The sequence below is a fragment of the Amblyomma americanum genome, chromosome 1 (assembly GCF_052857255.1).
Source record: "Amblyomma americanum isolate KBUSLIRL-KWMA chromosome 1, ASM5285725v1, whole genome shotgun sequence".
In the NCBI taxonomy this organism is placed as follows: domain Eukaryota; kingdom Metazoa; phylum Arthropoda; class Arachnida; order Ixodida; family Ixodidae; genus Amblyomma; species Amblyomma americanum.
Window position 1 is genome coordinate 197,238,885 of NC_135497.1, and position 144,179 is coordinate 197,383,063.

General features: G+C 45.7%; 2 protein-coding genes across 5 annotated transcripts; one reads left to right on the forward strand and one right to left on the reverse strand.

Annotated features, from left to right (window-relative positions):
• Positions 1-3,030: 3,030 nt before the first annotated feature.
• fand (Pre-mRNA-splicing factor SYF1 fand) lies at positions 3,031-90,401 on the reverse strand. The gene is made up of 23 exons (XM_077648234.1): positions 90,222-90,401; positions 89,986-90,134; positions 89,740-89,863; positions 83,265-83,462; positions 78,287-78,421; positions 77,413-77,577; positions 74,415-74,474; positions 69,838-69,922; positions 62,134-62,206; positions 61,974-62,052; positions 61,729-61,848; positions 58,699-58,799; positions 50,094-50,169; positions 48,441-48,527; positions 45,206-45,319; positions 45,030-45,116; positions 43,192-43,267; positions 23,099-23,208; positions 22,001-22,204; positions 17,737-17,923; positions 13,532-13,640; positions 10,449-10,561; positions 3,031-3,193 (listed from the first exon to the last, which is right to left on the reverse strand). The coding sequence occupies exons 1-23, from the start codon at positions 90,246-90,248 to the stop codon at positions 3,135-3,137; spliced, it is 2,538 nt and encodes an 845-aa protein (XP_077504360.1). The 5' UTR covers positions 90,249-90,401; the 3' UTR covers positions 3,031-3,134.
• Positions 90,402-90,559: 158 nt separating this feature from the next.
• On the forward strand, positions 90,560-106,711 carry LOC144114478 (small ribosomal subunit protein uS11). 4 transcript variants are annotated; one of them, XM_077648236.1, is made up of 5 exons: positions 90,560-90,666; positions 90,952-91,104; positions 96,830-96,991; positions 98,807-98,883; positions 106,606-106,711. In XM_077648236.1, the coding sequence occupies exons 2-5, from the start codon at positions 90,956-90,958 to the stop codon at positions 106,671-106,673; spliced, it is 456 nt and encodes a 151-aa protein (XP_077504362.1). In that variant the 5' UTR covers positions 90,560-90,666; positions 90,952-90,955; the 3' UTR covers positions 106,674-106,711. The 4 variants fall into 4 exon arrangements, with proteins under 4 accessions (XP_077504362.1, XP_077504364.1, XP_077504361.1 ...); XM_077648235.1 differs by having other exon boundaries at positions 90,624-90,759; XM_077648237.1 differs by having other exon boundaries at positions 90,648-90,747.
• Positions 106,712-144,179: the final 37,468 nt, after the last annotated feature.

A 144,179-nucleotide genomic window follows, 5' to 3' on the forward strand; every position in this document is an offset into this window, starting at 1 on the left:
TATCGAAAGGATAAGAGTTTGAGTCGGGTTGGCTTGATTTTTTTTTTTTTTGTAGCACTGCATACGTTGCGTATCCGCTTTTGCTAGCACACAGCAAACAGATGCGTCTGCATGCGGCGTTCACCGTGCTGACATCTGCGACAAGAGTGCCCATGAACTAGTGTGCATATGGCGTAATTTAGGCGTGTTGCGGTGTAATAAGTGCTTAGCACCTATTGTAACTGTCGTGGTATACTGCATTGCTTTCTAAATATTCTTGGCGTACACTAGTTTCTGTGCAGACACAACGCGCTGTCTCATTTTAGCAGCGCATATAGGCATATAGATAACAATGAAATTTTATTAGTGCAGGGCACATGTACGCATACAGTGCGTGCCAGAAGTAGAGGCAGGAGTGATATTTTTGGGGCTCAACTCGTAGCTGTCTCGGTTTCGTCTCACGTATTATAGTCGGATACAGTCTGCAGTGAAGCTCCGCCCACATTCAGGGCCGCTGCACAGAATTCCTCCACGGAAAAAAAAGTATTCCGTTAAATTTTTTCTTGTTACCTAAACAAGAAGCAAATCACAAGAAAAAATTATAATTTCTAAAATTTTGATAGTTGGCTCGTTTAATAAAGTCAAACATTAAAATGCTGATTTAGTTTACTGTTGTGATTGGCTAGCGAAGTAATACAAGACGCCGCGGACCGTGGCACAGTGTTGACAACTGCTGTTTTTTTAAGTTGTATCCTACTATAGCTCAAACAACACACGTGCACACACACAACAATATATAAGCATCTAGCCTCTCGTCCTAAGTAGTGCCTTTGAGGGCTTGTCTTATATGTTTATTACTCAGTAACATCGCCAAAGCTGCCGACTACAAAAAATAACGATCGTTTTAAAACGACTGTTAGTGAGGGCGAGGGAGGATCGACGACGTGAGGGCGAGGGAGGGCCAGCAAATTTTTCGAAGCGAGGGTGAGGTAGGGCCGGATAACTTCAAAGTGAGGGACGAGCGAGGGCCATGGATTCAAGTGAGGGCGAGGGAAGAAAATTAAAAATGAGGGCATATGCCAACCTCTGGTAATGAGTAATATGCAGATGTGAATTTGGACCCAACTGGAACATCCTACTGAACCTTCCAAATATGGCTCACTATTTTTTTTTTTTGCAATGCTGAATGCATATTTCATGTGGAGTTGGAGCTCAAAGAACACAACTGTGAATTTTATAATTGGAAAGTCTAATTGGCAGCCATTTTTTCTTTTTACTACGACACCAACCGCCTGAAGCCTCTGTAACCTATTGGAGTGTCCAATTGAAATCTTAGAACTGATTCGATTTATCCATTTGGACAAGCGGCAGCCAATTGGAGCCTAGTGACTCCAACTGGCTCCAATTAACATCAGTTGGCAAAACCAGCATGACAAGCTGCTGCCAATTAGAACCCAGTAACTCCAATTGGTTCCATACCACTTGGCAAGACCAGTTGGACAAGCTCAGCAATTCAAGTTGGTTCCACTTAATACCAGTTGGAATTCCAACTGGAACCAGTGGACTTTTTGAGCTGGGTTCTCGCCATTCGGTCTCCTGAATGGGAGCTGTGTGTGCGGCAACTATCAGTATCAGTGTTATTGAAGTAGCTCTTGTTCAAAGAAATTCGCCGTCACAAGTAGTGAGGTAGTGGGTAGGTAGGAATTAACTGCAGAGGGCCAAGGTTGGGGAAATTAAAACAAAATTATGCGGCAAGCTGCAATCATGGGTGTTCTTGTCACTGGAACATAATCGGTGCCCTTCCATCCTTGATGAAAGAGCAAGAGCGGAGAGGGAAACGCCAGGAAAAGCTGCGGTCTATATTAGGGATAATGTTCCCCAAACGCCGCTTGACTTGAGCGCTCAAGTGGTGCACTCAGCACGAAGTAGCTGCGACACTCGCGCGCCCAAACAAAACGCCCGATAGTAGTGTCCATGTATGCTTGTCCCAGAAACAGAGTAATTAATCTTGGATGGGTTAAACATATCCGTCATTCATACCCTGGAACCCTGATACCAATAGGTGGAGATTTTAACGCTTCCAAAAGGGGTGATCAAGTTCACACTGCCTGCAACACACACACTCACCAGATCTGGCGTGGTGGAATTAAGGGCCCCGGTGCACTACAATGGCAGACAGAATTACAGAATTTGATGCATGGTTCGGTTGATGAAACCGTATCAGCGTCAAGAAATTGAGCTTAAATTATTTAGCGGTTATGGGCCAATATCGTGGTTAATCACAAAAAAGTTTATCGCACTCATGACGAACGGCAAGGTAGACAAGACAACACACACACATTTGAAGAAACACGCAAACAAAAATTTGGTTTCTGCGGCCGGTGGAAATAGAGGGACAGGGAGAGGATAGCAAAGTGTACATAGGGGAGGCACTATCTATATAAAGGTAGCACAGCATCTAATTCATCTCATTGAATTATCTGCGGAGCTGTGTTCCGCAGCTCCCAAAGCCGCGGCAACCAGGAAGGCAAAAAATGATATCCAGAGTTTGACTGCACATACATCCAGACCATTTTTAACTAAATTTCACCACTAGATACCGCGTATTCAGCCCGAAACATGTGCAGAACGTGTTCTAGACAAGCGTTTGTCCTCTACGTCTAATCGGCTTATCGACCACACCGCTCCGGCATGCAATGTTGAAGCTGCACGCTGTACGGCAAAATGGCGTTCGTCACTTACTGTGCAGGCTTCCCTATTGCCTTTTCCAATTGAATTCCTAAAAAGTGGAAGGGAAAATGGAACCTGGAGGTTACAGTAACCTGGTGTTCTTAAACGTGCACTGACATTGTCCAGCACACCGTGACTTTGCATTTAATAATAATAATTGGTTTTTGGAGAAAAAAAATGGCACTGACATCGCACAGCACACGGGCGCCTCCATTGGATGGAAGCCGTCGTGACCGGGATTCGACCTTGGCTCCGCAGCCGAACGCCAGTCACTGCAGCGCATAAAATGGGGCGTACTCTAATAAAAACACGCAACAGGAATGAGCGCGGGCAAAAGTATCTCTTTTATTCAGCGTGGATGGAAGTACTCTTAATTTCAATAGCGGCCCTCAGTGGACTTGCCGAATGGCCATGAGTTGCCATGCTTATTTTTTCAGGTCGCCGAATACTTCCTCTGGAACTGACCTTTGTTCCACTGCCACTTCTGAAAAAGAGTAAAAACAAAAGTGAGTATAAAAACGCAAACATCGACTTTTACTCATGCTGACACCATGCCGGCTGTGCACAGAGACCTTCATTACAGCGTTTGCCACAGCCAAGCACGCTCACTAGTGGGTGCACTCATGTACTGACTGCTGCATCGCTCAGAGAAAATCGAAAAAAAAACTTTCTTGGACAAACCGCTTGCTTGTTTAGGCTCAAATTTCGCGCAGAGGTGGAATTTGGCGGTCAGTTTTGTTTTAAAGTAGAATCCCGCTTTATCACGATGCTCGCCTGCGGCACAAAAACCAAAACTAGCCCTACCTGGGATCGTTGTGTGCCGCTTGCTCAGTGCCGCTAGGCCTAACGTGCTCCGCAAAGAAGCCTCGAAAAAAGCGCTCTGTAACTATAGCCACCGGTTATCACATAACGTTTAACATTTTCGCCGATTTCCATTAGCACGATTGCTTCCCACTGAAATGAACGCTGTAGAACTCATTTCCGTCATGCCTGTCAGCGAAGCAAGCAAAAACAAAAAAGCCGAAAGCCGCCGACCATCGCAGGCAGTCATACGCCACATCGCATCTTTATGTGCACATGACTGCACATTAATTCCGATTCTCCAGGGAATGTCAGCTGCGCTGTTGAAAGTGCACTGTCTTCGGCAGCCGTTTTTGGTGAAACCTAACGAGATACTGGCACTTGTGGACGCAGACCCCCCCCACCCCCAAAAAAAAATCAGCCGCTTAATCAGGAAAAATTTCGGTGAAGCGGAACCTTGCTCCAAAAACTGTTCATTACGGGGGAGAATAATTGTATTGCCTATATGGTATGATGGCGGGGAATCAGAAATACTTCGTTGTGGCGGAAATTTCGCCGTTGCGGCGTTCATTGTAGCAGGGTTTGACTATACTACTTCTGGGTGGGGCACTTGCCTGATTCAGTCTAAATTAATCTGAAATCTCTATCGTCTGCGGCAACGGAGGATCAGAACAGCAAGCTTTCACAATAGTGATGCCAGTAGCGCCATCTCGAGCCAACCGGAGAAATGAGCGCTCTACCATTGAGGTTGCGGAGAAACGCAAGCGTGGTTTGTCTAAAGTGCACATCTACTTTTTATCAATACTGGCCACAAAAAAAAATTTCCACTATCTCGTCGTTGAGAGTAGATATAAGCATGAAATGTACTATAGGAAAGGCCTACTGTAATCTAGGTACTGTAATCTAGGACGGCCCATAGATACCGACAGCTGCACAGTCTTGGGGAGCGTCCCTGATCAGCCACTTTTCCTTCCTTTAGCTTTGCTCAAGTGCGACAGCGCGGCCGGATTTATTTGCAGTGGTGGAACTGACAACTGGCTTCTTGTAGCAGTTTTTGTAGCAGACGAAATCGCAGTTTGTAGCAGCAATTTCAAGTTTTGTAGCAGGAAAAATGGCATTTTGTAGCAGATATTTGAGCTTTTGTAGGAGGAAAAAAACTGTTTCATAGCTAAATTTCATGTCTCGAAGCACTTAAATAAAGAAGGCTTGTTTTATTTCTAGAACAGTCAATTGCTCAGGTGTTTATGACGACCATAGCCATGCAAAAACAAGCTTCAAGCCCAAATTCAGTCTAAAGTCTGTTCTTTCCTTAAAAATCTGCAAAAATATGCAAACAGGAGATTTGCTAAAAATAAAGCCGTTTTTATTCAGATGGACGACATAACAAGATATTCAACAAAGCTATAAAAAATTATACCATTCTTAGAACTGCAAATTTAAGGTACTATTTCTTTTCTTTCCTTGATGACTCCAGCTCAGACAGCGCCGCTGAGAGCCTTTCTTGTCCATTCTTCAGAAGGGCTTGCAACATCTGCAAAATTTTTAGACTTGACGCCTTTTGCGAAAAGCAGCTCAGCATTGGTGATCATATTCCTGGCTGCAGCCTGATCTTTTCCAGTACCTTCTCTTCATTCTGACCTCTTTTCTGGGTGTCCTTGTCTGGTACATCAGCCTCCTTTTGCTTGTTTTGCACATGTCTCTTCTGCTGCATCTGCCTCAAACCACTGCAGCTTTCACTTCCACGATACTTTCAGCACTCTGATTAATCGTTGTGTCATAGGAGTGGCAGCTGGATTTCGGCCGAAACGCTGGGAATATGTCATTACAGACCTAAGCCCATTTACAATTTCTATTGAAAAGGACGATCGCCCTCTCAGCACTCGTCGATTTTCACTGAAGCCCCTCTCCAAATGAGCATTGCTGTGCGAGAGGCACAGAAGTGCTTTTACGAGTGCCGCCAACAAGGGATATTTTCGAGCCCCATCCTCTTGCTTGAGTTCGAAAAATTTTTGCCAGAAGTCATCAAGTCGTTCGGATTGTCTGGCTAATATCTTCTGAGACACAAAGACTAAACTCATCCATCAGGGCGGAGACCTCGTGAGCTGCGATGACCTCCGGCAGCGATGACCAGCATGGATGAAGATGGGCACTTTCTTCGTGCCATTTTCTTCGAATCAGCACAGGTTTTGAACAGTGTTGCCGGCAGAGGTCGGGTTCCGTGACAGTGAATTTCGGTTTTGCTCTTGGCAGAGTCATTCAGCGGCGTTTTGGCGCAGACGTGGCGCAAAAGTAGGCAAAAAATCGATTTCATAACAGCATGCAGCAGGATTTTTGATTTGGCGCAGCAATTCCACCACTGTATTTGTCGTGTTTTACATATAGCGACCAGCGCATTCCACATGCCGAAGAAGAGGGGATGGTGCCAGCACGTGCTACAGAAAACGCTGGGTCATTACGGCTGGACAGCACTGTCGCCTAGATTATAGTACAACAACTTTATTCATTGGAAAGCATGAGGATGGGAATCACGGGATATTCAGATTAAAGTTCATGGTGGCCTCTCTTCCAGACTGGACGTCAGGTGGCTGCGCAGCACAGCCTTGTAGCGACCTCTTCAGCCCTGCCCGTCACACAGAGCTGTACCATAGAGAAAAGGATTGTACGGTTGTACCTCCAGTTTCGAGCTAGGCAATGCAGTCTCCCACTGCTCTATGTTGGAGAGTTGCAAATGTTCTGGGGGTTTGTCCAGAGCATTCAAAAAGAATGTGACTAGGCATGGCTTTGGGTGCACCGCACTTAACGCAGTCCGGTCTGAATTCGTCCTAGCTTATTAGTAGCCACCAGGACTTTGCTTGTGTTTCTTGGGCTGCAGGGCAAAACTTGGGCTTCTTCACGGCGCAGGATAGCTCAGCCCACCACGGGACCACGGAGACGCTGTTGTTGATGCATGAGCTGCTTCAGCGGCAGTGCAGCACGTAGCACCAGGCGGACTGAAAGCTTCGCCGATGTTCGTTTAGGTTCGCCTCTGTTCTGGCACCAAAGTCACCCGTGGCGCGCCAACAACGGGAGTTAAAAGCATTTCATGCTTAACACTGTTTGTGCACAACTGCCCCCTTCCCTCCATGCATTTCTCCGCAGCCTCCCTGCACTGTAGAGCACTCGTTTGTCTGGAGGGTGCGTGGTGGCACAACCAGCACCACTCCTGCGAAAGCTTCTTGCTGTTTTGGTTTGCCGTCGCCGCAAACGATGGAGATTTCTGGTAATTTTGACCCAATCAGGGAAGTACCCCATCCAAACATAGTATAAAACAAAACTGACCGCTAAATGCCACCTCTGTGCTAAATCTGAGCCCAAAGAAGCAAGCAGTTACGTCGAGGAAATTTTAAAAAATTTTCTCTGCGTGATGCAAGTCAGTATGTACCGTGTTCTGCAACTTTATTGTACAGTTGAACCCCGCAATAACGAAAATAGCAAGTACGAATTTCTCGACCGAACGAAATATTTTCGTGGCCTCGGCCGCCGTTCATAAGATTCAATGCATTTCATTTCTCTCAACAACAAAACGCTTTCCGACTTCCGTCTCACAACAACGAAGGTTTCTGAAGTAGCAGTCCACAAGTTTTCTTCAGTCATAAGCCATAACAGGAAAATAAAGCGCTGGAACGCGTTTTAGTACACCACTTTTAACATTTTCGGCGCTTCCACGCTACCAAAACGCACATTTACAGACGCGGCCATGTTTGTTTACAAGTTGCTGATGATGATAACTGCGCACCTGTCGTTTGAAAAAAAAAAAGCCATTTTTGGCGGGCTCTGATTTAATGCGAATCGGTTCAAACGAGCACAGCCGTATCGTCATCGCGGATGTTTGTGTTGGTTGCGGCCCAGAAGGCCACGCATTCATTGCTTTCTTTTTGTCTGGCGTGTCGATGTGCTGAGAAGATGCCTCCTCCGTCCAAAAAGTGGAAGTTTTTGACGCTTCAGGAAAAGGTGGAACTCGTCGCTCAAGTTGCTAAAGAAAGGAAGAAAATGGATATTGCGCAAGAGTTTGGAATTCCGTGTAGTTCGCTGTCGACGATATTGAAGTGCAAAGGCAGCATCTTGGCTGCTCTGGAGAATGGAGCATGTGCGCAGCGCAAGACGGTGACAACGCCGACTTTTGAAGATGTCGACAAGGCTGTGTATGCCTGGTTCTTTGAACAGAGAGCAAACAAGGTGCCACTGTACGGAATCTTAGTACAGCAAAAAGCCCTCGGCTTTGCGTGCCAACTAGGGCACGACACTTTTAAGGCGAGTGCCGGTTGACTGAGCCATTTTAAGGCACGGCATAACATTGTTGCCAAAGTACTCTCGGGTGAATCGGCAAGCGTCGACACAGAATCAGCATCAACTTGGATGCGAAAAACGTACGGAGACATCGAAGCCGCATACAAGCCCTGCGACATTTACAACGCCGACGAAACTGGCTTGTTCTACCAGATGCTGCCATCAAAGACACTGGAACTGAAAGGGCAACGATGCCATGGCGGGAAGCACAGCAAGAAACGCATTACGCTTTTGCTGTGCTCCAACATGGACGGCTCTGATAAGCGTCCGCTCCTCGTCATCGGCCGAAGCAAAAAGCCTCGTTGCTTTAAGGGCAATCGCAGGCTGCCCGTGCATTACACAGCCAACCATAAGTCATGGATGACCCGCGCCATCTTTGGGAGTTGGCTGGACGCATTCGATGGCGGCATGCGAAAAGCAGGAAGGTTTGTGTGCCTGTTCTTAGATAACTGCCGTGCGCATCACGTTGATGACATGACTCTGACAAACGTACGCCTGATATTTTCCCCCCCCAACTGTACACCTCCGTGATTCAGCCCTTAGACCAAGGTGTGATACGTAGTGTGAAGTGTATGTACCGAGGGAGGCTCCTTCAGTGGCTGCTATTGAACATCGAGATGAAGCGCCCGTTAGAAGTGGATTTGTTTATGGCCCTGGAAATGGTGGCCGCGGCGTGGATAGCAACAAGAGCAACCATTATTCAGAACTCGTTCCAGCACGCGGGGTTCGCTACTGAGCAGCTCGCCACATCGCCAGGGTCGCAGCTGCCAGAAGAAGAGGCCGCACTGGTCAGCGCATGGCAGGAGCTGCGCGGTGTCGACGAGACTGTGCCAGAGGCATTGGACGACTTCCTCTTTGTGGATGAAGATGTAGTTGTCCATGAGGAATTGACAGATGACGCCATCGTCAAGAATGTGTGTGGCATGACCAAGGAGAGCGATGACGAAGGCGGCGACGATCAGCTCGAGAAAAAGGAGGCATGTACGCGGGATGTACTCGATGCTCTCGACACCATACGTTCGTTCATCGGCGCTCACGACGATGTTGCAATGGAAAGCCTGCTAAGTTGCGAGAGCAGGATTTTGACGCTGCTGCAAAGCAAGAAAAGGCAAACGACGATCACAGATTTTTTCAAATAAAATTTTGCTTCCGCTGGCTCAGGTTCGTACTTATTCATCTGTACAGTCCCGTTTTCGCGATAACGAAATTCTAGCGAAAACGAAAAATTATCTCGCCCCCGGCAATTTCGTTATTGCGGGGTTCAACTGCAGCAGCTTAGCGAAACTCTCCCGCCACAACCAGAGGCTCGTTTGCGGTGAAAGCGCGCACAAAGCTTGCATACTGCAGAAACTTTTGCTTCATCGCAAGTTTTACAACGTTACTAATCTTGTTCTGCCGCGCATAATGAAAGCCCATAATCGTTTGCACAGAGTTGCCGCCGAAGGGCGATGGTGGCGCCATCAAAGGTCAGCTTGCAACGCTCACCTCGGCACCTTTCGCATTGTGGCGCTTTCCCCTAGCAACGATTTCGTTGCAGATGATTCTGGTTTCACATCATGAGCGACTGAACTACATAAGCATCGTTGTCAAACTTGGCACGAGAAAAAGGTTACATCAATATGCAAGCTTCGCGCGGTTTCATCGCAAACGAGCCTCTGGTTGAGGTGGGGGAATTTTTCAAAGCTGCTACCATAAAATTACAGAACACTGTACACGTAACACCGCGAGTGGTTAGAGTAAGCGTGACTGAGTACAGGCAATGCCTCTGCTATTCCAATGCCATCTACATAGCTCACTTCGCAGTGGGGCCCCCTTAGACGCTTCCATTCGTTTACTCGTAGCACTGTGGCGCTATTCTTTTTTTATACACACATTCCGTAGGCCCTTCTTGCGCCCAAGCAGGAGTGGTTGCAATTTTTATCTCGTATAAAGAAACCCAGGCAACAGAGTCACTTTTCTTTGTATAACTCGTTCAAGTTTTGTGTACTTTTTCTGTTGTTAATCTATATGTGTCCCACCCCTTATGTAATACCCTCACACGAGGGTCTTTAAGGAAATAAAGTGAAGTGAAGTGAAGTCACTTTGAAAAAAAAGCTGCGCAATATTCTGAAATGCATGAAAACAATGTCACCCAACAAAAATATACAAGTTAAACAAGGAAAAGAAATAAATGTTCAAACCTGAATAAAAAGAAACAAAACTAAACAAAAATACATTTCATAAATTGGTTCCAAATTCTAAGTTATCTACACAGTTAAGAAAAGTGCCAACATTGAAACAATTTACTGTAATGGTAGCCAAATGATTCCAAAGCGCAATTGCGCATGCGAACAGAGAATATTTATATATGTACATTAATGTGACTTATTGGTTGCATTGAAGGGAATGTGAGGGTGTCAGTAGGGTGTCTCTCGAAGGCACCAGCAAGGTGTCTCTAAGAGAAGATTGTCTTTTTAATGCAGGTTCCTTTCCTACTCACTGCACACATCGGGTGTCGACTCTGGGCACTCTGACAAGCGACAAAGTGTGTCCGTCAATAGTGCAACAGCCAAGGTATTTTGTCTTTCTTCCAGGTGCAATGAATGATGCCTATATGTCAAGTATATACTCACCTTCAATTTGCTGGTCATCATCGGAGCCCTCTTCATCATCAATATTGATTTCATCTGGGTTAGTCGTGCGGCTCCGCTCTGCCAAGCTCTGCTCATCCTCTGTGGTTCCACCCCTTCAGAAACAATTGCACCATACATACATAAGTGCAAAATAAGAATCCATGCTTCATACTGTTTCCTTAATCTTACACAGCTGTACCTGAACATAATGAAATTAAGAGAAGTAAACGATTTTTTGTTACACGCAGTTCTCACTCGGATACTCTAAAGGACAGTAAAGAATGGCGAAAAAAAATCAGGAACAAATGTAGGAGAAACCACTTTGCAAACCCCGTCATTACTAGAAGTCATATACACAGAGAAACATTTCGCGATCGTGCTGATAACGCGACTGAGGCAGCAGCCGTTACCATCTTCACCACGGCTCGCATGACACCTCTATGCATGCGGTGGGGAGAGTGGCAGAGGCACCTGCCTCTTCTTGCATGGTCCCCCTCTTACTAATTCTTGCATGGCAGAATGTGTGCAAGTGTTTAGTTTATTCAAGTCTTTAGCCAATAGCTCTGATGGACCAAACACAGAGTGAAAAAAGTTGTACCTATCAGCAATCTCTGAACAGCTAGGATAACATTTCCAGAGTCAACAATGCAAATAGTGTTTTTGTCTGATGAAGCAAGGTGATGTCAAAATCGCTGCAGGGATTCCTTCATGAACCCAGCTAATGTCTGTGAATACTACTTTCCTTTCGCAGCCTCCAATTTCTTCCTTGACCTAACACACGTGAGCACCGTTTCAGATGCTGATTGATTGGCATGTTGCTGGTGTTCCCCCCCCCCCCCCCCCCCCCCCCTTTCCCCCTTGATTTCTCACCGCTTCGGCGCCACTGAGTTGTTTCTTTCACTTCCATCCACGTGGTTCCTTTCTTCCAGCACGCCGTAACCATGTGCTCGTCACATGCCATTCGCTGTTTGTGGGGTGACGCCTCCTCACATGTGATGCTGCCGCTTAAGTGTTCGTGACGTGGTGGCTGTGGAGCTCCACTGAGTAGCATTGTGATTGGTGCTTGAGGCCGTTACGATATTGGAGCAGTTCTGTTTCGATTCTTCGATGGCGATTTCGGAGCGAAATGCGTCAGAACTTTGCGCCCGTTGCTTACCAAGACCACATCCCCGATGGCGTGCCATCTTGGAGTTTGTTTGAAAATTGGGCCTCTTTCCCACATCCTCGAATTATTGACTACTATGAAATTTTTTTGGAACGTCCACATTCCACTGTTTTTTGAGGCCTCTACAACTTCCGAATGGCTGGCGCGTGCACTTCAAATGAGATTTTCTCAGCTGCATGTTTTTTGGAGACGTTACTAGCCTTACGGAAGTTTTTATTATGTTCTTATGGTGCAATTTCAATTAAACTTATACCGTTGAATTCACAAAGAACTACTGTGGAGCTATGTTTTTTTTTTTTTGGCTGTGTCGAGCATTAAAAAATTTTATCAATGATAATGTCACCTAACTATATTTCATAATTATAGTGCTTGGACATAACTGAACATTTTATATGGTGATGCCCGTCAAAAACAATATAATTTGCATAGCTCCACATGGCAGTTCTTTGGCTATGGCTCCATTTCAATCGAAACCAAAATATATTGAAAGAAATAGTCTTAATGACCCATAAGAATTTAGCTAATTAGGCTTGTTATTTTCGTATATTATGAAAACTAATTGAGATATACTGAAACTAAATATATATTTGAAAACAGGAAGAAGAAATACATATGCATACCCAATTTCATTATGATATATTTAAGAATAAAAATTTTCATTTCAAGACCCACGTCTCCCCTTTATGAGATTTTACTCTATAGTGGGTCTACCTACAGTAAAAAAAAACATTAGCCATGAAACAAAAACAGCAGTTAATGCATCCCAAAAAAAGCACTCAACTTTTTAATAATTAAAGTGCTTGATGAAAGATCTTCAGGACCCTTTGATATAAATGTCTCACAATTAAAAACATTACTTTTGCAGACAGTGTCCATTGTGGAGCATCGCTGATTAAGGCATCTATAATGCCCCCACCATGCATGCAGAAAAAACTGCTTTTGAAGTGGAAAAACTTCTGGCACCCTCAACTGCATACACAAGTTCTGCCAAAAGACTTTCCTTGGTATGAGTGAAATCAGGCTGTCCGTTCAGTGAGGTTTAGCTGGCTAAGACTGTTCATACATGCAGGCATTACCAACAAGAGAGCTCAGCTCATTTGAATGTCCCAAGTGACCGTATTTCATGTTCACTCCCTAAACATCACACCAAACATGGATGCAAGCGCTCATATGTCATTCATATCCCTAACCAGCAAGCTAAATGCCTTTGGTTCCAAATTGCAATTCATGTGAGAATCATTTCTGCTTTCCCCACGGTATTTTAGGTCTAGCTATAACAAGATGCCATCTGAGTGAGTATGCAGTGTACACAGTTTCTTCGAGCATGACCTGCTGTTGTCGATGCGAGACTAAGATATGTAGCTAACAATGTGTCAATGGGTTAAGGAGACCCATTCACCCCCACCACTAATACTTTCAGTTCGTCAGCACGGAGCATAAGGGTCTATCAACTGCCGCACTATAAATGTTATTTGGGACGAAACACTGACTTAAAGGAAAGCTTTGAGGCTGTTGAAACTACTGCACATGCTGCATGCTCACATGAACTGTGCAGAGTACACAAACATTCAGAAAACTCCAGAATTACTTTAGTTATTGCACGTTCATGTTCTGTACCTTTTGCCTTTGTCAGACAGCGGTAACAATATCAGCAGCTATACCTAACTCTCAGCCAAACAAACAAGCCAATGAATGCCGGGGGTTCTCTAAAACTGCTGTTACAAGCACAACCTTGGTCAGGGTCATATGCATTTGTCTTGCGCTGGAAGGGGTGCGAGTGCAGTTTTTGAAGTACCCTGTCTCATAAACTTAGAGCTAAGAACTAGAACAATTTTTGTGTTACTATCAATTTTTGTGTTACTATCAATGTAGTATTATGCTAAAATTGCTTAGAACATTTAAATAAGGGAGCCCTTACCTCACAAAAAGGATGTCCTTGCCAGGCATCCTGACAGCATCTTTTCTTGCCTCATCAGCCAACAGCTTGGCAGCTGCTTCCAATTGCTGCATTGAGTCCTTTGGAGCTTCTGCAAGAGTTTTATCACTGGATCATTACTTGGCCCTCTAACCTGACGCATACTGCTATTAAAAAACCACACATTAGAAACACCTCCCTGCCAGCACTTGAGAATGAAAGAAGGAAACCTTTGGTGCAAGTAAAAATTGTAATGACTGCTATCAAGAGGCACCCAAGGATATAGTACTTTGATTTCAGTATTCTTGTTTCACTTGGGCAAACATCAATGACATCAAAGCAAGAACTTGAGGGAAAAACACAGTGTCCAAAAGAGCAAATCATAATCCTTCATGCATGGGTTAACAATGTTGCATAACAATATGATGCTGGTTGTTAGTACCTCCTATCCTGCCTTCAATTTCAAAGGATGAGCATCACATGCACAGTGGATATGCTTTTTTTGTGGGGATACATTACCACAGGTCCACTTCCCATTCGCTGCTTGTACTGAAAAGTTGACATTGTTTACAGTATTTAAAATATAGTTTGTACAAAATAATATGAGACATTATAAGTGGCTTTTTATGGCCATCTATACTTATGAAAATTACAGTGGTAAAAGCCATAAGCACCTCTTTTCTGCTTTTGTCACATCGTGTTTCAGAAGAGAGAAGTGGTGTATCTCTATGGCGATGACCGTATTAAATGCAAGCCATCGATTGTTAGTAGTGTCTTGCATTTAAATAAGTAGGCACAGCAGCACCTTCCTAATATATTCTTCACGAAACTGCAAAAGCAGCCCGATGTGGAAAAATATATATATACAATAATACTGCTATAACATTGGTAATGGATAACTTTGAAATTAATGAATGAATTTCTTCAGAAAGAAAGGCCTGATGCCATTGAGGGGGTATCAAGTTTTGTAGGGTGGAGGCCTTTGTCAGGTAAATTAAAATGGACAAGGTTTCTCATGATAAACTACAAGACTCAACACCTTAAATAGCTCACAGATACCCATCATAAAATGGCCATAAATCTACGCAGAACATTTGTATGAGTGAACAGACCATGGTCACCGCAAGTATCCAAGTGGAGAAACTGAAGTAGGTTCAAAGGCTTAACCATAAGGAACAATAAATAGATATTCATTTTTTTACCACTAATATCTTCTAGGCACTCTCCCAGCATGTGTGAAAGAAATGAGGGGGTAAATGTGATGTGATGCCCTTTTTCTTGCGTTAAAGAGGTAATAAAATGGTCCGAATAATCTAACAGTCCGAAAAATCCGTGAACTTCAAAAAAACATCTTTTCTGCGAAAAACGGGCTTTCGAAAACGCAAAAATTGCCGCTCCCCATGTTCCACCTACAAGCGATAATATTGGACCATATGTGAGCCATAGTCACACTTTCGTCATCTCCGCGCCCTCTCATCTCTCATGTCACGATACCAGACAGTGCAACGCGGCCGCAAGTTATGCCCCGAACAAATGCACCAGGCGCGCGAAGCAAGAACAGTCAGTTTGCATGGGGCAACGGTGCTCGCTAAGACCGAGAGGTAACCCACGGGAAGCAAGCGCCGCCAACCCCCCACCTAGGGTCCCTTGATGTCCGCTCACCTCCCTCTACTGCTTTTGCTGCCCTGCACAGCGGATGGCGTTGTCCAAGCCAAGGCGGACGCTGCAGCTGTCTGGTTGTACCGTTTTCAATGCGACCACGTGCTCTTTGCAGGCCTTCTCGGTGGCAACGGAAAGTGTCCCATTATCTCGAATGGCAACGATGGAGAACAAATAGCCAAGCCTATCCAGCCAGTTCGTCCGATTCACTCCGTCAGCGCCCGCCGCTTGGTTTAAACAGCGATGCCCGCACGTCTATACTAGGTCGAAATAACAAACTTTCAGTTGAAAAACGATCTCCACAGTATTGTTGGCGTCTGTTTTAGTACAAAAAATCGAACTTTTAGATCCCACAAAGTCCAAAATATCGGTCGTGAAAATGTACATGTTCCTATGAGGTGCGTGACGGTTCCTCAGTGAAGTCCGAAATATTGCACAAGTCCGAATTGTTGGAGTACGAAAAATCAGTCGGCTACTGTATGTCATCTTTATTAAAAGCAGTGCTTGGATAAGCCAGGAAATTATGTGAAAGCATCAACTATCAAGAATTTTGCCAACCGCACCCAACCAAATGAATTCTGCCATCTATGGCTGACTCTTCACTTTCACATCCAATACAGTTTTAACGGAATGTACCATTGACTCGTCACTTTCACATCAGACACTGTTTTAATGGAATGTACCATCGAAACAGGAAAACAACATGGAAAGTGCCACTGAAATATGAGAATGCGAATTGTATTGTGCTTTGCATGCCACTGAGCTGGCCTGCAAAAAGCTGTGACGCACAGCAACGCCAGAAGTGTGAGCCAAGCACAAGCTCTCAGGATTGTTCATGCTTTCTCTGACTGGTGAGAATATCATGCCTTGAGAAGATAGCTTCATACAGGAAAGATAGTAAACTGGGCATCATGGTAAACAGTATGGTGGCATCATCTGCTGATAACTATACTGTAATAAAGTACTGTCTGATCTGCACGTTGAGCAGTTTTCTTTGTTTTCACTGATTTGCCAAGAGCTTGCATGGTTACTTCATACAAACAACATAGCACTACCTGCTTTTTATGGCAGTGTAAAGGAAGGAGAAAATCACGGACTTCATTTTCAATTTTGTCAGCAACACAGTCACTCTTTTGTACAGAAAAAATGCTGATAGTGCCCCAGAAGGGTTACCTAACAGTCTGGCACAGCTTGTTTCTGTTAATATTTCCCTTTAGTGTCCCTCTGATTCCTATTTTCTGCGCCCGAAGCGGTAGTATACCAGTCATGTAATGCCAACGCAAAACCAGACAAGTTCCTGTGCATGTTTTGCCGTTCACATGAGAGCAGCTGGGGCTGCTTCCAGCTCCTGTTGCCACAGCAAGCCTGTTCCTACTTACATAAAGGATGAAAGTGCCCTACACCTGTTTGACCACTGCATACCCTTGCGAGAGTACTTGAGAGCTTCTCTCAGGTGCTTCTGTTTGCTTACTTGAAATCATCTTTAATGTGAAATTTATTGCGTAAGCAGTACGAGTGCTATTAGGTGAAAACACTGGTGGATATGTTAGCGCGGCCTCCGAGTGAAGCCTTCGGCCCCTGCAGAGAGCCGAGCGTGAGAACTGCCCCCTGACATGAAGTGAGATAAAAAGTCTGCATTAGCGGAGACGGAGAGGTAGGTAAAGTGACGCCCCCAAGTGAGCGGCGAGTGCAGAGAGAGAGAAACCAAGGCCAAAAGCGAGCGTGTGTCATTGGCTGATCTAGGGCAGCACGCCATAAAAGCTGGCCAAAGTAAAGCAAAATTAATTGCCACAGCTTTCAAGCAACAGAATGCGGGAAAAAGGAAAAGCATTAAATGGAGAACTGTTAAATAGAAAACCATCACTCTAAATGTGCATTCTGCTTACACAGTTCATTGCATGAGCCCATCTGAGAGACTGTCAATTTTTCCTTAATGATCCTCTCATTAACCCGCCGCGGTTGCTCAGTGGTTAGGGCGTTCGGCTACTGATCCGGAGAACCCGGGTTCGAACCCGACCACGGCGGCAGCGTTTCAATGTAGGTGAAGTGTGCTGTGCGATGTCAGTGCAGGTTAAAGATCCCCAGGTGGTCGAAATCATTCCAGAGCCATCCACTACGGCACCTTTTTCTTCTTTTCTTCTCTCAGTCCCTCCTTTATCCTTTCCCTTATAATGTGGTTCAGGTGTCCGCAGAGATGTGAGACAGACACTGTGCCATTTCCTTTCCCCAAAAACCAATTTTCATTTTTTTTCCTCTCATAAGCAAGAATTTCGTAATCAAAACTGTTTTTGCTTTTCCAAAAGCATAATGAAGTATGAGTATTATGTGTCTAGCCTAGGACTGATTACTTTCCTTGCTGTGTCCTTAATTTTTCATGCCTTTTAGTAGGCTCCTGTGATGCAATGACCAGAAAAGCCCAATAATCAAGAACATTTCATAACGTGGCAATCAGGTAACACAAGGAAACCATAAAACTGCAATACATAAAGTGGTAACACTTCTAAAGTGGCTGAAAGCAAAGGATTGACTAAGAATTTGAAGCTACTTGCCGTCATTTCCAGCTGCAGCTGCAGCCTCCCTGGCAGTTGCACTCAACATCTGGGCAGTCATGAAGTTGACCTGGGTGTTGTACATGGCTTGGACGCTGCGTTTGATACGTAGCATCTCTCTCATGGTATCCTCATTCCCATGATGCACCTCAAACTCCTTCCATGTGTTCCAGAAGTCAGCTGTTGTCTGTGGAGCGACAGTAAATTGAAGGAATGCCAAGTAATACGGCTTATTTTATATAGAAGAGCAAAACAGTCGCTCATTGTTATAAATATGTATTATAAATTACTATTTACCAATAACCTTCACCGTTGAACAATAACAAAAACAACTATAGGCAGCTCTTTGCACTCCTTAAAAGGAAACTAAAATGATTTTTCGAAAATTCAATGAAATTCGAAAGCATGAAGCTTCTAGGTAAAACATGCCAAGTAGTTTTGCGTTAGCATTTAACATGGACATAATCACCGATTAAAATGGCGGAAATATTCAGGCTTCTGCTCATTGTTTTGCAGGAGTGCGGAAAAACTTGCGATGATGTCACCACAAGTAGCACCCGTCCTGGCCTCACCTTTCTTCGTCCTATTGAAACATGTTTTTCATTGAGCATAATGTCCGACTACCAACTGGCCCCTCGGTATACTCTGTTAAATTTCAGATGTCACTGTTGCTAAAATTTCAAATTTCCGCTGCCTTTGCCCACGTCCTCCCGTGTGTCGTCTGATGATTAAAAGAAGAAAGTTGGGCTAGTTGGTGCTGGGACACTAGCTGCGATATGTTAGTTAGCACGAATAAATCAGCAGACAGAGACAGAGAAACGGACAAGACACACTCTAGTCATCAACTGAAGTTTAATACACATTCAAGAAAAGATTCTCAGATTGCCAAGATACGTCTGCGCATGCGCAAGAAACTCAACTTTGTAAAGATTTCGTTTCATACTGGAATAGCAAGCAATCACGAAAATCACAGCAAGGTGACGTGCATTTTTTGCTATGTATGACAACTCTCTTCCAGTAAGGTCAATTGAAGGGGTGCTGACGCACTTGTCTCCTGCTTTACTTGTCGAAGCTTTCTGCATTGATAAAGCAGGAGACAAGTGCGTAAGCACCCCTTCTTGCTGTGATTTTTTGTGATTGCTTGCTATTACGGTATGAAAGGAAATCTTTACAAAGTTTAGTTTCTTGCACATGTGCAGATGTGTTTTGGTGATCTGAGAATCTTTTCTTGAATGTGTATTAAACTTCAGTTGATGTCTTCTAGCATGTGCCCCGTCTGTTCCTTTGTCCGCTGTTTTATTCGCGCTAAGTAACATGTCGCAGCCAGTGTCGTCTGATGCCACCAAACAACGCTTTGAGGGCTTTACCTTCGGTGACATCGGTTTATTCCTTCAAGCAACCGTTTCTTCACTGGAAACGCAGTGCTGCCATCACTGTGGCTCATGCCCAGCACTGGGTACTGTGGAGAGGCCTGAATGCCGATGGGGATTTATTCAGCAATTACATCACCATTTCAATGCTAGCACAATAAGACTGCATGTTTTTCTACCTGCAAGTTTTACATCTTTGACCCCTTCAAGCTCGTCGAATTCTGAAACCTCTTCAGTTGCCCTTCAACCACAAGAAGAAATATGCATAATTTAGTCCTCCACCAGATAGGTTTCAAGACAGTCGGTATAAATTCACGGAAATGTGCATGTTAATATTAATAAAAAATCATTAAATAGTTCCTACCCAAAGTACACTATTTGAAATAGAATAATGCCAGTAGTCAGTATTTGGATTTACCTTAAAAACCTCTTTTTACACTTTTAGATGGCGCATGTCAATACAGTCGAACCTGATTATATCAAACTCGGTTAGACCGAATTATCCTTTGCATCGAATAATTTATAGGAAAATGTAGCCTACATAGTACAAAAATTAGCGGTCACATCCGATGGATCGAAATTCGGGCAACATCAGGTGACTCAAGACACTAGCTTTTTAAGAGGAGCTGGTTTTCTTGATAAACTGTAAATTCTAACCCAACACCTCACTTGTTTTTGATACGCCTCAGCCACTTTCTCATTCCTGAGAAATAAGACTGAGGTGTCAATTTCATTGGTTGAGAGCCTCGAGATCCTTGCCCAGGCAAGAATGGCCAAAATACGTCTGCGCATGCGCAAGAAACCCAACTTTGTAAAGACTTCGCTTCACACTGAAATAGCAAGCAATCACAAAAATCCCAGCGTAGTGTGCATAGACCAATGATGACGCGGATTTTCCATAACACATTTCCGGATGTTAGCTTCCCCACAGGTCTGAACAAACTTCGCATAGCTCCGGCAGACTCTTCAACTCTGGTCTCTGATTTGCCAGAGAAGACTGCCAAATACTTTGTCGAGTGAGCTTGACGAAGCTGTTGCAGATCTTTAAGATTTGTGGAACCAGCTGTCTGAATTTCCTGGTGCTATTTGTGATAGGGCAGCCGTAGGCGACTTCGTCTCCACAGTCGACAATGTTGCATCTGTGGGAGAGCTTGCGGAAGAAGACATCATTGCAGACGTCGCGGATAACCAGGACGCCACTGATGCTAATTGTGATGGGGACTTGAGAGAACATGTGTTCACGTGCTTCGTGTGCTCAGCCTGGCTCGTCAATATTGTGCGTCGATAGAAAGCTGCGGTCTCAGCTGTTCGGAGTCCATCAATAGCACTGATATTTTTTTTTCTCCGAGGCAATAAAGATGAAAAAACATAATAAATTCACTATTTCGTGGCTATCACAGAAATAAATTTTTTCCCATCTCAGTGTGTTTGTATCGTATTTACATGATTGTAAGACGACCTATTTTTCAAAATTTGAAAATCTCAAGTTGGGGGGGGGGGGGGGGTCGACTTAATATCAAAACCAAAGCATTGCTCCATAAATAAAGGTGAGACAAACGAAATATCAGGAATGCTACAGCGTAGTTGCATTTTTGCTGCGTGGCTCTGTCGCATCGCTCTTGGTGCTGGCCTTGAGCAGCAGCTATGCCTCTGCGCAGAACCGGCATCCCGAACCCGCGCAAGGCGGGCGATGGTGGCTGTTGATAAGCAGCAAACGGGCACTAGCCCACTCCCCACATGTGGCCGCAGATTGCATCTGCTGATAAGCGGCGGCGGCCCGATAACGCATTCGCGTTCTACTCTTAATAGGCGTCGTTCAAGTTTATTTTTTTGTTTACTTTCAATCGCACACTCAATTGGCGCTCAAGGGAGCGTCAATAGTTGATGGAAGGGCTGCTTTTCCAATCACGGCGGCACCGCCACTCGGGAACCGCAGCTGCGCCGGGGAGTGTCAGTAGCCAACGGAAAAGCCGACGCCGCTCACGCGTAGTTTCTTTTTTGGCTCTGACACATTTGACTAATGCCGGCTGCGTTTCACAAGTTATTAATGTAGTGCTTCGTCATTCGTCATTTGTGCTCCGGGTCCGGTAAGCAACTGGTGCTTGTTCACAGCTACATTCAAGATGGCTGTCATTCTTTGCTCCGAAGAAACAAACTGCGCACTGAGCCGCAAGTTAGACGTTTTCAACGGGTGATACAGGTGTGGCAGCTGCAGCGAGGCAAAATTTTTAGCTGTTCCACGCGATGTCGTGATGTGGCTGTTTGTGAAGTGCACGATTTTGCTGCACGACGATGTTAGAACGACGAGCTGTGGGACCAAAGCAGCGATCACGACAGCAGCGCTAGTGAGGACGATAGCGCAAGTTTGGAGGAGTAGTCCAGTGACTGATACATTTTCGTTTCGAAATGTGCCCCCGGGCGCACCCGCGCGCAGCAGCCGATAGCGGTTGGTGATAAGCGGAGGCCGCAGGATAGTGCTATCGCATTCTTTTAATAATGGTCAAGCGTAAACGACCTCCGAGGTTTTTTTTTTTTTTCTCTGAACTGCGATGTGGGGGGTCGACTTGCGATCGTGTAAATACGGTATGTTGTTAAATTTACTGCTACTTTAATATAGAATTACAAGTTATGTCGAAATCTGGGCCGTTTTTTTGTGAGTTCGATATATGCAGATTCAACTGTACTGTATATATAGATTCTCAATAGTCTTGGCAATCCCTGTATTGTTATAGGCCACACTGCATGTGCCGACTTCGTCACATAAGTTCTTGTCTATTTTCACATCAGCTGCATTCTGTGCACTCCAACAATTTGTATATGGTGGACATCTTCTAATCCTTGAACAGACTGGTGTTTACTAAGAAGCAACCAAGCTTGTCTAAGATGACACTTACCCGGGGATCACACATCTGGCTGCAGTGTGCGTATATGGCTCTGGCACGGTCTATTTCACCCAACTTCCGCTCGAGGTCAGCAAAGCGTATGCACATGAGTCGGGCCTGGCTGTCGGGAAGAACCTCAATGGCTCGTTCATATATTTCACGGGTATGGGTCAGTCCATATATCTCAGCTGCTTTCAAAATGTATATATTGAACATCTGAAGAAAAAAGAAAGAAAATGCAGGTGTGCATGCTCAAAACTAGATTAAACTGCAGATGCAATCTTTGTAATCAGATCATTTGTTGGCAACAATATATAGGGCTGTAACAGGTGCTAAGCAACAAAATGACATTATGGATACTACACAACAAGAGACCTCTACAGACTAAGCAAATGTTACAGCATATAAAGTGATGCATGCAAAGACTTAAAAAGTAGAAGTGTGCAATTACCAAATTTTTGGCTGCGAAGCGAATACGAATAATAAAAATTGGCTGCAAATTGATTAGAATATCTTCAAATATCAGTACATGTGGTTCAGGCTAAAGACAAATGCTCTTTCACAAAACACAGCTAAGAAAAGCAACAGAGTTTTTATGCCCTGAGGCAATAAACATCGCTTCAAAAAAAAAAAAAAGCAACAGAGATATTGCCAATTTCCCTGCTCAGAGGGGGGTTAGTATCACAGTTCCGCAGATGGTGGCCTCTCAAATCAACTGCTCTGCTCGCCTCGACGAAAATTCTGCCGTAGCCAACTGCAGTTTTTCACTGATTCCAGGCAATCCAAGCTAGTTCTGTTGTTAAATTACTCGTAAAAAAACGGACTATCATAAGCTACCTTGTACAAGTCGGTGTAAGAGCCCAGGTAGGTCAGTAGTTTGAGCAGGAGAATTTTTTACAACCCCGCCTGATAAAATAGGCACACGCAGTATAGAAAATTCGTAATTTCTGATTGTTTAGGAGGTTCGACTAGTTCGCAAATAGTATTTGCTATTCAATTCATACTGCCCCTCACTCTTTGATGCTTCGAATAATTGCACACCCTTGCTGAAAACACATCTTTAACACGCAACTAAAACGGTTCCCACAGCATATTTACTGCAAGACTTACTTCAAACTGTTCTTCAGGGAGCACAGCTTTGCAGCCACGATCATAGATCCCCATAGCATGTCGAGCAAGGCCATGTTCCTCTTCCAGCTTGGCATACAAGAGATACAGGGCTGTAATTCACATGTTAGAGTCATATGAGATCTTTTTCAGCAAAAACTGAAACATAAACTAAAACATAAACTAAAACACAATACTGTATCCTGTGAACAACATGCACTTTGTATAGAAAAAAATCTTTTTTGTATCCATTATGTTAACAAAATAACATATTGACAGGGTATGTGCTATCAGCCAAAGGAAAAGTAAAGGTTACATTTACCTTGGCCAAAGCAGTTCCGGGCGTATTAAGATATAGATTAGAGGCACATCAGGAATGCGTCCAAACTCATGAATGTTAATAAAGTAGTACACAAACAGCTGCACTGTATAGTATGATACAACTTGAAAAAAAAAAAAAAAAGCAGTTGGTGACAATGAGCCAACAAAACTGGCTCTTCAATGTTTGACTATATCAAACAAGGAAGAGTCATCAAAAATCTTGAGCTTATAATTTTATCTTGTAATTAGCTTCTTGTTAAAGGAAACAAGAAAACCTTTAAAAACTGAGTACTTTTCTGCCACGGAGGAATTCTGTGTGGCAGTCGTGAATGAGGACGAACTTCATTGCAGCCTTGTCGTACCTGTCTCATCACCATCATCAGCCGGGCTGCACCCACTGCCAGACAAAGGCTTCTCCCACATCTCTCCAATTAACCCTGTCCTCTACCAGCTGCGGCTACCTTATACCCACAAACTTCTTAATCTCGTCCGCCCACCTATATTTCTGTAACCCCCTGCTATGCTTGCCTTCTCTTGGAATCCCGTTCGTTACCCTTAACTACCATTCTTTATCTTGCCTTTGCATCTTGCCCTGCCCAAGCCCATGCACTGCCCAAGCACAATTCTTCTTGATTTCGATTAATGTCAATAATCCGACTTTGTCTTGATTTCGATTAATGTCAATAATCCGACTTTGTTCCCTGACCCATTCTACACTCTTCCTATTTCTTAGTGTTACGCCTATCACTCTACTTTCCATAGTTCGCTACGTTGTCCTCGACTGATCCTGATTAATAGTGTGGATATGGTCTCTTGTCGAATAGCCTTTTCAGTAGCCTCCATGTTTCAGCCTCATAGGTGAGCCCCGGTAAGATACAGCTGTTTTATACTTTTCTCTTTAGGGATATTGGTAAACTGCCATTCATAATCTGAGAGTACCTGCCAAATGTGCTCCACCACATTCTTATTCTTCTAGTTATTTCACTCACATGGTCCGGATCTGTGGTCACTACCTGCCCTAAGTAGACATATTCCCTTTCTACTTTCAGTGCCTCGCTACCAATTGTAAACTGCTGTTCACCTTCCGAGACTGTTGAACATTACATTAGTTTTCTGCATATTAAACTTTCTGTGTTTTTCCTGTGTAAGTCATTGATCATGCTCTGCAATTTGTCCGCCGAGTGGCTTTGGCTTAGCAAGGACTGTCATCAGCGAATCGCAGATTACTGAAGTATTCTCCATTAACCCTTATTCCTAACTGTTCCCAATCCAGGTGTTTGAATATCTGCTGTAAACAGGAGATGAATAGCATTAGAGAGAGTGTGTTTCCCTGCCTGACACCCTTCCTTATTGAAATTTTATTGCTGACTTTATGGAGCTCTCTGGTGGCTGTGCAGCCATTATAGACATCTTCCAGTATTTTTACATATGGCTCATCTACACCCTGATTCCGTAATGCCTGCATGACTTCTCATAATCTATGATTATTTCTTGTAATCTATGAAAGCTATATATAGGGATCAGTTAAATTCAGTGCATTCCTCTATCAACTGATTGATAGTGCGAATATGGTCTGTTGTCGAGTAGCATAAGTCTGCCTGATCATTTGGTTGACTGCAGTCTAAGGTTTTCCCGATTCTATTAGCAATTACCTTAGCAAATACAATGCAGACAATGGACAGTAAGCTGATCAGTCTAATTTTTCAAGTCCTTGGCGTCTCCCTTCTTATGAATTAAGATAATGTTTGCATTCTTCCAAGCTTCTGGTACACTCGAGGTCATAAGGAATTGTGTATACAAGGTGGCTAGTTTTTCTAGCATAATCTCCCCTCCATCCTTCAAGAGATCTGCTGTTACCTGATCCTCACCAGCTGCTTTCCCACTTTTCATTTCTCCTAAGGCTTTCATTACTTCCTCTTTCGTTACTGGCAGTATGTGCATTGCTGTGCGCTACTGCTGCTCTCATTAACATCCTGATTACATTGGCTACCGTATAGATCTGTGTTGTGTTGTGTTGGGTTTTACGGCACATAGGCAACTAAGGCCATCATGCGCCAAGCTCGAGATATGGAGAAATTTCCTGGATAGTTTTATAGAAATGTAAAAGATCGTCAGTGGTTTAGAGTGCTTAAAAAGTTGGGACTACACCGTGATGACAAAGGAAAAAAAAATTTTAGAAATTGGTACTATTAAAAGTTTTAAAAGGCGTCGGCTAACCTCAGCGGCCACCTTTGCCCTGGCAAGGATCTCGAGGCTCCCAACTGATCAAATAAAGACCTTAGCCTTCTTCTCAGGAGTGAGAAAGTGGCTAACGTGTATTAAAATTCAACAGACCAGTGGGTAAAAAATTTAGGAGTTTCTCAAGAAATCCTGTTTCTCTAAGAAAACTAAAAATGCAAGACACATCAACAATTGCATTATCTCCTAAAAGCAGTGTAGGATGAAAAGGAATGTATTCGTTAAAATACTGAGTAAAGTACTTTTTCCTTATTTCTTCCAGTTTCGCACAAAAGGATAAAATGTGGTTAACCGTAACTTCTTCTCCGCATTCTTCGCAAACAGGTTTATCTTGTTTTGTCAGCAGGAAATTGTGTGAGAGATGCGTGTATCCTATACGAAAACAGCAGATAATCACTTCCTTAAAATGTTCCTGGTAGGTGCAGGACTTCCATTCACCTATAACTGGTTTTATATTGTGTAGTTTGTTATTTACTTCGTTGTTCCACGCTGACTGCCATTTCTGTCTTCTGTTACGATGAATTAAGTTAATGCAATCTCTGAACAGTATATTTACTTTTTTTATTTGCTTATCATGAGTTTCAGCAGCGCAGAAGTCTGCTCTTTCGTTGCCTTTTATGCCAATATGACTCGGTACCCAACAGTTTTATATTTTGTCCTTCGACTATGGCTGTTGCTTTGTTGTGTATATAATGTCATCCAGCAGAGGATTGATTGCATGTCTAGAATGAAGGGCTGTAAGTACACTTAACGAGTCTGTGTATATAGTAATACTGTTTGCGAGGTTATCGTTCACTATTTTTTGTATGGCTCCAGAGATGGCGTAACATTCGGCAGTGAAAATGGAGGCACACTGTGGAGGCCTATTTCATTCCAATTCCCTTGTACCACTGCGCTTCCAATTTAAGCATCTGTTTTTGAACCATCTGTATAAAAAGCTCTGAAAGTACTGTACTTTTCCTCAAGTGCAAGAAGTTCTTGTATGATATGCTGTTGTGGAGTTAGTTTCTGCCGGAAGTGTGTAAGAGTGAAATCGCAGATTGCAAGGAAATTGTACCATGGAGGTAGTGCGTCTCGTCTTTGTGCAATACCAGGTAATGTGTTTACCACGCCAAGATTCTGGCACATCTCTTCAAATCGCAAGAGCAGTGGCCTGGTAGCTTGCGGTTTGTTGTTAAAGAGTGTTCGAGATGGGCACTTTGTAGCTATAGGGTAACATAGATGTTTTTGCAGGGAACAGATTTTTAGAATGTACGAGCATGTAAGCATGGTTCTTCTGTCTGTAAGTGATGGTGCATTAGTTTATGCATATAGGCTGTTTATGGGTGATGTCCTGTACGCACCAATGAAAAGACGTAAACCTAAATTATGCACTAAATCCAGTCGTTTAAGATATAATGGTCCACCTGACTTATATACTATACATCCATAATCTAAGGTAGAGAGTATTACAGAGCGATAAATTTGTAGAAGACATGTTCTATCGGAACCCCAGTGTTTTTGGGAAAGTACTTTGAGTATATTCAAGGATCGGGTGGCTTTCTTTTTGAGAGCATTGATGTGAGGTAGGAATGTCAGTTTTTTGTCAAAATTAATGCCTAGCAATTTAATTTCATTTTTAATAGGTAGTTCGGTTTTGTTTAGATGTAAGGTGGGGTTTGATTGTAGGCCTCGGTTTAGTGAGAACAGAACACTCACTGTTTTCTGCGAGAAGAACTGCCCATGTCTGTAGTTTGTTTTGTAGATCGTCGACATAGACTGAGCACATAATAGAATTCGGGATTATTCTGTTAATAGAATTCATCTTTACAACAAATGTACTTAAAATACACCCCTGAGGAACCCCGTTCTCTTGAACGAAGTTCCTGGAAAGGGTTTATCCCAGGCGTACTTGAAATGAACGGTTCGACAGGAAGTCGCTTAGGCAGTTTAACATTCTGCTGCGGATGCCAAGTTTTGCAAGGTCGCGAAGAATCCCAAACCTCCACGTTGTGTCATATGCCTCATCTAGGTCAAAAAACATCGCTAGGCAGTCTTGTTCATGTATAAAGGCTTCACGGACAGTATTCTCAAGGCGAACTAGATGGTCAGTTGTTGAGTATGCTTTTCTATAACCACATTGATGGATGTGAAGCAGATTGTGAGCTTCAAGGTCAAAAGTTAATCTTACATTTAGGACATTTTCAAAAGATTTGGCAAGACAGCTTAGAAGGGCTATTGGCCTGTAGCTGCTAGGGGAGGTTGGCAGCTTTCCAGGTTTCAGAAATGGTACTATAATGGCTCTTTTCCATTCGTTGGGCATTTTTCCTTCTATGAATATTTTATTAAAGAAATTGAAGAGTGCTTGCTTCTATGGCAGGCTGGGAAAAATGGGCAAGCATTTTGTAGTGTATCTGGTCGTGTTCTGGAGCAGTTTTTTTGCCGGCATAGAGTACTTTATTGATTTCTTGTAGGGTAATTCGACTATTGTATTTTTCAATAAGACCTCCACTTGTTGGGAGCCTGTGTTTTTCGGCTGTGGGTTTGTATTTTAGAAATGACTGGCTATAGTGTGAGGAACTTGAAACCGCAGCAAAGTGCTCCCCAATATGTCTGCCTGTTTCTCTATATTTGTTTGTGTATCAGTGTCTCGTCAAAAAGGAACTGTGAAGGGTGAGTAGCTACCATTTAATTTTTGAACCCACTCCCACATTTTTTTCGATGAGATCTGGCTGTTTATAGATGAGATATAACTTTTCCACGATGCTCTCTCCGTACTACGATGGACGTACCAAGCTTTAGCTCTTGCTTTTTTAAAATTTACGAAGTTTTCCTGTGCCAGATACCTTCGAAATATACCCCATGCTTTGTTTTGCTTTCTTGCAGTCTTCTGTCTACCACATTTTGTGGTTTTGTCACACTACTCCAGAGGACATAGGTATAGCTATGTGTGTGGCAGCTATTATACAATTTGTGAATTTTTCATTTATCTCATCGATTCTAAGATTACCTAAAATAATTTTTTCTAAAGAGCCTTCTGCTGTAAAAAGTTGCCAGTCGGCTAAATGAAGCTTCCAACGTTGCGGTTTTGTTAGGATTATTTTCGGTGAAGATGTTAAGCTAATTAGTACCGAAAGATGATCCCTGCCATATGGGTTGTCGATGACACCCCATTTAAAATCACTAAAAACAGACGGTGAACTAAACGATAAGTCTAAACTAGCTCATTTTTCCTGTGTTTGGGAACCAATATGTGTGCTTTCCCGAATTTAGTAGACAGACATTATTGCACAGAATAAAATCTTCTAAAATACGATCTCTAGTGTAAGTTCCCTTACTTCCCCAGAAAGAGGAGTGCACATTAAAATCCCCGACTAACAAATATGGCTCTGGTAGTTGTTCTAAATGTGTTTCTAGGTCATGGAGTGTAACTATTAGTGGTAGCTCGAGTTAAATGGAACATGCTGTGATGATTATAATATGAACAACAGTGGCTGCAACAGCTTCATTCTTGGTTTTTAACTTGATTTCACAGGTTGGAAGACTAGACTGAACAATAACCACAACACCTCCAGGGAGCCTACTCACTTGCTCTCGGTTCCACCGAAAGACTGTACTTTTTAGGAATGCTTGCATGTTTTGAACCTAGGCACCTTTGCGGAGCTCACGCAAATACCCCGTTTGGACCGTCGGACTTACCCTCCTCCCCACCCCTCTCTTACGCACTCCCAACAGATCCTCTTCAGACGCCTCCAGACCCACTCTCTGTCATCCCCTCAGCTTTTATCCCACTATTGCGGCACATCCCCTGCATGCTCCCTATGTGGTGACCCCCACGCCACACTCTCCCATATCCTTTTCGACTGCCCTGCTGACCCTCCCCCGCGGGGACAGCACGCCATCTCAAGCTGGGAGGACTGGGAGGTCCTGCTTATGTCTGCAGACCCGACATCACGGCTTGCTGTGGTGACTCGGGCTGCTGACGTCATGTCCCGGCATGACCTACTTGATGCAGTGCGGGACCGCGCAGTGGCCCAGGGACCCAGCTGGGTCTAAAACTCACTTGCTGAATAAAGTTTTTCTGTCTGTCTGTTGAACCTAGGTTAGTTTCCTGAAGGCATAATGCCACAGGGGAAAGCGAGTTTAAAAGATCTGTCACATCACTGTAGTTTTTTAAAAGTCCTCGACAGTTCCAACTAATTAGGAACGCCATGTTGAACGAGTTTTGGTAGCGCAATTAAACCTATGTTCCTGGTTTTGAGGGTCCTGTTACTAGGGTCCTCTCTTTGCTTTTCCGCTCAAGACAGCTGTGCCGCCGCTGCAGCAGGGGTGAGTTCTGCGTTGTGTCCACTGCCTCACTAGAGGCTCTGGACAACCACGGGGAAACGCGGGGGGGGGGGGTGCTCCACCCCTACGCACCACATCCGCGGCGAAGTTTGTCTGCCGTAAATAGAAATGGATTTGAGAGTCCCAACTTTTTTCTGGGTTCTTTGAATGTTATGTTTTCTTTTGTTTTCAGGGTTATGATTTCTTTTTCATTTTTCCATCTTGGACAAGACCTGGAGTAAGCAGGGTGATCTCCTTCGCAGTTGGCACAGAGGGACGCCACTGCATTGCAGTTCTCAGTTGCGTGCTCTTTCGAGGCACATTTCGCGCAGGCTTTAGGACCACAACAGATGTTTGACCCATGGCCATATCTTGATAGTTAAAGCATCTGCGGGGGTTGGGTATGTATGGTCGGACTTGGATTTTTAGGTAACCCACGTCTATTGTTTCGGGTACTGTGCTTGCATAGAATGTGAGGATCATGTGCTTTGTAGGAATTTCTTTGTCATCTTTTCTGACTGTGATTCTTCGAACATTTACCACATTATGGTCCACAAGACCATCCAACATTTCTTTTTCAGTGATGTGGAGGAAGTCAGGGTCGGAAATTACACCACGGACGGTATTCAATGATCTATGTGCAGTGATACTGATAGGTACATCCCCAATAGACAATGTTCGAGAGCTTTCCTTGCTGAGATTCATAATCAAGTTCGAATAGCAGGTTTCCACTGCAAACTTTACTTGCTTTGTACTTTGAGCCTAGGGGATCTGTCAGACATTTTTGTACTTGAAAAGGGGACAAGGTTCGGGCTAACTTTTCTTCAACTTCGGAATGTATTACATGATAATTGGCACAACTTTTCTTTGTTCTTTGCATGAAATCTGCAGTGACATCGGTCCGCCTCCTTTGGTAGGGGCGATCAGCTTTTGAGGAATGGAAAGCCATAAAATGAATATGTTGTTCGGCAATGGTGCCAACTGCCCACCATGGAGCCCAACAAGGGGACGGGACAGGAACTTAAAAGAAAGCCCTGCCCACGCCAGTTCTACACTGTAGCTGTAACAAGATATGCCAAAACCCAAAGTAGTTCGCCACACATGGTTAACCCTAGCAGCCTAAGAAAAGTGAAAAAACCGAGAAGGAAGGAGGAGACAGGAAAGTTGTAAGAAAGAGATAGGAAAGTGAACGGTAGAGGGGAGGATAGGAAAAGGTGACTGCCGATTTTCCCCGGTCAGGTCAGGCCGGAGCGGAGGTGTAGTCTACGGGAAGCTGGGGCCAAAGTGGTGTGTAGCCTCCGCCGAGGGGCCTTAAAGGTCCAAACGCTCGGCATTGGCTCAACCACCAGGATCCCCTTTTCCCCGGACACGGCGATGCCACGCATGGCTAAGCGCGGGTGCTCGGGTCCGTGGTGACGTACTGTTCACCATCATCCCCCTGCGGGGATGTCCCTGCGGATGCTCGGGAACCCGTGGTGTCACCACTCACCAACATCTGCATGAAGCAGATGCCCCCTGCAGGGTGTATAGATCTGTGTAGAACTCCTCAGCTAGTTTAGCTATCTTGTCCATGTTGCTTACAACATTGCCCTCTTTTGTCTCTTAATGCATACATCAGATTTTTGCCTATGCCTAGTTTCCTCTTCACTGCTTTTAGGCTATCTCCGCTGTTTAGAGTATGCTCGATTATCTTGATATTAAACTTCCTTATGTCGGCTGCCTTGCGCTTATTGATTAACTCAGATAGCTTTGCCAGTTCTACTGTCTATGGAGTCATATGCTTTCATGCTTTGAAGATTCTTAACCAGATCTTTCATCTCCTGAGAGAGCTTGCCAGTATCCTGTTGAACCATCCTACCGCCTACTTCTACTACACACTCCGTAATGATAGCTGTGAGATTACAACTCACTGCTTGAACATTAAGGCTGTCGTCCTCAGTTAAAGCCGAATATCTGTACTGCAGCAAGCTTCTGAATTCGTCTTTTTTCCCTCTTACCGCTAACTCATTAATGGGCTTCCACCTCAATAGTTTCTTCTGTTCTATTTTCAAGCCTAGGCAAACTCAAGACCTTAACATGCTATGGTCACTACAACACCTTTCAGGAGACCTCCACATCCTGCATGATGCCAGGGTGAGCACACAGTATGAAATCTATTTCATTTTTAGTCTCACTATTGGGGCTCTTCCACATCCACTTCCTGTTCTCCCGTTTGCAGAAGAAGGCATTCATGATCCATAATTATTTCTATAAGCAAACTCTACAAATAACTCTCCCCTGCAATTCCTGGAGCCTATGTCATAGTTGCCCACTACCTGGTCTACAGTATGCTTCTTGCCTCCCTTGGCATTGAAATCTCCCATCAGTGCAGTGTACCGTATTTTTACTTTGCTCATTGCTGATACTACATCTTCATAGATATTTTCAATGATCTGGTCATCATGGCTAGATGTAGGTATGTAGGCCTGTACCGCCTTCAGCTTGTAACTCTTATTAAGCTTAATTACGGCATTTGCCACTCTCTCGATAATACTACAAAATTCCTCTATGTTGCCAGCTACATGCTTATTGATGAGGAATCCCACACCTAATTTTCATGTCTGTTAACGCACAGTACAACATGCCCACCCTTTAGCACTGTGTACACCTCATCTGTCCTCCTGACCTCACTAAGCACTATGACATCACATTTAATGCATGCTAGTTCCTCGAACAACAGTGCTACTAGCCTCATTGGATAAGGTTCTAGCATTAAATGTGCCAAGTTCAGTTTCCAATGGCGGCCTGACCCTAGCCAGAGATTCTTACTACCTTGGTTAGTTACTCTGCAGCCGCCGGGGACTGAGGGCCATAGGTTAATTCCAACTTAATTGGTGTGTCCCTACAGGAGGTTGTGGCCAAGTGCTACACCAGGGTGGCCAAATCCTGTTCTGGTGCGAGAGTGCATTGTCACCTCTGGTCACCGAGATCAGGCCACACAAGGCCTTGTACAATTTCATCAACACACGGATTTTCTTTTCTTTCCTTCTATTAAAAAATAAAGTGAAGTGTGAATTGTGCATCACCGGGATTCGAAACACAGTCCTCTTGCATGCAAGGTGAGTGCTATACCTCAAAGTCATTGCTGCTCCGACTATAGTATGTCAAAAAATTATTCTGCCAAGGATTACTCGGGAAACTCTCACAAAAAAAGAGAAAAAGTTGCAGCACTTTTTAGGTTCCTGAGGAGCCAAATGTGTAGAGGCAAAATGTGGAAAAATTAAGCATGCTGCACTTTCTGCATGTTTGTCGCTGCACCAGAACATCATATCGCTTGGTTCATGGTGTTCTTTGGAAGTAAGCAGAAATTGCCTTTTAATCAATCCTACACAGTTTGACTTATCGTATTTACTCGAATGTAATGCGAGTTTTTTTTACCGAAAGTAGAAAGGAAATGTCACCCCCCGCGTTACAATCGAATACTATAGTCGGGTACAACTTAAGAAGGCAGTGGCATTTGCCCCTCAAAGGCGGATGCACACGAGCCTCCGCCAATAGGCGCGCACTTCAGGTGACGTCATGAGCCGGACGGCCGGTGACCCCGCCGACGGAGAACATGCCTAACATGGCCGCCCTCGCTTCGAACTGTGCCGGGCCGCGTCAGCTGTGTGCGTCTCCCTTCGTCAGAGCGACATCGAATTGTTTGTGGGCGTCTGTCATGCCGGAAATATTATTGCAAGCTTACGATGCACAACTTGTGCCACGTGCGTTTGTTCTGAGCCGTGAGGCGAAAAAAAGGTTACAGTGAACGTCGGTGACTGCGCTGCGCTGCGCTTCGTCTGGAAACAGGATCCCGCAGCGGCACACCGCTGCAAACAAATATCGTGCATGTTTGTTCTATGGTGTTTTGTTTTGCTCCTAAGTGAAGTTACGACGAGGAGAATTTGCCAAAGTCTGGTACCTACTGTGAGCGGCGGGTGTGTTTGTGTACTGTGCCCCTGGGTTTCCCGTCGGACGTGGCGAAGTGATGGAGCAAAACCATTCTCAGGATAAATGAGAAAAGCGTGCGCGGATGAAACCAACCTACGAGTTCCTCAACCGAAAAGATTTGCGGAAGCAACCTCCAACGCAAAGATTTGTTGCTGCCAGCTCAGTGCGCAAACGATCGATCGTTGGCAGCAGTATGATAAGGTAGCCGAGCGTCTAGCAGGGCGTCGTTCGAGTGCAGTGTAGCACCGTCGATTGGTCACTTTCCACCAGTGCTAACAATCAGTGACTAACACGGGCTGCTTGAGCGAATGTCATTGGATTATTAACGGCCAGGCGTGTGGGAGCAGTCTTTGTTTCCTTAATGTCAGCCTTAGTACTATGTAATATAAAATTATGACCGATACACTGGTGCCTTTACAAGGGAGCTTGGCATGAATTCGCGTCTCTGTATGGCTTAGAATTCTTCGCTCACTGAACGCACCAGCTGTAGAATGCCTGCTGTGACACAATCGCACATCAGTTGTGCTGCCAGTGCTCGACTTGCTTTCCCACAACATAGCTTTGCGCTGCTTTTCGATTGTTATGATATGTTGCTACTAAAAAAATTCCAAGACAGAGAAGGCAACAGAGCCAATATGTACATCAAATAAAAGTACGACAAAGTAGGAACAGCTGCTTGTGAACTGACTCCTAATACCTCTACTTGTGTCGGTGTTAAATGTGTGTGCATGTTTTCTTGCGTGTTAGTTTATATTTGTTATTTTCCCCTTTTTTGCATTTTAGATCTTAGTTTTCGCGCTCGCGTTTGTGTGCATGTGTGTGAATATGTGAGTGCTTCTGTGCGTGTATGTGTTTATTATCCCTATTCCTGTCCTTTTATTTTTGTGTTGGTTCTTGTAAGCATGCTGCATCCACCTCTTCGTTTACAATTTCATTAACTCGGCTCATTCAAAGCACCAAGCCCTGTGAATAGGAGGGCTGGCCTTTTTGGTGTCATTAAATCCTTACACTCTTGTCTACCTTGCCTCCTGCGATTTTCAGTGCATACTGCTTACAGAGCCATAAACCGTGCTCTGACTACTGTTATTTCAACATGGGGCCCGTCAAACTCGACGATGGCTGCCTGAATAAGCATTTTGGGTCTCAATAAGCTAATGATGCTTTATATTTATTCTCTTATTCTCATTACTTGTATGAGCCAGATAACCAAAATAAACAATGCAACCACATGAATGTGCTTTGGCGTGCAAGCTGCTAACAGTGGCTGTCAGTTTCGTGTTGACAACTGGTATCGCAGCTTCATTGGCTATGAGATGACCGCGATTTTCAGTGCATACTGCTTACAGAGCCATAAAGCGTGCTCTGACTACTGTTATTTCAACATGGGGCCCGTCAAACTCGACGATGGCTGCCTGAATGAGCATTTTGGGCCTCAATAAGCTAATGATGCTTTATATTTATTCTCTTATTCTCATTACTTGTGTGAGCCAGATAACCAAAATAAACAATGCAACCACATGAATGTGCTTTGGCGTGCAAGCTGCTAACAGTGGCTGTCAGTTTCGTGTTGACTACTGGTATCGCAGCAGCACTGGCTATGACATGACCGCGATTTCCAGTGCAGACTGCTAGCAGAGCTATAAAGCGTGCCTTGAATACTGTTATTTCAACGTGGGGCCTGTCAAACTCTATGTTGGCTGCCTGAATGAGCATTTTGAGCCGGCCAAAGATAATCAGAGTTAACAGTTGTGTTTCAATTCAGATATACCAGCATTTAAACATGTTTCTATGCCACTTCTTAAATCGAGCACAATGTGTGCAGGACGTTGCTTATCAGAATTGAGCTTCTATTATAAGGAATACACCATAAATGGAACTGTTTATTTATTTCAGAGGTCACGGGATGGATGGTTGTCTGTTGCGAACCAACCGGAAAAATTTTGGTAGCCTTAATAAAGGCTGTTCTTTCGTTAAAAGAAGCCGTTATGCTTCGTCGAGTGGCTCAATGCCAGACAGCTAGCAGTCGGAGTCGCTTTCTTCAGTGTCATCTTCACCCAGCTGGATGATGATGGGTTGAATGTGCTCACTCCCAGACGTGTCAAGTCTGAACTTTGCCTCCAAGTCCATCACGTGCTGAATGCTCTTTGCCCAGTCTTCCTCCGCTACGTGCTTGATTTTCTCCCTCAAGATGGCGTCGACCATGGACAGCTTGAAGTCTCTGTTGTCCGCAGCGATGCCATTTTTGACCATGGCCCACACAAGCTGAATGGGATTAAATTCGCAGTGGTACGGCGGGAGCCTGAGTACAATGCAACCGGCGCTTACAGCTGCATTGTCTACGATGTAGCTCAGAAAGCGTCACTTTACAGATGCCACCAGCTCAAGCAGCTGCTTCTTTATCATCCTTTCAGCGTAGGTGATGTTCTTGCTTGTGAGCCACTCCTGTATCTTCTCTTTCTTCCAGGCCGTCGTTGGCAATTTCTCTTCTCGCCGGCTATGGTAAGGTGCATTATCTAAAACAATGATACTACCAGCTAGCAACTTCTGCAGAACGCCATTAAACCAGCCCTCAAAGCGATTGCCGTCCATTTCCTCGTGGTAGTCGCCTGTCTTTTGGCCTCGGAATGCATCCAAGTAGCCGTCGACGAAGCCATCCTCGCTGCCGATGTGCGTGACGATCAGGCGCTGACCTTTCCCAGAAGGTTGTTTTAGACCCGTCGTTAGGCCATTTGCTCGAGCGAACAGGCGTCCGCGCTTCTGCACCACAGTGTCTGTCCACACGATCCACCGAGTGTGTCCCGCCGTCACCCATGTCTCGTCCAGGTAGAAGATCTTTCGGCCTTCCGCTCGGTAGCGCTCCACGTCACGGAGGTAGCGATTCCGTCAATCGGTGATGATATCCCGGTCGATAAGCAGCGAGTTGCGGCTTCTTTTTTCGTGCTTGAAGCCGATCTCGGCAAGCAGGCGACGCACAGTACACCGCCTTAGTGATGGGAGTTCCATACGCTCCGAGAACTCGGTAGTGATCTTCTCGACCGTCGGTATCTCGTTGCGGCGAAAGAAATCGTGCACACATGACCTCAGCGCGCACAACGTGAAGCTGTCAAACTTCGCGCTGCGTCTTCTCTTCTCCGCATTGCGTGGGCGCTTTCGCGACGGCGTCGTCAGTTTGCCACCCGAAAAATGCGAAGCTTTAACTTCCTCCCTCACCCTGAACACAGTCCTTTCGCTGACACCGAGCATGTCAGCGACAAGCTTGCTCGTCTCCTCTACGCTGCGTTCAGGCTCCCTGTTACGCCAAAACGTGTAGCAGTGGAAGATCATGTTGTGTGAATCGCTGTTCAGGATGCGGCCGCTCTTGCTCTTGCCGAGGCTCCTTGGTGGTGTGATCATCGATGCGAAACAAGGCTCATTCGGCAACAAAGGCTCGCATTCCCATGTCACCTCGCTGGGCTCCATGGCGGAAAAGAGGTACGGAATGCCGTGCGCGAACGTGCGTGAACTCACGAGATTGTAGGTTCGCAACCGCAAAAAAAAAGAAACAAGTAGCAATTGAAAAATAAGGCTCAAACATTAAAAAAATAAAGCTGTGAAAACACACAAAAAGTACATATGAATTCTATGCTATTGAGCCAGACTGTTTTGTAATTACATGCCCGGTGCCGTCGATCTCGCTCCGTAGCAGACGACGCACAGCGTTGTAGAAGGCACCGAGTTATTTTTCTCTCGCGATCCGGCATGTCCTGAAGCATTTGCATCATGATAGTTTTATTAAACCACTCATCAAGATACACAAATCTTATTTATACCGAGAAATACGCGTTTTAGAAGCAGTCACAATTTTTTGAGCGGGACTATTTCTTTAGTCGCGGAGGCAATTGGCTGCTGCGCTTGGTCATCTGGGCGGGGCCTCTCCTGTCTTCTAAAGTTGTACCCAACTATAGGTTTAAAAACACTATGAAGAGCACCAAACACACACTATTAAAATCATTTCATGTGTCAAACGTGCGTGCTGATCGTACTGGTCATTCGAAATCACGCACTCCAACTCGCCGGTCAACCAGTACGCAAACCACAGGTCACAACTACCAGGACAAAGCGGCAACCTAATCGCAAACGCAAAAAAAAAAAGATGCCAGTGAGAACAAGCCAACAAGAGTCGGCGCGCCAGCTAGAGTCACTGGACGGACGGACGGACGGACGGACGGACGGACGGACGGACAGACGGATGGATGGGTGGGTGGATGGATGGATGGATACGGCTGAACCCTTTAAATCGGGCGGTGGCTCAAGCCACCTTACCATGACTTATGAAATTTTACTCTGCTCTTGATTTTAGCCACCAATCAGATAACCTTCACTCGGTTATTTCTACCCGCTTAAAATCTACTTTCCCTTCACTGTCCTTAAACCCCAATGCCTTGGATAAATCATCTCCGCTGCTTTCCACTGTAGGGTGAAGCCCTTTACAGAAAAGTATCAAGTGTTCAGCCGTTTCCTACTCCTCTCCGCACGCAACACACAACGTGTCTATCTCATGGTACCTGACTCTATATGTCTTAGTCCGCAAAACTCCCGTCCTGGCCTCAAACAACAAAGAGCTTCCCCTACAATTATCATAAACATTTTCTTTGGCAATTTCCTGCTTAAAAATCCTGTACGTTCCCAGTGCTGATTTCGTCAGCATCCATTTTCCACAGAGCTCTCTGTTTCTTTAACCTTTTTCTTAACAGATAATTGCTGAGTTTCCCCCTTACTGCTGTCCAGACATTTGCTTGTCAATTTTCTAGTTCGCTTTCTCCATTTCGTGTCAACATTCTTTATATAGTACAGGTATCTGAAAACTTTCCTAGCCCACCGCTTTTCCTCAATTTTTCTCAATCGTTCCTCAAATGCTATCTTACTGCTGGCTTCTCTGCTCTCGAACGACACCCATACTAATCACCTTGTACCCCGATTCGGTGTATTGCCATGTGCTCCCAAAGCTAGCCTCCCTACGCCACGCCGTTTAAGGGCACAGGGTAAGGTAAAATAAAAAAAAATCGTTTTTTTTTTCTTTTGGAATTTTAGAAGTTCAATTCTTTCTACACATGTTCCATGATCGCACTTTCCTCAGAAAGCCATATTTACGGCGGAAGAACGCTTTTTCCGAAACCAAGTAGTGAGCGGCCACGCCCCCTTTCAGGATTAACGTCAATTTTTTCAGCCAAAAAGTCCACCACCTGATTTCAAAACTTGTCTAAAATCAGCTTGGAGGCTATCAAGCCCATTTATAGGAAGCTATCGAAGGCTGAGCTCCTAGAGAAGTGCCTGCATGGGCGAACTCAAAATGCAAATGAGTCGTTCAACCATGTTGTTTGGGAACGCGCGCCAAAGAATGTGTTTGTTAGGCTTCGGACCCTACGGATGGCAACACTGGATGCTGTTCTTTCATTTAATGATGGTAGCATTGCACGGGCCAACGTTTTGAAGGCGTGTGGATTGAACCCAGGGAGCAACACCATCAAGTGGCTGAGGGAAGCTGACCATAAGCGCATGTACTTTGCGGACCGAGCAACACGACAGCTTACAAAAGAGGCCCGACAGTCAAAACGACAAGCCGAAAAGCGAAAAAATGACGGTGACAGTGACTACGAAGCAGGGGGCTATTAAACCAATTATTATGGAGGCGTTTCTGCGAATAAAAAATGGTTTTTCACATCTTTTTTCTCTTTACGCTCTATTATCTAAAAACAGTGTTTTTTCTTACAAAGGTACCATTATTTCCAATGCCTTTCAAGACAGACGGCTGATTTTTTTTTGCAATCATCTAAATATGTGTTGCCAACTACTGAACTAGAATTAAGCAATTTCACTGAGCAGTTATTCTGTTATGAATTTTGAAATGCGCAAAGAAAGGCCAGATTTGTGTACTACCGGAAAAAATTTTATAAGAAATCGAATTTTCAACACATTTCAAATATTCTAGTTCAGTAAAAAGAGCACAAAATTTGGCAAACAATGATATATGTATTATTAGGTTACTGTTATTAGTTAGTGAGAAACATGTACCTCAACATGGCCTAAAATGCATAGGAAGTATAGGGCTTACCCTGTGCCCTTAATTTCTGACCTTGCTTGAACATCTGGTCGCATGCACAGGACCGCATTATCGAAAGTCAGGCTAGAAACCATCACCCCTTTCCTGATCCCTCATACCACTTCATGCCTGTTGTAATTCCACAGTGCCTTATTTTTCATGACAGCTGCATTCCTACTAGCTTTATTCATTACATATTTTTCATGCTCTGTCAGATACTCAGCACCGTTATTTATCCACACCCCAAGATACTTGTACTCATCCACTACTTCTAGCGTGTAACTCATGTATTCTATGCTTGCCGACCTCACCATTAAATATCATGACTGCAGATTTTTCCTTACTTAAACTTGAAACCTAATCTATCTCCTCCTGTACCACATATGTCTATCAACTTCTGTAAATCTTCCTTGTTGTCAGCCATTAGCACTAAATCATCCGCGTATATTAGTCCCGGTAATGACTGTTTAATCAATTCTCCTTGCTTGAAAAAAGAAAGGTTGAAGCCTAGTCCACTCCTCTCTAGCTTGGTCTCCAACCCTTGCTGGTACAACATGAACAACAAAGGAGACAGAGGTCATCCTTGCCTAAGCCCCCGCTGTACCTCTACGGGCTCTAATACATTTTTTTCCCATTTTATAAGCACTGTGACCTTTGTATATATCTTTTAAAAGATTAATTACTCCATCTTCCACATCCATACAACTAAATCATGCCTGTCACACATGTCTTGCAGCATGCTTCCTGTCGAATCTGTGTACCCATCCAGGTCTTCTAGATGTGAGTTCATGTCACCTAATATAATTATCTCACCCTGTCCTCCTAGCTCATCAATGTCGCTTGCAATACATTCTAACATTTTCCTGTTTTCCTCTTTGGAATTAGCTCCTGTCCACAGGTATACAAAGCCAAGGAGTGTTTGCTCCCCTGCCACTTTTCCTTTTAGCCATAAATGTTCCTTGCATCCCAGTTTAACCCTTTGGAAATTATTACTTTTATGAATGAATGCTCTGGCATTCATTCATAAAATGGCATTCATTCATAAAATAAATAATCCATAAAATGACTGGCGCGATGAGAGGGTGCCACCTCTTGACAAATGCTCGCAACCTGTAGCGAGGTTGTGTGGCATCCGTCACCGCAAAATGAAACAGCCATCTCGCCATCTCGGAGGCACCGAGCGCTCGCAATCGTCGCCAAGATGCCAGCAAAGAAGTGAGAGATCCCACCGCCATCTGTCTGTTAATCCTTGCAACTGATGCAAAAACGCAGCCACGTGACTAACAGGCAGCAGGGCATGGAGCAGCGCACTTTGTTCGCTCTGTCTCGTGTTTGGTGCCAGTGCGTGTAGTTGTGCGTTCCGTGCTTCGAGTCTTAGGCCTATCCCCATCAAACGGTCGAGTTGTCTTCAAGCGGAATGGCGTGCTCACGCGCTCAGTATACAGCTGGCTTCAAGCGCAACGCTATTCTGCTTGCTGAGAAAGTGGGAAATTCAGCGGCTGCAAGACGTCTGGACGTCAACGAATCGACGATCAGGGGATGGAGGAAACATCTCGAGGAATTGTTTAACTGCAACAGCCTGTGAAAAGGCTTTCGGAGGCCCAAGAAAGGCCGCTTCCCGGAGTTGGAGCGTTGCCTTGCAGAGTTCATTAGCGAGCAATGTTCCCGACTACTTGGAGTAAGCATTGAAATGCTTCAGTGAAAAGCACAGGAGCTTGCGTGGGACACGGATTTGACCCAAAACCAGTGTAAGGCATCACAAGGCTTGGTGCACAAGTTTATGCGAAGGGCCGGGTTCTCCCTTCGACGCACAACTTCTATTTACCAGAAGCTGGCCAGGGACTTCGAATCAAGACCTCCAGAGTTCCAGCGCTACGTCAGCGATTTTCGTCGCTCTACCAACATGCCACCTGGACATATCGGCAATGCCGACCAGACCCCCGTGTATATGGACATGCCTATGTCCAGAACAGTGCACAAGTCTGGTGAGCATGAAGTTCGCCTTAGAAGCACAGGCAACGAAAAAAATCAGATTACCGTTATGCTGGCATGTTTGGCTGACGGCCGCAAGCTCCCTCCATTATGCATCATTTTTCGCCGGAAGACGATCCCGAAGGAAACTTTCCCGAAAGATGTTATCGTGCGCTGTCACGAAAAAGGTTGGATGGACTCGAATCTTGTCATAGATTGGATTCAAAGCGTGTGGGACCGAAGGCCAGGCGCATTGCTGCATCCGGAAGCAATATTGGTTCTGGACTCTTTCCGAGGTCACCTGACACCCGGCGTCAAACAAAAGCCACAGCGTGACCGAACGCATCTCGTTGTTATACCGGGTGGCATGACCTCCATTCTCCAGCCTCTGGACGTTTACATGAACAAGCCCTTCAAGGATCGCTTGCGACAATTATACTGGGAGTGGATTGAAAGCGGATCAACAACACCTGCAGGTAGGCTGAAATGCCCAAGCGCGTCTACCGTTGCCCACTGGGTTTCAGCAGCCTGGTACGGGCTGCCTCATGATTTGGGCTACCGCACATTTAAGAAATGCTCAATTTCAAATGCTCTAGACGGAAGCGAGGACAACCTGCTGTGGGAGGCAGCTAGTGACAAAGAAGAGTCAAGCTGTGATGATGACAGTGACGGCGACAACTGCCGTGAGGATGAGGGTGTATAGGAATGCCTGTTCGGCTTGTATTTCAATAAAGTTGTCTTTGACCCTCAGAGCTATGCGATGTCAATTCCTCGCGTCACATTCAGGTTCTTTCAGTTTTCCTGTCGCACGCCCGAAGTCTACCCTCGTGTTACAATCGTAGTTTTTTTTTTCCCCCCTTTTCACACCCGAAAATTCAACCCTCGCGTTACAATCGTGGTCGCGTTACATTCGAGTAAATACGGTACTGGAGCCCCACAATTTAAAACTAGGTGTGAAAGGCGTCCAAATTGAGAATAATGAACTTTTTAACTACAGGCATACTACCATGTGTTTGTGGGCCTGTTTGAACAACTGACAGAACATGTTTTAACTTTTAAGGATTTTAAGGATACGCAGTGTTGAAAGAAAGCAAGTGGTATAAAAACAAAATTCTTAGCAGAGTTAGTAGTCTGGAATGCCTGTACCAACTTGCACTCAACAACAAGGGTATGCAGAATATGAAGGCATACATCAACAGCAATATATACGTACACTTCGCAAACTTTGCTGGGCAACCTTCAAGGCACTGCTCAAAGAGGTCACGTGCTCGTTCCAATTTGGTGCCACCCTGTGCAAAGAAGGATAAGAACCACAATATCAAATCTCAGACTACTAAGCTTGAAGAAATGTGATTGAAATTTGAAGATAAGAAAACTCTTTAGCCTGCCATTGGCATATTCTGCCACAGTCAGCCCAATAAACACCTTTCATAGTATAACCCGCCATTGTGAGGCATGAACTTCAAACAGGCATGAGGCCTGCTGTTATGGTGTTGCAAGAGAAAGGTTTCTTCTGAAGCCAAAATTTGGCTTTTAGCTTCGTTAAGGTTGCAATTTAGCATCCCAAGCTAACAGACTTTGCAGGTTCCAAAAAATTCTAAAAGTGCAAGAAGAAAAAATTCCTTAGTATCATCACCCTCTTCATGTCCCAGAAGACAATGTGCATCATTCTATCCACTGAGAATGCTGCCTTGAACTTTTTCTGTCATGGGGAATTCACATGTAAAAAAAGCGGGGACTGCCATTTTGGCTTCAGGTCATGGTGGTGACACGCATCAAGCCTCACTTCAATTTTATGGACTCCAGCAAACTATCACATAGTGCTTTTGCTACTGCTATGTGAGCATGTTGGGGACTCACACAACACAGACTTTGCAATATTGCAATGCTGCCAATATTGTTTCCAATGCATTAAAACCAAAACCTTTCACAATGAACTGAAAGCTCCATAAAGACTTCTTGGTTGTAATCTACCAATTGGCGCCAACAATTCGTCGAGATATTGATCATTTTGTGATTGCTGTATATGGCTGCTCCGAATGCTACTTGGCTGCTACACTGCTTTAGCCAGTACGATGAACAACACACTGCCTCACTGTGCTTATATCCATTATTCGACCTCCGGAAACATTTTGCAAGTTTTAGTGAATATTAGAGGATGCATTACATTTTCCAGTTGCAACAATTCAGGTAACATCTTTGCTCCAGACGCACATCTATGTCTGGTGCCATACGGTTATATTCCTCTGCTGGCATCGGTCGTGTATCAATGAAACCTGCTGAATAGTGGCTGGATAGAAGCTGGACACATTAATTCTGAAACGATTCTCATGAAAACTTGTGTGCACTCATCCCATTTTTGCTGGAGTGTTCTACCACAGTGCAATCTTCAATAACTACTGTAATGCACTGCCTTGAGGTGGCAGGTGCACACATGCACTTGCCACTACACTAATCCAGTTGCAACCCCATATATAAAGATCATGAAACATGCTATGCTAAAGCAATCTATTTAGGGGAAAAAATGAAGGAAGTAGCACGCCATCACCTGCATCACAATGCCCATTAAAAAATTTACTGGTTTTGGGAACCTTATCAACAATGAAAACAATTAATAAGCTACGGTTGTACTCATTTCAAAGTTTGGCATGCAAGAATGTCTTTAGCTCTAATAACACTACAGATGCCATAAATAAAAATGAAACTGGACTGCAGAAAGTTTGTTTTATTTATGATTCACAGACTATAAGATCAGGAATGCAATGCCTTCATAACTTTTGATCCAAGGCAATGAACAATTTAGTGACTACAAGACTACGCTAAGGAGTAAAGCTATGCAAGAAAACATAAAAGAGATCAAAAGTGGCACAGGATTCTCTTCTAATTTTAGATAATTGTTAAGTAATCACACCATGTTTCAGTGATGACAGGCTTTCTACATTCTCTGAACTACTTTACGTTTAAACTATGCTGACTCTAGAAAGGATCAAGTGACTAAAGCTATATACAACAAAGCAAAATCATGAAGTGGTTTGGTTCTTTCATACTCACATAGCGTTTCAGGAACTTTGTCAGGTAGGTGTTCCAGATGTCAAAGACATTTGGCCACTTGAACAGTGCAATACCTTTCTCATATGCCTGCAAAATAAGCAACGTAATTGAAGCAGGCACTACCAAATGCAAGTGCGACTAACTATAGCTACTTTTCAGCAAGTACTTATTCCTACCTTGAATGCTTCCTCAAAATAGTTGTTTTCTTCAAGGAAGAGGCCATAATTGATGATGATCTGAGGTGTGGCAATCTTCAAGTCAATGATTCGATCATACACTGCCTTGGTAGACTTGGTGAAGAGAAAAAAATGCTATGATTAGTTAAACTGAAAGGGTAAACACATTTGTTGCTCCTGCATTTACTTTCAGTCAAGTGAACATAATGAATTACACAAGCTGATCCCAGTCATTTGCACAGAAAAAAAATTTATGTTAAAAATAAAATTATTTCCCGTTTTTTACATTTAAAAGTGCATTAGAGCCACAGTAGCAATCATGGCAAAATCACTTGCACATCAGACAGAGATATTGAAACAAAGAGGGGTCTCAATATCAATCACACAAGGATGTATTATTACTTCACGAGAATACTTGTATAGGCACCTTTTAGACACTTTATTTTAACACCTGTGATCAAAAAAGGTCACAACTGAATGATCGATTTGTCCACAATGTCAAAATGTTATTTAAAAAAACCACAAATATTGGTCATTATAAGCCATATGGTGCAACAGAAGCATAACATAAATAGTTTTGAAACAAACAAACAAAAAAATGGAGGACGATATAGTGTGGTTAGGTCAAATGCGAATTAGGTGCGCTGGCACTTCAGATTTCGGTTCGAGGTTCGGTTTACAAGGTCAAGCATGCTTAAGACAAAGATTGGCGCAATCGGGCTTAAGCTCCGCATTAACTCCTTCGCTACTGCGTAAAAGGCCATCAGTCATATATTACCAACGTTTTGAACCTGCCGCCAAAAATTGAATACCGCACTCCTGGACAAGCTGTGCCATCTAGTTTGCTTCTACAACACCACCTCACATAGCACAGACTTTGCAATATTGCAATGCTGTCAATATTGTTTCCAATGCATTCCAATGCATTTCCTTTTTCTAACAAGAGGAGGCGGCGTGAAAAAAGAAACTTTGACCAGACATAGTCTGCCAGTCACCGAACATGGTATCCATTTTGCCGCACGCTTCTCAAAGGAGAAAGGCTGCACTTTTGTCAGTTCTTACGCTGTCTTTTTTTTTTTTTTTTAAGCGGCATAGACAACCACTTGGAATGGCCGGATTTCAGTCGATTGCGAGACTTCATCTCAGAGGCCCGGGCATCAGCGTGTGCCTATATGCGTTTCATTTTACTGTTCATATTGTATATTATGTAGCGCGCTTGATTTGTAAATGACGAGAGTGGTTTTATTTGGTGCTTTAGGGTCTTCACAACATACTGACAAGATATTTTAACAAATGCGCCAGCAGATTTTTTTATTATGGTTTGGTTTATGGGGGTTTAACATCCCAAAACTACTCAGGTTATGAGGGACGCCATAGTGAAGGGCTCCGGAAATTTCGACCACCTGGAGTTCTTTAACGCGCACTGACATCGCATAGCACACAGGCCTCTAGAACTTCGCCTTCATCCTTCATCGAAATTCAACCACCGCGGCCGGGATCGAACCGGTGTCTTTCGGGTCAGCAGCCGAGCGCCAAAACCACTGAGCCAACGCAGCGGCTGCAAGCTCTGCTATATGTAAAAAAAAGAACAGAACTCAGAACAAGTGTAATGTGCAGCAGATCCCATATGTCCCTCTACTTCATGTCCTCACGCAACTGCATTCTCTAGTGGCACAGCAGTCATGTTCCCTAACTTGAAAGGCTATGAAAAATGCAGTGTATTACGTACACAGCTGAAAATCACAAGAATGGTAGTTAAGAACATGTGCAATATTTTGAACATTTTAATTTTTTTGTAATCAACTTCTGGCTCAGTGCATTGGCTTATTTCTGTTTTGCTTGTATTTTTTTCTTGTGTTACCAGCATATTTAACTAAAGAATCCACTAAAAGTTTTGCACACACAACTCTGGCGTTTTTTCGTTCGGAAGTATAGCCAATAAGCTACAGTTTGATGCATTACAATGTGCAGTGCATTTAGCACTTCTTGAAGAAATGATTTTATTTTAAAGTACTCAAAATCGGTCATTTTTTCGTAGTAAGGGAAGAGCTCAGGGTATGATGCGATAGCGTTAAAAGGTTAATGCCCATATATATAAAACTGGTCATTCTCTACTTTAGATTCATAGATCGCTGGGAGTCCTGATACCACTCCTGGCACAATGGCGGAGTGGTTAAGTGATGCGCCACTTCCCTGCGATGGCAGGTGCGGACACCGGTGCGGCTTGAGAGACCCAGGTTGCTTTTCCTGATCGACCTCAAGATCACAGAGAGAGGCTTTGGACAGACAAACAGGCGACAGGTGAAATCCGAGATCGGGGTGTTTTAGTGCTTGTGCGCTAAAATAAGGATTGTTCCGAAAAGCTAAATTTAATTATGGCTAATTATTCGGAACTGAGAGTCTTGTTCTCCCAAATGTACTTGTTACTGCTAGAGTTGCACATTGCAACTCTTCATGGCTTCTCGGTCACATGTCAGTGCAATGTTTCATATTATATTATTTCATTTACAGCGGAGTCCCAGCAATACAACCACGGTCGATACGAATTTCAGCACGATGCGAATTCATAACGTTCCTTGGCCAAAGCACACAGTGTACAGTGTGCAGGTCTGAGTGAGTTGAACACTCTCCTCTGCCCAAGCTGCTCATAGTAACATGGTGAGGCCAAAAAAGATCTGACAAAGGATTCTGGCAGCAGCAAAGCGGCAAGTTTTGACACAATAATGGCACAGCCAGTATAGTGGTTGAGATGGCATAGGATGTTACACATTTTACGCACAACTGCAATCGTGTTGCTTGCCTGCACATTACCAATGCCACCATTGCTGGTCATGTAGTACACATCTACCAACACTAAGTGGTGGCACACTCCTTCAATTGCAAGTCATTGGTACGCAATCATGAGCAACAAGCAGAGAAGGCACTCTTGCTGTGCACCAGCCTGAATGGATGTGTATATGCTTGTGGGTTTAGCTTCATAACGTTGACATTATCCATGAAAACACTTCAGCTGAGTATTACAATTTCCAGAATTTGCTTCAACCATAAACAAATTCGTGTAAATGCATTTTTTGTACTTTAACATTCGGATTTCATTTGTTCTGTGGTTATGTTAGTTTCAGGTGATACGAATATTTTCAATGGCCCCGTGAGATTCTATCAAAATCTTACGGCTTTACACACGCACAACAACTATTTAGAGATAAGCTTGAAAAATAAAAGAAAACAACCCTACCTTAAAGGTCCCAAAACTTTCCTCCAAGTCTGCATACAGAGACCAAACCTTCAGTGATTTGTACACACGAAACTGGACTGGTTCACTCTGCACAAACAAGGAACACCAAGATCACATTTAACATTTGAAAAATAGGGAACAAAGAGGAGGTCACAACACAAATCATTCTTAAAAAATGTCACAGGTTCAGGCATTTCAAACACGGGAGACTGTCTTTTGCCTTGCAAATCTGTTTTGCCTAAAGGAATGCACAAAATACCAGGCTGTGTAAAAGCATGCCGGAAACTAGGTATGAGACAAAAATTAATAAGTTCATATGAAAACATTTATTATGCCCTATCAAAAAAAGAACCTTCTAAGAAATCCCGCACAGCACCTGCAGGCAACCATTCAGTTGTGGGCTAAGGGGAGACGGAGGTATTAAAATGAAAGTTATTATAATGAAATTAGGCGTGCATATATACTTCTTCTTCCCGTTTTCAAAAATGTTATTAGATTCAGTATATCTAAATTAGTTCCCATGTTATAGAAAAATAACCCAAGCCTAATTAGGTAATTTCTTACAGGTAATTAAAGGGACAGTGAGGAGAACTGTACCAATTTTTTTTTTGTTAGCAAAATCTGACTGTTCGGCATTTCATGGCTGTGTTGCCGCTTGTCTGGGAGTGAAAGGTGCAATTATTTCAAAGAAATTTGGATTCGAAGTTGAAAATGTTTTTCCCGTCGCTCTGATTCAAACACGGCGCCCTGTTATGACGTCATAGGACAGAGTGACGTGAAACATGATGCAAAAGCAGACTCCATGATTTATGGTGGCTAGCGGTGCGGTCTACCAGCAGCCGAAGTGAAAGCTGCCGCCGCCGCATGTTGAAGGCACCTACCGTCGCTTCATTTCCGTTTGCAACAGCGTCTTGGTTTGCACCACCTTGGAGGAAAATTCCTCCAAGGTGGCGTCTCTTGTCCTATAAAGTCATCACGCTTGTACTTGTGAAATTGGCCTGTGGCGGCGATACCTGTATTTTGGTTATTGCTATTTTCTACCTTACAAGAGCTTTGCATTCACTAAGAGTGGCGTTTTTGTGATCAGGAGCTGGTATACTGTCGATACAAGCCAACTTCAATTTCTCCTCAGTGTACCTTTAATTAAGGCACTTTCCTTCAATGTTTCTTGGTTTCAACAGAAATGAAGCTGTAGCCAAAGGCCTACCACGCAGAGCTACGCTATTTATATTGTTATTTAGATATATCATTAAATAAAAATGTTCAATTATGTAAAAGCACTATAATTATAACAAAATGTAATTAGGTGACATTACAGTTCAGTAAATTTGACACATTCGACTCAGCCATCAAGGAATAGTAAAGTTCCATAAGTATGGAGCAACTATGTATAACTATGGAGTTATACTAAAGTATAACTTTAGTATAACAAGTAGAAAATGTACGATGACAACCAATGCGTACATGAAATGACAGGTCATGCAAACCTATATTGTGCAAGTGAAAAAAAGTACATCCTTCATTCAGTGTAACTGGTTTGCGTGCATCTTAGAATTTCTCATACTCCAAACGTTGTACATTCATGCAGGTTCTGGTGTGTGTGAACTTGCTAACAACATTTGCGAAGTCAAAGCAAGGAAGAATACAACAAACCTGATCGTGGTAGGCAACTTTTCTGGAAGGCATAGCAGTGGCCTTCTGCATCAGCTTTAGGGCCCCTTCATGGTTTCTGCGAGCCAAATAGTTGAGACCACAAATGCATCCACACAAACTTCGTAAATGGAAAATCTGCATTATTTTTCATCAATGCCCATTTTAACCTTCCCTTCAATGCGAAGCAAACAAAGTGACAACGCAGTTTATCTTTTAATACGATAAAATAGAAAGGATATACACCCTGAAAGTAAAATCTGCTATAACAAACTATTAAGGTTACTTTAGGAGCATTTTTCAAACTATGGTGGTAGTTACTACTCCAGATCCATCTTGGAAAAGTGTGAAAATGGCTGTTAAAACAAGAAGTCTTAGAATACTAAAAAAAAGATATCATTTATAGCTACAATGTAAGGCCACAAGTGAGACAGATATTAAGAGCTTCTGAAGAATTTGCAAGCCAATGATGGGCAGGATGCTAAAAAAAGGCTACATACAGTTCTTAAAACACACAAGGCAGGAAGGGAGGAAAAAGAAGAAAAGTTGGAGACATACATAAAATGCCATTAAAACCCATTTCTCTTTTCAAAACTGAGCACAATACAAGTACTTTAAATATAATGTTTGTATGTTGGGTTTAATGGCACATAGGCAGCTAAGGCTATCATGCACCAAGCACAAGGTACAGAAAAGTTTTCTGCGGGATTTTATAAAAAAGAAAGAAAAGTAATCAGTGGTGTAGAGGGCCTAAACGTTAGTTTTACTACCTAGTGGTGCCAAAGGAAAGATATCTTAAAAATGGCCACCAGTAAAAGCTTTAAAGAAAGCCAGGTAACCTCTGCAACCATTCTTGGCTGGGAAAGAATGTCGGGGCTCCCAACCAACCGACTACAAACCTCAGCCTCCTCAGCAATGAGAGTGACTTGAGGCGTGGTTCAAAAAGTCTGCTTGTTGTAATACACTGACCATATGTTGTAATACACTGACCAAAACCTGTGAAATGTCAACAAGTGCATGCTCACCTAACAGCAAAGTTGGATGGAATGGTATGTGTTCATAATAAAAAACTGTAAAATGCTTTTTCCTCAGTGTTTCGAGTTTTCTGCATGAAAATAAAACATGGTTTACGGTTAGCTCATCTTCGCATAATTCACACTGGGGCTTGTCTTGTTTTGTTAGTAGGAAATTATGTGTGAGGTGTGTGTGTCCTATATGAAGACGGCAGATAATCACTTCTTTGAAACGTTCCTGATGGGTGCAAGACTTCCGTTCACCTAAAACTGGCTTTACTAAGTGTAGTTTGTTATTTGCTTCATTGTTCCATACAGACTTCCATTTTTGTCTTACGTTACGATGAACTACGTTAATGCAATCTTTAAATGGTATATTTACTTTTTTGATTGCCTTGTCACAAGCTTGAGCAGCGCAGAAGTCTGCTCTTCCGTTGCCTTTTATGCCGGCATGACTTGGTACCCGGCAGAGTTTTGTTTTGTCCTTGAGCTATGGCTGTTGTTATGTTGTGTACAATGTCACCCAGCAGCGGAGTGATTGCATTTCTATACTGGAAGGCAGTAAGCATGCCTAGCGAGTCTGTGTACAAAATACTGTTTGCGAGTTTAAACATAATGTGCCATACAGTACAAGGCATTTCAAAAGCTCCCAGACCAGTGGATACTGGACCAGAATAGTGACTTAGCCATGTACAGTGGAGCACCTACAGCACTCCTTATTTTTTATATTGCTTAGAAAGTGAAATCACGGTCACGGTCTAAGCTCTACGTACACAAAGAAAACTGCAGGAGCCCCACAGTACAGTTAAGCATATGTTTCAGATGCAACTCAAGTGGTCTGGAAATCTTTGAAAAACCCTTCATATGGTTCTCTGTTTTAGTGCGAATTTAGTGCGAAAGCACTATTCCAATGGGCAAACCCCGAGCAAGATATTACGATGTTTGTAGGTTTGTGCCAAGTATCTTGCAATGTTTGTGGTTTTTGTGGCAAGTGAAATAAATAAACAAAAATAAATCAAACAAATATTGACACGACTGCGATTTGAACCTGTGGCTGCGCAAACAGATCAGCTTCGCTGGCCAGAACATGAGAGCACTAGGCTATCACCATAGCTGATCACGCCTCGTGTTAAACTGCAACACACTCTTGTGCTGCGCACTGCACATCGTCATCTTCATAAACTTCCATCTGCGGCGCGAAGACGCAGACAGAGAATTCTCTGTCTTAATTGTCATTGTTAGCGTTCATGCAATTCTGCTTTCGCACATTTATAGAATTTAGGCAAAAATTCTCCAATTTTTCTCTCCCTACTCCTTCCCTCATTTTTACCATGCAAGCATAGCAATTCTGCCCACTTTAACAGCAGGCCACAAAAATGGGACACTATTACAGCCATGTGGAGCAAAAGGCCCCAATGAGGCCTCTACCCTCAAACATATGCTACCTGTCTGTGGTTTACTCCAGAGCTGTCTTTACAGTTCATTTTTCAGGCAGGACAAGTATGTATCTTTGCATAAAGTAATGTGAACATGAATGCGTTAATGTTCCTGAATCCACTAAGCTTGTGTGATGCTTTGCTGTGAAACACATAGCATGAGAAAAATTCGAATACTATATAATTTCAGCCCCATCACAATACAGGCAATTACTATGCGTTTCAAGCATAAGTACAAAAACCAGGTGCAAAAAAATTCACATGAAGACTTATCTCTAGAAAAATTGCACTAACTCTGTGTTGTCTAAGTATGTGCCCACCAGTGAACAGGCACAAACAACCATACATTGAAACAACACTCTTAGCACATATAGTGCTCATAATATGTTGACTGTAGAGACAAACACCAGAATCGCGTTAATTTGAAGCCCGTCAGACCACGTAAATATTTGCACTAGCTGGATTTTTTTAATTATCAGAAATTAAATGCAAAAAATGCAAGCATGAAATGCAGTTCAACCATTTGCCGCACTCAATCGTCATTAACATTGCACTCAAAAAAGCTGCAGTTGATGTTCAATGATTAATTCCTCCTACAGCCGGAGCTCCTCTGTACTTGTTAGGGGTGTGCGAATATTGAAATTTTCGAATACGAATCGAATACGAATATGAAGAAAAAATGGCTTCGAATATCGAATATCTGGTCAGCACAAAAAATGAATTCAGAAAAGATAAACAAGCAAACATTGGTGCTCATTTTTTTTTTCAAAATAGTGTATGGCCTTTGCAAGTGAAATAAACAAAACTAGACTGCTTGAGCACCGTATAAAAAAAAAACATGATATGTGCAGAAATGTATACTACTTAATTGAACAGTATCCAACCTGTGATGTGGTCAGGCAAAATGAAATCCATAACATGACAAGACTGGAAACAAAAATAACATGATGACTAGTAAAACCTCATTAATTCGGAGTTCAAAGAACTGACAGAAATGCCCGGCTTATTCGAAGGTCGGTTTATAAAATGCCCCGCGGCCCTGACAAAAAAAAAACTACCGAAAATGTGGTAGTCATATGAGGCGGCTCTATCGTGCAAACACGTGTAATCCCGTGACGAGCACAGAGTTTCGGCGTGCTGAAAGACATCGCGAACATAAGCGAGATGGGAACGCACATTGATGTCAGAATGGCAAGACTGCTTCTAAAAAGAAAAAAAAAGACCAGCAACGCGTCAGTCAGCGTCTGAAAGAGGCACGGTACTGAGACTGGACTACTGGTGAATGCGCGGGCCGACACTTGCCACTGCCACGGGCGAGTGGCGAAACTCAGAAACCAAAACTATGCGGCCAGGTTATTGCTTTGACCTAGTGACAGGGGCCCTTCGAACGCTGTCACGCCTGCCGTTACGCCCACTTAAGAGGTGCATGGGTTACAGTGCACCATGCAATAGGCGGGATTTTTACAGGATCGCTTTCCCTGTTGTGACACCTCGACTCGCCCCTTCGGGAGACTCACGCGAAATTCCGCTAGTAGGCTTTCCCGCATAGCGTAGTTGACCAAAACAAGGTGGCGGTTGTCACGATCAGAGAGTTAAGGTGACAGAACGAATGCCATGGGTGTGGGCATTAATTAGATAACATAAAACGGAAGGATAAAAAATAAACGCGCTTTCGCGTTGCAATTGTTAGAAGCGGGTTGTCCCCCATCTTGTTTGCAGCACGTGTGGTATGTGGGAAAGCCCACTTGCACAATTGCGCACAAGGTCAAGCCTAGCGGCATCGGAATGCGACCGGTCCATGCGATAAACGATGGAGAAGGAAAAGAACAGGGCCTTTATATTGTTTTCCTGGAACTTTAAACTCTATATTCAGATAATCTGCCCAGATATTGTGCTTTTGCCATAATCAAATTTACGAAAGTCGGCGCGGTATACGATCGCTGCCAAGTATTCGGGAATTTTCGAATATTCGAAAATTCCAAATATCATTTCTCGAATACGAATATGAACCGAATATGAAACGTATTCGATTCGTATGCAAAATTTCGAATATTCGCACACCACTAGTACTTGTCGTGGTCGCTGCGTCAATGCTGGTAGCTCAAAATTCGGTCATCTCAGATTCCATGTCCACAGAACACAGTTGCACATCTATCTCTATGTAACTCAATTACCGGCAAAGTGTCTTGCTGTTCTCTAGCGCTTTTCTACTCAGACGTTCTCGGTGCGCCTGGGGGCAGCGGCCAAGGTCGGACACGCCAAGTTAGCGAGGCGGTGCAGCTTTAAGATGCATGCACAGGAGCGCAGCTATCGGTTGAAAAGGTGCGACAAGAAAAGTTCATGCGCATGGCCCATCCAGCAAATCCAAACATGGCACTTCATATTTGTATCATCAAGTTCAGCGCAGCGCGGGGTGTGCATGAAATAGAAACCGCAATCAGTTACCCGGGACACCACTCTCGATCTCATTTTCACCAAGAAGGCCACCTGAAGAAACATGGTGGCCGACTTGGGCAGCGAACATAAGATTCTGGTGATCGTCCTCCTGACCTCCGATAAGCCCACATTGGACAGGTAGGAGTGGGAAAAATTCCGGTCTGTCAGAAAGGCGAGGCAAGGGTCTGTGTCCATCTCCGATATCGAAGAATGGACGCGCGGACTCATGCCGACACCAGGAACGCCATGAAGACCATCGCGAGCGAATGGACAGTCACCTCGCTCACTTAATCGAAGCCAAGGCGTCCATCCTCGCCAGATGGAAAGGTCAGAGACTCAACAGGCAACTACGAAAAAAGGTTGCCAAACTCAACAGAAACATCGATGAGCACTGTCGAATCCTCTGCAAACAGTAGTGGGACAAGCTCTGCAACTCGATCGACGGACAGTTACACAATGAACAAACGTGGAAATTACTCAAGTATCTACTAGATAACACAAACACAATGTCGCACGAAAGGGACTACCTCACCAGTCTCCTATACACCGAGGTCAAGAAACTGGGTGAAGAAAGGGTAGCAGAAATACTGCGCAAGAGGTATCTCCTGCTCGTACGCAGGGAGGCCCAACGCTTTGCTAGATGAAGATTTCAGCACAGAGGAGATTCGTGTGGCCCTGCACAACCTTAACGGTCGGTAGGGCGGCCCCCGGACCAGACTGAGAAATATGGACAGTGACTCCGTGGGCAAACTCACATACTATATCAATGAACGATGGAGAGAGAGCTCTGTACCGAAGCAGTGGAAGACCGCGAAGACGGTACTAATCTTGAAATCCGGCAAGGCGCCTAGCTTGGAGAATCTGAGGCCAATTTCGCTCACCTCATGCATGGGCAAAGTAATGGGACATGCATTCCTCAATCGAGTAAACACGCATCTCGGGTGCCTACCCACACACCATCATCGGGTTTCGGCCTCACCTCACCTCTCGACACAAGATGCTATGCCCCAGCTGAAACATCAGATCCTGTACGACAAAACGTATTCCATCAAAGCCACCCTCGGACTCGACCTCGAGAGCGCATTTGACAGGGTCGCCCATTCCGCGATCCTAGCCCAAATCTCACACATGAACCTCGGCGCAAGAGCCTATAACTACATCAAAGATTTTTCCGACAGAAGGGCCTTCACATAATGGGAGACATCAGATTCGAGAAGCAAACGCTGGGAAGCACCGGCACCCCACAGGGATTGGCCTTGAGCGCAAACTCCAAAAAGTCGACAATGTCCAACACACGATCTACGCCAACGACAACATGAACTGGGTAAACCGCGGCAGCCACGACCAGATCAAATTGTCGCTACAGGAAGCGATAGATGTCATGAAAGAACACCCGAGAAATATGGGACTCCGATGCTCGCCCAAGAAGTCGGAGCTCCTGCTGTACGTCCCAACCCAGAAGGGACGACCACCCAACGGATCCAAGCAGAAGACAGAATATGAAGAAATCAGGCTACACACGAGTGACAGCTGAACTATCCCCATCATGAAAAGAATCAAAGTCCTAGGCATGACCATCGAATCCAACGGCATAAACAGCAAGACTGTCAACAAGTCATACACAAGACTGCCAATGCAATGAGGTTACTAAAGAAAGTCGCCAACAGGAGAAGTGGCATGAGGGAGGACAGACTGATATGACTCGTGCACTCCTTCTTCATATGTCACAAAACCTACGTGGCCGCCTTTCACAACTATTACAGGACAGAGAAGAACAAAATAGATGTGATTATATGCAGGGCATACAAGACAGCGCTTGGACTGCCAGACTCGACCAGCACAGAGCTCCAGCTACAACTGGGAATTCACAACATGCTGGATGAACTTGCAGAGGCACAGTACATATCGCCATTAGAAAAACTGACAACCACCGAAGCTGAATGACACATACTCGAGCGGCTTGTCATCGGCTACCACCGCCAACACTGCGACAAGAAACTAATCCCGCGAAACGTCATCCAAGTCGCTCCATTCGAGCGAAACGTGCACCCGACATATAATCAAGGAAGTTGACAGGCCAGAGCCGCAGCCCTGCTGCAAGTCTACAGAAAAGCGAAGGAAGCGCGCTTCGTGGACGCTGCCGAATATCAAGACGACCGACAATACGCCATTGTGGTTGTCAACACTGCCGGAATGCTTGTCCACTCTGCCAGCGTAAAGTCCCGATACGCCGAAGTGGCCAAGAAATTCGCCATTGCACTCGCCATATCTGATCACGGTTGCGGGGTCGTTCACAGCAACTCGCACACGGCCATAAAGAATTATGCCAAGGGGAGAATATCTGTGGAAGCCTGACAAATAATCAAGAACCTAAAACACTCACCAGACAACAAGGTTAAGCTAGTTTGGTTCCCCGCACACATGGGTGACGTCTCTCCGCACCTCACCAACCTCAATGAAATCACTCACTCCGTCACACGAGGTCTCGTAAACCGTGCCAGAGAGAGCCATGGTGAAGACAGGGCTAGAGACAAGCTGACGAGCTTCAATGACTTAACCAAAGCCTTCTACCTGGTCTGCCGGACCTTCCCTCTACCTAGCAACAAACTATGCAGAGCTCAAGCAGTCTCCTGGAGGCAATTACAAACAAACACGTGCCTGAACCCACTGCAATACAACAGGATTTACCCCAAAATACGCAAGGCCTGCAAGAAAAACGTAGCCACACTTAAACGCATACTCTGGGAATGTAAGGTGCAACTAAGCGGTGTTAATTCCAAAACCCTCTCATCAAGGTGGTCCACCGCACTGCCCAGCTCCAGCCTCAACAACCATCCAGTGGGCCGTCCAGTAGGCCCTCAAGGCAGCGATGAGACAAGATTTCGACGTCCCCACGTGGGAGACCTAGACCCGGCCGCACTAAACCCTGCCAGACACTCAATAAAGTTATTGCTCACTCACTTTGACGGCGCCAGTGTGGTTCGAACAAATCTAACACCATCAAATGGCAGTCAGGCACCAGTGAACTGCAGAGGGTTGCTTTGTCAGGCATCATGTCAATGTGCCGCACACTAAGTCTGAGTGTCGCCGCTGTCTGTGCGATGGTGCACCAAACATTAAGGAGTTTGATCAAGCGTTGCACTGTTTAATGCTGCTCTCGTGCCTACTATAACTGGCATGACACTGAGCTACCAGTTAAACTCAGATGTGTCCTGATTTTGCCGCAAACTCGGCCGTTCTTGCATAGCACCCCAGGTCTTCGAATTGACCGGGCCAGTGCAAGCTTGTAGTTGAAATTATCCAGTAAAATTTACATTACAAAACACCGGACTGCAAAAATTCTACGAATTATACACAATTTCGAATTATCGAGGTTACACAACAAATAAACATCATGCAGAAACAGCACAAATTTACAGTCATGGACAGAATAATATGGACCATGCTTTTCTGACACGTTATCTAGAAGAAATTAACGAGTTTGATACCTATGCAATTACATGCCACTTGTGTGCTTGCGCATAAGGGCAGCGAACCTCACTACTTCCAGTGCAAAATGCGAGGGAACAGTTGGAATGCCAAACTGTGGTCCTTATTATTCTGTCCATGACTGTACATTGAAAGGATGACTATGCCAGCTCCACACCAGCCAATGTGTTTTATGAGAAACAAAGAAAGGAAGTCACACTCGCAAGAAATATTGCTGAGGTAAAAATCACTTACTCATGCCGTAGTTCCATCTCTGCCCACTCACACCACACATGAGCAAGGTCTTCCACCTTTGTGAAAGGTACTTGTGTCGCTTTTTCAAAGATGATTCGGGCCTTCAATAAGAAAGAAAGGGCTGACTTGGATCAAACTACCATTCAATGAAAATCACTTACATAGAGAAATTTTCTTCATGAGGCAGACATGAAAATAAATGACTACAGCTCCTAATCACACAACAGTCAGGCACACTCGTCATGAACGTGAAGGTCCCGGGGCATTTGTTCAGTACACTCTGCAGTATGCAGCAAGTGGACAAAGCATGCTTATAGATCGTATGTAAGGTGGACTTCCATGGTGGGCTTTCAAGTGATATGCTCAAATCACCACTGGCCTGGCAAAATTATGCACTGGTTGACAGGTGTTTGTATTGCTGTATGTTTCATACCTGGCTAGAATACAACACAAGCAGCTCGCGTGAAGAGATCAACATGCTGATAGGCATCCTGAGGCATGTGTGCCTCCCGAGTCTTTCAACCAAAAATGATTTGTTGCCGAGCCATTCACAGTCAAGTTACTGATGGTTGCTTTTAATTATGCTGCAAATGTCACCTAGTCATATAATTTTCACATGCAAATTCAGTCACTTATGTGTATGCATGCGTTCAAGTCTGTCAGGACACCAATGTTACTTACAGTGACCACGATCACATTAGGGAGCAGTGTGTTGGAGCTATGCATGGGTGGAGAGGCAAGCATGTGGACAGAAATGCCCTATGCCACCTGGGCTTCATTTTAATTAGCATGACTAAAATTTATGGCCCATTAAACAGCAGGGACTTTTGGAGAGTTTCAACCAGACACTAGGCAAATGAAGGTGAGTCTGCAAGCTTTGTAGACATAGTAGTATAGAGCTTTGTCACATAATGTCAAGACTACCTACTCACAGTTAGAATTTGAAGCCACTATAAACACTAAGGAACCAGCTTGTGGTGTGGAAAGATATATATGCCAAACAGTTCTTTTGAGATTGTTACGCTTGGGAAAAAAAAAAAAAAAATCTGATGGTAATAACAAGGTATACCATCATGAATGACATCTCAACAGAACATATTGTTTTAACCTTGAATCATAGGTTTGACTATGCAGTGTGCGACAGTTCTTTCCTTGTTTTCTGAAAACGGACTTAGCTATACCGTTTTCCTGCCTTTGGTTTGATTTGGTTTATAGGGGTTTAACGTCCCAAAGCAACTCAGGCTATGAGAGACGCCGTAGTGAAGGGCTCTGGAAATTTCGACCACCTGGGGTTCTTTAACGTGCACTGACATCGCACAGTACACGAGCCTCTAGAATTTCGCCTCCATCGAAATTCGACCGCCGCGGCCGGCATCGAACCCGCGTCTTTCGGGCCGGCAGCCGAGCGCCATAACCACTCAGCCACCGCAGCGGCTTGTTTTCCTGCCATTCTGTTCACTCTTTAGTTGTGCGTCAAGGTATAAATGAAAAATTGCACAGTATCATAAAACAAAAATGAAACATTACATGAAAACTAATGTCACTTGCTAATTTCATTGTTCTAATAACCATTCAGTACAATAAAAACTAATGAATAGCATAAAGGTTGATGTAAGTATTGTGTATTACATTATGGCAAACTGAACAAGAATTTATTTCAACACCCACAAAGATTCTTTTTATTTAGTCAATTTTTACTTGTTTTTTAATGTTCAACAATTCATATGAGTACTTGAGCACTGCTTCAGTACTGAAAAGGCGGAATAAACTTCCAGAAAAAAAAAATTACAGCCGATTTGCATAGCTAATCAAATGCAAAGTAGGTTCGCTAGCACTGCTTACCCCTGCTATACTTTTCAATGCATTTTTACACTTTGCTTTGGTATTAAAGGTGGGATTATAAGGGGCAGAGAAAGAATCAGTAAAGAGCGGACAGAAAGAGAGATATACAAGGAGAATGCAAGGCATGAGCAAAGCCAATGCTCTAGAGTTTCGGCATCGCCACATCTAGAGCAGTGAAAGAAGGCCCCCGGGGTGAAGAAAGGTAATTGAAGAGCAAGGAAGTGCGCTTGAAGACGAGCACCCTTTAAGGCACAGGGGTGAGCACAACCTGCTTCACGATGTGGCGAGCGACGCAGAGCCGAGGTCTAGGGAGCACCGCGCAAAACACGTCTGCTGTCCGTGAAGGCTGAGGGGTGACTGATGCGAGGGGAGAGAGGCCATAGTTATAGGCACGCGAGCGACTAGCTCAGTCCAGATAAAACGCACTTGTACAACACTGCCCGGTGACGGCCGCTACAACCACAACTGTGATACGCGCCACTCTCTCATTGGCTGCAGCTGTGCGGCCGCTCCGCCTCCTCATTGCACTGCATGACGCGTGCGTCACCACCTTCTTTTTAGCGCTTCAAGTTCGCGGAGAAAGAGAGAGAGAGCGGCCTCAGACAGAAATCGGCAAAATCCGTGATTGCGGCTAGAAGTGCTACACACTACTAAAACTACCACATGGCATCATGAATGTGTGAGCCGCAAAGCATATAGTGCTTTATGTACTAAATGATAAGCCATAGCGCGAACACTAGTATCACCACTAATGTTCATAAAAACACTGTTTTTCAAAGCATCGATAAAAGGGCAGGATCAAGCTCTTGCTTGCATAGCCTGCCATACTTCACTGCCCCTACATTGTTTGCAAATATATTTCAAGTTGATTTGTGTCTAATTAAAGTATTATTAACATTTGGTTTAGTTCAAATTTCATCATAATTTTAAAACAAATAACACATCATTTTTATAATTCAACATGCAATAATTTTTCATACGATAAGTACTAAGATTTGTGATTTGATTTCAATAATGACATCATTAAGGTATTTTCTGAGAAATATATTTAAGCTGCTCAAAAGTGTAATGTCTTCTATGACCTGCTAACGATAATTTCTAGCCGCTTTGTTCTTCAAGCACCGATACTCAGATGCTTATGAAAGCTTCTGGTTTGAAAAAGAAAACGAATATCTTTTAAAAACTTACATCTTCGATCTGGTCATTTTCTTCATAGAACTTGGCAAAAGACACCCACAAGACATGTAGCTTTCCAGTCGCCAGCTTGGGGTCAATGGTTTGAACAGCTTCTGTGAATGTGTTGATTATCTGGGGCCCAGAATAGCAAAAAAAAAAGTTTTAAAATGGTATCATGAAATGAGATTTGATTTTGTATTAGAGATTAATATAATAGTTGCGACTTAACACATGCCAAAATTAAACATTTTTTTCACCTCTCTAGGTTTTCCTTCAAAGAGCTTCACTCTTTTCAGCCACTCATGAACATTGTGGGGGTTCTGCCGCAACAAAACACTGTAAAGCAAGCACAGCTAGAGATCAGTTGGGGAAGAAAGGTGCACTGGAAGGTACTCCAGATGGTCAGACACAACAAACCTGTTTAGCAGTAGTGGCCGTCGATCCATAAGATCCTCAAAGCGCGCCAACCGCAGCTCAAGCTCAAGGTCACCTGAGAATATATGCAAGAAGCAAAGCTCATGCAGCACGAATTTACAAAGCCATGGAACTTAAGCAGAAAAGCCTTCTAACAAAAATGAAGAAGGTTTGCTTTCTAAGCAAATAAAAATGTCAAATTGATAAGAACACTACATTTCACTGAATTTATGTGACTTTTGTATTTACTTGCCAGGTGACTTTGGCTTCACCTAGCACTACGATGACAATCCTGCCACAATATAGAACATATCAGGTATAACAAAAAAAGACAGAAGTGGCACTATTGATGAAATGGATAACCCAACTTAAGTTTTCAAAAAGGTGACATTCATTTGTGATATATGCTTGAGGTGAGAGTACCGACCTTTCCATTCAGACCATTCTGAATGCGGGACATTAAAAAAAAAAAAAAACACTAAGAGAAAGCTTCCTCACAGGCAATGTGATAGACTGCCCTTGAGAATCCATTATTGGAAAGTGTGCATAAACACCCACCAACCATCATTTTTAACTGCTGTCACTACAGTGGGATACATAGAAAAGTGGACTGCAGTGAAGAGCTACTGAAGTTGAAATAAGGTGAAATAGCTAATCACCACTTAACATCAGTGCTCCTAAATGAGAGCCTAGCTAAGAAGTCATTCTTGACCATTACTACTAGAAGGGGAGGTCTAGAATTTAGTCAACTTTGACAGTACAATTGGCTACACGAATTTCTTGCCTTGCCAAGCTTTAAACTGACATATTAAAACGTCTTCGTTTTAAACAACAACCCTTTGGTCGGCGTTCCTTTTTTCATACATGAATCTTCTACCCGACCAGACGAGTTTTCGTCAGACTTTATATTTCATATATTTATATGCCGCTTTACAGGTATAATTACTTCAGTGTTTTTCCACGTATGTATGCAGACTAGAAATTAAGGGTTTGCGAATATTGAAATTTTCGAATACGAATATGAAGAAAAAATGGCTTCGAATATCGAATCGAATATCAAATATCTGTTCAGTACAAAAAAATTTCAGAAAACGATGAGCAAGCAAACATTGTTGCCCCCTCTTTTTTTTCAAAATAGTGTATGGTCTTTGCAACTAAAATAAACAAAACTAGACTGCTTCAGTACCATATAAAAAAACATAATGTGCACAGAAATGTATACTACTTGACTAGACAGCATAACAGTATCCAAACTATAATGAGGTCATGGAAAACAATATCCCTAAAATGACAAGACTGGAAACAAAAAAATAACATGATGACTATTAAACCTCATTCATTAGGAGTTCAAGGGACCGTAAGAAATGCCTGGTTCATCCGAAGGCCTCTTTCAATAAAATTGCCCGCGCCCCCACGAAAAAAAAAAGCTGCCGAAAATGCTGAAGATGCAGTAAGGCCTTATGAGGCGGCTACATCGCGCTAACACCTGTAAGCCCGTGACGAGTCGCCCGTTTTGGAGTGCTGGAAGAACAACACAAATGCAAGCAAGGGGGCGGGAAACACACACTGGCATCGGAGCGGCGAGGAGGTTTCTAAAAAGGAAAAAAAAATAAGCCGCGCGGAGCTGGGATTGGACTATCGGTGAATGCGCGGGCCGACATTTGAAGTCGCCACGGGGCAGCGGTGAAGCTCAGAAAACGAAACTACGCAGCCAGGCTATTTTTTTGCCCTAGCGACAGAGGAGTTCCGATTGTTGCCATGCCTGCCGTTACGCCCGTTAAAGAGGTGTGCACGTTACAATGCACCATGCAATAGGCGAGATTTTGACAGGATCACTTGCCCTATTGTGACTACTCGACACGCCCCTTCTGGAGGCTCCAGCGGCATTCCGCAAGTAGGCTTTTCCGCATAGCGTAGTTTACAAAACGGGATGGTGGAAGTCACACTCGGAGAGCTTTGAAGGCGACAGGACGCATTTTTCGGATGTGGGCATTAAATATGTAACATATTACCAAAGGATTAAAAAAAGAGCGATTTTGCGCTGCGATTGCTCGAAGCGGGCCGTCGGCTATCTTGTTCGCAGCACAGGTGATATGTGAAAAAGCCCACCTGGGGAAATTCTCACAAGGTGAATCCTTGCGGCGTCGGGATGCGGTCGGTCCACACGATAAATGGCGGAGAAGGAAGGGGATATGACCTCTGTATTGTTTTCCTGGAATTTTTAACTCGATCATCAGCTAATGTGCCCAGATATTGTGGTTTTGCCACGGTCGAATTTATGAAAGTATGCGCAGTATACGATTGCTGGCGAGTATTCGGGAATTTTCGAATATTCGAAAATTCACGAATATCAATTTTCGAATGTATTCGATTCGTATTTGAAATTTTGAATATTCGCACACCCCTACTAGAAATATAAAAAAATGGAGCTGGTATTAGCACAAATGTGAAGCTCTCGAACAAGCAAAAACGAAGTCATGCTGTATCATTTTCACTGTAGTCTCAGTCCCACCCACTGACTTGTCCTTCAACATCATGTTGGGAATGAAGATCCATCTAGGACCATTGTATTTTGGAGGTTTCACCAATTGCAAAACAGACACCTTGACACCAAAATTGAAGAAAGCAGTGGATGCCCACGATCATCAACCAGAGACGCAATCGGTGCTGCCATTGAGAAATTCATGCGAAAAAAACTGTATTAAAGTGTAAAAAAGTCTTGTAGATACTTTCAATATCTCAAAAACGTCAGACTTTATGGGACATTAAAAACAACTCAATCAAATTTCAAAAGGACAACTCAATCAAATCCAATAGTGCAGCAAAAGGTGCATTCATTGCTAAGAGATTCGAAATCGAAGTTGAAAAACTTTTTCTCTCCACCTTGGTTCAAACTTTGATGAAGCAGCCGAAAAGTGACATATATTGGCATAAACAAGGACTCTGTGACTACTGGCAGTGAGCAGTGCAGCCTAGCTGCAGCTCAAATGATAACTGCCAGCCGGATGTTGAAGGCCTCTATCAGCCATCATCGCTTCATTTACGTTTGCACCAGCATTACGATGGATCCTGATCCTGATTCCAACAAAAATACTGTCACAGAGAACTACAGCCTGCACTTCAGCAACCTCAAACGCACACAGTGTGTGATGCTTTTGAGGGCTGAGGGTGCGGGTCTGGCACAGTTGCTGACACTGTCGCTGTTACCGCCGAGCCACCATCACGATTGATGAGCAGAGACTGGTATATAAGGACAAATTTAAATTCTGTAATAATAGTCGTGCTCGTTATGCAGGCCAGCATCTTGGTTTGTTGACAAAGCGAACATGCCCCAGCTGAGAAAGTCCACTGGTTCCAATTGGAGTTTTCCCCAATTGGGACCCGTTAGGTTTTCGAACACCAATTGGACGCACTTCCAATTGGTCTCAGTGCCGTCAAAAATCAATCTGTTCCAACTGGAACCAATTAGATTTTTTTCCCAGGACCACTGGGGAACATTCTGCCTTGTGCCAACATTTTACAGGGAAACTGAAATTATGAGAATTGCACGGTTTGGGAAGCGAAGCCAAACAAACCATCACAAAAGCATCACACACAAGGAACATAAGCTCAATACATATCCACAGAATTCACTTTTGCTTCCACTTATATACTTCATTAATGGGACCCTCCTGCTGGAGCCAGTAACACTTGTCCGCTGAGAGAAATTATTTCATTTACTCACGCCTGCGGTGGTGGTGGAATGATGAAAACAATTCAGCAGGTAAAGCCGCTAATATCTTTTTAACAGAAACCTCTTTAGTTCACTGTTGTATGTCAATAATAAGCAATGTGTAGCTGTGACACTGACCTCCTGAAACCTCTGTAACTCACTGGAATCTCAAGAACCAATTGAATTTATCCAGTTGGACAAGCCAGCCAATTGGAACACAGTGACTCCAACTGGTTCCAGTTAACGTCAGTTGGCAAAACCAGTTAGACAAGCTGCTGCCAATTGGAACCCAGTAACTCCAATTGGTTCCACTTAATAGCAGTTGGAATCCCAACTGAAACCGATGGACTTTTTCAGCTGGAGCCGAGTGGTGTGTTTGGTAACATTAGCTAGCCACAGGCATTTTCCTCGTTGCAGGTGCATGCCGCTCGATGAACTTCGTCTGAGAACCCCTTAGAGGGGCATGCATGGAGTTCCTCTGCTAATCCGTGCCTGTAAATCGAAGTGCGTCAAAAACGAAACCATGTGGGCACGCAAAGCGCATAGCCGTGAAAAACCAAATCATACCGAAACTTGGCTGGCAGCCTGTTGCGCTGCCAAGTATAGGTTTTCTTTGGCTTCCAACATTCAGGTTGTCTTTTCCATCTTGCTCGTGTGATAAAAGTGCACTAGAAGCTTCCAAACAAAACTTATATACTTCAATAAATAACAGTGAATTTTTAAGGGCATCTGCGGCCAAAGAGCACCATAACACAAGGCATTTTTCGTTTCCTCAAGGTGGGGTCAAAGACCCATTTCCCAAGCATTTCACCCTGAATAAGCCAAGCATCAGGCAGGGAGAAAGCTTGTACCCATTGTATCATTGGTGTGTACACGGCGGCACTGGGGATTGAACATAAACTTCAATATCGATCAAACACACAACCTTCATGTCTGTTTGTTAGGCTCAGAAGTCAGTGTCATTTTTTCGGCTATTTTGTCATTGTGCTTGTGAGGCTGACCTACGGCATCAATACCCATATTTCAGTTCTTGCTCTTTTCTACCTTACGAGAACTTTGTGGTCTTTTTGCAGTTAGGAGCTGGTATCCTATCAATACACGCCAACTTCAACACGAGAAACTCCTCCACCTTGGGAAGTAAGACGACAAACTCCAAGCATCCAACATGAATCCTCTGGCAACAAAATGCTGAAGCCATCAATTATTTCCCGGATTCTGCTCCTTGTGACAGTTGCAAGCCCCTGCTCTGCGAAAAGCTGCATACTGACAGAAATAGGGCCACTGCTGTTGAGAACAGTGAATTGCAAAAGTTATAAAAGCGTAATTTCGAAGCATATTATAAAAAATAAATCTGTCACACGAAGAAATGCATTCACATTAGCAGTGAATAAGTCAAGATATGTTGGATGAATAGGCTTTCTTTTGACAATTCAAATTTCTCTTCCATTTATTTATCAACCAAAATCCACAAACTTCTGGACGTTCCCTCATAGATACCTACCAAGGGGCCCATTGTACCACTCTAGATGAGCTGTATCAAGCAATAAATGCCGCAGTTAGCCACCAATAGCACTTCTGGAAACCATGGCACTGCACATACATGCCCACCCAACTAGCACCTGACAATGGCCTCCAACTTACCAACACAGTACTATATTTAAAAAGTTATGACAAAATCCACAGGCATGAACAAACTTTTGTGTTAAAATGAAATTTTTTGAATGTTCATAATCTCTGAATAACTGGCCACACCAACCTAAGCAGAGAGAGCCCACCACGGGTGTCACCAGCACCCAACAGCAATGGAGAAAAGCAACGAAAAAGGAAAGAGGTTTTCAAGTTCTGTAGTAGGCACAAGATAAACAAGAGCTTTACACTACACTTGCATACACTCACTGGTTATATATCTATGGCTGCTTGAAGTATTCTCTTTATTTCTCAAACAGCTTCACAAATATGTTTTAATGCTAGGCCTGCAATCACATATTTCATCCCTTTTTCCAGCTAGTTGTAACTTATATACATGGTTGTGTGTTAGCATTCTGGCTGTTTTCACTCCTATGAAATATACATCGTTCTTCATTCTCTCTCATACAATGTACCAAAAATTGTGCCCATCTAATACAAACACCAAAATGCAGGTGAAAACCTGTTCCCACATTATCAGCACAGTCTGCATTAAAACTATAGTCGATTCTCTGAACTCAAAAGAAACTGAAAAAATGCTCGAATTATGCAATGCATGAAGTAAGCCTTTTAAAAGGTGTGTGCGAATATTCAGAACTTCGAATAGCTAACAAACAGCATGTCCTATTCGATTCGCACCGCACTTTCACTACTCGAACCTCCTAAACATTAAGAAATTTCGCATTTCCTGTTCATCTAAACTCATGGCGATATAGCATGAGGTTTCCATACAGCAGTATTTTGCATTTGTCAAGCACTGTCTCACATGCATCAAGTGCTCACCCTTATTCAACTCAGCAACAGTATGGTACAAACACAGGAATAAGACACGCGAGAGGTTGTGGAATCATGCCGTATCGCAAAGAACCGGGGTACATGCATCAGCAAGGCCACAATAGTTCTTACAGGTAATAAGTTTGCATTCCTGGACACAAGCTGAAGGCCCAGTGGATTTGCTGTTTGTTATCTATGACAGTACACTCTTTCTTCCTCCGCTCATGAGTATCTAAATTGCATTTCAAGTCAAATAAAGTTAGTCGAGAGTTGGCGCTCACTGTGTTGTCTTCACTTTTGTCCCCGTCCTTATTCATGCTGTTGTTTCATAATGAACCGATACCAACTCGCCCAACTCGCTCTTCTTCTACATACAAGTAAACTTGCCCTTTCAGACTGCCAGCACAAGATAGAAGCCCGCGATAATGCCAGGCCTTGCATAAAATCAATGCGCAGACTGCCGTCGAGAGCCGTGCCAATGCAAAAAGCTAAGTGCAGTACCACGTGACACATCATTGCGTTGTGCCACGATGCAGTCGACAACTGGCTGTGAACCTGACTGGCAGCGATGCGCTTATTTAAGATGACTACAACAAGAGACAAGGCACTAGTGGCATGCACGGAACCAGCCGGAATATGGAAGATAGCGGAAAGGGCAAAGTTGTGGCCCGTGAGCACAGCCATGGTTTTCTCGCCGCACCCACTTTGATCGTTTTCTACTTTTGTCAATTGGAATCTAGAAACTGCAAACCTTAGGCCACAGAGGAGCAGAAAAAGGTGTATGACAGAAACATTAACCTCGAAGACAACCCACGCAATCGCACCGTGTGTGGCACAACTCATACGCTCGGACATCTAACAGCGTGGTTTATTTTCAGCACCTTTGGTTCGCGGCTGTACTCGTGTCCATCACGGGTCTTGCGGTATGGCGAAACCGATTGCGAGGGCTAAATGGGCTACATATCATAATGAACGCTGCACCTGGGTCGGCATTCCACAACTGGCGCTTTACCTTTAAGCATCAGGATGGAATGTGGGAGAGATGGCCCCTGCTCACGTTGCAACTCAGGATCTGATCCCGCTCTTGTGTCTGTTTTGCAAGCCATATTGTTTGGTTTCCCCAGCAGTGCCCTTTACCTTACAGGTATAGTATATTATACTGATTATGAGAGGAAAAAAAAATTTAATACCACTGTTTCTTTTCGTATCTGTATTTTGTGAAAAAACATTTGTCTTTAGTTGAAAATAGCTATACTGAAATTTGAAATTATCTGAAAATACTTGATTTGCTACTGAAATTTGAAATTATCTGAAAATACTTGATTTGCAACCAATTTTTATATTCATATTCGCTTAGCAACCATAAATATGATATTTTCACACCTCTACCTCTACTCTAATGCTTGATTTTGATAGCAGCAAAACATCAGTTCCAATAAGCCAGATGTCTGAACTAAAAGAAGTACACTGTACACCGATGATGAAAATGATTCGGTCATACTTCTTTTCAATCATGTAAATAAATTTGCACTTACTTTCTTGACTGGGCTTTGTTTTGCTAGATTCTTCCATTTTAGCACAGAGAACACTTTCTTCAAACTGGGCATAGGCATCAAACACCTGCAAAATTCAACAGTCCAATCATATATTGCTACCATTAATTTTCAATTGTGCAATGCCAACCAGCATGAGCTTCAGATTAAACCTATAAAAACAAATACACTTTCACTATGAAAGAAATATAATGTTGCCGTTGAGCTAAGACAGCGTACATATGCAGTACATTTTCCAATACTTTTCTTCGTATTCACATGAACGCCCTCACACATCAGGTGCAAATGTCACTTACAATCACTAACAAGTAAAGTATGCAGCAGCAAATACCTCTAGCAGGAAGCAACTATATCCCCTCCAAGCACAGCATCCACATTTTTGAATTCAACATAGTACGGCAGAGCATCACTATAGTACTAACTCAGATTAGAGTAAAGTGAAATTATGGTCCCATTTCGCCTTCAATAGAAGACTTTTTTTTTGGTCATAGTAAAAATATTTTTCAAAGAAACAGCTACTGTAAAGAGCCTGTGGCCGTGGTGACATACTTCCTGCAGAATGATGACATTACAGCGCACGCGAAGTATAGGATCGCGAGGGCAACATTCAAAGGCAAATAAATAGCGAAGATGATAAAGCGGCCCTCTTCAAGATGGCCTCACCATTATTATCGAGAGCTGTGAAGCGAAGTGCATGGTGCGCACGGAAAAAAAAAAGTAAAGCTGACTATGCACCTAGAAAGAAGGCGACGCAGACTGCTGAGAAAGCAAAGGCAGTACACAGAGAAAGAGAGATAAAGAGGAAGAGGGCAGGCAGGGATGTTAACCAGAAGGGTGTTCTGGTTGGCTACCCTGCACTGGGGAAGAGGATGAGGGGATTGAAAAGGGAAAGAGAGCGAAGGCAAGGGGCACAGTCACAACTGGTGCCTCAAGCCAGTCACTCTCAGGAAGCAAAACAGTGCCTTGGAGGCCTTGAGGGCAGGTGACTGCTGAGTCCATGGACCTATGATCTTATCCTCTGTAAAAGGGTGAGGATCGAGGCCGTCCAGGGCACAATGAAATGTATTTCTTTCGGTCTCCAAAGCAGGGCGCTCACACTGGAGATGTGCACTTGTCTCTTCGCAGCCACATCATTCACAAGCAGGGCTGTCAGCCATCCCAATACAGAACGAATATTCCTTTGTAAATGCAACACCGAGCCGAAGACAGCAAGCTTCACGACACGGCGTACTGTGGAGAAGACAAAGGCACAGTCCAGGATCCAATGCCCTGAGGCAACAGTTGAAAAACTGGCCAGTGTTCCACGCAGACAGTGTGAGCTCCAGTGCCAACCTGCATAGCTCCCACACTGCATCAACTGTTGATATAGGAATACAGACTTGAAGTCTGGCACTGTGGGCAGATCGGGCAGCATCACCCGCGTGGCTGTTTCCTTTGATACCGCAGTGTCCTGGCAGCCATTGAAAAATGATGTCATGAACGTTCGGTACAGTGCAGTAGTACACCTCACGAATCTCTGCAGCCAGATGTTCATGCGACTTGTGGTGTAGAGCAGCTTGCAGGCCTTGAAAGGATGCTTTGGAATCAGTGAAAACTAACCATTCATGTGGAGGTTGTTGGCTGATGAACTCAAGTGCAGCTCGAAGGGCAGCTAGCTCTGCAACAGTAGAGGAAGCATGGTAGGTCATCTTCACCTCATCAAGATGGACCTCACCGGGATCACCACAGACCCCGCAGAACTGGTTGAGTTGACTGAGCCATCTGTGCATGCATGAATGCGGTGCCTGTGGTTAAAATGCAGATGTTCCAACATGATCTGTTTAAGAGCAGCCAATGATACGCCAGCTTTCTTCCCAGGAATAGAAAGGTGCACCCAAGGTTTATGTAGACTCCGTAAGGGCGAGCACGGTCTTGAGGTAAGGGTGAATTGCGATGCAAGATAGGTGCGATAAGCATAAATGACTGACGAATGCAGTATGCGGCCTAATTACCGGTAGAGTTGAGAGATGATGACAGGGGACCCGTGTGAAGTGCCGAATATCGGCTCTCATGGTGTCAACAACAATGTATGTAGTATTTGGATGTTCCTGGACAAAAACAACAGTTGCTGCTGTAGAGGCACATTTAGGCAGTCCAAAGCAGGTACGGAGAGCTTGCACTTGCACACTTCGTAAAGTCCAGACGTTTGTCTTTCTTATGTTACTGAATATTGGAAAGCTGCGCCGCAAGTAGCCCAGGAATAGTGAAAGGTACAGTTGTAGCACTGAGTGCACCGGTACGCCCAAGGACTTTCTCCCGAGGAAGGAAAGGACATGGACAATTGCCATCAGTCTCTTTCTTATGTTGTGTAGATGAGGGCGCCACGATAGATTCCTGTCTAGGAATGCACCAAGGCTTCTCTCGAATGGAACAGCTTTGCCACTGATGCATATGGCGTACGTGACAATGTTTTGCATGTGAACGCCACACGTGAACACTTCTATGTCAAAATACTGAGGCCCTGCAGACGAAGGTAAGACGCCAATATAGACGCTGCCTTCTGAAGTCTCGCACGAACTTGGGGCCAAGTCACACTTGAAGCCCAAATAGAGATACCGTCCGCTTAGATTAAGATTTCAGCAGATTGCGGCAGTAAGCAGACCAGGCTGATAAGAACAATGTTAAAGAGAGTTGGGCTTAGCACCCTACCCTTTGGGACTCTGCGCAAAGTTTGATGTAAAGACGCTGCTCCGTCCTCAGTCTGTACAAAGAGCAGAAAGGCAGGAATGGGTAGGGAAGGGAAGAAAAGGGTGAACGTTCACAGTAGGGCAGCGTGAAACACGGGGAAGTGGCGGCACTGTGTGGGCGATTTTGCTGCGCTTGACTGTGTTGTGCGCGTTTCTGAACTATTGCCTCTCAAATGACGCCAAGGCTAAGGAAGACGACACGAAAATCCTTGGGTCTTTAAGTGGAATCAAACTAGCGTTATACGTATTCGTGGCTGCGTTGCATTTGTGCACATGCAGTACTTCCACAAGACAAATGAAATCGAAAACACGATAACATAAAATGTGATAACTGAAAATAAATTTTGTCACATAAAGGGATGATAACATCACGATAAAAGGTTGAGTACTTTTTGTTTTAAACCATCAATTTATGTTCAATAAGTAGCCAATTAATTTCCAAAGAGTGTCCCATCAGCAACTGATTCAGTAAAGATTCTTACTGGTGCGAGTTAAATTAATAAAGAGGAGCTCTACTGTAAAATCCTCATGCACAAAGAGAAATGCACACAAATGTGCATGCTGTGTAAAAGGGCTGAACTGTGCACAATCATCCATTCGACGATTTCAAGCCAGGCATGCGAAAGTAATGCAAAAAATTGCTGCCAAGATGGATGCCTGCACGCTTTACGGGAGCACCGATACTGCTGTTGTCAGCACGCATTTTATTTTGCGTGTTTTGCAAAGATGAGCACATAATATTGCAAAAAATGGGCTGATTTGTTTACATAATGCGTTTTCCTGACAAAAGTGATGAAAAATCAGTATAACTAAAACTCTGAAGCTTGTGTGCAGTCATGCTGTGAAGATACGAGGTCTCGACAGAAAGTTCTTGATACGTTCACTGCGTTCTGGGTCACCGGACAGTCATGCCATTTATTCATGCTGTGTGGCCATGAATACTAGGTGACACGGCTAAGCCGCGGGACAGCTAAGATTTTTCACCGAGCCCATGCCAGGTAACTATGTATGGCCACCTGCTGGCAGATCAAAGAAGCTCACATTGCCAATAGCTCACTGGTGGGTCACGCCGCACCTAAGAAAATTTAAGGGTGGTCCATCAATGGACCACAGCACACAGGGATTAGGGCTCCGAAAATCACTGCTGCAGTGAACGTGTCAAGCACATCTGGGAGGATGGGAATTTTTACTGTGCAATCATGGCATGCTCCATTATAAAATATAAAGTTTTGAGCAATTTTTGCCCCTTGATAGCAACCTGCACCTGAAGGGTACATAGACAAGTTCATCTTAAGAGCCATACATATGCTCCTAACTTAGACTAATAGTATGAAAACGAAAAAAAAAAAACCTTTGAGACTCCCAGCCTAACAGTCCAAACAACATAAAAGTAACAGGTGGCACCGTGGCTTACGATTTAACAGCAGCTGTCTAGTACTTGGGCCAACATTTATTAAACTTAAGGCATTAAGTTATTCATTCACTGTTAAACATACATGGCATAACATTTTTGTTAATCACAAGATACTGATGACAGCTACACAGCATTTATTTCATACAAAATCTCAAAATAGCCTTCAAATGTTAGTAAACCTAATCATCACTGCTACTTCAAGACATAAAACATGGATTTGTGGTACTAGTTCCATAAGCAATGCTAATAACAAGGTTAAGGCTATAGCTACCTAAAACTTTCCTGCATAGCAAGGCATGGGCATTACAGACAACAGCCCAAGCAAGCTCCAAGGAACCATGGAGCCTTGCATGCATACACAAACTTGAGAGAGTTTTGAGGCTTCAAAACAATAGAAGGAAACAAACGTGCATATTTACCTGAGTGAAGTCTCTGACCGTAAGGACTGTCTGGATTGCCTCTTCATAAATGTCTCTTGCCTATGCAAAAAAAGGATATGTGCAAAAGTCATGTTCAGAAAATGATAGAACACCTTCAGGAGCATATACCTTGAGAACCAGTTAAGACTAGAGTAAAACACAGCATAAAGTGTACACAGCTAAAAGAAAATGAATTTCATACCCTGTAAATCAGTAAACTAACAGTTATCGTTCTTAATTTTTAATCAAAGGGGACTGCATGCAATGAAACACTAAAACTTTCCCCAACACACTCTTCAATGTTGTAATCAAAATGGTGCAAGCACAGCAGCTTAAAGGGGCCCCGAAACACATTTTCAGTGCATTGTTTTGCCTGTTGGTTGCATAGAATGAGTTATAGCGATGCTATTAGCATCGGTCGTACCGCGTATACTGCGGTTTTTAATATTTTAATTAGCTCGCAAAAACAAATTCGTGGCGCTGACGATGTCACCGTACAGTGGCGGTTTTTAGCAGCGGATATGACATCACTTGGTGGGAACTTGATGATTGGACAAAGAGTAAATATACTGCAAATTGTGTTAATAACTAGAGAAACGTTTTGACAAGTTTTTGCGTTTTATATTACATTAACAAAACCAACTTGTTTGCCCTAGATAAAAGCACTGTAAAGCAAATAAAACAAAAATACGCCACCAGAGGCTCTGGCTACTTTTTGCATCGAAGGACTTTGCACCTCTCCGTCAACATCCTACGACCTAGCACTCAACACTGCTCTCTATGTATCTGAGAGTGGCTTAGCAGAGTCGATCCGATCGAGCCATTGAACTCTATATGAGCGTTCGTTTCGGTCCCAAGGAAGGATGTGTTCGTTTCACATTTAGCGGGGAGTGCGCATCGTCAGCTTGTGGAGGATCACCGGGCGGCGGCGCCAGATGGCGCCACGTTCCCGTCAACAGCGCGTGCTCCTTGCTCGCCGTGATCAACCAGCGTGCTAGCAGCGACGGGCGATGGTTGGCGGTAAGCAGTAGCGGTACGCGCTATGCTAAATGTATCTGATATCTTGCGCAGGCTGTTACACCGTCGCAGTATCTCGCGCTCGAGTTTGGATCCATAAGTAAGAGAACGTCCCTGATCAGTGTTCCGTTCTGCACCGTCGACGTGACGATGAAGCATTGCTGGGTCAGCTGGGCGTTCACATGATTGTTGTAACCATGCAAACGGCGCTGCCAGCCTTGGCATAAATGAGTTACAGAGAACAGGCAACCATGGAGTGCAAACTTCCGCCACGTACTCAGATAGGCTGTTTTGATTGGTCACACTAAATGTCGTCATTGGGAGAGTGAAATTGTAATGGGAAGCTGCGCGAAAATCGAGTTGAGAGCAGCATTTTGTTTGCTTGTAATTTGAAATTTCTTCGTTGAATAACTCCCGTTCCTATGCATCGATTCTCGTAATTCTTTTTGAGTCAGCATCTGAGCGACATAAAGAATCCATCTGAAGTGTAACCGGCATCCGTTCAAGCAGTGTTTCGCAGCCCCTTTAAAGAGAGACTGAGGACAAATCCAAGTTGGCCTCTACTGATGGCATACTGTGTTTTAATCACAAAAAGACCCCTCCCACCGGAAAAAACAAAAAGCAATATACAAGTAATTTTGTAAGCAAGATACGTGCGTTGACACCAATTTTGGCAGCGTGCGTGCGGAGCCACATTGCATGTGGCCATAGGCATCTGGTGGCATGCCAGCCACATGAAGAAGCCATAAAACAGTAAGACAAGGGGAATGGAGGTTTGCGATTGAGTGCGAACGGTGACCAAGGAGGAAGGGGAAACTATGTCAGAGGTGAATTGGTTTTGATGCGGTGGTGCAGTTGGCACGGTGCGCTCAGGTTTGTGATTAGAGTGATGCCGTGTGTTTTCCCCACTGCATTCACGGTGCCATGTTCCATGATTACAGAGTCCATAGGCAAAGGAAGAACTTGGATCTAATTAAATTAAACATCAGCTTCAGCTGCTGGCGCACAGCAGCTCTTGTCTGGCCTGTTTATCTGCACACTTCACTGCTTAACACATTGTAGAAACCAACTCTACCTTCATTGTAATGTGAAACTGCTGTATTTGCAGTCAATTAGCGGTGGCTACTTCCAAAGCACTGATCACTCTGGATTTGATGTGTAGCATTCTAGGCTTGCTGCACAGGCACCCTACTTTTGCTTCTAGGTTAGACAAGCTTACCTACTGACATATTTTATGTAACAAATTATCAAAATGGAACTGAATTTGATATATCCGAGACTGATTGTGTAAATTATTTGCTCGGCGCAGGCGAATTTTGCGTGGTTATCCATGCATACTAATGTCTTGCACAACACACCAAAGAAAACAAACATGGTTCCTGTACTCCTTTAGTAAAGAACAGGCTCATAATAGCTTAATCAATAGTTTTTTTCCATACACAGTTCATGTGCCTCACACTTTATGTAAGCTGCGAAAATGCAAGAACCTCCATGTCCTACAGGACCCACTGTGCATTTTTTGCATGCTATTTTTTACCTTTAAAATAGCTAGTGGATAACGCAGTGCACAAAACAACTGATGATAGTAGCATGATAAACATTCCTCGTCAAATGAGGAGGTAGCTATTTAAGCTGCAAGTATACTAAAAAAGCAATTCTAGTGATACACAGAAACAAAACTTTACTCAGAACTGCACCTGTATACACAACCTTCACATTCGATTACAACTACTAAGGACACTCCTGAACAGTACTCTGTATTACGACCTGACAAAGAAAAAGGGTGGATTTTCCATTTGATCCAATACGAGAAGTTACAAGAACACCTTCAATGTCAAAATTTTGAGCTGCATACCCCTACTTGTGTTGCAGCTTATCTTTCTTGAAAACAGATTTGCAATTTGTCCACAAGACCCCTCTTTTATACCTCACCTCTACAGGGTTTATAACTAAAACAGCGCTTCCTGCAGCTGTAACGCACCCTCTCGAACAGTCCTGCACGAATGTAGTAGTCAGCCAGGGAATTCCACAGCTGGCCAATCTGGTCCGTGTAACGGCGAAGGCCACCTCGAATAATGGCATCCACTTTGAGTGAGTGCACCTTGTCTGGGTTCTTGGAAATCAAATCGCAAAGCTCATTCCACAACTGAAATAGAAAACAATGATTTAACAGATCATTACAAAAAATATATTACACATTCAATAATATTACTGTGCAAATGATATCAGGTAGCATTCATAACATATTTTATGCCCAGGAAACAATACGTTTTTCATACTAACTGCTCAGTCAGAGTTCTCTAAATCTGTCAGTCTTTCACACAAAACATATGTTAGCACCATTAGCATACAAAAGTGATAAAAGTATGCAGTACACTTACCATAAATGTAGAAACATAGATATCAAAAAGTGAGCCTCTGTGTAATATATATTTCATTTTAGTCCATAGTTTTTCATACAGTGAGTAAACAATGTTCCCAAAATTAGTTTACAAGTAACTATTTGTAATACTAACTTTTTGAAACTTCTCTTACTGTAGTAATCGTAGCAATTTAACAAAGAATACTATGGGCCAGTTGGTCAAACATACTGTGTGAACAAAGATCGCAACATTGAGACAGCACACAGAAAAGGCGAGGACAGGATGGGTGCGAGGACAGGAAGTCACCCATCCAGTCCTCACCTTTTATGCGTGCTGTCTCAATGCTACGATCTTCGTTCAAACAGTCATCATTGCAAACAGGCCAGGGAAGAGCTTTCCCCAACTACACCAAATGCACTGAACGTCACTTATCAAGTGTGAATCCTTCAACACAACCACCACTAATCAACGCTTACATTTAATTTATCCCACCTGATGCTTAGATTTTCCCTCCTTGGAGACGAAGTCTTCCTTGTTGACAATGTCAGCCAGTAGTACAGCTGAATCATCCAAGCGGCCAATGCGAGTCAAATACTCGACAAATTCCTCGGCATTCTCTGGGCACAACTACAGCAAAAAGGTAGACAGCTTTAGAATCACAATCGCACAAGCATTACACTTATCAAGTCAGGATCAGAGAAATTAGCACCATGGCGCCAAGCCACAATCAAACAGAATATCAACAAATGCCTGCAGTGGCTGTTTCTTACTCAATTCAAAGTGACATTACAACAGGTACACTGTGCAATTTAATTTAGCAACACATTACATAGTTCTCGCTGGCACTCTAGGTAACTTCATCTATTTCCATTTTTCCAGAGTGCACATTTACATGGTTTACACGAAGTAAGCGTGGGAATGAACTCATCTCTTGGACTTAAACTTTTACAGAAAGTTCCGCTTCAATGGTTCCCAAGGACACTGTTCAGTACAACTTGCAAAATTGAATTAAATCAAGGAACATTAACTAGAGTATGGGGGCATAAGTGACAGAAGCATTTCCGTTTTCCAAGTTACAACATCTCTTAGCTTACAAACAGCCTGCATTTATATATGCAGATAAAAAGTATAGACATTTTTATTCAATCACTAACACTACATGTTGTTTCTACAGTAGAACTGCAGTCGATCACCGATTTTTCAGACTCTCTAGGGATGCAACTTTAAGTGAACTTCTAATTGCCAGTATGGTAGGGGAAGAGATAATCAGTTTTGCGCACATTCTGATGCTTCACTTGACTAAAAATATCACTGTGCAATGTGTGCACGGACGGCGGGCAGTGACCACTTTCATGAGCGCTGTGTTCGGCAGCTGTACTGCCGTCGGCATGACGCGGACGAACGCGACGGCTAGGACAAAGTTCAGACGCGAAAGTGGACCTGCCGCTGCAGGAACTGCGCTGCGCAAGGCAAAGATGGCGACAGAGATAAGAAAGAACCGACCAATGGCTGAACGAAAAGCAATCTCAAAACCGGCAATATATACTTTATTGTATGAACACTGCTGCGGCTTGCGTATAATGGAAGGCGTTTTGCTTGCCATCAAAGTGCATGCTGTTGCAAGTTGGGGCTGTGGTGCATTTTGTCGCAGGTATGAACTTCTCGCCTTGAAAAGCATCGCCATTTTCTTCCATTCGCTGTCTCCATGAAACCATATGCCTCCCATGTACTTTGCTGCTGCATCTTCGCATAGCGGATGAAAGAACTCAGCACGTATATGTCCGATAACATTGCCAGCTCGCAACCACGTGTGCACTATGCGTGACACTGTGGAGAATATTAGCCCTTCTGTTAAAGAGGATGTTAAAGAGGCTCCCTTTTAGCTTGAATTCCACTTGACTAGAAGTTTTCAATCCCCCTTCAAGTCTGAATTAAAGAGGTTCCCTTATACACACTACATACAGTCAAAACTAGATTTAACGAAACCCGATTTAACGAAAATCTCGATTTAACGAAGGTATCCTAATTCCCCTCAGACGCCCATAGGGTTCAATGCTTTGACTAACCCGAAATAACGAAACCGATTCCGTGATCTGTCCCGATTTAACGAGCCTTTTTTCGAGAAATAAAGGTGAAAAAGTGTTAATTTTTGGTCTATTTTGTAGACAGCACCCCAAAATTTATTGATTACGAGTCAGCGGTAACAGCGCGGAGCATCTTCATCCCGTCGCTTTTTTCAAACTGCGCGGCGCAAAACGAGTTTTAATTTTGAGTCGAGCTCACGAGATGGCGCCAGCAGTAAAAAAGTTTCGTGCCACATTTCATAGATGGCGCTGTTAATGGAGTAATTAATCTTTTAAAAGATATATATAGAGGTAACAGAGTGCTCATAAAATGGGAAAAAAATGTATCAGGGCCTGTAGAGATACAGCGGGGGCTTAGACAAGGATGTCCTCTGTCCCCTTTGTTGTTCATGTTGTACCTGCAAGGTTTGGAGGCCAAGCTAGAGGGGAGCGGACTAGGTTTCAACCTATCTTTTTTCAAGCAAGGGGAATTGATTAAACAGACATTACCGGGACTAATATATGCGGACGATATAGTGATAATGGCTGACAACAAGGAAGACCTGCAGAAGTTGTTAGACATATGCAGTACAGAGGGAGATAGATTAGGCTTCAAGTATAGTAAGGAAAAATCTGCAGTCATGACATTTAATGAAGAGGGCGGCGAGCATAGAATACAGGAGTTCGTGCTAAAGGTAGTGAATGAGTACAAGTATCTTGGGGTGTGGATAAATAACAGTGTTGAGTATCTGACAGAGCATGAAAAATATGTAATGAATAAAGCTAGTAGGAATGCAGCTGTCATGAAAAATAGGGCACTGTGGAATTACAATAGGTATGAGGTGGTAAGAGGGATCTGGAAAGGGGTGATGGTCCCTAGCCTGACCTTCGGGAATGCGGTCCTGTGTATGAGGCCAGATGTTCAAGCAAGGCTGGAAATTAGGCAACGGGGAGTAGGGAGGTTAGCTTTGGGAGCACATGGCAATACACCAAATCAGGGGGTACAGGGTGATATGGGATGGGCGTCTTTCGAGAGCAGAGAGGCTAGCAGTAAGATAGCATTTGAGGAACGATTGAGAAGGATGGAGGAAAAGCGGTGGGCTAGGAAAGTTTTCAGATACCTGTATATAAAGAATGTTGACACGAAATGGAGAAAGCGAACTAGAAAATTGACAAGCAAATATCTGGACAGCAGTAAGTGGGCAAATCAGCAATTATCGGTTAAGAAAAAGGTTAAAGGAACAGAGAGAGCTTTGTGGAAAACAGGGATGCTGACGAAATCGGCACTAGAAACATACCGGACCTTTAAACAAGAAATTGTCAAAGAAAATATCTATGATAATTGTAGGGGAAGTTCTTTGTTGTTTGAGGCCAGGACTGGAGTTTTGCGGACTAAGAAGTATAGAGTCAGGTACCAGGAGATAGACACTTTGTGCATTGCGTGCGGAGAGGAGGAGGAAACGGCTGAACACTTGATACTTTTCTGTAAAGGGCTTCACCCTACAGTGGAAGGCAGCGGGGCTGACTTACCCAAGGCATTGGGGTTTAGGGATAGTGAAGGGAAAGTGGATTTTAAGAGGTTAGAAGTAACCAAGCGAAGGTTATCTGATTGGTGGCTAAAAGCAAGACAGGAGTAAAATTTCACAAGACATGGCTAGGTGGCTTGAGCCACCGCCCGATGTAAAGGGTTCAGCCGTATCCATCCATCCATCCATGTTTTTTTGTGTGTTTGTGTGTTGTGCTCTGTGTTCGCTCTTGTGCGGATTTCCCCGTGCCTTTTTATGGCGGTTGAGATGGTGGCGGCGGCTTGGAGAGCATTGAGGCCGTCGATAATTGTCAACTGCTTCAGGACTGCCGGTTTCGGTACACTAGGCCCTGAAACTGCCGAAGCTGGTCCGGACTGCGCGAGCGCCGTGCACGAGGATGAAGATGCCTGGGAACACCTTCGCTCAGTGGATGAAGTGCCCACAGGCATAAGTTTCTCAGACTACGTGAACGCCGACGCAAACGCAGTCACAACGGAAGTTTTGACTGATGCCGATATGTTGCGGCTTGTAGGAAGCGTGGAGGGAATGACGGCTGAAGACGCTGCCGACGACCCTGCAGGTGCCGAAGCTCCCGTGCCGACACCAGGTCAGGTGATGGATGCTCTCGATCTGCTGCGACATTTTGCCGGCGCACACGAGGGGACGGAAGACGCGCTGGACGCACTTCAGACCTACGAGAAATCGGTGCGGCCGTTGCTCACAAAGCGCACGCAGGCAAAGATCACCGACTTCTTTGGCGGAAAATAAATTTGTAGTCCCCTCGGGCCTTTCTTGTCGAGTAAGAATTTTTGTTGTTTCTTTTCATACGCGCTAGCAGCGCCGGTCGTGGTGTTGGCGCTACCCACTCGAAAGTAGCGCGGGGGGTCATGACGATGACCATACGGACCCCCAAAGATTGCGCTAGTTGTATGATTACCAACTTTGGCGCCAATTTGTCATTAGCTGTGTGGCTTGCCGTCCCGTCGGCGGTATTTAGGGAAGATTGTTGCGCCGCTAGCCGAACCGTCCTTTGGGTCGGTGCTACCGGCGTGAATTCGTCACGCGCGAGTGCGACGAAAAGTGAAAATGGTACGTGCTAACCGATACGACCGCGATAAGCTGGTACGGTTTATGCGGATGCAAAATGCATTATGTTCAATGGGTGCTCAGTCGGGGACTTGACTTTACTACTTTTAAAACGAAAGTACTGTTTAAGCGGGTACGTTTTAACGAGGTTTTACTGTAATCGAATGTACTGAATTATGTGCCCAAGAAATGCCTCATTCAATTTAACGAATTTAACGAAATAATTCACGGCTCCCCTCAACTTCGTTAAATCGAGTTTTAACTGTAGTGGCTTGGCTATTTGCAATGGTGCCACAGTGAGTGCAAAAGTCCACACAATCGAGCAATCACTTGCGATGCATCTGAAATTGCAGGCGCTCTTAGATATCTCTAGGGGTATGTCACATAGCCCCAAAAAAGTCCGAATAATCGAGCGTGTCCGAAAAATCAGGGGTCCCAATTTTCGGTCATCAACTGCATATCAATCAGACTCTTCTCAGTGACTACAAAAATGATTTGCATTCCTGCAGATGAGCCCAAATTTTGCATATTCTCACTGCACATCAACAACTGGCTCAAATCATCATCACTGACCTCTGCATTCAAATAACTCTGCCTATACCAGAAGAAACACAAGAAAGGAAAATATCTGTCCAAAACGTTGCACAGTGCAACAGACACTGTCAACAACAATGGCCTTCATGGTAATATATAAAATGCATCCTTCAAATACAATGGATAGAAATGGTGTGCAATGCCTATGAGCACAAATTAACCATCAAGTGTGTGAAGTCAAAAGGTCATGAGTGTCCATACCTTGAGGTAGCGTCGATAAACACGAACAGCTGTTTCAGGAATTTCGTGCATGTTCACAAACTCCAAGTACAGGGGCCATATGCGATGGTGCTGAGTGATGGGCAGAGCCCGGAGGGCCCTGTCAAATACCCGTCGTGTGCGTGTTATCTTTTGCTGCAGGGTGAGAAATTTGCAGTAGTCCATCCATATTCGGGGCATCTGCAACAATGCCAAAGCCTTGAGTGAACATTCATCTAAAGACATGCTTTTAAAAGCACTTTCTATTGTTAAAAATGGAAAAAAAGCAAAACCATATCTACACAAAATGCAGACCTGAAAATATAATAAAACTTAATAATTCGCATTGAAACGTGATGGCCAGTATCATTAGAGCAATACTTTGTGGCCGGAAATAGCCAAGTGGAATGCAAAACCATGAAAAAAAGGCTCCACAGGCACCTGATAAGCACAGACATTCTTGAGGTCTTTGGTATCTTCTAATTCAGCTCAAGGATCGAGCTAATGCTGCCAAGAGGGACGGTACCAGGATATTTGCAGCAGGGTGGCGAGAAGGGGGAAGGGCAATTTTAATTTTGAGTAGGGTGTTGGCTTCTCATAAAGACAAAACAAATAAAACCATCAGAATGCAGCAGCGACAGCTTCGAAATACAGTCTGGGCTGCATTATCAGGCAGCGCCCTCTTCATAGAGGTCTGAAGAAGATAAAGTTTTTCTGTCGTCAAGAAAATTTTGAGGGTGGTGGCTGCCACCTCTCACCTCCCCTTGGCACCATCACTGGCTTATGTAACGGTGCCGCATAAGCATGTTTTTGCCACAAAAGTAAAAAAAAAATTGCGGTGTTTCAACCCAGCTGAATGTAGTAAGACCAGCGAAAGGTCTTTTAAGGTATCCATACGCCACATGATTTTATATAGCGAACGGCGTATCAAGCGATTTCCAGCAGTTGCAAAAGTGCCGCTGGCTCCACATACGCGGCTGTGGCGAGGCGCAGCAAGTCATGTGATTTGATAGTTGCGAGGCAAGTGAGCACAGTCGGCTCAACACGCACAGCTGTGGCGAGGCGAATCATGTGGCATGACGTCAGAGCCAAGCCTCCGCTCCTCCTGATTTGAAGGTCAAATTTCATAGCCACATGACCTCCAGCCTTGTAGAGGAGGAGTACAGCTTTCGCTCTAAAAAAAAAATCACACACAAGGAGCTTAAATGATTCACAATCCAAACTAGCAGTAGAAAAAAAAAAAGCTACAGGAAGCACTGTTGTGCCTCACAGAAAGCACTTGAAAGTGCGAGAGATTGCAAGCATGAACTATAGGCACTATTCACTTCAGCCACAGTGGCTGCCATTTTGGTGTACACGGAACACTACGAAAGGCTGTGCGCTAGTCTAATCAGCTTCTCGCCATCTGCACCGCTGAAGCTATGTGTTGTACAACAAAACGGTGCCTGTGATGCCACAGGAATACCTCCTTTACCACAGCAACTTTAAACGGTCCTTGACCACCCTCTGGTTGAAAATTTGCTACACTTGAGCATTTGTCAGGAACTATCCCCAGAACTCGCAACCACAACATTTTTTAAAAGACTCATTACCAACAGAGTTACAGCCGTCATAATCAAGCGATTTCTCCATACTTTCTCTCTGCCACGCCCTCTTCTCACACCCATCCGGGCAACAAACCTTTGCAAGCAGTTTCCCTTTCTCTGGGGTTTTTAGAGGGAGGCAAAGAGTACACCCCTCCATTTTTCTAATAATATCTGGGCAGTGTCGACTGGCCAGCACAACGGCACCGGCCAGCACAACGGCACTGGCCAGCACAATGGCACCGGAGCAAACTAGACCAGAGAGAGGGCAAGGGTAAGGGCATGCACCGATACACTGCTGCAAGGGTTCACATTGTCCTCCAGGCTGTTATGCTTGGTGCAAACAGCCCCTGCAACTTATCACTATGGTGCAATGGAATGCCAAGCTGCTACACTTGGCTGATTTCAGCCGGCAGCCCCATAATGTGTGGAGTGTAACCTTTAAATAAGCCCGCAATTAAAATTAATAAAATTAACAAATAAAATCCGAGAAAAAAGTTGCAGTTATGAATAAAAAAAAGTGACTACGTGCACCCATGTTTTGTGTGATGTCATTGCAGGTAAAGTACCCCAGGTGCTCCAAATTAATCCGTAGTCTTCTACTACGGTATGCCTCGTAGCCCATGCATCCCTTCGAGATGTTAACTCTAACAAATTTAGAATTTACTACACTCGCGCTACGCTCCACAACTCGCGAAACCCAACGAGAGGACGCACAAAAGCGTTGTTTCTAAAACTCTTCCCTTTTACCCATTCCTTGATTCATTCTTTTGCGGTATATGATACAGGTGTTGGGGAAGACTGTTTCCACGCCTTTTCTATTAACAAGCGCACAGTGTCCGAGTGGCATTTTGAAGCATTTGCCAGCATCCTACGACCACGCGTCCCACCCAATGGCAACAAAGTGGGAAGCAGGAGTAAGGCACGTGTTGCACGCATGGGGTGGTCACCTGGTCGCGGCAGAGAGCTCCGTATGGTTGGAGGGGCTATGCAGCACTGACAGCTGAATGTGTCTCATAAACAGCTCATGCTTATTAAACGAATTCTGGAAGACCTTCGATGCCGGCGCTTTAACAACGTAAAGACAAACACTCTTGGGACCGTGCCCACAAACAGAGCAGAGGTGGAGCTCCGTACTCAGAACGTGACACATAATCAGGCAGCCAGAGCCAGAAACGCGCAGTGGAAACAGAGCAAGAACACTCAAACATGCTACTCATAAATGTACTGCGGAGGGTTTGGTGTGCACCAAGAAGAACAGCCTACCAGACGCCGCTCCCTTCCAAAGCAGGATTTTAGTGCATGCCCCAGCCCTCACCCGCTTTCTTTTGCCTTCGCCACACAGCGCCGCAGCGTCAGGTGGTTGGCGCTCCCCGGATATTATGAGAAAATTGGAGGGCTGTGCATCAGTTGTCTACATCCCGGCCCTGCATAGCCAGGTTTTTTTTTTGCTTTTCACTTTCCAGCTTCACGGTATGTATGAAACACAACTACCAGCATTAGAGGGAAGGGGTGTGAAAATGCACAATCAGCTTACTGACGAGACTGTCCACCCACGTTCATGGTAAAAAGGAAGAAATGAATGAGGTGAAATATAAACGAAAAGCAAAGTAGTAACCCTGCCCCACACAGACATAACTGGACTAGAGAAAGAAACTAATATGTAATTTTTTTTTGTACCATAATAAACAGCCCAATGAAAAAACCTGGAGCAACCAGCAGATGATCAGACATTATTCTTCATCTACCAATGAACCAGAATGATGGACCAATTGGTTTTTTGGGGAAATAAAATGGCGCAGTATCTGTCTCATATCGTTGGACACCTGAACCGCACCATTAGGGAAGGGATAAGGGAGGGAGTGAAAGAAGAAATGAAGAAGGAGGTGCCGTAGTGGAGGGCTCCGGAATAAATTCGACCACCTGGGGATCTTTAACGTGCACTGACATCGCACAGCACACGGGTGACTCAGCGTTTTTCCTCCATAAAAACGCAGCCACCGCGGTCGGGTTCGAACCCGGGAACTCCGGATCAGTAGTCGAGCACCCTAACCACTGAGCCACCGCGGCGGGTGAATGATGGACCAATGAAATTCATTTCGCTGCAGCATCACAGCGAAGCTTGGACATCAGCGTAAAGAATGACGAGGTGTGATTAGTCGAGAAAGCGCGCAAACAGGCTTTATTTTGAATTCCCCCACCCTACATGGCAAAGATGTCTAATATTTTGCAGAAATGATCATAATGGCCACTGGGCTTATCTATTTGAAATTTCCAAACCTGGTCATAAAGGCTGCATGGTTCCACAAGTAACAAAATGAGAACTAATCTCAGTGCGTCTAATGCTATCCAATGATCCAGTACAGGTTGATAAGTAACAAAATGAGAACTAATCTCAGTGCGTCTAATGCTATCCAATGATCCAGTACAGGTTGATAAAAAGCAGTTAACAATCAAGGGGCATTTTTGGAGGCTTTCGTCATTTACATTACCTAAATGGTCACTGTAAGATAATGAGTTACGCATCATTTGCTAATATATATATATATATATATATATATTCATGCCCACAGCATTTAAATTGGTTTTATGGGGTTCAACGTCCCAATGTGACTCAGGCATGAGGAACGCCATAGTGGAAGGCTCCGGATAATTCCGACCACCTGGGGTTCTGTGCCATGCACTACTACCATGGCACAGTACATGGGCCTCTAGCATTTCGCTTCCACCGAAATGTGACTGCCACAGCTGGGATCAAACCTGCATCTTTAGGGTCAGCAGCCAAGCATCAAAACCACTGAGCCACCGCGGCTGCTAAATGTACAGAACAGCTAGACCATGTATAAATTAATTATAAAAAATTGTCCCAATTTACAAAGTGCACAAAAAATTTTTTACCACAGCATTTAAAAATATTTGTTTAGTTTCTAAGCACCATTTCAAATTTGCACAAGTAACTAAACATAGCTTTCACATAATTACTTCTCTGTCTCCATCAGGTAGGTATAAATGCTTCCTTAAATAGGGGTGTTGCCATTCTTTAAATAGCTATGTACTTGAGGTGACTTTTCCACCTTGGCTGATTACAGGTGGTGAAACTTGTAGCATGAGCTATATAGCGATCAGTAGGATCTGCAACATGTAATATGTGGGCAACGCTCGCTTCACTAAAAAGACCCTGCCCAGCAACGCTAAGAAGTTTTCAATTAACAGTTATAGATGAGAGCACTGTTTTCCGCGGTGTCTGCGCATAATTTATATAACGCATTCATTAGCTCAAAACGCTGCACTGTCACTTCCACCATGTCCATGCATAGCGCTACCTCCAGTGCAAGCATGATAACAAATGACATTTCATCACAGGTCAGCAAAAGGGGGTCAACAATACAACACAATGGTGATTTTTCAATTTAGTTTGCCAACTGTAGCAGCTGAGTTCTGTACATATACGCTCAGACAATCAATGGCCGTCACCCATGCTAACTTCATGCTCATGCTGAATGCTCTTTGCTTGGTTTATGGGGGTTTAACGTCGCAGACAGACTCTGACTATGAGGGACACCATAGTGAAGGGCTCCGGAAATTTCGACCACCTGGGGTTTGTTAGCAGGCATGATATCGCACAGTCCAGGGGCCTCTAGAATTTCGCCTCCTTCAAAATTCGACCGCCGCGACCGGACCGAACCCACGTCTTTCGCGTCAGCAGTCGAGCACCACAACCACTGAGCCGCCGGAGTGGCGAATGGTCTTAGCATTGAAAAACCAAAATAATTTATCTCTCTTAAGGTAATAAACGCTCTAGTTCATATCAGCCACACAGACTCTGACTGGTCACTGTGTCGACAATGAAGCTTCCTATTTGCCAACACAACCAGATCCTGCCCCATGCTGGTGACATTATGCGAATGGCACCTGCACTCAACACATGTATTATGCTCAACCAGTTTGTTTCTGTTGTTTTCTTCATACAACTTTTTCTTCAAGAATGCCCATCACAATGAGAATATGCCACTGCACAACACTCAGGATGGCAATGTACAGTCTTTGTCAAAAATATACAGCCCTAGGTGTTTGCTTCCAAGCCGTGTAGCGGGGCTGTTTAGCACATTTGACAGTCCGAAGCTTGGGAGGGTTGAGGACTTAAGTTCCTCCTGCCTTCGTGAGATTAGGGTCCCTGAGTATGCAAGAGAAGCCACAGTGCAAGACTCAGAAGTAGACCCCTTGGGCTGTATACTTTTAAGAAAGACTGTACCTGGAAAGCAAAAGCACAGGTAAAACAAGGGACAACAGCTTAATAAAAAGGAATTCCATGAGTCAAGTAATTTCACTGCTCATTATCACAAGATCCGCAGGGCCAAAAGCAGTAATTCAAATCAGTTTCACAAGAGCTATCTCGCAACAACCATCAGCAGACAGAAATGCCCGGCTCGCATCAATGCACTTTTCAGGCCACTTTCATTAACAGTTCCAGACAAGGAAATCAGTTTACTCTTGAGATATACACAATGTTTGCACTCATCTAAAATATCTGCAATAGTTTTCACAACCAACCTGTGCTCAAAATATTCGATTCGCATAGCTTCATACAAGTGGAATGAAAACCTGACACTGAACTAAGGCTAACATTTTTCATAAATTCTGTTCTAGAACTTAATGCATATAAGACGAAAGACGGGAAGACTTCCATTTCTGCAATACAGGATGAAGAAAAGCGCCAATAAAGTTGAACCAACACACCCATGCCACTCTGTGAACATAAACAAAATAAATACACTGCCCATGCGGTGAAGTACCACAAATATGAAACGTCTTTTGCTACCTGTAGAGTAAAACTCTTCACTAACAAGATACTTAAAAATAACTATTTGATATAGTCGCCTGTTCACGATGCTTACCTTGTGCATGAAAACCAATGATCGCTCAAAGGCGCTGTTGACATCTTCATACTCCGGATCAGTTATGCAGAGATCTCTAACTTGTTGGCGTCTTAGTTTCAGGTAGTTGTACCAAAGCTTGTAACTGCAAGGAGTTTCGGAAGAAACATTATGATAACCGATGCCAAGAGAAACATATATTGCAAAACATAAAATACAAGAGAAACATATATTTACTACAACCGAAAAATGAAAGCACCGTCATACCTGCCGGGAAGCTCGCGTAACGCCCTCTCACAGATGACATTGATAACATATTTTGACTGATCCTTCTTATAATCAATGTATCGCATCCAGTGCTTGACAGAGAATGGGTTCCGAATGATTTCTTCTTCGTACGGTAGATCATCTTCCTCCTGAAATGGGTGTCAGATTGTTGTAAGGAGATGCTCCTAGCAGATTACTGAAGTGGAAACAAAATCACTCAATCTAGATTAACTTACAAACAAGATATCCTTGGTGCTCTTCATTGTCTGACAAAATGTCCTCTATTAGAGATCTTCTGGTTAAACGACACAGGTGCGTTGCAAACGCGATCACACGACAGACCACAACCTACGAATTCATTTCACGCATCGCTAAAGTTACGCAGATCGCGCTTGAGCGCAACGGCGGTTTCGGCCGCTGGATTGTAACAACTAGAATCCTACGGTGCAGTCGTAAAATATATTCTGTACTTATAAGGCAACATCAACATCATATGTAACTGCAAAAAATACATAATTTAAGTACTGTATAAATGAAATTAATAAAATTTTGTTCTTAATCTTTGTATAGATAAGCAAGCAGTAGTAAATTTACGTTGTTTGTGCTGCCATCTACGTTCTCTGCGGTCGTCACCGCAGATCCCTGACAAGTCCTTTTTAGCTCTCGCCACAGTGAAGGCAGGTGAGCGGTGTCCCGACGAATTGCTATCCGAGTAAATCTTGCTTATTTAAACATAATTTGATCCACTAATAGTTGTCTGCTGTAAGTGAAGGGGTACGGATTGATTATGTCTACTAATTTTTTGGCAGGAGTCTACCGAGTTTTTTACACAACTTCAAGTAATGCGATCGGGCGCTAAGTGTGGTAACTGCTTTGTAGCTCGTAGTGATCGTTATTGCTGAATTGCTTAGTTTTTGCAGTTGCTTGGTTATGTTTTGGATAAGCAGTGCACTGTTCTCATTCCAGCGCCATGGCTCCACGCAAAGGGAAGCAGAAGGAAGAACAGCCTATCGTCTCTCTGGGGCCGCAAGCTATCGGAAATGAAAACGTGTTTGGTGTAGCGCACATATATGCCAGCTTTAACGACACCTTTGTTCATGTGACCGATCTGTCGGGCAGGTGAGTGACCATTGTCATGTTTGTTACTGTGAGTTTTCCTCTCGTATATGCACTGCCAAGAGCCCGGCGCCGCATGGGTAGGTTTTCTACCCGCCTCCAATGGCCGTCGGGTGTCATGACTGTGCTACAGAATCAACCTGGAAGGCTTCGTCTGCACCTCGGTGCTTAAGCCAAAGCCTGCGGTGTCCTCGCTGCCTTCCGACACCACACGGCGAAACCCGCGTGCCGCAACTTTGGTGCTGCAGCAGTAGCGAAAAATATATCTAGGTTACCGTACGTAACTCGAGTCAAATAGCGTGGGAAGGGGTGCATAACGATCCCAGAAGTGCGGTCTGTTATTACTCTGATGGCGTAGTTGTGGTTGGGAGATCAGCCAAAGGCGGGACATGCGTGCCGAGTCCTTTGTCCGATTCCCTTCCACCGCACGTGCGAGTATCCGTGCCGCCACTCATTGCCCCGCTGCTTGTTTCTGCGCGTGTAGCGTTTTTACCCGTTAAGTGCGAGGTGATTTCTGCGCCGAGAATTCAAAGGCAGAGCTGGTGTGCCAGTGCATAATTGTTGAGACGTTTGGTTTTGCTGCGGGTTGCATGTACACGTGCGACTCCGGCACGTCAGTGATAGCTTAATGCCATTCGCCTGGTGCCATGCGAATTCCATGCCTATCGCCCTAATTAAGCCCAGCAGCGCTTATTCAGTGCTTGCTTTCATCTGAAACTCTCATGATGGGAAATTTTACTTAAACCTGCATGCAGTGAAGTAGCAAATAACCTTGGCATACGAGACATCTCTGCAGCATAATTTGATTTGACATTCTTCGTTGTTAACCTTGCCTCTTGAGTACTTTTCTGGCTTACCTCGTCGAAATGTCATTCTGTGAAGCGATATCAGTATTGCATTTGAACAATAGTGATGCCTGAGATAATGAATTTGTTGGATGAATATTTTGACGTAGCTCACAAATACTTGTTGCATGTGCTGTCAATGTGGACACAAGGCACAGACTAATGTTTGCATTAATAAAGCGTGGGCATTCAGCACTTTGCATTTCAGGTGTGCATGTACTATCATGGTAGCTTAGACATGCAAGTGACAGGGTGTGGATAAAAAGGTTGAGTTAAAAACAAAAGGTTACATTGCACATGAAAAATGATCTCGGCGCAAAGTGTAGGACAATGTTATTGAAATTGATATGAAACAACACACCGCAGAAAGAAGGCTTGCTTTAATTGAGTGAAAAATATCTTTTCAGCTTACAGAATCCCCAAACACAGTGGCAGTAAAGTATAATTTTGCACAAACTAAGACACTACTGTCTTGTGTAGTCGGTTATTCGTTGCTTACCAGTGCCTTTGTTCTGCTTGTTATTCTGTGTGCATTATGTCACTGTTGCGCTTCACACTTGGTTTGTGGACTTGCACATCCTTTTTATAAGCAGCTTTGCAACCCCGAAGACAGACACTTTTACTGTCTGACTATTATGATTTTGACTGTCTTCAGGTTCCAAAGCAAGTGGTGACGGTATTTAAGAAAGTTGCACAATTTCAGTGCTGTAGATGCTTTTTAGTCATGCCAGAAACTCTTTCGCTTATTGATGTGAAGCTTTGCATTTCCTAGTGTAAAAAAACACTTGTATGAGAGAAGAAATGGGCAAAATCATAGCCATTAACCTGTCCTTTCTGTTTCTTCTCGTATCTAAATAGGCTCACAAAGAGCTTACCAAGGCGGAGGAGATAGTTATGCACTGCAAGCTAACACATAGCCACATCTATCTTCTGCACAGGTTACATTCATAGTTACTCACTTAATTTTGTGAGGAATATCCAAATGTCATATGCCATAGGCATACCAAGAGAACCAGGAACTAGATTATCACAAACCCCACAATTAGCATGGGGAGGGGATGCCAACCAGTTCATACCTGCAGAATCTGAAAGCACTGGTCCCAACAGGTGCAGCAGGTAGCCATCTCCAATGGGTTCCTGGACCTGTGAAGACTCCCCTCAGTTTCTTTCTCTGCTATGAAGTTTTCATCATTCATTGTCTAGAAATGAAGCTTAGCGATAACCAATCAACACTGCCGCGGTGGCTCAGTGGTTATGGTGCTCGGCTGCTGACTCATAAAGACGCCGGTTCGATCCCGGCTGCGGCGGTCGAATTTCCATGACGAAATTCTAGAGGCCCATGTGCTGTCCAATATCAGTGCACGTTAAAGAACCCCAGCTGGTCGAAATTCCCAGAGCCCTTCACTCTAAGACTGATTTGCTTTGGGACATTATACCCCCATACACTAGTAACCAGTTAACCAAGTTTCAGTCTTTCCTTAAACTGCACATAGTTTATTCAAATACAGTAAAAGCTCGTTAATTCAAGCTCGAAGGGGGTCAGATAATGGTTTTAATTATCGAATGGGCGCCAGAATGATCTGTATTGCACCCCGCAACGTGACCAGAATCCAAAGCAGTCATATCTAGACTCGTTATCGCGAGCTAGGCACTACTGCACTGTTGTGGGGGGCGATTCTGAGAATTATATTCATATCTAATGGCAAGTGCAATAAATTGATCGGCCAGTTATGTGCCAGAAACAAGTACTGGAATATAGGATGCTATATATGCTCCGAAACATTTATTTATGGATAAAGGTTGTCAAAATTAAAAGTAATCGGTGAAGAGCATTTGCTTGCACTTCTGTCTGAGACTCCGTCAGCAACGTCAGTTCTCATTGGCATAGGCTTGTCGCTGCAGTCGGACTCATCACTGTCAGCTGTGCTCACTGCACGTTAGCCCTGTGGCGTCTGCTGACAGCATGCAGCCTTAATTATATCGAGTCACTCAAGCGCTCCACTATGCTGTCTATGTAGCTTGTGGCGCTACCAAAAAGCATGATGGCGGCACCTGAACTGCTGTACTGTATTGTGTCCACCATGTGATCACAACGCAGCGACCGCGGCACGAGAACCTGGAACCGAAGCATTGGCAGCATGGGCGAGTGCTCCCTCCGGCAGCGAAAACCTGCTTCGGCATGCACCGGAGCACGGCTCTGCCAGCCTCATACGCTCGGATTTTTTCTTTTCTATTGTTTTCCAAATTTTCGACGCGTTGTGCTCGTTATGGGTCAGATTTGTGGGGTTTTGACATGGGGAGGTATATACAAGTTCTCCCCACTCAATCGCGGCTGACACGGTTCAAAGCCGCCCGGACCCCACCCCGTGATCGCGTACGCTAGCGAGCGCACGCCAACCACAGCGGGCCTTGCTCTGAGGGAACAAAGGAATGACACATTGGCTGACAGACAGGCATTTATTGCTACAGCAACAATAACGCCAGCTAGCAACAAGGCACACTAATGAATCGAGGTCATCCGACTCACCAGCAAGGTTCGGAGCGAATGTTCGCCCGCGCTAGGGCAAGGGATATATACTCCGAAGGCCGGACGGGACAATAATACGGGAGCGGGTCTCCCCGTTGCTTCCTTGCCCCGCCGGCGAAGAGCGGAGCCGCGAGCGACATGTCCGCTCGCGCCGACAATCCCAGCCCAGAGCTCCATCTCCCGCGCGCGGGCTTCAGCAGTCTCCCGCGCAGTGACGCTGGCGCCCTCTCTTGCCAGTTAATGTAACTGATAAGGGAATGTGTTCATCCTCGGGGTGAGACTGCTGCTGCACGATGCCTTGCGGGAAAGCAAGCACGGGGGCTGCAGGGCAGGTCCCCACATTCCCCCAATCTTAAATAGACCCACGCGCCTGAAAGTACATGCTATGGAGGAGTCTCCTGGTTTTCATGTCCTTGAGGCACGTCTTGCAGCGGAGGTCACGCCGACAGCGTCCATGCAGTCTTCCACGGTATTCCGAAGGCGGCGTGAAGGTCTCCGCTGGGATGACTCGCATGGCCCGCGAATAGAAGGCCAGTGGGAAAACTGCAGGCCAGGATTCTGCAGTAGTCGCCAGGGCGGCAGCAGCCGGAGGTGACTGCTGACTGGTCTCGCCACAGCTGCCCCGGATGGATGCGACGAACAGGATACAGGCCACACTGTCGCAGCAGGTGGCAGCGAGATGATGTGCACCGGACAGAAAGCCTGGGTGGCTCCAACGGATCTGCAAAATTGCCGAAACGCTCTCGGCATGGTGCCTTTAACGTAGGTCATGGGAGGGGAAACGGCATCCCCCAGGACCTCGTGGCACAATGCCTAACTCGCTTGCAAAACATGTCGGCAGCTGTGCAAACGCAAAGTTCAAGTGAACAAAGCCCGTTCTTGAGTTGAACGAGACTGCTCAGTTCGTGCGAGGTTACAAAAAACGAGCGGGCAGCGAAGTGCCCCCCCTCTTAACACTACGGTCCGGTGGTCGTGCCTCTTCTAACGTGGTGCAGGCAGCTCCGAAAAGCATTAGGCCTAACTACCACTCCGACAACGACCGTGAACACAACAAAGACCCGAAACGGGTTACGTGCACGCAGCCGCGAGGAGACATCAGCTTTGTGGGGTGGTCCTACCCCGCTCAGTGCCCAAAGCAGCTTCTGAGCGGTCGGCGCCCACCGTATCGGACGGTGTCGGAGCGCCTGGTGCCGATCTGCGCGCGGGCTTCAGCAGTCTCCCGCGCAGCGACGCTGGCGCCCTCTCTTGCCAGTTAATGTAACTGACAAGGGAATGCGTTCATCCTCGAGGTGAGATTGCCGCTGCATGGTGCCTCGCGGGAAAGCAAACACGGGGCTGCAGGGCAGGTCCCCGCAAATTGTATCTACGAGGAGCAGTGTCAGTCAGGGGCTCCTAGTTTGAATTAACCGTAGCGGATGCTGACTTGTTCAAATTATCGAGTTTCCCCGTTGAAATACACAGGGCTGTGCCGTGACCCGAGCGTCGTTTCAAATTAGCAGAGTTCGTAATGAGCTTTTACTGTACTGTGTAGTGTTCCTTGATTTTTAAGTGCTGTAAAGGTAAATCTGCCTTTTTAATTGCAGTGTTTTTTTCAGAGCCAAATTTTTACCTGCTGTCAGATAACATAAGCAGTACTTCAGCAACAGTAGTTTTCTCAGTTATACAGTAATCAGATTCTAAGAAGCATTCAGACGTCCGCAAGTTAGCTGACAGCCTGGCACAGATGGCTGGAGTGCATTTACATTGTCATTTTTACCACTGTACCTTGCTGATGCCATAGTGTTGCATACATAGCTTGTATCGATATCGTAGTGGTTGTCGTGTTGGAGACCAGAAACAAAGTGGAAATGTGCCAGTTTTTCTAATCTGCTTATCGTCACCTGGAATGTGGAAGGTATGCCTTGGGCTCCATCATGGCACCCATGACATCTTGTTGCAACCTGTGTATAGCATGTCACATACAGCTCACTGATTTTGTTATGGGCCAGCTAGTAGGTTTGTTTTATGCCACCGGAGTTTGAAACATGTTGAAGGTGACCACAACTCTGTGCTCATCTTTCTGAAGCTTGGGACTTCAGGGGTGCAGAACGTCAACAAAAGTAGTTAGGCAGGCAGTCAAACTCTGCAGATTGCAGAAACGTGCATACATATGTACAAATAGCCCCTTTTCACTACATTGACATGTATTTGTATAGCGAATGTGTAATAATTCATTATTTCTACTGAGTAGTTTTTGTGCGTGGACAGTCATGTGCATGCTTGCGAGAACATTTTTGCTGGCTATTTGGTGCATTACTGGAATTGGGTTTTCCAGTCTTGTTCATGATTGCAAGTGTTGTATTGAACCTGGTTGCAGGGAAACCATTGCCAGGGTGACTGGTGGCATGAAGGTGAAAGCGGATCGTGATGAGGCATCTCCCTACGCAGCAATGTTGGCTGCTCAGGATGTAGCAGAGAAGTGCAAGCAGGTGGGCATCACTGCCCTTCACATCAAGCTGCGTGCCACCGGTGGAACCAGGTATGCTCTTCCATTGTGCCACTCGAGGTGCCTTGCCTTGCTAGGATACAATAATGCCCATATTCTTGGTTTGGCTTATTCTCTACAAGGAGCGATCCCTGCTTTGGTTTATACTAAATCCGCAGAAATGGTTGTAGTATTGCTGTGATATCACCGGAGCTGTATGGGAAATGTCTAAAAGGGATGGTCATAGCATTTCTTATTAAAGGAATGGTTCAGACTTTATGCAATAAAAACTAGCACAGGCAGCGGGACTGAACTTAAGGTAAGCCTGTGCATTTATTGGTTTCCAGTAATTTGTGCAGCACAGGTCCTTGCGTGTTCCCATTCCAAGTGGGGTTTTTGCTTGGGCTGTACTGAACCACTGACAGTGTTGCACTGTATTAGAGCCCGCTTTTTTGTCTCTGAGAAAGCAGGTGTCGAACTAGTGCAATATAAACGTTTTGTCTTTTGGGCTATTACGAGTGCTCACATCATGACTCTCGGTGCCTGGAAGCCTACATTTGTTTACCGTTGACTTCTAGGTAATTTCGTTGACGACTTTGCTGCGTTGCCTTTTCTTAAAATTGTCTGGAGTTTTCTATTGTGGTGGGCACTGCCTTTCTTCAAGCTTCTCACTCCCAGCATTTAACTTTTTTGTGTGCCTGTCATGTGTTCCATTGCTACCTTTGCTTACAGCGATTGCTGCGCTTGGTTCTTGGCCCACCCACTTTGTAGTTACTGTTCTTTCTAGCCTTGCATTCCTCCGGCTGTGTTTGGGCAACTGTCTCAAGGCTTTTGACGTTTCAGCCTCAGCTTAGACACATCATAGTGTAGCTTGTGAAACATGATGCTGTAACCATTAAGGGAGGGACATGGATCTTAAGAGCTGAAAAATTAGTGAAAATATAAATTTTTCACTTTTGTCATATTGGGATTTGCGAGGCTTTTTTCCACTGATAGGTGAAGTTTGGAGCCCGGGATTCGTGTAGTTTTGGGGGAAATTGCCCAGTAAATGTGCTGGAACGGCACAGGAACTCTTGAGGATGCACCAAAATGCACCTGTTTTTTGTTCCTGTGCAATTCAAAACCAGCTGCCATAATAATGGTCCCTATTTGGTCTCATTTGATAGTGCAGCCCGCCGGCTTTGTTTTGCACCAATGCAATGCTCGCTGAGCCTATTCAAAGCCAAGAAAAATGCAAAAACAAAAATGGAGACACAGCCTCGCGATTGGCTGCTTTGTACCACGTGGCTTTATTGACTAGTTTGAATTTCCCGCCAGTTTCATTCTTATTTGGGTACCGCCGTTATGAGAATTTGTCAGCATGAACAATCGCAAGATAGAAGCTGTGAGCCTTTTACGCCGATAAACACACAAAAAGTAGGCAGCAGAGCGAAGGGAAACTATCTGTGGTCGCTGGTGCCGATGGCAGCAGGCGATAGTGTAGTGCGGCATCAGACAAAAATGTGGTACATAGGTACACTGTAGTCACTGCTCTAAAAAGGTTAAGGAAACAAATTTGTGAAATGTCATTCAGTGCATATGACTGCCATATATATAGGGCAGCATAAGCTATGGGTTCGGTGCTGCACATACGAAGTCGTGCTCAGCACTGTGATTGACGTAGCTACTTTGCTGCTGTGGTGTTAGAAGTGTTGCATTGCTGAGCAGCGTCATAGATCAGAGCCTTTTGAGACGGGGGAGGCAGTGTAATTAAACTTTAATGCACGTTGATCGTTTTCATGGTTTGGTCATGTTCACATTACTGCTTTGTGCATTATGAAGGTGATTTGTACTTGAGAGTTTTCATATTAAACTTATCCCACTGTTTAGGACAAAGACTCCTGGGCCTGGTGCACAATCTGCATTAAGAGCTTTGGCACGTTCAGACATGAAGATTGGCCGTATTGGTATGTGTAATACATTTACTTGTGCATTCTGAATTTGCACACTGCTTAAAGTGAATGTGATCAAAGGAACTTCATTTCATGAACTCATTCCATGATGTACAAGCAAGCTTAGAAGTTATAGTAGCCAACGGGTAATTCGGACTTGTAGGATATTTCGGACTAATTTCAGTCGCCTGCGGGCCAAAATCAGCCATCTTATCATCTTTTCGCCTGCACAGCAGGCACCATCTTGTATTGAGGTGGATTTACTCTGCTGTTGGATTGGCTTCACATACTTTCGGTACCTCATTTTTGCTGGTAGAGGTCCCTGCGATCTCTGACACTTCGAGGTTAGCCATCTACTTGCTTTTGGCCAACGTTGTCGCGGGCAGTTATCGGTTGTCTCGTACGTTGAAAATGGTTGTTCAGGAAAGAAAATGGTGCAGTGTCTGTCTCGCATCTCGGTGGACACCTGAACCGTGCATTAAGGGAAGTGATAAAGTAGCCACTGAGAGAAGAAAGAGGTGCCGTTCGTAATGGAGGGCTCCTGAATAATTTCAACCACATGGGGATCTTTCACATGCACCGACATTGCACAGGACCCGGGCGCCTTTGAGTTTCGCCTCCATCGAAACGCGGCCACTGCAGTCGGGTTCGAACCCGGGCACTCCGGATCAGTAGCCGAGCACCCTAACCACTGAGCCACCGTGGCGCTATTCGCCGTTTCATCACTTTGGTTTCTCCGACTGAGTGGCGCTCCGTCTTCACGAAGTTACATCCGTTCGCCGTTTTGTAATTGCGTCCGGCGGTTCCACCACTTCGAACAAAAAGTGCCTTCTCATTGCATGTGACGAGCGATGTGCACACTCGGGTTGTGGACAACATGACCCCGCCGGTGCCGCTGGGTCCGTGGGAAGTATTTAAGTGGGGACATGGGTCTTTGAGCGTCTTTTTTTATTTACAGACCACATTTGATGAAGCTGTAGACTTATTCAGTTTGTTCCACTGATTTCAAATATGCAATTCGTTTTTTTTTTTTTTCTAGGAAAATTAGTTCCTGAGATATTAATATATATCATGCCATTGTCTGCTCAAACAATAGAAAAAAAATGGGCCATCAGAAATTTAATTTTAATACGTGGGTAGATACTACAATGTGTGAGGAATGCAACGCTGGAAGCAGTTTTCAAATTAAACTCATGATATATATTTAGCAGCCTAATGAACTTGGTGCTCGACACATGGTCATTGGAGTGAAAAAAAACGAAATTAAAAAAGATGGAAGGTAAAAATTAAATATCTGTTCCCAGCGTTGCATGCCTTATGCTTCCAGCTGCACAATGCAAAAAGAATTGTAGCTCTAGCTGCTCTAAGTGCTGAGATACTTCCAACTTGACACAAAACACAATTTTGAGGGATTGTCAAAAAACAAGCAGAACAATATTTAATGAGGAAAAAAACTAAAAATATTTACATTCAAAAAGGGCTAATAGGCACCAGGCATATAATCTGATTGGCTTTTGCCACCATCATGGCGCACACTTGCGTGCTGATGCCTTCCTTCTGCGCAGGTCCTTCTCCAGCATGCGCTTTTTACTTTCGTTGCTTGGATTCAAGCCCAGCTCGCTGAGGATCGCTCTTGATGCTGTCACAGTTCCAGCATTCTCCACCGCGAACAGTGAGGCATGGGAGTACTTTGGAGCAAGTGCCCATACCATAGAATGTAGGCTTTCATTATTGTTCTGCGTTTTGCCACGCAGGCATCGCTCCAGCAGCTTCTTGTCCGAGAGGCGCTGATATATGGGAAGCAGGGCCTCACAAACATGGGGGGCAGGTTCCTGGGATGCTTTGGTGCTGGCTCACCCCTGGCCTTTGCCGCATTTTGCTTGCACCAGGAGCTCGGCCCCGTTGGGAAAAATGTATCGTTGCTTTTTGCATCATTGGATGTGATGTGATGGAATGTGACCATCACGCCCTCTGCATGGAATCTACATCTTTGTGGGTCTTCAGAGCCCACCCATAATAGGAGCTCATTTTGTTTATCAGATCTCCCGTTAGGTTGCCCCTTCCACTGAGGCTTTTGGAGCCACAGCCTTTGTTCTTCGCTACTGCATTCCGCAAAGCAGTACCCATTCGTTTCTCCACATGGCTGACGCAGTCCTCTTTGTTTATGGGTATATACCCATACACCTTCTCTTCTTCCAACGCAAGGTAGGTCCTGCTGTCACCGTCGCAAAGTACAGTAGTGTACCACAGGTTGTGGCGCTCGAGGGACCTCTTGAACAGGATCAGGGCAGCCTCCACTTCCATCTCTCCCGCCTTTTTCGTCGTGTTCTTTTGACACACATGGCTGGCTGTCCACGATTCATATGAGGGGTCGTCCTCATTTGGGCCTGACTCGCATCCGGCGCAGAAATTGCTCAGCACGACATAGTCAAGCACCAAGCCACTGAACAGTTCAATTACCGCCCCGACGCCAATGTGGGAAGTGTGCCCGCGCGTCATCCGCGACCCGTCGTATGAAACGGCGATGTTGCCAGGATTACTCACGTTCAGTTCTGCGTTAAGTTCGCGAACGGACTGCGCGCACTTACTAGTCAGTTTTCGTGCCGCGCGACTAGCAGCAGGCATCAGCTTGCCTTTCAGATGCGACTGCCACGTTTTTGTGTGCTGACCCCGACGGCTGATATTCATTGCCGAAAAAATATCATTTAATGCCGTTTGGCGATTGCCAGTGGCCAGCATCGCACGCGTGGCGAGGACGTTCACGGTGAAAGGATTCACTTTCTGTGTACCTTCGACGCGCGGCGAACTCCATGTCGACGACGTGTCGCCGCAATCTTCGCACACAATGTGCAGCTTGACCGCAAGGCCATATTCGCGTTCATCTCTCAATATGTTCAAAACTCCAGAGCAGGATCTGCACTTAGCGAACTCGAGCAGAGCGTTCACCGAATCCAAACACAGAATCGTGAATGAAGTTCCATTGTGCAGTTAAACCGCGGCGTCGTCGCTGTCAGCAAGAAGCTCCTTCTTCCGATCTGTTGCTGCCGTTGCTGAAAGGTTCTCTGCCAAGTCCGCTGCTATTTTTTTTTGCGTTCTTCTGCTTCAGAAGGCTGTAAAAATATCGTGTCGTGGCGTACGCGGCCACTGTTGGTACCGCTTTCGGGTGTCTGGTCCGTTAGGCCTAGCGCGGCAGTGCCGGCGGCCCCGTCGCTGGGCGCGTGAAGCTCTTCTCCTTGGGCACACTGCGGTGCACGGCTTGAAGTTATCGCTCAACGAACGCTTCACCTTCTTCCCGAACTGGTGCCTGGCACGAAATTTTACCGACCTGCGATTCATTGCGTACTGAACCGGAGTCGACGCACAACAAAATGGCACTTGGTCTGCCGCGTCAACAACGGCCAGCGCGTCTTGCAGACGACGGAGACAGATTCAGTCAATCCGCTAGCGCACACGTGTCACGTGCCCTGAGTAACGAATGAGGTTGTGCATAGGACCTTTATTTTGTATTTTGGCGCTTTTTTTTCTGCAACCAATGGGCGGACGGAGACATCGGTGGCGGGAAATTGAAGAGGAAAGGTCGCTCTCTCAAACGAGACCAAGATGGCTCCGATAGCATGCATAGAATAGGAGCTGCGCGCCGCGCAAACAGTGCCGTTTTGATGTCAATTTCGGATCACATTCAGTCGATATCGGCGGTAAAATTGGTACTGCGTGAACACTACTGATCCTAGATGCATGAAACTTCGCCGACTGGAGAACAGGCAACAGATTTCAGAAATAGCATTTTAAAAAAATCGATTTTTTTTTACCTCTAAGACCCGTGTCCCCCCTTAACTAAATGCCGTGACCTTGCTGTCTAGTGTGTACAGTGTAAGCACGTCTTCGGCGCAAATGCAGGCAGAAATCGTCTCCAGCAAGAGAAATTTGCTGGAAGGTATAACCGGTGTCTTTTTTAAGCCGATTTCATCTCAATAAAGTGATTTTTTTGTACTTACACGGATTTTTCGGATTTCGATTATTCAGGCCATTTTTTAGGTCCCTTCGAGTCCGAAAAATCAGTCGGCGACTGTAAAGGTGTATCCAGACATCGGACCACGGACCTGTTTTGGCCCTCGGACTAGTGGTTATGTGGGGGTTTCGCTCCGGTCTGCGAGGTCCATGCATGGTCCGCGGGCCGAATCGCGCGAGAAATGCGAGAGCATTTTTCCTGGTGGCGGACCACGGACGCATCATGTGCCTATACGCACACATCAAGTCTGGCAACTACACCAAACTGGTCTTTCCCGACTCAGTGCTGCCGGCAGTCGAGGCGACACCAGCGAAAGTAGTTTTGCTTCCACTGTTAACATGTCAACGTGGTCGGACGACGTTACGTTTTACTTTTTGGCCTTAGTGCAGCTTTATGGCTCGTTCATAATTGGGCATTCGGCGGCGAGAGCGAGCGAAATTAGTCGCATTGTCGGCGCTCTCGACGTACAGACATGGTTAGAAAAATACAACTCACGCTGTCTACGTGCCATAAGCGTATGCACTCTCGTGTGCGCTCAACGCAGGTATTTTTCGGCACGGTACAGCATTTTTCTGATTTCCCACTTTTAGTTCAGCGTATCCAAAAACAGACTGAAGGATACGCTCAGCCTTGTGGCGCCATCTAGTGGTTAAGACGGGTAACCATTTCTGTCAACAGACGTGTGCTCCGCTTAACCCTAGAAGGGACACAATCGTCACTCTAAATAAAAAATAAAGCACATATTTCACTCGTACGTCTTCTTGTAGGCGAGGTGAGACGAAGCGATAAATGGGTGCGCCATTTATTGCCAATGAACGCAACAAAAAAGGCAGTAACAATGACGAATTGAGTCCGTAGCGAGCAGTCCTGCTTGGAAGTGCGCCGCCTTGTTTGTCGCCCTGGGAATGCTACCTCCTCCTCACCGCGGCAGAAATATGTCTCGTACCGATCGAGCTTTCCGCTGGGTATTTAGGCGGAATCTCTGCCACAGATTCAGCTTGTTCTCGCAGCCGAATGTCGAAGCGTGAGACGAGCGTTGCTGCAGGCTGATCAATAGAGGCTTGGCCCGCCTTGTCGTCTGCTCTTTTGGTCCGTCGTGTGGACACTGTCGCCGGCCAGACCCGGCCGGGCCACGTGCGGTCGACCCCACGTGACCGGTCTGCGGGCCAGTCCGTGGTCCGCCGTCTGGATACACCATAATGGAACGTGGTTCAGACATCAGTGTGTGGACACATGACCTTTTGGAGTTCAGCAATAATTTGCCACGGCGTGTGCATAAGCCCAGTTAATTTGGAGATATGGGGTGCTATGCCAGGATGTCCGGTACCGATTTCGCTGCAAACCAGTGGAAGCTGCGACCCTCGGAGCTGCGAGACAGCACGGCAGGGCGATGCCGATTACAGTCGAGCCCACATTTAACACCCCACTTAAGACGAACTTCCACTTATAACGAATGAAACCTGCGCGCCCGTCAAAATATACATTGTTTCAATGACACGAAATCACGTATAACGAACGTCATTAAGCCCTGCTGATAGGTTACAGCGAACGCACGGCGTAAACCCAGCGCGGTATGTTTACCCGAGACATCGCAGGATAACTGCCCGCCCCGTTTTGCGCCGCTATCGAGCAAGCTACCCTTCTCCGCCGACGCGCCTTCCAACATCGCCCTCTCGCCACTCCTCCCAACTCCGCTCCACCCTCCTTACTCTTGCAAATCCGCACGTGGCCTCCGCGATCAACCGCTCCGCTGCCGGTGCCGATCGTGGAGGCCACTCTCTGTGAAGCAAGCCTTCCGTGGTAGCCAAGAGATGGCTGCACTGACGCTCACAGACGCCCCTCATTGGTCTCTCCGCTGGCGCTGTGCGTCTGTATCTAGCTTGATTGCCACATTGCACGTCTACACCACTGCGCGCTTTTGTCACTCTTGTTGCGGTGCGGGCGATCCGATGGCTTCGTTCACATCTCGGGCCCTGGTTGTAATTCGGGATGGCGGACGGGAACACCGTGCCCATTTCCATTGCATTTAGCGGTAAAGATTGTAAAAGCGGCCTGGGCGGAGGTGACGGCCACTGGCAAGCAGAATTGCTTCCGCAAGGCCGGCACTGTCTGATGCCGAGCCTGATGCTTCAGAAGATGACCAGCCCGGCGGTGATTTGTGGCAGCGCTTCGTTGAGTGGGGGACATGGGGGTTCATGACATTGGTTGGAATGATTCGATTTCTGTCGATAACGACGCCGACACCCCAGAACTGTGCACAAACGAAAGCATCGTTTCTGAAGTGTGGGACGAGAGTGACGCGGAGGTATCAGATGAGGATGAACTTCAGAGCTAGCACCCACAAGCGTGCCTGTAGCAATTAGCTACATAGAGAGCCTCAGACAGCTTGTCTATGCCAAGGGTGTCCGCGATAGCACACTTCTGCTTTAAATAGACTGGAAACCTCCCTCATTGATTGGATCTGCGCTGCAGAAACACGTCCCTTACGGACTTTTTCGCAAAAAAAAAATTTGGCGTTTTTGGCAAGCAACTTACTTTAAAGCTGTGGTCCACTTACTACGAACTTCGAGATATAACAAATGGACGCTGCATGATGCTCATATTCGTTATAAGCAGGCTCGACTGTAGTAATGGCGATTCTTGATATGCAAAGCACCACAGCCCCAAACTCCTAGCACTAAACCAATCTGATATCGCTTGCGGACCACCGAAGCACATGCCTACAGAGAAGACTTGCTGTAATGCAGCTGTGGATACCAGATAATTTTGGTGCTTCGTCAAGGTACAGTCGGCCTGGTGTGACGCTCGTCGCTCCTCTCCAGCCCGGCCATAGTCGAGGCAGCACCAAGCTGAGGTGCTAGCATCAAACCACCTCCCGCCCCTAGCAGCATCAGTGGGCATCCTCTGATGCAGCCATTTTTGCTACATGCCCGCGACGGGTTGACTGGTGCGCAGTAGTGGCCAGCACGTTTGAGTGGTATGCAGGAGTGAGAGGGTTAGGTCGACATTTCTTCTTAAAAAAAAATTGACATCCTAAAATTGAGGGCTGACTTTATGCAGAGCCCCAGCATAAGGTAATTTTGGACGAGCTACAGGTAGTGCACGCCCTGTGCCAGTGCCCATTCCTGGAAGGGGGCTTAAGGCGTCAAAAACAGTCATTGATCCATATGCGGATCGGTTCTCGTAAAGATAATTGCGCATCGTTTGCCCTGTTCATTCGCACTAGCAGTCACTTCCTTAGACGAGAGCTGTGGGTAGCACAAGGGCAAACTTCTGATCATCTCCTGTGCACTTGTTGCTCTGGAACCCAAAACTACAGACAGTTTGTAGTCTGTTTGCCGCTAGTGAGTCAGACCGTGTGCAACTGTGGAGCCAGGGTGGAATACCACTTTTCGGTGGAGACGAAATTCTAGAGGCCCATGTACTGTGCGATGTCAGTGCACATTAAATAACCCCAGGTGGTCGAAAAAAAGGTGCTGCAGTAAAAGTTTTTTTGCTGTGATCGGTTTTGATTGCAGGCCCAATGACATCAAATTAATGAGGTTTTACTGTACATATTTGGAATGTGCGCAAAAAGTACGTGTTTCCTGAAGATTTCGTAATTGAGTTCATTAATAAAACTTTTTCTAAGACTCTCTTCCCCCCTTAAAACACTTCTAATTCGGTGCATGGTGCACCTCTGGGATGTCTTCCATGTTTTAATCTTTCATCCCGCTTCTCTCTCGCAGAGGATGTGACACCCATTCCATCGGACGGCACACGAAGGAAAGGCGGCCGCAGAGGAAGGCGTCTGTAAACAATGGAGCAGTAAACATTTTTTTTTAAGCTCCTGGAGCCTGGAGTCCTCTACTACGGCGTCCCTCATAGCCCGAGTCTCTTTGGAACGTTAAAAAAACAATTTAAATGCTGTGTATGTGCATATTAAATGAGCACAGCGGACAGCTCCTTTCTATTTTTCTTTGAACAATAGATTCCGTCTTTCTGGCAACACAACATGCATTGCTGAGAAAAGAATGATTTGAGCATTTTCTCATCGCTCGATTCAAACTCATGCCATTAAGACTGAAAAGGACTCCATGATCACCATTTGGAACTGAATTGCTGTGTAGCTGCGTCAGTGGCTTAGGGGTTTCACTGCCTGCCCCCGGGGGGGGGGGGGGGGGGGGTGACAAGACTGGCCTGTTGTTCGGTGTCTCTGGGGTGATTTGCATGGAAACTGGGCCTTTGAATCCCACCTTGTAAAAATGGCTCGCGAACCGATAGGGTAAACTTCAGGGGGGACACTAGTCTTAGACCTATTTTCCTTATCTTTAGACCAATCCTAATGAAGCTGTATCACGTTGCTCAATTGCTTATACTTTTTTAATTCATTAGTTCCTAAGATAATTCTTTTATTTGGTCATTAGTACCTTCTTACAAAAAAATTGAGATACCCATGGCTACATAGTATGGTGAGTAAAGAGTGCAATAAAGCAGTTTTTCCATTTCACCCTCGGCAGTAATTTTACAGCACTTGGAAAAGCAGCATTGAAAGTGTGAATATCGTGCATCGATAAACTGCAAAATTACAAATTCTTGAAGCGTGATTAAGGCAACTGTGCTTCGATTATTGTATACATTCTGCCTTCAGCTTCCCTTAGCCATGTCCATCTGTCCTAGACGAGATATTGATGTACTAAGACAGCCAGGTGTCCAAAATTTTCACGTTAAATTGCCTGCTGAACAAAGCCCATACAGTGATCTAAATTTAATATGGTCAAAATGCCATTTCCTGGAAGAGAAAACTGGTAGAGTTCAAGAATAATAGCTATAGGCTACAAAAATTGATCTTTGGGTAGTTATTTTGGTCCCAAAGACCAGTGCCCCCCTTTTAGACTCCTGGACGCCAAGTCCTCGCTGCTGCCTCGGTGGGCGTGCTAGGAGTTTAACTTGGCAATTCTGCTTCTGCAGCACCATGGGTTCTCTGCACAGCGGAAAGTCTAGTACATTTATCTATTTCGCCACCTCTTAAAATAAGCTGGAGACGCACCCGATAAACAGTGCAGGAACATGAATACACCACACAGAGACACGGATGAGCCCTGGCTTTATGCTGGGCGTGTGTTTCCAAGTAGCAAAGCACGAGAAACAGAGCAGACTACAAAAGGAGAAGGGTGCCCAAGGGCAAGAAGCAACGGATTGAAGGGAGGGGATAAAAATACGGTGAAGAAAAGTAGAAAAATACATGATTTGTGGCACCCCCCACATGTGGTACAACGCGACACAAAGGCAGCCACGAGCAAGTAGATCAAGCGGGACGGCCGGATTGTGAGAGGTGAGGACGCAAAAGCTGCGAGAATGGAAAGAAAAGGAACACTGCGAAGGAAGTGGCGGTGGAGAAGGAAGGAAAGGGTACGAAAGGAAAAGAGGAATGAACGGAGGGGGAGCTGAAACGGAAAAAAAATTCCAGAAGCTGACGAAAGGCCTGAAAATTCGCGTACGTCGGCCAGCTAGGCTCATAGAAAGCGACATCTCCCTGCCTGTGAGAGTAATTGAGATAGCTGACGTAGTAGATTAGCAGAATTTTTTTCAAAGGCTTCAATTGTCTCTCCGGTGAGTCAGATTCCTCTTCTCGTAATGACAGAATAGTTTTTAAAGGACGTACGGCATGTAGCGGTGGTCTCCGCAGCGAATATCAATAAGACGCCCTTTGATCATTCTCTCCACACACAGCACTGGTATGCGCACAGGAGGTGGCTGATCCAGTATACTAGGTTGACCCTTTAATTACAAATGTTCCGATTGGAACGTACGAATTTAAATTTTTTATTTGCCTACAAGATACGCCTTTCTTTAAAATTTTTGTTTTCGCATCTGTATGATGGTTGAGGAAATATTGCAACTATAAAATTTTGTATCGTTTTCTTTAAAGACTGTATTACTATTGGAAAATGGACTCATTTTTTTTAGCCTGTGTCGGAGCCTTGTGTCTGTGGGGCCCTTCCCGGAAAAAAAAGTTACAATCAACAAAAGGGAACAAAAGCACTGACAAACACTTGCTGATATCGTGATCAAACCACACGTTAATTGAGTGTTATGTAAAAACTACCTGCGTCGGCGAGCGCCACCACACGCTTTCTGTGGTTGCTAGAGTACGCCCTTTCGTTCTGTCGGCTAGGCTAAATGGGAACACAAAATACAAGGGCCACATTGCCGAATAGCTCGATTTTTTTTCAGATGGTGAGAAAAATTACGAATGCAGGGGTTTGTGAGTGCCTTCTTTTTCTCTTTTGGGAACAACGTCATGAGGCGAATCCTGACATGATTGCCGCCTCACTGCCCCTCGGGACGAGAGCCATTCACTGTTCCCGTCGCTTCGGATCGTAGAACTTGTTTGGGTACGTGAAAAACATTGTCCCTGGGGAGTTCAAGTATGTGCTATTGTAGACTGCTGCGCAGTAATTGATCTGTGACCACAGAATATCCCCAAAGCAACGAAGCGCGGGCCGGCGAGCGTCTCCCACTCGGTCTGCCCTTTCCGCCGCGAGGGGCGCGCGCATCGCGCCGGAGTTACTCCTGCACGGTGCCTCTAAGCGGAAGCTCGGCTGAACGCTATTGAACTCGTTGAGCAGCGCACTACCGTCTGAAGCTTCAGGCTACCCCTGTGCCAGCAGAACACTCATTACTTGGACCCGGGATATCTGCTATACTTCCAGCGCTAACTTTGGTTCCACCTCAGCAGTAGCCGCAGGTGGCGGACAATCTATTAATACTGTCACATTCGTAATGCCCGTCCCTTTTGGCACGTTCCATTCATGTCTTTCAGTTACGGCAAGTCGTTCTTCGCCGTTTCATATTCGTCAAGAAGTTCGTGAGGCGTCATGGACGAGCTTGCCGCTACCGCTCATGCAGCCGCTCCTTGTCGGGGGGGGGGGGGGGGGGGGGGATCACTTCTGAGCAGTTAAGCGGTGTGGCTCTGCTTTATCCTCTGCGACGAGCTCAAATTCCAAGTATGACGACCTGCTCCGACATGGTTACAATAGTGGCTAAGGATATAATAATGGCCAGTATTTGCTGCCTACCTGACCCTCCGGTCCTCAAAAGCGAACATTCCCTGCATGGACACGCTGTCGACAAAACACTTCGGCATCCAGCTCTGTTCGCATTCATTAAGCGAAGAGCCTGTACGCATCTTTTCCATTATGTGAGATGGAAAATTTGCGCAATGAAAAAGATGCGGCCGCCGCAGCCAGAATTCATTCCGGAGCACTTGGAATCAACAGCCACTAAAGCACCGCGGTGTGTGTGATTAAATAAAATGTAGAAGTTGATTAGGCAACATATATGTTATCAGGACTAGGAAAGGCATTCGCATTTCCGCTCTTAAGCAGACGGGTGCAATCCTGTAGTTTTTTCGGAGCCGGAGAAACTGTCTGAACCGAAAAATCACTTCATGTCTTTCATGCTAGTAACGCCTGCTTGAAGACGACACGATGTATGACCTCGACTTTCTATTTGGTTTTAGGCACCTGAATAATCTGTTGGTTAATTTGCGTTCTAGTTCTACTCTCCCTACAAGAGCTTAATCGACTAAGGACATGAGAATACGCTGCAGTAGCCCGTAAGCGGTCAGTTTTGAAGCGAAAAGCTCCACTACGCTGGTCAACACCGCGCGAATGGGCGTATGTCGGAGCGCGAGTGACGTCACGCACGGCGCAGGTGGCCGCCGTCGCCTTTTCGCTCTCGCTCCCTAGTCACACCGAGCCACAGGTGTACCGCCAATGCGCAGCGCCGCGCCTTTCCTCAAAATGCAACTTTCAGTTTTCTCTTCTTTCCCTTCCTTTACGGCACGGTTCGGGTGTCCACTGAGATATGTGATACGGTTACTGTGCCATTTCCTTTCCTCAAAAACCAAACAAAACAAGTGAGCCGACGGCGTTCATAGAATTCATTTGCATTGACAACTTTGCAAAGGCCGCTCATTTTCACGAAAGGAAAGGCGCACAACCGGCTCCGTGGGTCAGTGGAGACCTCAATCTGGCTTTGATGCACATCGCGTTGGTGTCAAAAGCCTGCTTTCATTGCGTTCCGCACACTGGATAGGCAGCGCGCCCTCCCTGCCACCCTGGGAGGTCGCACGCAGTTAATGGTTGATCGCGAAAGATTGATCACCATATGAACGCTGCGGCTATTGCTGCAGTGCCGCATGTCAGCCACAACGCTGTCGGCGCTAATTCATTCATTCCACATCTCTTACCACGAATCAAAGCACCAATGAGGCGTCCACATATCCAGGGTGCCAGTTATGCGCCCTTCCTTTGCTCAAAGCCATCGCCGTCTAGAACATTGTCAACGTCAATGAACACAGTGAACGCCGATATCTTTCGCTGTGTATATCCTGGATTAGCTGCTAATCCACATTAATTTTTTATTGCGAAAGCAATTCTACGCCAGGTCTAACCGCCCATCGCGTATGTCATACGCCAGAGCCGGCGCTGCGCTTGCCAGGTGGTGTGACGTCGGCTCTCTCCGTTGCTATGACCACGTGTGACGTCAGCTTGCTCCCCGCCGCAGCTAGAAGGGAGTCGCGTGTGCCGGCGCCGCGCCTAGCAGGTGGTCTCTCCTTTGATATGATGACCAACTGGCCTTGCGCTCGATCCGTGGCGGCTTCACTGGGATATACAGCGGTGCGCTACGTGTTGGTTGATCAGTCTCGCCATGGAAGTTACCGACGAAGAGTCTATATCTGAATCTAGTTGTTCTACTGCTTCGGAACAGTTAAATTCTAAGGCGAAGCAAGCTTTCGCAATTCAACCAGGTTTAACCAGAGCTAAACCACAGCCAATTTTGTACAATGCGTCGGCGTGGCTTCCATCGCACCATCTCCTGAAGGATCATCGGCCTACGTCCACTACAGGACTAAAGGGCGGTTCACATGGAAGCGTTTAGAAGAACTTCTTGTTGGGCTAGTTGGTGCATTGCTTTGAAGAACCACGTTGCGCATTCAAGTACTTGCTGTTGGGCTAGTTGGTTCATCATAAAGTTGAATGGCGCAAGGGAGCGAACACAGGAAGGCGCTCTTTCTGTCTCTGTGTCTTCCTGCGTTCGTTCCCTTGCGCCATTCAACTTCATGCGCATTCAAAAGAGACAAACACAGGAAAAGGCGAAGAAGACGGAAATAGCTGATAGTCTGCGCTCTTTCCGTCTTCTTCGCCTTTTCCTGTGTTTGTCTCTTTTGTATGCGCAACGTGGTTCTTCAAAACATGCAAGCGATTGAGCGACCAGCGACGCTTTTCGCAAGGTTCCGTTTCACATGCGTCGCTCCACAGCGTTTACTGCCGCTGCGAATCTCAGTGTTGCTGGCAAAGAATACGAGTTCGCTGTATGTTTCGGTGGTTTGCAAACATTAACATGGACAACGTTCATGCATTATTTTGCCAAGGTTGCTCAAATTTTGTTAAGAAATAAAGAGCTCATGATTTTATGATTTTTGCGATCCGCTTCCAATGGCCTGTGGTAGGACCAACCACTCCGAACATGCCGGCGACACCAGGAGGACACCAGTGTTTCCGCAGGCAGTAATTGAAGAGTCGAGCTCAGCACGTCGTGGACGCAATAAGGGTTGCACATAGCGCACATTGCTCATTGATGGGACGAGAACAAATAAAAGAGCCCAATGTAGAAGAAATGAAATTTAACAGAGTATCTGAGGGGCCAGTTGGTCAGACACATTATAAGCAAAAACGTAGCATATGGACGGGACGAAGAAGGGCGAAGACAGGACGGTTGCTACACTTACAACTGAATAGAATCATGCTTTTTAAATATCATGCTCATGCTTTTTAAATATCAACTATTTCTTGTTTTGATGCTGATATCATATTTTAAGTTCGTACGTGCGGTGTAACCGGCGACGTTGCGAAACTCTGGTCATTTGTAAACATGGACGCTCGTAAAACTCTTGATCCAGGCAACATGCGACCCATCTCTCGACGTCTTTCTTGGGCAAGCTCATGGAAAAGGTGGCGCAGACAAGTCTCTCGCGCTACATGGATAGTAAGGGACTCTGGCCTGTTGAAATTGTAAGTTATAGACCGTGTCTTAGCGCACAGGACGTTATGTTAAGGCTTAAACGTAATATACTTGATCCCGACGGAACTAAAGGGGGCAGAGCAATCTTGGCGCTGGATCTTACAAAAACCTTCGATAATGTGGAGCATAGAGCGGTCCTTGAAGGCCTCAGTGAGGCAGGATTATGCATCAAGTGCTTTAACTATGTCAAAAGATTCTTAAGCAATCAAAAGACCACCATATGCTTTGTAGGGCTCTCCTCAAAGCAGATTGGGCTCGGCAATAAGAGGACCCCTCAAGGTTCAGTCCTCTGTCCAATGCTCTTTAATTTTGCCATGAGAGAACTGTGCCACAGGCTAAATGAAATTGAGGGGCTAAATCACAGCATTTATGCCGACGATATAACCATTTCGGCAGCACTGAACGGAGAAACTGCTTAGTATGGGAGTCCACAATACCTGTGCGGAGATCACCAGGGCAGTAGGGGAAGCACAAATTTGGAGGCTTAGCTCCTCAACAGCAGGCAGGCAGATCCTCAATGACCTACGGGAGAGCGAGAGGAAACCCCGTATACTGCAGTGCTAATCCTTTTAGACATACGGAAGCATCTCAGAATTGCCAATATACCTAAGAACATGCACCCGGAGCATGATAAAGAAAGGAGAAGACATAGAGCTCGAACAATAATGAACAATTTTGCCCGGGACCCGCCGGGTAACATAGCCTTCTGAGACGCAGCCTGTGGGTCAGATGACGCCTCCGTCATTGCCGCCGTTGTTGGGAATCGGGACAAAGTGACTGTGGCATCGATTAACACTAGGAATGCGTTAGTGGCAAATGAGGCTGCTATTGCCCTAGCGGGCGTCAGTACCAAAGCCTAGACCATCTGTCTGACAGTAAGGTAGCTGTTCACAAGTTTTGTAAGGGGGTGGTCTCCAGTCAAGCCGCCATATTACTAAGGAGATACCCCTCATATGGATTCCTGTTCATGAGGGCATTCCGGGGAATGAGGCTGCTCACAGTTTTGCTCGAGAATTATACATCCGAGCTGCTCTGGAAGTGCCCCTGAGTGGGAATAAAGACCCTCTCATAACGTGTAAAGAAATAACCGAAACACCTAGAGTGGATAGAACATCCTCACTTCCGGATAGGTCACTCCAAAGGAATGCAGGGCCTGGAGGAGGCTTCAGGTCAACAGATTCTTTCCGTACTCTATACTACACGATTAATACAATGGGGAGCCTGAGCTCTGCAGTAGCTGCTACCGAATGGCTTCGCAAAATCACTTAATTTGGGAGCGTCAGGATTCCCCTGGGGCTAAGTCATAAACCATCCCAGACCTTGCCACCTGGGAAGAGCTGATCCGGAGCCACGACCCGGATCAGCAAAGACTCCTCATCCGTCGGGCGGAGACATCTTACTACAAGACTCCGCGGTCTCAGGTGCCGAGAGCCGGCCGGGAGGCACCCCCTCCTAATTGCTGCGTCCCGACCGTGAGGCCCCATGATGACGGGAATAAAGTTCATTCATTCATTCATTCATGGACGCTCGTGCAATCGGAGATGCAGACGTGGAGTCGTCCGAAATGTATGTATGCGAACCATTTGACTCGTACACCCATCTCCTCTTGCTAGAGGAGTACTGTCTGCTCAGAAAAAAAGAAGGCGTTGCTGGAGCTCCCAATGCCGCGGCGCTGGTGGATGAGGCCCGTCTGAGAGAACCGCAAACAAGAGTCTGAGCACTACACCGCGGTGAGTTACACGTTGTAGTTTTGCTCGATACTGGTGCCTTAAAATGCAGTTTTCTGTACAGATGCCACTGCTCATGAGCGGAGACAGTGAGTACTTCCAGAAGTAATATAAGATGTCCCCAAGCAAGCTCGAGGAACTTCACGCCCTTGTTGAGGGGCGGGGCCTCTCACTAAACAATACGTTATACGGGAGCCGATACCATCACGAGCAAGGCTTGCCATGACACTGAGGTACTAGAAACGCGTTTCATTGATGACTCCCTGACCAGTGCATGCAAGTGGATATTGTTTTTTGCGAATCCTTCTAGGTACTTGTCATCGGGAATGCAGATTCAGGGTGTTGCCATGTCGTTCCGCGTGGACATCACAGCGAACGGCATCATCTGCGACACCTGCAAGCTGCTGTGGGAAGTCCTCCAGCCGATTTGCCTCAAGATGCGTTGCAGCTAGAGTGAAATACTCTCAGGCGAAGGGAATTTCGATGGAGGGTAAATTCTACAGGCCCGTATGCTGTGCGATGTCACGTTAAGGAACCCCAGGCGGTCTAAATTTGCGGAGCCCTCCGTTGCAGCGTCCTTCATAGCCCGAGTCGCTTTGGGACATTAAACACCCATAAAACCATGAAATCTTTCAGGCGAATCCTGCTGTGCTTACTGGGACCTTTTGCTTTTGACTTGTGTTGCTACCATTTATTGTCATTGCCTCCATCGTTTCCATTGGTGTTTTGTTATTGTGTTCATTTCTCTTTCACATCTCACTGCACGAGTGTAAAAGGCGTATGCAACGCCTCACATTGAACAAGAAAGAAACAATTTGCTTCCTAATTTCAAAACCTTAAGGACTGGTAAATGATAGAAACTTGAAGGCATGGAATTGTTGTAGCAGCCTACAAACTGTCTGCACGCAGTCTTCCCAGCCGAATGCACGTATGTGAATCCTATAAAGAGAATACTAGAATGTTTATAATGTGTGATGTGTGTTCTCTTTAAAATGAATAATGTATTTAATGACTACTGCAGCTTACATGCCTTCCCCCTGCTACCAGAAAAAAGGAAGCTTTACACGAGCAGTTGCTTGAAGTACTGAAAACATCTGAGTAGTGCATGTTGCTCCGCTCGTTTTGTACGACAGGAAAAATGGGCTCAAACCGAAGGCAGGGATGGGCAGAGAAGACCGGATGAGTGCTTCTCAGTGCACCATTGTTTTGCTGCTACTATTTTTAGACTAAAAATGCTTTCATGTTCCTACTTCATTGTCACCGCAGATACCAACCACTGCTGAGTGGGAGAAGGTTCCCTCTGGGTATAATGAAAAGGGGAATTTTCCACATTGTTGGTGCCATGGATGGCAAACATGTTCAAATTCAGGCCCCACCACATTCAGGCAGCCTTTATTTCAACTATAAGGTAATGTACGCATTGAATGGTCTTTTATCAATTGCATTATTTTTCAGTGTATATAAACTCTTGTCATTACAGTGTATGTACACTATAGTACTGATGGCTGTGGCCGACAGCAATCTCAAGTTTGTCATGATTGATGTTGGTGCTTATGGGAGGCAGAGTGACGGAGGGACTCTTAGCACATCAAGGATGGGAAAATGCCTTGAGCGTGACCTCCTCAATCTGCCACTTCCTAAAGTGCTGTCCAGAACATCAACAGTGGCACCTCAGGCTTTTCTTGGGGACGAGGCGTTCCAGCTGCGCCGATTTCCTCAGACCCTACCCGGGCAGGGGCCTGGACGAGACTAAACGAATATTCAATTACTGGCTCAGCCGTGCAAGGTTTGTTGCGGCACAAAACTGATCTACTGCATGGATTTCATCACTAGCCTGGTGGCAATGAATGCAGATACTTTTCATGTGTGTCTGCAGTTGACAAGGTAAGGTAAGCAAACTTTATTGGATCTTTTAAGGAATTCGCGGCTGCAGGACCCGCGTCGTCCTCGTCTCAAGCGGTCCCGGGTCCTGTCCTCGCAAGGTCGGGCCCCTATTCCAGGGCTCCGCTGAGCCGCGCTGCCTCACGCAGTTGACAAAAAACAAAGTTCTCTGTGATGTTTCATTCTTTCCAGAAGGTGCGTTAAAAACACTTTTGGCGTTATGGGGATCTTTAACGTGCACTGACATCGCACAAGGCGCCCGTGTGCTGTGCGATGTCAGTGCACGTTAAAGATAATAATAATAATTGGTTTTTTTGGAGGGGGGGGAAAGGAAATGGCGCAGTATCTGTCTCATATATCAGATACTGCGCCATTTCCTTTCCCCCCCCCTCCAAAAAAACCAATTATTATTATTATTATCTTTAACGTGCACTGACATCACACAGCACACGGGCGCCTTGTGCGATGTCAGTGCACGTTAAAGATCCCCATAACGCCAAAAGTGTTTTTAACGCACCTTCTGGAAAGAATGAAACATCACAGAGAACTTTGTTTTTTGTCAACTGCGTGAGGCAGCGCGGCTCAGCGCCAGGTGGTCGAAATTATTCCGGAGCCCTCCACTACGGCACCTATTCTTTCTTTCTTCTTTCACTCACTCCTTTATCCCTTCCCTTACGGCGCGGTTCAGGTGTCCAAAGATATATGAGACAGATACTGTGCCATTTCCTTTCCCCAAAAAACCAATTATTATTATTATTATGGCGTCCTTATGGAGGAAAAACGCTAAGGCGCCCGTGTGCTGTGCGATGTCAGTTCACGTTAAAGATCCCCAAGTAGTCGAAATTATTCCAGAGCCCTCCACTACGGCACCTTTCTTCCTTTCTTCTTTCACTCCCTCCTTTATCCCTTCCTTTACGGCGCGGTTCAGGTGTCCAACGATATATGAGACAGATACTGCGCCATTTCCTTTCCCCCAAAACCAATTATTATTATTATTATGGCGTCCTTATGAAGGAAAAACGCTAAGGCGCCCGTGTGCTGTGCGATGTCAGTTCACGTTAAAGATCCCCAAGTAGTCGAAATTATTCCAGAGCCCTCCACTACGGCACCTCTTTCTTCCTTTCTTCTTTCACTCCCTCCTTTATCCCTTCCTTTACGGCGTGGTTCAGGTGTCCAACGATATATGGGACAGATACTGCGCCATTTCCTTTCCCCCAAAACCAATGATTATTATTATTATTATTATTATTATTATTATTATTATTATTATTATTATTATTATTATGGCGTCCAGGTTGCGGATCTTCCGCCGCGTCATTAATCTTCCGGAAAACGCCGACTGCGTTGTAATGGCAACATGTGTTCTTCATAACTTTCTTGTGTATGATGCGCTGTATATGCCGGCAAACTATCCCGACGTACAAGATGCCTATGGCAATGTTACTGCAGGCCAGTGGCGGGCAGCAGCAGAAAACGCTGCCCTGCTCAATCTTGAGCCACCTGTAGGGCACAACTACAGCCGGTCCGCAGCCGAGACAAGAGACTTATTCAAATCATATTTTATGAGTAGTCGAGGAGTAGTGCCATTGCAGTGGGAATCAGCTGGGCTGCGGCAATGATGATGATACGCTGCTGACATGTCATCATCATCAGCCTGACTACACCCACTGCAGGGCAAAGGCCTCTCCCATGTCTCTCCAATTAACTCTGTCCTTTGCCAGCTGCGCCAACCCTGTGCCTGCAAACTTCCTAATCTCATCCGCCCCCCCTAACCTCCTGTCGCCCGTGGTGCGCTTGCATTCTCTTGGAAACCACTCCGTTACCCTTAAGGACCAGCGGTTACCGTGCCTTTGCAGTACATGCCCTGCCGAAGCCCATTTCTTCCTCTTGATTTCGACTAGGCTGTCATTAACACACGTTTGTTCCCTCCCCCACTCTGCCCGCCTCCGGTCTCTTAACGTTACACCTATCATTTTCCTTCCCGTGGCTCGCTATGTTGTCCTTTACTTAACCTGAACCCTTTTCGTTACCCTCCACTTTTCTGCCCTGTAGGTGAGTACCGGTGAGATACAGCTATTGTGCACTTTTCTCTTGAGGGAAATGTGTAACCTGCTATTCGCGATCCGAGAGAACCTGCCATATGCGCGCCATCCCATTCTTATCCTTCTAGTTACTTCTCTCTCATGATCCGGATCGGCTGTCACTACCTGCCCGAAGTAGATGTCCTTTACCACTTCCTGCACCTCGCTGCCAATTGTGAACTGTTGTTCCCTTGCTGGATAGTTGAACATTACTTTGGTTTTATGTATGTTAATTTTTAGACCCACCGTTCTCCTCTGCCTGTCTAACTCATTAATCATGATTTGCAGTTCACATCCTGAGTGACTCCGTAAGGCAATGTCATCAGTGAATCGCAGATTAAATATTCTCCATTAACTAGCTCTTATCCCCAACTGTTCCCAATTCAGGCCTCGGGATACCTCCTGTAAACAGGCGGTGAATAGCATTGGCGAGATCGTGTCTCCCTGCCTGACGCCCTTCCTTATTGGAATTTTACTGCTGACTTTATGGAGGACTATGGTAGCTGTGCAGTTTCTGCACATATCTTCCAGTATTTTGACATAAGGCTGTTTTACACCCTGATTCTGCAATGCCTGTATGACTGCTGAGGATTCCACCGCGTAAAATGCTTTCTCAAAATCAATGAAGGCTACATATAAGAGTTGGTTACATTCTGCACATTTCTCTATCATATGATTGATAGCGTGAATATGATCTATTGTGGAATATCCTTTACGAAAGCCTGCCTGGTCATTTCGATGATTAAAGTCTAAGGTTGCCCTGACTATTAGCGATTACCATAGTAAATACCTTGTAGGCAACGGACAGTAAGCTGATCGGTCTGTAATTTTTCAAGTCCTTGGCGTCTCCTTTCTTATCGATTAAGATAATGTTTGCGTTCTTCCAAGATTCTGGTACGGTCGAGGTCATAAGGAATTGCGTATATAGGGTGGCTAGTTTTTATAGCAGAATCTCCCCTCAGTCTTTCAGCAGATCTGCTGTTACCTGATCCTCACCAGCTGCGTTTTCCCTTTGCATTGCTCCTAAGGCTCTTTATTTCCTCTTTCATTGCTGGCAGGACGTCCCACTGTTGTTCGCTACGGTCTCTGTCATTAACGTTCCGATTACATTAGCTACTGTATATATCTGTGTAGAATTCTTGTATGTGTGATGTGTATGCTTGTGTAATGTTTATGAGTGTCTGGTAGAACAACTGCAGCAAAAAATAAACAGACATACAAGAATTAATATTGATTTATTGTTTGCTGATGCACAGCCAGGCTAGCAGGGTATTCACCCTGGCTGTACAATTCACAAATGTGAAGCAACTTCATCTTTAGATGCACAAGCATTTGCGGTGGAGTTGCCTCCAATTGCGGCAGCAGGGAGAGTAGAAAATGGCTGCAGGCGTCCATTTGCTTGTGAGCTGCAACTGCAGTTCGCACGGCTTGAAGGTCCCTGTCGGCAGCCTCCACTTCCTGCTGCCTTTTCCTCTGTCGTTTGTTCCCCCTATGTGGGGGTAACCTCCGGTGCAGTAACTGCTGCGCAAGATGGCCCTGCTTCATCGGGAAGGTCTGGGACTTGGAACATGCTCTCAAATTCATTCGCAGAGGTTTCCACTTCTTTTGAGCCTGGAGATGCTGGGCTGCAGTTAGTATGGCTCGTCTCAGCTGCTGCGCTGGCCACTTGCACGCGGTTCAGTGCATCAAGGTTGCAGAAGCACCTGGGTAGAATGTACAGGCTGTTATTTGCTGTAATTTACACATTTAGTTCAACATTAGTATCAGTCATTGCTTACCGTCTCGTTTCCATAGAGTCCCTCAGGAACTCCATCTGCTTTAAATAAGGCCAGGAAGTCTTAGCAGTGACTCCTGATACACTCTTTTTGCCGTCTTTTTCATCTTTAATTTTTCTCCTGTAGGTGTCTACGATTTTTCCATCGTGCAATGATCTCCTCAACTGTTACTGAAATATGGAGCAGTATAGAGCATAATGTTAAACAAGCAAAATAAGAAATAAACAATGGCAGACATGTGGCCCATAGTTTAGCATGAACATGCAGAAATTCTCATCTGTTAGCACACAAGAAAATGTTAGCACACAAGAAAAGCACGTTTTTTTTCTTCTAAAAGGCACTTTACTGATTTTGCATGCATGCATTACTTAACTGAGGCACATACATGATGAATGACTCAAATATCTGTCTTTATTTTGCGGACACGCTCGAGACGATTTTGCGCGGGTCACAACCTGCAGATTAATGCTACGCAGAAGACTACGATAAGCGGGCAGTGCCGCTGGACGGAGCGCTCGCGCTAGGTACATACACGCAAGAGAAGATTTTACTAGGCTCTGAGCGTCCGGATTAACTTCACGCCCGGGAAGGGTCGGCTCCCGCATTTACAAATGTAGCTGAGAACATGAAAACGCGCACATCGTGCATTTCACGATTAAAGTGAAGGGTACAAAACGATGCTGCTAGCGTTTCTTAAAGGGGCTCTGAAACGCCTGCCGAGGAGAGCACATTAACTCACTTAATCACTGCACTGTGTTGCCATGAAAACCAGAGCCAAATAACACTCTTCTACACGCAGCAGACGACCCACAATCACGCGTCAAAGTTAGCGAGCCCTTCCCGGCGACTTTTTCATGCTCGCGCCCTCCTCCGTCCCCCGCATCTGCGTAGACAAGGTGAGAGGTGGCCATTGGTTAGATTCTTTCAGACGTCAGGCAGCTACCGTGGCAGCGGCCAATAAGCCGCTTAGCTCCGGCGGATCGGGAAGCTTCGCTCCCAGAGAGGGGGGGGGGGGGGGGGGAGGTCGGCGAAGGAGCGCCTACTTTCCAGCGTGCACAAAGTGTCGAGAGGAGAGGGAAAGGCGCGAAGACGCTGAAATTCAAATTTTAACTACAGATAACTCAGCTTCTACAGAACGCATTTAAAAAATCCTTGCTGGACACTATTCGTGAAGCGGCGTGCTTCAATATCCCATGCATGCCGCAACTTTATTAGATCCCCCTTCACAGCCCCTTTAAGAACCAAAAACGTTTGCTCACGGCTGCGTGATGCCGACAATATTCATACAGCTCATCTACGCACAATACCCGGCGCACCGAAAAAAATACCGAGCAGTACGCAGGAATGCGTGGGGACGTGAAACAGTTTTTGAGAGTCTGCAGAATCCCGCCAGAGGGACGATGAAAATTTGTTGGCTGCACAATAAAAAATATGGCTGACAATCGTCGAGCTCGCCACAAAGCGTGCTTTCACTTACCTGTGTCGTGAATTTCTCGAAGTGCGTCCCTCACTGCTTCCCACAGAGACTCCTTTGTTCACTTGTTGCATAACTTGTCCTTCACGTCCCATAGAAGTGGGCGCTTGGACACTTCGATGATAAGCGCCTCATTGAAAAGTCCACGCGACATGTTGTCGTGGTGTCGGAAGCACGTGTAGCAAACAAACATTGTCTTTCCCGCACAAATCCTCTTCTTGTCACGTGGCTTTTCCGCCGTGCAGTCATTGGTCAGAGGGCGGAGCTATCGCGCTGTCGCTGCGAAAATTTCCAACTTTTTGGAACCCCTTCGCTGTGTCCGGCCGAGCCGCCGCGACGGGTCGAAAGAGGTTTTTGCGTCGCGGCGACAGGAATCGCTGGCATTTTCGCTTGCATGTGAAACAAGCATAAGGCTTCTTCCATAGCTGCGACCAACCGTGCTCAATGAATCCAGAATACACCGCTGTCCCACTGCTCTCTTGAAGTGACAAGCGGCCTTGTAATTGTTATTGCGTATCACTTACAGCGGCGATCACGAATTTCGCCGATGGCAGTCCGAAACCTGGGCCGGGTGGTCTAAACTTCTCTTTCGAGAAACGCCTACTAAAAGCTTGGTATTTCGGGGGTGTTTTAGTCGGCGTTCGATGCGCGCTTGAGGCAGGATACAGAAGCAACAGTTGCTACACGGTCCATGGTGTACTGTATTACTCCGCTGGCTAATCACAACTGTTTAATGTCTGACTCAGAGCTGTGCACGGGCTCCGGCCGGGCTCGGGCCATTTGGAGATTCTCTCACTCGGGCTTGGGCCGGGCCTGGGCCCGGCTTTCTATGTCTCGGACGGGCCGGTCGGGCTCCCCGATCTCGACTGCGCACCTTATGCGAAAGTATGCTTGTCGTCTCGCATGTAGGTACAGCAGGAAGTGCAATGTATTTATTCATCACAAATGGAATCTAACTTCAAGCAGTGAACGAAACTTTAGCGCTGCCGGATTCATAATGCAGGAGCGGCGCACTTGCCTTAACCCTTCATCAATGGACAACTTGTTGTTTTTGCACAATAACTTAGAACAACAATTCTGTGCGCGCGCTGCATCTGTATATATTCACGATTTTGTCATATGAAATGCAAGAGTTCAACATTATAAGGTCATTTAAATAAACCGATTTTCCTGATATTGTTTCTTTGTGTCGGCGTCGCTTTATTGCAGGTCGGGCGATTAGCATCTTTATAAGGCAGAAAGAAAAGTTTTAACAACGGTCTACTATTCTGTCATGGTGGAATTCTGTGCAGCGCTCCTGATTGTGAACGGAGCTTCACTGCACACTTCAAGCATGCGACTATAGCTATGCACCTTTCCTTTTCTCAGAACCAAGAGGTTTTGCACTGCGAATAAGATTATACTGGGAATAAGACTGTCTTATTTGCTTCGTGCAAGCCGCCCCTGCTCTCTCCGCGAGCTCAAAGCGCGAAGGTGGCGACGCCGCGTCGCGCGTCTTAACTGGTGAGAAGGCGGAGCAGCCCCAGTCATATAGAACGCCGGTGCACTTTGCGTTGCTTATAAAAGTATAGCAGGGGTAGCGAGTGCTGGCGCACCTACTTCGCATTTGATTAACTACGCAAATCGGCTGTTTTTTCTTTCTAATCAATTATCTTCAGGCACATGATTACTAACTTGCTATTGATGAACACCACACATTTAAAGGGGTCGTAGAAATTTCTGACGGGCTAGTTGGTACATTTCTATTAAATAGCGTGCGCTAACAGGACGAACACTGGAAACTTGGAGGCTTCTTTCCTCTGTCTCCAAGTTTCCTGTATTCGTCCTGTTTGCGCCCAAGCAGCACAGGTCATCGGCCCAATATTGCAAGAGGTTGGTCACATCCTGGTCCTTTGTAGGGCCAGCTTTGCCAGTACAGTTCCAATGTTGGGCCAATTACTTGTGCTGCTTGGGGCACGCTATTTAATTAAAGGGGTCATGACACAATTTTCAGACTCGAGCTGTTTATTGCATGTTTTTCGCTATCCATCTCTGAACAAGTTGACAAAATACAAGCTCATTCGGTGCAGCTAGTAATTTGTAAATGAATTTTTTTAAAGTTATGAGCCGTATGGCGGCCAGGCAACACTGGCGCGCTCGCGGTTCGTGACGACAAACCTACGGTGCCTGCTCGCGACTGAACTGCGCGTAGTGAGCATAGGGGAGTGGGTTGTTTTTTGTTAAGACTTGGGTGAAAGGGGAAGACAAAGGCCTGGGACCTTCCCGTTTTGTCTAGCTTCTGCGCAGTCTGCTCAGCGCCGACCGTGCGCTCGGCAGTTTTGCAGCAGACGACGGTGCTGTCGATTTATGACGTCACCCAGGCTGCTTCAATGTGGCCGTCGTCTAGCTAACGATCCCATAACTACGACGATGATAGGAAACAGCATCTGCAGACACCACGCCTGACCTAGCCTTCTCAAAAAAGAACGGCAATATCCAATGGGAAAATACAATAGAAACCTTAGGGCGCGACCTCTTCATCCTTAGCTTAGAAACGGCCGCAAGAGGAACGAAGAGATGCCTAGGGACTGCTGCCAAAATCACAGACTGGGAAGCCTTCAGAAACCACAGCGAGCGACGAAACCACAAAACCGATAACCAGCATAGAAGAGTGGTGCACGCAGCTTACGTAGGCCAGACAAAAATTCAGGAAGGTAACCGCTCGCACGGAATAAAACCCAGACGTAGGCAGCCACCTTCACCTATGGGAAGCACGAAAAAGTCTTATCAGGAGATGGAGGCAGCAAAAATACAACACGAAACTCAAACTGAAGGTCGCCGAACTAACCAAGAAGGCATCGAAGCACGCAGACAGCATCGCCGCGCAAAACAGGCAACAGTTTACGGAAACACTTAGAGGAAGACTAGGCATGGCCCGAACTTGGAATATACTAAGAGCCTTGATAGATCAAACAAAATCCAAAACGGAAAGCGGCAAGTCCATGAAACGGCTAATACACACCTTCCCCTGAACGGAAGACCAACTAACACAGGCACTGAGGGAGAAGTGCTACGGCACAACCACGCACCCAAAGCAAGACCAAGTATACACAGGAGAAGAGAACCCTGAGATGGATAGGCCAGTCACCGAGGAGGAAGTAAGGGCAGCCATAGTTGAAGCCAAAAAGAATACGGCAGCCGGAAAGGACAGAATAAATAACGCTTCCATTAGAAAAATGGGAGACACGGCCATCACCGAACTTACCAAGTACCTAAACGAAATCTGGGAAAAAGTAATCGTACCGGCGGAATGGAAACACCCAGAGGTAATTATGATACCCAAGCCGGGCAAAAGACTCCAAATCAAAAACCTCAGACCAATCTCCCTAACCTCCTGCCTAGGGAAGATATACGAGAGAGTGGTCATCATGAAAGGATCACAAACTACAAGGAGGCCAAGGGATATTGCCCTGATGCCATGTTTGGCTTCAGGAGGGGACTGTCCACGCAAGACGTACTCCTACAGTTAAAGGAGGGAGTCCTCACTGAAATACCAAGAAGTGGAGAACACAGTACTAGCGCTCAACATAAAGAGAGCCTTCGATAACGTGGGACATGCGGCCATCATGGAAGGCCTCAATAACATAAACTGCGGAAACAGCCTTGCCCCGCCGCGATGGCTCAGTGGTTAGGGCGCTCGACTACTGATCCGGAGTTCCCGGGTTCGAACCCGACCGCGGCGGCTGCGTTTTTATGGAGGAAAAACGCTAAGGCGCCCGTGTGCTGTGCGATGTCAGTGCACGTTAAAGATCCCCAGGTGGTCGAAATTATTCGGGAGCCCTCCACTACGGCACCTCTTCTTCCTTCCTTCTTTCACTCCCTCCTTTATCCCTTCCCTTACGGCGCGGTTCAGGTGTCCAAAGATATATGAGACAGATACTGCGCCATTTCCTTTCCCCGAAAACCACTTATTATTATTATTATTAAACAGCCTTCCTATATGCCAAACCCTTCCTGACGGAACGAACGGCTACGATAGGCATCGGAAACACAAGATCTGACAGCTTCACGGTGTCAAACAAGGGCACCCCGCAAGCCTCAGTAATATCACCGCTACTATTCAACGTACTGATTGATGATAGGACTCGCGAAAGTGCTCGACGAAATAGAAAACATCAGCTACGCAATGTATGCAGGTGACATAACAATATGGACAACCACAGGCTCCCTAGCAGCAAAAGAAGAGCAGCTATAGAAAGAGCGATCGACCATACTGAAGAATACGCCAGGGCCAGAGGAATATCGTGCTCAGCAGAAAAATCAGAATACGTAAGAGTAAAAAAAAGGTACACGAAAATACGGCTCGCAAATCACCCTGAAACTCGGAAACGAGACCATACCTGAGAAAACGGAAGTCAGAGTGCTTGGAATGTGGCTGCAAAACACAGGACGATGTAGCAAAACCATCGCCTCTCTTAAGAATTCAAGAGAGCAAGTCGCCAGAATCGTGCGAAGAGTCAGCAGTAAAAAGAAGGGAATGAGAGAACAGGTTACCATAAGACTCATAGACAGTCCGTCACGAGCAGGGTAACGTACAGTCTCCCCTACCACGAACTAAACAAGCAAGAAACTACAAATCGACACCGTACTACGCAGCGTACAAAACGGCGCTTAAAATTCCAATGTCAACACCAACCGAAAAGCTAATGGCACTGGGAGTATCGAACAGCTTCGACGAACTACGAGAAGCGCAACGTAGAGCGCAACTAGACAGACTCACTCAAACTAAAACGGGAAGACACCTAATGGAGAAATTATGGCTACCCCTGAGCACACAAAAAGACAAGGAACAGATTAATAATGAAGACAGGAACAACATCCGGGCAAGACCCATACCCAGACACATGTACCCAATATACACAATGAAAGATGACAAGCCAGAGTCCGAGCACTCAGCAGGGAATTCAGCGACAATCCCAGCGTAGTTTACACGGACGCAGCAAAGTACCGATACCAGTGCAAAACGATCGCTGTTGTAACAGACGATGAGGGAAAGAAATAACCAGCGCAACGATAAACAACCCAAGCGTAGAGGCAGCTGAAGAGGCCGCCACTGCTCTGGCAATATCGCATGGCAACGCAACAGGACAAAACGTGACGGACTCCAAACAAGCATGCAGGAACTACACAAGAGGCAGGATCGACAGCATCGCCAGTCACATTCTACACACGACGAGAAGACACATAAACACTAAACATAATATAGTATGGGTTCCGGGACATGAGGGCATGAGGGGCAACGTGACAGCTGAGCAATTAGCTTGAAGGTACGTCAACCGAGCAGACTCAACACTTTGCACCACGGTCACCTTTTACCCTGTTACCCCCACGTACTTAGACATGCTCGATCATTACAGGGATCAGCGGAAACGGTACCCAGCCCCATACAAAAGGCTAACCAAAGAGGAGGCGGTAAACGGGCGCAGACTACAAACCGGCACCTACCCCCACCTGCACAAACTACACGAGATTTTCCCTACACAATACGTAGACGAATGTCCGTTGTGCCAGGGTAAGCCTACACTAGAGCATGTAACATGGACCCGTTCTAAGGCAGGTCCAGTCATCCATCCATCGAATAGACCACCCGAGTGTGGCGCAGTGGGAGCACTTGCTGGCCAGCCAGGATGAGCAAGCGCAACGATTTCTCGTACGCCGAGTCACGATATGGCAGCTGTCAAGTGCGGCATCCTGGACCAAGGATCGACCGCGGCGCCTAGTGACCCGTAAGGGTCAAGAACACGTTAAATTTTTGCTAATAAAGTTTTTTCCATCCATACATCAATGTGGCCGTCACTCCCAGGAGGAAGGCTTCGAGCCGATAACTTCAAATTAGAATTTCTAGCTCAAATGCGCGCGTAGAGCCCTACGTTTTTTTAGTACGCATAATAACGTCGTGGGGAGTAGCTGCAACGTAAAAGCACGATTTGTTGGTAGACCATGGAATGACCCTTTAAGACCACCCTCTGGTCGAAAATATTTTCTACCCCGCACTGCGCCCGGAACGCGCGGCCGAAACATTTTTTGAGAAGGCTAATTAACAGTGCAATTACAGCCTCCTCAATCAACAGACTCTGCCGTGTTCCTTTCCTTCCGTTCCCGCCCTGAGGTTTTTCACTCTTCTGCCTGGCCTTCTATACCCTCCGCAAGCTAAATTCCCCCTCTTCCTTGTCACGGATCTCCCCAGAGTACACTCGGACCGAAAGAATGGACTAGGTGACTGGTGTACCCACACAAACGCACATTTAATACACCCTACGTGACACACACACTAGAACACAAAACTAACAACACTAACACAAAACACAAAGAATAAAAATACACACGACCCGGGAACACTGCTACCAGCGTCTACTATTAGGGGTCGGCGTTCGTGCTCACGGTTGGTTCGGTGCGGCTGCGGCGTTGTATGGATCCAGTAGCCGGCGTCGAGGCGGCGTTCGACATGCTTGGGCTGGCGTCGCTGGTGGCGTCGTTCAAGCTCCCGGTCCAAGCGCCCGTGGAGGTGATGCCGGTGTTGTTGGCGTTGGGGGCACCATCCAGATGGGTGGCAACAGTGCTGGAGTCACCCCTGGCCGTAGCAGGTGGTAGCGTCCTCAGTCAACTACCCGGAACGGGCTCAGGAACGGCAGGAAGTCCACGATGCGACGCCGTAGAACGCGAGCTCACCGGAGCAGTAGCCGGCGTCGCTCTCTTCCAGCCGAAGCGTTCCTGACCCGCCGGAGCCTCAGCTTCTCTGTTCTTCCCCCCGTGCCTCGCTCTCCCCCGCCCTTTTATAGCGTTGGCGTTAGTCCACGTAAGCCTTGTCGTCGTCTTCTCCTTCTCTTCTCCACCAATCATCTCTCTCCACTTCACCGAATGCTTCTCCACCAATCATCTCTCTCCACCTCACCGAATGCCTCTTCATCTTCTTTAGTCTTCAGTTAATCCACGTCGTCTTCTTCACGCCTCTTTCCTTCATAATTTTATTTTAGACTCCTTATTATACAGTGCTGTGCGTTTTTATCGTGAAGACTAAAAAGTTTCCCCGCCTCAACCGCTGGCTCATTTGCCGTGAAACTGCACGCAGAGCTTACGTATTACGGTAACTTTGGTATCGTAGCAAGTTTGACAACGGTACTTACTTAGTTGAGCCGTGCATGATGCGAAAACGCAATCGTCTACGTAGAGATCGGCGAACCAAACCCCGCAGACGACGTTTTTTCGCTAAGCTGCGGCAGTGGCGCCATCTATTTTTGGCAGTCGAAAGCGTCACGATAAGGCCGCCGAGGCGAGCGTTTTGAGAAGCGCGGTCCTTTGAATATGCCGTTCCGGCCGTTTCGACTGCTTCAACCGAAGCGCTTGCAACAGCTTCGGCTAATTGAACGGAAAAAATATCAGAACAACAGATTTAAAGAGGCTTTACCTTTAAAAAAATATTGTTTGCAACGCTCGTCTCGGCGGCCTTGTCGTTACGTTTTCCACTGCCGAAAACAGATGGCGCCACTCCCGCAGCTCAGCGAAAAAACGTCGTCTGCGGGGTTTGGTTCGCGATCTCTACGTAGACGGTTACGTTTTCGCATCATGCACGGCTCAACTAAGTAAGTACCGTTGTCAAACTTGCTACGATACAAAAGTTACCATAATACGCAAGCTCTGTGTGCAGTTTCACGGTAAATGAGCCAGCGGTTGAGGCGGGGAAATTTTTTTAAGTGTTCACGATAAAAACGCACAACACTGTATATGGCACTCCACGTTTGGCGTGGAGTCTGACTGGGCAGGGGCGAGAGAAAAGCGCGCAACGAGCGGCTTACACAACGAATTCTCTACGCCCACACTTCACCCGTCACTCAGAAAGACGGACCATTGGCGGCTTCGCTTTCGCTTTTTTTAGGTTTCTGTGAATAAATAGCGTCAGTCGCATAGAACATAGCCACGAATTAGCCCCACAGAAATAAAAATACGCGCGGACTCTTTGATTTACGTATCACTCCGCCGATGGAAGAGCGGCAAGGCGGTACGGGACTGGCTGAAAGGCATTTCACACATTGGCTGAATCCTACCTTAAACACTTGAGTGCAGTGGGGTCGTGCGGAGACCCAGGGGCGTGCCCCGACTTCCTCTCCAACAATAAAGTTTTTCTCTCTCTCTCTCTCTCTCTCTCTCTCTCTCTCTACCTTCAGCGTTGAGTTATAAAATGAAAAGGGAGCCGGGACATTTAATCCGATTTAAATTAGGGAAATCGGCCGCACAGGACAATAATTCGAAGTTTCTAAGAATACTCGGAACGTGTAGATCGATTTCCCGCGGTAAAAAGACGAGTTCAGATTCCTCTTTAGTGCACCTTTAATTTTGCAAGCATTTGTCTAAAATGCAACTTCAATCCATGCTGCTAAGCAAAAAATAAATTTTAATCACAGCAGTTTACTGAAAATGTTTTTCATTTTTAATCACGATTCACTATTACGGAAAACTCTTTTTATGTACAGTTCTGATGATGAAATAACTTTATTGGCACCTGTCAAGGAATCAGAGGGCGATGAAGATTTAAGTGTTGACCACCGTTATATTCATCTGCTTTCAGCAGGCTGGGATCCCTGGGGATTCAGCGGTGTCCACGGCCAGGGTCCATGTATGACTTTCTTCTTGTCTTCTTCTTTCTGGATGACCATTAAAGCCTCCCAGGACTCTATATTCCTGTGTGCTTCGTTGTAGCTAGGACATGTCCACACTATGTGGATGATGTCTGCAATTTCATTACAGCGAACCCGACCGCGGCGGCTGCGTTTTTATGGAGGCAAAACGCTAAAGCGCCCGTGTGCTGTGCGATGTCAGTGCACGTTAAAGATCCCCAGGTGGTCGAAATTATTCCGGAGCCCTCCACTACGGCAACTCTTCTTCCTTTCTTCTTTCATTCCCTCCTTTATCCCATCCCTTACGGCGCGGTTCAGGTGTCCAACGATATATGAGACAGATACTGCGCCATTTCCTTTCCCCAAAAACCAATTATTATTATCATTATTATTATTATTATTATTATTATTATTATTATTATTATTATTATTATTATTATTATTATTATTATTATTATTATTATTATTATTATTACACCCCGGGTCTTGGATCGCCGGGTGCGATCTGCTCAGTGCTAGTGGGTTAGGAAAAACCCCCGCCTGTAACTTTCTCCATATGACCTCTTCCTCTTTGCTGAGGCCCTTGCATGCTCCAGGTAGTGTCTGCTTTCCTAATCTGTAATGACTAAGAATATCTTGGTACGTGTTCAGCTCCTCGTCCGTCTGAAGCGGCTCTCTGCTCGACGAGACCGCACTGGGATCCCGGTACGTGTGTGAGTCCTCGCGGCAATGCGTGCGCTGTCTCGTTTCCTCGGAGGCCCTCGTGGGCCGGAGTTCAGACTAGGTTAATTAGCTCTGATGGTGAACCAAAATGTTCATATTAATAGGCACCATTGTATATGGGTTGCTTGCTTTGAGAAGCGTAAGCATCTGCTGTGGTCTTTTTTTTCTTCTTTTTGGCATCACATCAAATGAAATGCTCATGGAAAAAGAGGTACACTAGTCGGCACATATTAGAGATTTGTGCATTGTGAAACATCCGTGAATGTGTTGCAGCAATGGTTTTTGTTCGTACATAAGTGTTCCGTTTCTGGTGATAACATGTCACAACCCAAACTTAACACTACTGCTTTGGCTCAGCCCATGATCACATTCAGGGGAAGTTGGATTCATTCAATCTATCACGCAAATATTTATTGTAAAAATAGGCCCGCATAGCCGGTAGGAAATAAAAAAAAAGGACGTCCCAGAAGTGACAGCTGCTATGCACATCGATGTTGTCACACACATTACACTGTGCCGCCGGCACATTACGTAATCCGGCCACTCATAATAATAATAATAATAATTGGTTTTTGAGGAAAGGAAATGGCGCAGTATCTGTCTCATATATCGTTGGACACCTGAACCGCGCCGTAAGGGAAGGGATAAAGGAGGGAGTGAAAGAAGGAAGGAAGAAGAGGTGCCGTAGTGGAGGGCTCCCGAATAATTTCGACCACCTGGGGATCTTTAACGTGCACTGACATCGCACAGCACACGGGCGCCTTAGCGTTTGTGGAGTTCCCGCGGTAAAAAGACGAGTTCAGATTCCTCTTTAGTGCACCTTTGATTTTGCAAGCATTTGTCTAAAATGCAACTTCAATCCATGCTGCTAAGCAAAAAATAAATTTTAATCACAGCAGTTTACTGAAAATGTTTTTCATTTTTAATCACGATTCACTATTACGGAAAACTCTTTTTATGTACAGTTCTGATGATGAAATAACTTTATTGGCACCCGTCAAGGAATCAGGGGGCGATGAAGATTTAACTCTTGACCACCGTTATATTCCTCCGCTTTCAGCAGGCTGGGATCCCTGGGGATTCAGCGGTGTCCACGGCCAGGGTCCATGGATGACTTTCTTCTTGTCTTCTTCTTTCCGGATGACCATTAAAGCCTCCCAGGACTCTATATTCCTGTGTGCTTCGTTGTAGCTAGGACATGTCCACACTATGAGGATCATGTCTGCAATTTCATTACAGCGTTTACACCTCGGGTCTTGGATCGCCGGGTGCGATCTGCTCAGTGCTAGTGGGTTGGGAAAAACCCCCGCCTGTAACTTTCTCCATATGACCTCTTCCTCTTTGCTGAGGACCTCGCATGCTCCAGGTAGTGTCTGCCTTCCCAATATGTAATGACTAAGAATATCTTGGTACGTGTTCAGCTCCTCGTCCGTCTGAAGGGGTTCTCTGCTCGACGAGACCGCACTGGGATCCCGGTACGTGTATGAGTCCTCGCGGCAATGCGTCTTGGATCGCCGGGTGCGATCTGCTCAGTGCTAGTGGGTTGGGAAAAACCCCCGCCTGTAACTTTCTCCATATGACCTCTTCCTCTTTGCTGAGGACCTCGCATGCTCCAGGTAGTGTCTGCCTTCCCAATATGTAATGACTAAGAATATCTTGGTACGTGTTCAGCTCCTCGTCCGTCTGAAGGGGTTCTCTGCTCGACGAGACCGCACTGGGATCCCGGTACGTGTATGAGTCCTCGCGGCAATGCGTGCGCTGTCTCGTTTCCTCGGAGGCCCTCGTGGGCCGGAGTTCAGACTAGGTTAATTAGCTCTGATGCTGAACCAAAATGTTCATATTAATAGGCACCATTGTATATGGGTTGCTTGCTTTGAGAAGCGTAAGCATCTGCTGTGGTCTTTTTTTTTCTTTTTGGCATCACATCAAATGAAATGCTCATGGAAAAAGGAGTACACTAGTCGGCACATACTAGAGATTTGTGCATTGTGAAACATCCGTGAATGAGTTGCAGCAATGGTTTTTTTTCGTACATAAGTGTTCCGTTTCTGGTGATAACATGTCACAACCCAAACTTACCACTACTGCTTTGGCTCAGCCCATGATCACATGCAGGGGAAGTTGGATTCATTCAATCTATCACGCAAATATTTATTGTAAATATAGGCCCGCATAGCCGGTAGGAAATAAAAAAAAGGACGCCCCAGAGGTGACAGCTGCTATGCACATCGATGTTTTCACACACATTACACTGTGCCGCCGGCACACTACGTAATCCGGCCACTCATAATAATTGGTTTTTGAGGAAAGGAAATGGCGCAGTATCTGTCTCATATATCGTTGGACACCTGAACCGCGCCGTAAGGGAAGGGATAAAGGAGGGAGTGAAAGAAGGAATGAAGAAGAGGTGCCGTAGTGGAGGGCTCCAGAATAATTTCGACCACCTGGGGATCTTTAACATGCACTGACATCGCACAGCACACGGGCGCCTTAGCGTTTTTCCTCCATAAAAACGCAGCCGCCGCGGTCGGGTTCGAGAACCCGGGAACTCCGGATCAGTAGCCGAGCACCCTAACCACTGAGCCACAGCGGCGGGTGGCCACTCATAGTCGCAAAATGCACTTTATGGAGCACAATGACGCAGAATGGTGGCGACGCTTCTGTAGTCCCAGGAGAAAACAGCTCAACGGCCGTGCAGCCGAGGTCGTTTTGCATACGCGAAACAGCTTTTAGAATGGTCACGTCGCATTCACGGCGGTTCTGTAACGCAGTACGTACACACGAACCACAATCAACATCAGTGATGGCTACGCCGCAGGAACAACGACTTGCGCTCGCAATCATTGCAACCGCTGCAACAAATGCGACTAGCGGTGGAGCTCGATGTTCATTTCGTCACGTCGCACTCACCTCATTTTTCAAGCACAGTACACACGCGTGCACACGAACCAACGACCTGCTGCACAGTTCGAAGTTCATTTTAGCACTCGGAAAACAAGGCTTGCGTAGTAAGCTTTTCAAACGTAATTATACTTGCAGGCGATGTCACTGACTGACGCAAAAGCGCTCGTTCCGACCGCAGTCACTACACTCGCACTTGTCACTTCGCTGAGAAGCTTGCTGTATGTACAGGAAAATCACCTTGGGGAGCTGCTTATCGCTGCTTTTCGTGAAGATCCTCGCGCGAATAAAGAACGCTTGTAACTATCGCAAACGGCTCCAAATAAACATTCGCGACACCGGCACTGCAGACTTCAGCGTAGGTTTGAAGGCCGCTCAGTCAACTCGGTGTGGACGGCGACAAAACAACTTGGAGGGGACACGTCGCTCGCCGCTGTTGAACACGGCGAACTTCGAAGTCGCTGCCAACGCTCGCAATAGTTACATGAGGCCAATATTATGTGTTTCTCGGCACAGCTACCACCTACTAGGCCTGGTTTCTCACTCCGCTTCGTGGACGGCCATCTGATGAGGGGCGGCCTGCCACGTCATGGGACAACAGCCAATAGCTGTGATGCGACCATCCGCTCGTGCGTCCATAAGTTGAAGCTGACCAACTTGGTGCACCCGGGCGTCTGCGTTCATGCACCCCAGCGCTCGGCCCGTGCGCACAGTCGCAAGGACGCCTTTGCTACATTTAATTTAAATCGCCTTCAGGTTGGGCTGATTGTCGATTCCGAGCAGCCACGATTGTGTTGCACTCCGGGCGGCATTGCAACATCCGGCGTGTAGTCCAATTTATTAAGGCTACGTTCCCGTATACAGATTGAGAAACAAGTGTCTGATTTACCCAGCTATTGAAATCAGTTATGCGCCTTACATCCACTGTGTGAATGGTCAGTTAGAATTGCGAAAAAAATTTGCTGTGGTTCAACTCGGCTGAGCTATATAGTAAGAGGAGCGAAAGCTCTGTTAACCACGGTTATCCAATCTGACGCCTTAACATATCGTTGAGATCGTCAGATTCCGCTTGACGGCAACGATACATCGTCGAAGCACTGGTTCCGGCACGTTCCTCATCCATAGCTTTGCGTGTGTGTGTGTGTGTGTGTGTGTGTGTGTGTGTGTGTGTGTGTGTGTGTGTGTGTGTGTGTGTGTGTGTGTGTGTGTGTGTGTGTGTGTGTGTGTGTGTGTGTGTGTGTGTGTGTGTGTGTGTGTGTGTGTGTGTGTGTGTGTGTGTGTGTGTGTGTGTGTGTGTGTGTGTGTGTGTGTGTGTGTGTGTGTGTGTGTGTGTGTGTGTGTGTGTGTGTGTGTGTGTGTGTGCGCGTGCGCGCGCACATACGCACACACGCACGGGAAAGTGCACGGGCCTGTGACTGGCGAGGGTCACCATCACCACTGCCGGCGTGCAGATAGAAGGGAGGGAAAAGATACAGAAAGGCACACGCCACACGCTTTTATATAGCGAATGGCCCGTCACGCGATTCCCGGCACTTGCGAGAGTATTGTCGGCTCTGCATCATAGGCAGCTGTGGCGAGGCGCAGCAAGTCACGTGATTCAATAGTTGCCAAGCGAGCGAGCGCTGTCCGCTCAACTTGCGCAGCTGTGGCGAGCCACGTGGCATGACGTCAGAGCCAAGCCTCCGCGCCTTCTGGTTTGAAGGTAAAATTTCATAGCCACATATGACCTTCAGCTTTGTACAGGAGGAGTAGAGCTTTCGCTGTAAAACGCATCCTTACCACACACAGATGATAATGCTCTACGTCCTGAGGATTGACACTGCTTTGCTTTAAGTGTAATTATATAATTACAATTATAATTGGTTTTTTGGGGAAAAGGAAATGGCGCAGTATCTGTCTTATATATCGTTGGACACCTGAACCGCGCCGTAAGGGAAGGGATAAAGGAGGGAGTGAAAGAAGAAAGGAAGAGTTAAGTGCCGTAGTGGAGGGCTCCGGAATAATTTCGACCACCTGGGGATCTTTAACGTGCACTGACATCGCACAGCACACGGGCGCCTTAGCGTTTTTCCTCCATAAAAACGCAGCCGCCGCGGTCGGGTTCGAACCCGGGAACTCCGGATCAGTAGTCGAGCGCCCTAACCACTGAGCCACCGCGGCGGGGCGAAGTGTAATCCCATCAGAAACGCATAGCTACAAACATACGAAAAGACAATGCATTACATGGTGAGAGTGTTCCAAAGTTAGAGGACAACCTTTTATTTTAGGTATTTCAGGAAGGCACCAATAAATGAATTTCCAACTACCTGTGCCCTCACATAACATTTTGTTTGTATTTTTCTCTATTGATAAATACTTTAACTCCAGAAACGGTTTTGCGTTGTGAAATGCAGGAAATAAATATTCAGAAATTTAAACCACTCAATTTTTCTTTTTATTGATCCGAAGAAGGGTTTTAGATGTCAGGAACGCAACAATTAAATATACAAAAACTTAAACCACAGTAGGCAATAAATTATACAAATACATATATCAAGAGAGAGAGAGAGAGAGAGAGAGAGATAAAGAGGTAGAGGGAAGGCAGGGATGTTGCATGCATAAAAGCTTAGGTGATTAAAAGTCGAAAAAACGATATAAACACACTCAGAAGTACTACGTCGCACCCACAGCACATAAACACGCATGTAAAAAAGAAAAAAAAATGAAGTTGACGCGCCGAACCACAAAGAAGCATAACAAACGAAGACAAACTTCAGATGCTAGCTCGAAGAAGTTCGCCATAAACCACTGCCTGTGACACACTTAGCGCATTCATTCCCTCTACATAAAGCAATTCGTGACTCCTACCAGTGATGGCACATTCAAAACACCCCTGACATTGTAAAGCCTTCTGAGTTCACACTCCTGCGTTTTCATAGCGCAGCAGTATAGGTCGAGCCTCGAAGTTTGCGCCATCGGAAGTAACACCTTGCCGCAAAGCCTCTTCTCTCCGAAATCCTGGGCATCAAATACACACTGTATGCGGATGATATAGCTGTCTGGTGAAACTCGGGGAGTGACGCCGAGATCGAGGAGCGTCTTCAAACAGCAGCGGACACGGTGGACTGGTACGCCAGGGAGAGAGGCCTCCAGTGTGCGACGGAAAAGTCCCGAGTTGCTCATCCTGAAGAACCTGGCGTAGAACATCACGGTGTATATAGACAACCACTCAGTACCGAAACCACAAAGATCAAGATCCTAGGGGTGTATATCCCGCAGGGGCGACAGAACACCACCACTATGAAGAAGCCTACAAAATCCACCGAGAAAATCCTCCGGATGATACATCGTATCAGAAATAAGCACCATGGCATGAAGGCAAGGGACGCCATCCGCTTAGTGCAAGCTTTTGTGATCTCTCGGATAATGTACGGGACGGCATTCCTTAACCTCTCCAGGTCGGAAATTGAAAAGTTAGACTCGGACACTGATCAGGAAAGCCTACAAGACGGCACTGGGGGTAGAAAACTCCGCGCCAACGGCAAAGCCCATGGCTCTAGGAGTACATAATACCCTCAAAGAGATGTGGGAAGCACAATGGCTCTCACAACTCAGTAAGCTCGCACTCACAAATCTGCCCTATACGATAGATCAAATGGAAGAGGTACCATGTGATGTGAGGAGACGCATAAACGTGTACCCCATTGCGCGGAACATGCATCCCGCATATAACATCAAAAGGAGAAAAGCAAGAGGGGAAGCCCTGCAGAAGAAATGGGACGAGCAACCTAACACCCTGTATGTGGACGCTGCAGTACCAAAGAATGGAGTGACGACTATTGTGGTCTTAACGCCTTCAGGATCGATGGTGAACTGCGCCTCGATGAAAACATCCAACCTCACTCACGCAGAGGAAGCAGCATTTGCGTTAGCTATAGCATCTAACCCCAACGCCGTTGTGCTCACTGATTCTCAGAACGCCTGTCGCAACTTCAATAATGAATTAATTCACAGGTCAAGGTTGACATTGCTGATTAAGCATCCACCCAGCCAAGCCTCAGACTTCTGGTTTCCCGGTACCTGGAACCACCAGGAGGAAACGAAGCCGCTCACAGGCATGCCCGAGCTCTTCAATACCGGGCGTCTCCCCCTTATGGCCACGAAGGGTGCTGCGACCTAATACCTATAGCAGTGTATGCTGACAATCTCGCACCATACAGAACAGCCAGGAAGGAGTACCCAACACCACATATATCCCTCATTAAGTTAGAAGAGAACACCCTTAAGAGACTACAAACCAATACATACCCAACGCCAGCTAAGTTACACCAGTGGTACCCTACACTACACTCTCCGCATTGTCTACACTGTGGAGAGGTAGCTAACCTCTACCACATGGTGTGGGCATACCAATTTAATCCCATAGTTGACCCCATTCCAAATCCCTCAGAGGAGCAGTGGGGGGCTACTCTGCTCAGCGATGATCCTGACCGTCAGCACTGGCTGGTTGGGAGGGCCAGCGCAGCAGCAATAACCCGTGGACTACCGGACTAGGCGGCCCACCCACGTGTTCTACAGCAAACAAAGATGTTTTCAATCAATCAATCAATCAATCGCCTCGCTGACTGCAATCTGAACGAGATATATTTGCGTTGCCCCCGCTGTTCACCAGATGGCGTCATTCGCGGTCGCCAAACTTTGCGCGAAAGCCGAAGATGCGGCGCATTGTGGATGAGCGGCCATCTTGTAGAATTCCTTGGAAGACACCCGCAACAGTCGCCGCAGCCGCTGCGATGCGGTGGCCATGATTTATTACGCGACTGTGTGGTTCACGAGCCGCACCCAAACAAAGGTCATGATGCTGAGGACCAATGAGAAGGACTGAGACTCCCGTTCTGCAGAAGATCCGGTGTCGTCACCGTCTGCGTTGTGAGCGAAAAATCCCCGGAGAAACAACCAGGTGGGCCACCTAGATCACGTAACCTTGTGGCGGCAGCACAGCCTGCCCACCGGACTTTGAGCAAAATCACCACAGTGGCAGATGGCAGTTAATTTAATGATTGGTCGCTCGGAAAGAGCAGCCTGGGTCGCACAAGCCCCACCGGTGGCAGCGCTTTCCATAACCGGGCAGAGGCGCATCGCTTAACCGCTCCACCACTGCATGAGGAGTGGTATGACAACTCCCAGGGGTCAATGAGTGTAAAGTCGAGAATGACCGATTCCGCATATATCGGCATTAATTAACCCATTACTCTATCCCGTCATACCCTTAAGGTGGAGCCTAAAGGTACTCTGAAAGGGGTCTAATAAAGTTTCGGTATGCCTGGGACGCCGCTTCACGAATATCCTTCAGCAAGAATTGTTTTAATGCGCATTGTAGAAACTGAGTTATCTCTAGTCAAAATTTTAATGTCAGCACCTTCACGCCTTTCCCTCTCCTCTCGTCACTTTTTCCACGCTCTCTGCCGGCCCAACAGCCGGAGGTGGAGCTCCCTGACCTGGCGGAGCTACGCGGCTTACTGGCTGCGGCCATGGAGTTTCCTGATGTCTGAAAGAACCTAACCGATAGCCACGTGTGACGGACGAGCGTGCGAGCATGATAAAGAAGCCGTAAAGTGCTCGCCCACGCGTGATTGTGGGTTCTCTGCAGCGTGTAGATGTGTATTATTTGACCCAGGTGTTCATGACAACAAAATGCAGTGATTGAGCGAGCTGATGTGCTCTCCTCGGAATGCGTCTCAAATCTACTTTACCTAGCTAGCCTTTTGGTTTTGGCAATGTTTACGGAAGCTTAAAAGCAGTTAAAAGCGCTCCACTCCACTGCTTTTGTCTCAAAACTTAGATGAAATATGGTTGGTCTCAGGTTTCGCACACACACTCACTTCGTTTTGATGAATGGTGGCGCTTTTTACCAGCTTGCTCCAGGTTGTCCGTGAGACCTTTTCGACGACTGCAACCCCGACGGGGGTCCATCGCTGCGTTTAGGTTATGGCTGTTGTGATCGTACTACTAGCAACGCGGGCCAGCACGCAGGATCCGTGAACTGTCACCAAAGCCATCATCCCCACCACGGCTAGGCGCCAGCATCCTCTTTGTTTCGGGAGAGATGGGCCCGTCCCCACCTCGCCTGCAAGCCACTTCGACACGGCATCAGCCGGACAACCGAACTGCGGCGGTGGAAACAAAGGACCCAATTCTCCCGGTACTGAGGAGCGGCGACGAAGGGAAGAAACCGTCTTTTCCTACGTTCTCTGCTGATGGAAGCCGACGACCCCTTCAGAAGCCGAGACCTTTCTTGGAAGCAGGCTTCAAGGTGACCCTGGTCAGCACCCGGTTACTGTGGGGCCGGATTTACTTAGTGCATGGTGAATCTCTATTGCGGATCTAAAAGGCTGCGTCACGCTGGCCTCACCTCTGCTGTCACCGTAACTTCTGCAAGAGGGCCCCGTAGCCGCCTCCAGCTAGGGAGCTAGGGGCATAAGAGGGTGACAGTTTCCTCGTCAGCGCTTTCCGGCTCTCTAGTTCGACACCGGCCGCCTCGTCCCTGACTCGACACCGTCCATGAACTTGGGGCACGGTATGCAACAGCACGACAAAAAATTCTCCGCCAACATTGCCTTAGTGTTCGACTTAAGAGCGTCAGCTGCAGGAGCTTCTAGTGTTTACATCGGTGTGTTCCTTTCTAAGTATAGTTTCTAAGTAGGGTGCCTCCGGCATCCTACTTCCAAGTAGAGTCCACTGGGAAAATTTTTTTTCCAGTGACTCTACTTTTAAGACACAAGCAGCGCCATCTACCCCATGCATTCTGCACTATTATTGCGATTAATTATTTACAGCCACCTTTGCTATATCTGGTATATTTTTTCATTATATCAGTTAATTAATTTTATAAAAGTGTACATCATAACACGACGAATCGTTTGGCACATCCGGAACCCCCTGCGACAAACGGTTCGGCCGTAAAGGCCATCTGAAGGTCGTCGGGATGCATGGTTTGGGGGCGGAAAGGTCGTCGGTGCGAATCCCACACTTATTTTGGGTATCATCTCAATTAGAAATTTTATCCTCAGTAACATGCCAAGTCATTCGACACCACTTCGAACATTCTGCGTCAAACGGGTGGCCCCAAATTTTCGGCAAATGGTGGTCCCGGGGGTCCCACTTCGATGGCCGTTATATTTATATATACTATACTGCCGCGAAGCTTTGAAGTATTTGTTCATCAAAGCGGCCGCCACGCCGCTTTGTCACTTTGTGGATGCAAGACGCGACCAGAGTTATCTCGATTGATCGCATCCAGGCGGAGCCGATTCTACCTCGTTCCAGAATGTGTTGTGTTGTGTTGGGTTTAATGGAGCATAAGCATCTAAGGCTATCATGCGCCAAGCTCAAGATGTACGAAAATTGTTTTCTGCAGAATTTTACAAACGTGAAAAACTCAGTTGTGTTAAGGCATAAAAATTTTAGTTCGTACTTGTTTAGTAATGAGAAAGGAACTTTAAAAATGGCTGTTAGAGAAAGCTTTAAAGAGGGTCAGGAAACCACAGCAACCATCCTTGCCCCGGCAAGGATCTCGAGGCTGCCAACAAATCAAAAATAAAAAACCTCAGCACTGTTCTCAGAATGAGAAGGTGGCTGAGGTGTATCACCATATGTAGCTAGGCGCAAGGTCGGAATTCAGTTTTTCAAGGAGACCTGCTTCCCTTAAAAAGCTAAAAACACTTGGGATATAAATAAGTACACCTTAACCGAAAATCAACGTTGGGTGAAGAGGAATGTGTTCGTTGTAGCATGGAGTAAAATACTTTTTCCTCAGTGATTAAATTTCTCTGCATGAGAATAAGATCTGGTGTACTGTAATTTCATCTCCGCATTTTTCACAAATAGGTTTGTCTTCTTTTGTTAGTAGGAAATTGTGTGCAAGGTGTGTATGTCCAATACGGAGACGGCATAATGTTACCTCTATAAAACGTTCCTGGTGACTACAGGTTTTCCATTCTCCCAGTACGGGCTTTACCAAATTCAGTTTGTTATTTATTTCATGGTCCCAGGTTGCCTGCCAGGTTGCCTCTCAAAGAAGCATCGGGTCGATGCTTCTTTGAGAGGGGAGAAATGTCGCGAACCTTTGTATTCTTTGTTCATTATTCAAAGCTGCCGCTTTATCACTTTGCGGATGCAAGACGCGACCAGATTCATCTCGATTGATCGCATCCAGGCGGAGCCGATTCTACCTGATCGTTCCAGAATGTTCTAGCAACTTTGCACACTTTATCTCGAAAGTTTGCTGTCAGCTTTAAATTGAGCCCGGCCGGGAGCGGCGAGTATTCGGTTCGACGACCGCCGAGCACGCTTGTTGCTACGCCGACGCCGAGTGATTCAGTCCATAGTGGGCGCAAGTCATCCCCAATAAAGTTTTGTTTCGACGCCATTTTAGCTGTCTTTCTGCTCTCCGGATCGCAGTCACCACTTCGTGACAATATAACGGATGAAAAGTACAGGTATCTGTTGAGGCGCTACGCGCCTACTGTTGCTATGTCGTCACGTGGGACCTTGCAGACAGACGCGTCCTTGACAAACGCATCGTAAAAGAACATCACGGTATACGCGCTGTTCTTTTTGAAATGGCATACCAACTCGCCCAAGCATAAGTTCTAACGCAACCTGTGTCACAACATGCTTATCTCGGCGAAGAAATAGCAATACAACCGCTAGGCGTTCGCGCTGTCGGTGCAAGAACACTCTTACTGCGCACGCACGCTGTGCTCGACGAAGAACAAGGCGGCAGCAAAAATAGGAAGAGGCTTCGCCATTCCCAGCCATGCATGCAGGTGCAGTGCGCAGCGGTTAAGTCACCGTCGCTCTTGTCCAGCACCCCCACTGCTAGCGGAGCCGCCGCGGTGGCTCAGTGGTTATGGCGCTCGGCAGCTGACCTGAAAGACGAGGTTTCGATCTCGGCCGCGGCGGTGGAATTTCGATGGAGGCGATATTATAGAGGCCCGTGTACTGTGCGATGTCAGTGCGCGTGAAAGAACCCCAGGTGGTCGAAATTTCCGGAGCCTTTCTCTACGGCGTCCCTCACATCCCGAGTCGCTTTGGGACGTCAAACCCCCATAGCCTGGGTAGGGCTTTGCTAATGGTTTACTTGCGAATAAAACGAGCAATCAGCGCATGTTATTTGGTGCAAAAGAAGCCGCCTTACTTTTGTTCTTATGACTTCGCTGTCGGCCAACACTTCCTTCACCGACGGCTCGTGCACCCAACCGCACGTTACAAAGTTGTGGCCCTACAGCGTCTTCCACTCCAGTTGCTTACGAGTGGTGAAGCTTGTCCTTCCGAAGCATCCATGCCTGACCACAAGTCTATGTCCTGGATGCAGTCGCTTGCCCGCAGCGTGAAATGGGCCAGACCGATTGCTTTTCTCCTCTTCATAACGTCATCTATCGCATTCTGATAGCGTCGCTGTATAATCTCTAGGAACCGAAGCCATTCTCCTTGCAAACAGTCAGGCTACTTGTAACGCGTCACTCACGAGCAGGGATCACGTTCATGCGTGGGTGGTGGTATAAACTTTATTGTCCATTAAAAATGCAGGTGTGGGCAGAGCCTCCCTCATGGCCTATGGGAGGGGCACGCGCAGCGGGTCTCTCCCTTACACGTGGTGTGCCAGTCGACTTCTGATGGTGCCTCTGGTTTTGTATTGGTGTGCTTGACATCAGCTGTTCCCACTAAGTGAGTGCCACCTCTGGGGGGGGGGGGGGGGGTAAGTAGAGCAGGTGAGCATGACATGTAGGAAATCGGCTGGTTTGCCGCATAGTCGGCAGGAGGCGGAGAAAAGGTCGGCGAAACGACCATGCATATGGTAGTGTGCAAGTCTGAAGCCTCCGCCAGAAAATTGATTGTGTGGTGGATAGCGATGGGTAAGGAGGTGCGCATATTTGTCTGCTGGAGCAGCAGTGTTGTAGATGTCTCTGAAGTTTATCAGGCACTCCCCCTTCGTTGGAGGCGGCGATTTGCTCTCCCACTCGGAGGGTAAGATCTC

Excerpts from the sequence above, each read along its gene's own strand:
- fand (XM_077648234.1), bottom strand. The coding sequence starts at position 90,248 with ATGAAGAGCACCAAGGATATCTTGTTT. Across the intron at positions 58,800-61,728 it reads AAAATGACCAGATCGAAGAT|GCCCGAATCATCTTTGAAAA; the intron begins GTAAGTTTTTAA and ends TTCTTATTGAAG. Across the intron at positions 3,194-10,448 it reads TGATGACCAGCAAATTGAAG|AAGTGGCAGTGGAACAAAGG; the intron begins GTGAGTATATAC and ends ACTCTTTTTCAG.
- LOC144114478 (XM_077648236.1), top strand. The coding sequence starts at position 90,956 with ATGGCTCCACGCAAAGGGAAGCAGAAGGAAGAACAGCCTATCGTCTCT. Across the intron at positions 96,992-98,806 it reads CGTGCCACCGGTGGAACCAG|GACAAAGACTCCTGGGCCTG; the intron begins GTATGCTCTTCC and ends CCCACTGTTTAG. Across the intron at positions 98,884-106,605 it reads CATGAAGATTGGCCGTATTG|AGGATGTGACACCCATTCCA; the intron begins GTATGTGTAATA and ends TCTCTCTCGCAG.